Source organism: Barbus barbus (assembly GCF_936440315.1).
Source record: "Barbus barbus genome assembly, chromosome: 37".
NCBI lineage: Eukaryota > Metazoa > Chordata > Actinopteri > Cypriniformes > Cyprinidae > Barbus > Barbus barbus.
The window spans coordinates 7,287,551-7,410,200 of NC_136715.1; the positions used below are offsets into that span (position 1 = coordinate 7,287,551).

The following is a 122,650-nucleotide window of genomic DNA, read 5'->3' on the forward strand; positions in this document are numbered from 1 at the left end:
TACCACTCTCTATTCTAATTCTATTCTTAAAAAAAAACAAAAATACTAACACTAGCTTTTCTAATTTTTTTGTATTCTATCTATTTGTTTTCTTTTTATTTATTATACAATTAACAAAAGCAAAAAAGGCCTCTGTACATCAGCACTTATGCTAACGGTGAAGGAAATCCATCAGCATCAGGTGAGAACGACAAAGTGGGACATACTGCTTGGTCTGTTTATGAGATGTAAGAATGTAGCCTAGATTTAGTTGTAAAACTGTACATTTATAAGCTCATTGACGTATAATGTATCATTTCACAAAGCAGTCACTAGATGGCGGTGTCAGTCTGTCCAAAGACAGCATATAAAAGAACATATCTAACACTCTCCAAACCCTAATTTACTTCAGAACTAAAAGAATACTTTCCTTTAATTTCTTTTAATTGTTCGGGTTAGATTACAGTGTCCCTGAGACGTTTCCAAATGAATGAAATATGCATATGTTCTGAAGTGATGATTAATTGACCAGAGATGATTTTCTGATGTCTTGCAGCAGGACAGAGTTTCTTGTTTAATCCAGCATCAGGGGAGCACCGTTGGTTGGAACCTCGCCTTCCTTCGATTTGATCTCAGAAAAGAAATTAATCTTGATGTTCTTAAATAATTAAGTTAGTTAATGTTCTTACAGACCTCTCCAGGTAATGGATAGCCAAAATCAGCCAGAGTACAATACGCTAAATTTAGAAAATGTTCCAGTTGATGCCCTACAGCAAGCCCTTAAATATGTATTTAATTACTGCGATTGGATATTAAATTAATTATTCAGCCACTGATGTAAACTTATTAACCTCCAAAAAAACACTTGAAATAAAAACCACAGCTGGCAGAGCTTCATCTAGTGAATGAACTTTTATTTAAATTAAATCATTATATAGGACTTTCAAAAGACGTTTAATCTTTACCAAGAAAAAAGGAAGAAAAAAAAGGAAAACGAAACAAAAACACTACCCTTTTATATCAATTAGAATTCCATTATTAATTACTATTTATTCTTACATGTGAAAATTCTGGAAAAGAAATGTTTACGTACAGTAGGACAACTTGGGGGGGAAAATAAAGTCCATTGTAAACGGAAGTCAAGGCACAAACAGAATGCTAGAAAGAGCAACGGGAAGATAGAAGAGAAGAAAAAAGATTGTTAGATACTGTTACGTACATACTTTAAATATCAGTTACATTTTAGCAGTTCTTTGCCCATTTGTGAAGCTTTTTTTGTGCTTTTAGTTTTTTTGTTCTTTTTAAAATTTTATCTTAAAAAGGAATGTTACGCTGATGTGAACTGATTACTTGTATTGATATATTTGCTATCTTCTATCATGCAGGACAACTTTCCGTTTTGCTATCAACAAGGACATCATGTAAACATCGTAAAAAAAAAGCGCTTTCCTTTTTCAATCATACTCTATATCCAATGCCTGCTGGTTGTTTAAAAAATAAGTATTATGCAATTAAGTTTAATCAAATTTGCACAACAGATTCCCTAGAGTAAAATAAAAGCATCATATAAAAAAAAAATTACTATCTGCTATTTCTCAAAAAAAAAAAAAAATTAACAAAAGGACAGAAACAACAAAAATGGACAAAGGATAATATAACAGTTGGTGATTTATGGTCATAGCCCAAGGAGTTAATAATACAGATATTAAATGTCAAACACAATGCTGGGACAGGGACGGAAGGGAGAACAGAGGCTAAGGTTGTTGGCAATCGTTGAAATTGTGTCGGGCTCCGTCACGTGGAAGCAGGAGTCGTGGTTGGTCAGTGCAGATGCTCAGGACGTATTCCACACCTACTTCCTCTGGTCATCAAAACTGTTCAAGTAATCTGAAAGAGGAAGAGAAATCAGTCACAAGTGGTGTGCAAGCCAAAGAAGTCCAATTAGTTTCAGTAATCAGTTTGCTCGTACCTCGACTCATCTTCCTGTTTCTGTGCTCTAGAAGAGCCCACAGTCCTTTAGGTTGTTTTTGATGATGACGTCGGTGACAGCATCGAAAACGAACTGCACGTTCTTCGTGTCTGTGGCACAGGTGAAGTGAGGGTAAATCTCCTTGGTTTCTTTCTTCTTGTTCAGGTCCTCAAACTTGGTGCGGATGTACTCGGCGGCTTCGTCGTAGTTGTTGGCACCTTGTTGAGAGGGGATATACAAAGCACAATGTGAAAACAGCAGGAGAGGATGAACACGGAAAGACGGAAAATAAGTGACAGACAAGAAGCTAGAAAAACTCGATCTGTGCATATTTCTCTCCTTATTAAGCTGAGATGACTTTTCACTGGAGAAAGCAATATTATTAATAGAGGACTCGTATTTGAGCTAGAAGCAATTGTTTTAAGTTAAAAAATGCCTTAGTGATGGATTGTGATTGTAGGAGCCATTTATAGGTTTTGTTATATTACAACATGTTTTTCCTTCTTTTTTTATGTTATATGGAGCTTATGTGCGCCCTCTACAGGACGAACCATTCTGGAGTCTGTGTGTGTTTTTATCAGCTGTATGGACTCTCATTCTGACGGCACCCATTTACTGCACTAGTGAGCAAGTGATGTAATGCTACATTTCTCCAAATCTGTCTCGATGAAAAAACTAACTCCTCTACATTTTGGATGGTCTGAGGGTGAGTACATTTTAAGGTTTGGGTGAACTATTCCTTTAAGTCAGAAGTTGTTTTTAAAAAATGTTGTGATGTGTGTCTTCAGAAAACAACTGATCAGTATTATGAAACAGTTTCGACTTGTATACAGAAAAAAGCACATTCTTTATAAATATAAGTTTCTAAATTGCTAAAGTAACTTGTAGCATTAAAAAGGTTTATGGACTATATTAGTTGGTGGAACAATTATTTTGTCTCATAATATTAATATCCATCATTTATTTTTATTGCACAAAACACCAGGTACAATTATTAAAAAGGTCCATATTGATTTTTATTTTTTGCCTTTAAAGGAACACTACACTTTTTTAAACTTTAAATAGGGAAATTATCAAAACTCTTTGGTCATTTTTGACGACCAAATGCTAATGGTCTAATCCAATTCAATGATCTAAGCTAAGCTAAGATAAAAGTGCTACCGCCAGACCCGGAGATCGGCTGAATGGATTAAAAAACGATAAAACTCAACTGTTTAACTCTAGGGGAGTTGTAAAATGAGCCTATTTCCAAAAAAAGTGGAGTGTTCCTTTAATGCATAGGTAAAGCAAAAGCTTGCGATTTATTGAACCAGAGCGCTCAAAAGCACTCCTGGGGCACTTGTGCATTTGATTTAGATGATTTATTGGGTAGTTGGCCAGCCGTTTCATAGTACCTGCATACTCAGGGAAGCAGATGGTCAAGGGACTGCGTGTGATCTTCTGGTCAAACAGATCCTTCTTGTTGAGGAACAGGATGATGGAGGTCTCGGTGAACCACTTGTTGTTGCAAATGCTGTCGAAGAGCTTCATGCTCTCGTGCATTCGATTCTGTGGTAGAATTAAAAGACTGGTCAGTATTCTGGAGCTTGGCCTGTCCTGATAAATGGCAGTGTGAATTACGATTACAACTATTAACAGTAGCAACTTTATATTCCTCAAAGAAACCTTAAAAAGATATAAATCATCACGGTTTAAACAAAAATATTAAGCAGCACAAAAATATTAAGGCACCAAATCAGCAAATTCTAATGATTTCTGAAGGATCATGTGACACTGAAGACTTTTACTATCAGCAATAAAATACATTTTATAATTTAAAAAAAAAAAAAAGGAAAGAGTTCATTAATTAATAGTATTTGACAATTTTCATGTATCTTTCATCAGCTAAATGCATCCTCGGTGAGTATTAGAGGCTCTTTAAAAAATATAAAAAACGGTAGTGTCACATCATACAAGTCTTAAAGGTGCAGTAGCCGGTTTAATTTCAATGATAGAGAGGGTAGAACATGGTAACTTAAATCTAAAAAGTGCAGCTTCTTTAATTCTTAGTGTCATGTACTGTGAATTACTGACTGATATGGTGTAAAATCTAAGAGGGTCTCACCATTTCTTCATCCTCAGCCAGCACTAGGTCATATGCACTCATGGCCACACAGAAGATAATGGCCGTCACTCCTTCGAAACAGTGGATCCACTTCTTTCTCTCTGAACGCTGACCGCCAACGTCAAACATCCTATTTAGAGAGAGCAGACCTATGTAAATGGTCAACAGTATAACCAGACAAACCAAAGAATCAATGACACATCAAGGAGAAAAATGCCCTGAACAACTAAGAACATATGATCAGCCAAACAAGCTTATTTAATTTGATGCAAATGCAATAAAGATGTTAAAAGGCAGAAGAATAGTCAGTTTAATATATCGTACTGCCGCAAAGGAATAGATTTGTCATTGTTTTCATTTGTCATGTCAACAAAAAATACTTCTAGATTTCATCCATAAATTGAGAAAAAAAGAAAAAAAAAAATCCCATAAAAGTCCTCCCAACATGTCTTGATCAACAGCAGTAAACCAAGTTGGATTTGAGAGTTATGGTTATAAGGAAGATTATAGCAAACAATAACTTATGCTAATTTTAGTAAGGAACTGACTGATATATATGACACAAAATCATTTAGAAATGTAAAATACATGGGGTATTGAGTGTTTCTATGATGCTCTATGATTGATATATCTATATCTCTATATCTATCCACACACACACACACACACACATATACACATACACACACATATACACACATACACATATATAAAATGTAATGCATGAATATACTTTAAAAAGCAGCTTGGACAATCTTAAAACATTTTTCCTAATCTATTTCTAAAGATTTAGAAAATCTTACTCCTCATTTACATTTGACTAGTTTTCCACAAACCATATTTTCCCCAGAGCTTGTTTTTGTCCACTGGAAATTTGTGGTAAATTTTTGCGTAATAGTGAGGTTGCTGACTCAGTATTAGTGAGAGGTTTACCCAAGATGTCCCCACTTCTTTAGGTCTGGACATTTATGTGTGTCAGTGGCATTTGTTGACATTTGAGTCTGGGCTTTGTTTCTATGGTAATGGAGGGGTTGAAAGTAGGATGGATGAGACGGGTGGGAGGATGGACTTCCTGTCTCTTGCAGGAATCATTCATTTCTGCCTGTCAGACACTTGTCTACAACTTTTTTTCTGATCTGGAGAAGACGTCATTGGCATTTCTAGGAAATTCCGTAATTATCTTCCCTCTTGTGCGGCATTTGGTTTTTTACACACAATACATAATATGATTTACAAAACATTAAATAAAGTAATAGCATCTTGGACAGCTGGCTTGTGTTTGATCTTTCTAAAAGGTTGGGCTGACATTTCTTCTGTAGATTAAAGCAGACGCATTCAAAGAGAATCATTCCAGCCCTGTTAAATCCCATAAACTCTCTAAATCAAATGCCCTCAACAGGTTTAAGGGAAATTAATCCCAAAACCTCAGACCTGAACACATGGATGGCACGGAATTAATTCCTTGATTCCAGTGAGGGTTAAAGTGGGTGTTGCTAGCTAACAGAAAGAGTGGTGGCTGTTAGACTGGGCAGATGAGTTGTTTGAAGTGTGAATGTGTGTGAACACGTTAGCGTGCCTACTAGACAGTGTGAATGAAAAAAAATCTCAGTTAAAATCAAAGCGAAATAAAGACATCTAGAGGTTTCTCACTTGAAATGCAGGTCTTTGAAGGTGAAATGTGTCTCTACGATGCCAGTGGTCTTCACTCTGGTCCTCAGCACGTCCTGCTGGGTTGGGATATAGTCTACTTTGCCTATCCTCTCCATGTCATTCAGATAACTGCAAAAGGATGGTAGAAAAAATTAGCTTTGTAAAATACATGTCTTGACAACACTTTAGTACAGGGATCAATTCTCACTATTAACTAGTCGCTTATTAGCATGCCTATTATTAACATATTGGCTGTTTATTTATACTTATGAAGCGCACATTCTGCATGACCATATTCTACATCCCTAATTCTACCCAACACCTAAACTTAACAAATTATTAGTTTACTGAGGCAAAAGTTCTAGTTAATTGTTATAGCGAGAATTGGACCTTCAAATAAAGTGACCCATTTCTCTCTTCCTTATAAACATTGCACTATGCTGCATTAATACTATTTGCCTGTGTTCACTATTGCATATAACCACGTGTTATATTATAATTAGGTGTGTTCACTATTGCATATAACCACGTTTTTAGTGTCAAGCAGCACTAAATATGATGACATCCTTCCTAAAATATAAAGGAAGAAATGTAGTGTGAAGAAAATATCATGCATAAAATAGACAACATTAAATAATTGGCTTTTATAATGCCATTATGCTAAAGCCAAAGAAAACAATTAAAATATCTATTTACTTTTATATTAAGCATAAATGTTAGATTGCACCTTTAAAATTAAAATAAGCGATTAAACAATAATATCATCAAATATATATAGTATTTTATACTCTATGTAATGCTTATACATATAAAAAAAAAATCAGATGGCTTATTTCTAGAATGAACAAGTTAACAGACTGCACAAAAATATATTTTCTAAAATCTTTAATTTTTTCTCTCAGTTGTATCAGCTTTGGTGTGAACAAGCCTTGTAGATGATGTTCTTATGCAAAATACTCTGTGTGCAATCGTCTAATCAGATTTCCAAACAGGAACAGACAAACCTCCTTAGTCTAGGAGGCTGCAACAGTGACGATGCACATTTCTATTCTGCTGCCAATCAACAGCTGATGAAGCCTCACAGAAAGACAGCTTGCATAAGCTGTGTAGGCAAGAACTCCTGCCAGCAACACTGAATGTTATTGCTCCACCTAATACCATACAATCCCACTACGACAATTGTACAGTTCCACGACTAATCAAGAGTTCAGGTTTTCAACACTGAATTACAAGAGAACAATGTGGCATGATATGTTCCTCCTAGTTGAATCTTTTCTTTCTTAATTGTTATACGTTTATCGGTTCTGTGTGCGGTTGCAATATTGTGAGGATCCCTGCAGACACTCACACTCAGCTGGAGTCCATCAGAACAAAACAATCAAGCACAACCCAAATCAAATTGAAAAGTGCTGATAATCCCTCTTCACAGAGCCTGGTTTAGAGCTGCTTTTGTAGTCTTACATACCGCAAATCCAAGACATTTCACCTTTCGGCTGGGGGGAGTTTTGTTTCATCTCTTGAAGACTTAAACTATTTTATTCACACTTCAACACATGTGGTGAGCTCTGATTTATGCAATGAAGGATCTGGCCTGTATGGTGCAGGAATATGGGATTGTGTCGAGAGAGATTAATGACCACCTGCTGTCATTTAAGGAGAATTAAAGTCATGTCTCTGATAAACGAAACTAGAGTTTATGAGAGCCAAGAGTACAGTCGGACACTGTAGCTGACCTGTAATGAGAACACTATGCCAAGGCTAGACACTTAATACAGTGGCTTCAGTTCAAAATAATACACCCATCATACCACATTTAAAGGGAAACTATTTTCTGGCAATAACTTACAACAAGATGTCTGCAAACAGAAAATATGGTATTTTCTTTGATGCACAGAAAGTTTGTCTTGTTTTTCTCTGGATCAAGAGCTGTGCTTGATGTCAAGATGCATCTTGTGAAACATGGCCAAAAATATGTTCCAATGCCAGACTTCGTAGTTCCAGTGAAAACTAATCTTAATGCTACTGGTTTTCTAGAGAAGTGTGTGCATCTAACTTAGCTTTGGGAGGGCCCTTTTGTGAAATGAGCTCCATGAAGCTTTAGAAGAAGTTTTAAGTGTGGAAAAACTTGACTGGGCTTCACAAAGCACCAATGTGAACTCCAGCAGTCACCAGAATCCCAATTTTGAGCCAATGTCATCCAATTCGTGGTCTGGTAGTTTTATATGTCTTGTCACTCTGCAATCTCTTCAACACTAAATGTGTATATTAACTAAAATTATCTGGCCAAGCACATTCAAACTCATCCTGTTATTGTCATTAATGCCTACCACACCAACGGACAAAGCAATGCAAAACATTTAAAGAAGCCACACAGAAGCCGTTTTAATGTTTTTGACTCTCACGATCTGTCATGATCATTTGTTTGAAATCTTTTTTTAACAGTCTTCACTGACCCCAAAATTTTGAATGGTGGTCTATGCATTCTTTGTTTTACTATGATCCAATTATAATTTCTATAGCCTGCAACTCTCTTCATGAACTCTCTTCGTGTTGCTATTCTTTTCAATATAGACATCTGTAGCCTCTGTTTTGAGGGTGGGGAAGGAGTGGCTGCCTCTGTAAAACCACACATCTCACAGACTATAAACCCTCACACATAAACATCTGCTGAACCTAGCAAACAACTAAATATTATGAAAACTAAGATTAGCACTCCCTCTGTCCTTTCACAATCTCTTTTCCCACTGACAAATGATAATCATCATTCATTTCCTAATTCAAGGCCAAATCAACCATGATCCCCCGTGAGGGAACGCTCCTTCTACCCCTGATTGATTCTGAGTGTATCAAGCATGGGAAAATTCATGGAAGTCCTGACCCAGGCCAACCATCCGTTTAATATGAACTGGTTTCTCAACAGAGCATTAACTGTTAGTGCCAGAGTTTCAGCTCGCTTTGACGTATCGATCTGATCCTGCCCACTCTCATCACATATTTTCAGCTTTCTATTTCTTTTAAATTTAAAATGCACTCTTGAGTTAGTTTCCGTTTTTATGCCTCTCATTTATTTTGAACAATAGCAGAGCAGTTTTGATGTCTATAAAAAAAACTTTGAATATTTGAACACGTGTTTTAATTTCCAAGTAAAATACTAATAATGCTGTAGTGTACCACCCTGTTCTGTCTGATTTATCATCTGACTGAGGGTGTGCATTATGAGTTATGATATTTGCCTTCCATGAATATTAATGGATGCCCATTGGTCGATATCTTTCTGACTAATAACAGAGAGAGAACTCACTATGCAGCGGAGTCATTGAGCTGGTATTCTCTGGCGCGGGTGAAGCAGCTCTGTACCCCTCCATCAGCCCACAGTCTGGTGATGACATTGGCCAGGTCGTCTGGCAGTATGCCCTGTTCCTCTGCCGTCCCGGCCAGGGAAAACAACAGACGGGCATCATCCTATAAAACAAACAAATAAACAGATCCAATCAAAAATAGTGCACATTAACACACAGAATACAAAAACTAACATATTTGTATACACATCATATGCAAAAGAATTAGGAGTCTGAGGCAGGTTCACAAAGTCTAACCAAATTCATAAACTGTGGATAATCTGCAATGTGAACACATTACCTCACAGAAGCGGGAATTTGACTCTCACTGCACATTAACCACAACAACGTTTTTACTTTGTTTTTTTTTACGCATGTGTCCACTAGCCCATGTGAAGAACTGTTCACATTAATTTTATATCATATAAGTATTTGAAGATGCAAGTGCATTTAACCTCACCCACAGTTACGCACACAAAATGCACATGTGTGTCTGTCAAGAATTTTGTGAATCCAATATGTACTGCATTCCAAAAGGCATAAATGTTGCCATTGTTGAGCTACGGCTGGGCGGCATATCAAGTTTGTATGACACATCCATATATTTTTTATAAACAATATGCAATGAAGCGATACTGTTTTATAGCGACACCACACCAATGCACCACACAGAGCCCAATAAAATAGGATCACAATAATGCTGACTAAAATAGACATTTTTAAAGTTTTAAACATTTTTAGAGTTTTAAACCTACAAGTGCGTGCATTTTTTGTAAAGTTAATCAAGATATAATGCATTTAGTCTGTGCTTTTTTCATTTGCAGTTTAGTGCAATTAACTTCTGCTTTACAAAGCATTATTTTTGTTTTTAGAAGTGTAATGTTACAATGTTAGGATGTCATATGATTTTAACCCTTTTTTGCACATAATATATAAAATAGCCTACATAGTTACATATGCACTATATTTGTTTCCATAGCCTTTAATATAAACATTGTTTCATTGGACAATACTGGGTAGTATAGTACTGGGTAGTATTCGAAAAAAAAGCGAGATGCATATCATATAAAACCCTGAAATGTCAGCTCCTGATAAACATACTGTTTAACCCCCAACACTTGTTAGTAGACCTGATATTGTTTATTGATTAAATATCGGTATAAAGAAATATCGGTCATCCATTTGCACCCAATATCTTGAAGACAGACTGGTTGCATGGCGGCATTCTGGGAGAAGGGACAATTTTACAGTTGTTGCTGTGTGTGCATGTGCGTATGTGTACTTTGTGGGGGTTACTCCAGAGATTTATTTGCCAGGCAGGTCAAAAGTGCAGTATACAAATGTGAGCTATGCATCTCCTGAGAGAAGAACAGAGAGGGAGAGAAGGAGCCCATGACTAGCTCTCACCTCCAGATTCTATCACATCTCAGATTCGAGTCTCGAACCATTTGACGAGCCACACACTTCTCTCAGAGCTACAAAAATAGCCGTCTACCTACATATCTGTCTCTCTCCTCCCAGAGTACATGTTGCAGGAATGGAGTCTCACACCAAAAACCCTCCCACTATGGAGCTGAACTAGGTCACAGGAAGTCAACCCTGGGGTGGAACATGGGAGCCATGAGCAGAAGTGATGGGATGAGAGATGTGTGACACGACCGACACCGTGCTTCTAGGGGACGTGATGGATTCTTAAACTGTGTGCTACTGTATACTGCAGACACAGTAAATGTGAAACGACACAGTGCTTCGCAATTCAGAAGTTAAATAGCTTGTAGATTCAAGGAATGCTTGAAACAGGAATACTAAATGTCCTTTTACTATGCGGTGGAAGAAAGGCAACAGATATGAAGAGAGAGAGGACAGGATGGTTACAGGCCTTTTAAAAGATTTATGGCCTCAAGAAGCACACTGCTCAAACTGTGACATATGGTTAACATATGCACTTGCTCATACTATTTAAAAGGTACACTGGCTTACATTTTCTTACATTTGTCTGTGACAAATAAAAGAATCTTGAATCTTGGCTAACGTTATATATATTATTTTTTATTTTCACATAGTTAAAGTTAAAATGTTTTTGCTATGGTATCAAAATTAGTACAAAGAAAAGTTACATTTTATTGGTAATGGAACAGACTACTGAAGTTTTGGTATTGTGACAACACAAACACCAATACTGACTTCCATGTTTTCCAATTTATTTATTCAAGCAGCATAAAGTCAGGGCTCCAGACAAAAAAAAATAAAAAATAAAATAAAAATCAAGTAAGGAGCCATTGACTCCTATAAGAAAAAAACTTAGACGCCAAATTATTTTTTTAGGTGCCACAGAATAAATGTGTTTTTTTTTTTTTTTTAACATTTCAATCATACTGTCATGCATTCATGTCTCATCTTTTGTTGACTTTATCAGCATTTTAATCCATCTTGTAGATGTCCTGGGAAATAAGGTTTATTTAAAGTGGGAACTAAACGTCTTTTCCAACTTGAAATATGCAGTCATAAAGAATTGTTCATTACACAAAATCTGTTCCAATATCATGAACCATAAGCATCACTGGACACTGAGCGTAGTTTAGGACCCTCCTCAATGCATCCTATTATTGTTGTCACATGTCTTTCACATATTTAGTCTGTCTTTCTATATTAGTAAAATGCAGTTTTATAGGAGGAGTTGAATCATGTTAAGTAACAGGTTAAGTAAAAATATTAATTATTACAGGTTAAGTAAAAATATCACAGGTTAAAGGGGGGGTACAATGCGGTTTCTTGCATTCGGAGTTGTTTACACTGTTAAAGAGTTGGATTCCCATGCTAAGCATGGCCAAAGTTTCAAAAAATGATTTGGAAGTATGACAATATTTATGTGCCAAAAATCTTACTTCCAGCTTTCCAAAAGAACCCAGCGTTACGTGAACAGCGGATGCAGTTTGTTTTTCCAGGGCAGTAATGGAGTTTCTCAAGTGTGTTTGTTGACGAACGTTTAATAAGCAATGCCCAGTTCGAAGATGGATTTGCACATCGTTTGATACTTAAAGATGGAGCAGTCCCAGCTATAATAGATCCCGGTCATGATTCAGAACTGGAGATGGTAAGTGAAACGGCATCAAATGTCTCTCTCTGTTTTGTTGGCAATCGGCGCAAGTGCTCGTCACACTTTAGCTCCGCCCACGACACGCCTCCAGGAGCTCGGCTTTTTTCAGAGAATCGTAAAGCTGGATCTTTCTCTTATAAATATGATAAAATAAAAACTTTTAGGAGATATGAAGGATGCAGTACTACTCTATAGGTACTCAAAATTAACATGAGATTGGGTGAAACTGTGTGTGTTATGTCCCCTTTAAGGCGAGACACTACAGGTGAATAGGGTAAAATTTTTAACTAGCAGATATCACCATGAAACTTTCCCAGTTGATTACCTACATTAAGATGAGAAAAAAATGTATTACAAAGTTTCTGTAATTTTATGTTTAAATATGCAAATTAGGCATTATCTAATTAAATATGCACTAATTTGCATATATTTTAAAAAACGAAATCTCAGAATTGGATAAAGCCAGGTTCAAAATTCTTTTTTCATTGTGTTCACATATTAGATGGGAATTACAGAGGGATTTATGGATATCTACTTTTGTTATCCTGTAAATCAGAATATACTGTCAATAGCCTTAAAAAATTTATTTTCGCCATGTTTTTTGGAATAAAATGTTATATAAATCAGGCTAGGAATAATATATTTACAAATCCCTCTGTAATTGTCTTCATAATATAACTAGGTACAAGACTGGAAAGTTTGGTGTATATAGGTGCTACTGAAGTGGAGATTTCAGACTTGGAGTATGAGAGAAAAGTCATTTTGAGAAAACGGGCTTTAAAGATTTATATTGTAAAAATCCACACATTTTTATATGAAAACATTGCTAACAAGCAAAACAACTGGCCAAGTAAATGTTTATAACAATGTAGACCATGAACAATGACAACTGAATAAAACAACATTGCCAAATAAGACCTTCAACTAACCACAGAGAACCACAAATACAGACACAAACTTATCATCAGAACTGCAGCTCTAGTCATCTATGTCCATCGGAACACAAAGTTCACGCATGAGGGTTGAAAGCCTAGCTCTCCATGCCTGCACCATATGTAGGCCCCTCACCCCTCTCTTGCTGATGCCTTTTCAGCTTTTTAGCTGTGCTCAGAGTCTTAAAAGTTGAAATGGCCATACTTGCAGCTGCCTCAACTCTACTCTTACCTACAAACACTGTTTTTGGACAGCGGGCCCAAATGACGGAGTTGAGGCACGCATTTTGAGTGCCACCACGCTGCATGCGCTGCAGCAGGCTGTCACTTGACATGCGGTGGTATACAGGTATCAGTTTCTGGCCCACCTCCCGAGACAAAAAGTTTCCTGCATGGAGCCTGTGGCTCTCTGGAGTTTCTCCATTTTCCTCCGCTCTCCTATACCAACACCAGGACAGGTTGCACCTGGTGTGCAAGGGGACTTCGTCACAGGACATGCTATGGAGGAGACCAGCCCAGATCTCATTTTTCATTTTCTCTATGGAACCCTGGTTATTTAAAATTGCCCCCCTGCAATAATTTTGTAATGTTTTACATTTTTTGGCCGTTAATTTTCCCAGACCCTTCCCCCCAATTTGCGTTCAACACTTAATTTTCGTAGTGCTGTGCCCATACGCTTATGGGCATGGTTGATGCATTCTAATTTTACTACCTCATGCCCAGGGTATGGGTTGAGGGATACCACCTCCCTGAATGCAGCACTGTCCCCATCTGACAGCATCTGAATGTATCTCAGCTGGTGGCGACTCACAGACCTGGCCCACATCCTCTTCGCTGCCTCCTGCTCCATAGCCTTGCTTGAGCCCCTAAAATGTTGTGCACAGTCATGCGTTTCACTCCAGCTGTCAATTTCCTCATCTGTAATCTTTCCCTCATGCCTGGCAGCTTCTTAAAGGGCACAAGCATGGCAATAGGAGGATAGAACCTCAAAGTCGATCACCAGTCCCGTAAAAATATCGATGCACACCCCGATCCCATAGTGTGACGTGAACCCTCTTTTCTGCCAAGTGCCATCAAAAGACACACTGATATTTATCACCGCATCTGCATCCTCTCTCAGCAACTCTGCCACATCTGCATCAATATCTGCATAGGCCTGCCTGACCTGCTCCCTGGTCCTGTGAAGTGACTCAAGACCTCTCTCAATTTCTGCCGCTAAAATGAAATGTGTATTGTATCAATAACTGTTCATTTGTTTTGTTTTTATAGATACAGCACACAGAAATCTGTACTGTAAAAGTAAAACTGACCACCGCAACACAACATAATGAATGAGATGGCACTTTATTCTATTCTTATAAATCTTATAAATAAATAATTTCATCCATAAAAAACAAATATTGTTACAGTAATGTTATGTTACAAGGTGGTAACAGCCACACGTATTGGGCTATTTCTGACATTAGAAATTCTAAACCTCCCATCGACAGCTTACGTTCAGATGCGCTTCCCGAGGGCATTTCACTGGGTAATCCATCACTAATTTTCCTTTTCCCCCTTGCAAGTGACAACTGCTGTACTCTTTTCGATGATTGACGTGAAGTCATTTTCATTAATTCACTCAAAAGATCCCGCGGAAAGCTTGACCAAACAAGGAAGCGTCAAAGCATACCATGTCATGTGACGATTCTGAACGAATCACGTTGTCAGAAATTGTCTTCAGCCAATGAGATTGCGCATTTAGAGTTAAATCCCCTCTTTTACTTTCACGATTGGTTGCTGATAAAAAGGAAATGACCATATTTGGATCCGACAGCATTGTAGAGAAGAGAGAGAGCTTTCCAGCAGTATACGTGATGACTGGGTACAGGCAGAGATCGCGGAGCAGCATGTTGATTTAGAACGCCAACTTTTGTTGAATTTATGAGAAATCTACAGACGCAAACAGACAAAGTGCAGTAAAATAAAGACCTAAATGTGTATTTCGGACTTTTTTTCACCACAAGTCTGAAAGAAGACATGTTATTGAAGACAAATATCCAAAAATCTCAAAATTGACCAATAAAAAAAAAAAACATGTTTTTGCCTGCCGTGTCTCGCCTTAAGTAAAAATAGTAATATGCAATAGCGCATAAATATAGCAATATGGCTCCTCTTTATAATTCAGTTGACTGATGAGCTTATGGACACCAAATGGTTATTCTGAGGTAAATGTATTATTACGTTGCAATGTCTACAAGCTTTACACATTTTCCAAAGTTTGAAACACAATGTACTGTAGGCTCTCTTATGAAATATCCTACCTTCTGAAGTTAATTAATGTTCATTATGTACTATAGTAGTAAAGAGAAAGATATAATGGGTTCACCTGCTGTTTGAACTTAAGCGCTCATGCCATTGTGCCTGCGGCATTAAAGAGCGCCAAAACCGTATTTATTGTTTGAATTTCGTTATCAATTTGGCATAATTTTAATACTGATACTTTGTTTATTAAAAAGTAACAAAACGCAAAGATTTGTGCAATTATTGGACGACAAGTGCGCTTCAAATAATGTGAAGTTCACGCATTAACAGAACACAGCATATAGACTAATGTAGCAGAGGCTTACTTGCAGCGGGACGAGTAGGACCAAATATTCACACAAATATTCACACAGCTGACAGCTTTACCTGTTGTAGTTAATTCAAGTTGTAAACGAAAATGAAATGGACGCTGCTTTTGTGCACTTTTACTTGCAGGTCTCTGTCATTTCGATCTCTCTTGCACTGCACAACTAAGCAGCGTTTAGCAGGTGTGCATCAGCACTGCTGTGCAGCAGAGATGAGGACTATTTGAAACTCTTTATTCCACTAAAACTTTGATGCGCATAGTCTCAGTTTAATACGAGAACATAAAAGATGTGATCGCAAAACGATCAGGAAAAAAAAGGCATTACATGCAAATTTTTAAGTCATAACATGTAAATATGTGACTATGGACCACAAAACCGGTCTTAAGTGTCAATTTTTCTGAATAAATAAGCTTTCCATTGATGTATGGTTTGTTATGATCTATTACACACACATATAGTCTCAGCAAAAACTTCGCTCGCAAATGAATATTTTTGGTTGCAAATGCATCCGTTTTAGTTGCAGTCTGGAGCCCTGTAAAATTGATACTTGACATCATTAGTTTGATAAAAGCATGTGTTGCTCTGAATTTGTATACATTAAAAGATATTTGTTTTTCCCAATCCAGCCCTTGAAATAAAACGAGCCTGACACCCTTAATAAATAACTCAGAAATGCTTTTGTTTGGTGTCTTGTGAACATTACCGTGAACTAGCTCACAGTAATTACACAGGGTTTTCTTAACACAGACTAGTTATTGAGATGACCCACTGACTTATCAGTTCTGTACATCCTTCATCAAAAACACCTCAAACAAGAAAGAGAGAGAGAGAAACACTTGAGGAATGTCTCCAACAGATCTCGCTCTCACTAATAAAACGTGATGGAGAGATGTTGTTAGCCTCTCTAACAGCTCTATTCCCAGAGCAGGGACAATCATCTCTCTCTCCCTTCACCCATCTAATTAAACTATACACTACTGCTGCACAGTGAAAATAAAGGGCCTGTGTTGATTTAAAGGAGCTATATTCTTCACTTCATTCTCTTCACTATGAGTGCTGCTTTTTTAAGACACTGTGACAAGTTAAAAAGTTCGACTTTTAATAACACATCTCAAGACTCCGGTGTCCTACTTCCTTCCATTCAGTCAGTGTTAACCCTGTACATTCACTGTAAATCTGGTCAAATATTATGGATTCGACTATATAGGGAGGATAAATCTGTGCTGATAGAGATCAGTGTTTCTCCAGAGCCTCAGGTGGATCAGATGCGCTGAACCTACTGCTGTCTTCAGGCTGTTCTCTTGAGATCCTAGCTAGAAAGCTAACACTCTGACTTTCTCATTTTCTTTTAATCCCTTCTTTTACACTTCATCTTTCCATCTCTTGCAGGTTTTGAGGATTTGTGCATAGACCGCAGAATAAAAGATAGTTACTGTGCTATGTGTGATCTGAAGTCTCTTGCAGGACTCGAGTAGAAATATAAATTAAATTGATCAAAAGTGAAGACAAAATGTTATAAATAATTATATTTCCACAAAAGACAAAATAAGAAATGTTTCTTGAGCAGCAAGACCAGAGTTTAAGCTGATAATCAGACGTCTGGCTTTGTGACTAGGGAGGGATCATCTGAGCTGGTGGGTGTTTGAGATGATCTGAGTGTGTGTGTAATGCTGTACAGAGGATGTGTGTGATTTATTTGCAGAGGGAATGCTGCGTGTACTCACCTCTCTGCAACTGTCCTCATATTTGATCTTGAGGTTGCTCATGGCTTTAATGATGGCCATGATGGACTGGATGGTGTTACTGTACACCACAGCTCGATACTGCTTGCACTCTTCCTCCGAGTAGCCGTCCTCATGAATAATCCTGCATAACAGACATAAAGACGATCAATCAATCATCAGTGTTGTATAGGATATTTAGCCCTCATTAAAATTTCATTTGCATTGTTTAAATGTGATTTACATATATAATACAAGATAAAGTGTGTGAGTGAGTGTTTGTGTGGGTGTGTGTGTATGCATATGCATACACACACACACACGTATATTATGATGCGGCAAACAGGAAGTAGTTATATAAAATCAGAATATATGAATGTAAATAGTGAATATATAGAAGTATATCTGATTATATCTATAAATAAGAATATTATGTATTAAATTAAATATCAAAAGTGGCCATAAAAACTTACATTACAAATTCTTTCAAATAAATACTGTTTTTAAACTTTCTATTCACCAAAAATTTTAAGAGACATTAAAATAGACAACGGTTATTTAAAATTGTAATGTCACAGTTTTGATTTTACTGTTTTTATTTTATTTATTTTTTTCGATCAAATAAATGCAAACTTGGTGTGCACAAGAGACTTCTTTCAGAATCATTAAAAATATTACCAACCCTAAACTCAATATTAAATGTAAATATAAAGCTAAATAAATATGTGTTACATTCACCAGAAAAAGCTCATTTAAATAAATAAAACAAAGAACAAATTCAGAATGGCACAAAAGAAGGTAAGAACATTAGGTTTTAATCTAGGTTGTAGATGTAATATAAAATGTATTAATGTGAGCAGGCTTTTGCAGTGGATGGAACTTAGCCACTGAATTGATTTTAAGTGCTGGTGGGAATTGTCCTGTGGATCTTGTCAGACTGCAACTCTACTGAGATTTTTTTAATATAGTCAGCTCAGTAGTTCAGAGGAAAATCTCTGAGGATAGAACCAGAAAGCCAGTTCACCGTGTATCACTCAGATGGCATTTAAAACAGCTTTAAAAGGAAAATAGAAACAACCTTCTCCGATATAGCTAAGCACAACTAGAGTCATTTTATAATAATGTAATTCAATTATTAAAGAATGAATGTTGCGATTACACCCCAGGTCAGAGTGTGTCAGGACACATTCAGTGATGAGATGGAGGGCAAAACATTTTCCATCAGAGTGATTAGATTATAAAACAGCTTTGGGAAACGGAGGCATAAAAAGTGCAACAGAGGTCAAGAGCAGATAAACCGTATTAACTTCTGCCAGGGGCCCCACTACATACACACGCACGCACATCAACAGCTGTTTATGTGAACAAGGGAGACACATAGCCTACATACCTAGACAAGACTTTTAGCCATCAGCGTTATGTTTGTAACATTTGAGAGACGACTACTATGCCCCAAAAAACACTCATATGTGCTTACAACGCATACACAATTTCACATTTTATTAAGTTGTGAAGCATGTCAGAATACAACTGATAATGCGATGCAAATATATGTTGCATTCTCAGAGCTGCCACAGTGGGTGCTATTGCACGAATTAACGTGAATTACATTTATGGTCATGTTATGGCGAGCCTGATCTCATGATGAAAATGTACCAGCGGGAACTTTTTTGCAAGATGCAAAATATATGGTTTCGTGACATATTCTATGTGAAATGTCCACTGAGTGGCGCTAAAAGAGTGCTTGGTTTTTTCCCCGGAAAAGATGGACACACATATGGTACACATATGGTTTTATGTGTTGGTTTTGTATGCGTCACTGCAGTTCTGGCTTGAAATGTTCGTTGAGTGGCGCTATAACTCTAATGCTCCGTAACGTTTTAAAATAATGTACCATCTGCACTACACATAAACCTACCCTATAGTATGAACAAAAGCGAATGTGGCGTAAAAACGCAAATTGCAAGCATGCCGTTTTAGCTTGTTTTTCGATCTCTCATCTTTGAGCTTCATCGTGAGTCATGTTTTTCACAGTATTCGTACCAAGGATTCCACATCCTAAGTGTAATTCTGTGCCGACTGAGCTACCGAGCAAGCTCGTTACATCCGGAAAGCGAAAAATATTGAGCTGTAGTCATAACTGTGTAGGAAAATGATTACAAGTGCTGGTTGTTTTACCGCCTCTAGTGTTCATTTCTGTTGGAAACTGCAGTGATATGTACTTATTGGTACCTATTTCACTTCTTCAATCATTTTGGCTACATAAACCTAGTTCCTTTCTTACGAACTGATCTCAAGCTTGAATTCAGATCTGCTTCCATTTAACCAACGACTGAAGGATTGAACTAAGACTCTGTACTACCTTTTTTATTTCCAATAACCTATCTCATTCGGATATGTCACAATGTGGAAGAAAAGATTTAAATCTTCTACTGTTATTTTGCAACATTTAAACATGTCTAGTTACCTGAATAGCTGTTCAAATTGACGATCTAGCCTTTGAAATGACTCACTGAATCTGACTCACTGACATGAATGAGTCTAAACACTTATTTAGACTTGGAACTCTGGGGTTTGTGTAGGAGTATGTGCACTTTGAGTTTATTAACTAGTACAGGGGCAAAAAACTCCTAATGTTCCATATGAACGAATATGTATACGTTTGTGAGAAAGAAATTTTTCTTAACATTTTTTCACTTTAGAGTTGCAGCTGTGCCATCTCATATCATCCACACCAGCGTCAACAGCTGGCATTCAGAGATGTGTCTGAAAGAGAGTAAGAGATTTTGAGAAGAGAAAACATTGTTTACTCACTTCATCTGTTTTACGATGGTGCTCTTCCCCGATTCTCCAGCACCTGTGACAGAAAAGAAAAAGAAAACAAGGTTATTAAAACAACACTTATGCACACACTTCATCACACAGTCACTGTTTTTTTCTCCATCAGTCTTAGTGCTAATGCCCACCCTGTATTGCGAATGTGTGTGTGTGTGTGTGTGTGTGTGTGCGTGTAACCTATACTTCCAGTAACTCGAGTCTTGCTGACTTAGCTGCTGATCTTCAGCGTTCCATTCTCTCCTAGACCTGGTGTTTATCAAGTTTGGCCTTTAATGGAGATGTCTGAGTGCTTCACAAACAGGAAACGGGGCCTTATCAGGGTAATTTCCACAGGCCTGCGGGGGCACGCTACTCATTTGACATCTAACTCCCTCATTTGAACATTACATAAACACACAAAACATAACGGCCATACACTAGAATCAACAAGCTCCCACAAGCACCTTCTAACATCTCAAAAACAAACATCTACGCGTCACAATGGCGTATCTGATACAGACTGGCACATGTTTATTCTCTGGGGAGTGTGTTCGTGTCACATGACGTGCAGCTCTGAGATGTAGCGCTGCCCCCTGGCCGTCAGTCTGCAACCCTCTTACACAACTCTAAACACACATGGATTACGCTGCAAACCGAGCGGAAAACTGCCCTCAAACTCCAATGAAATAGTATCTGAAGATGCACAAAAAGAGGAAAGCCTAAAAAATTAAAATAAAGAAAGCCTGTGTGTGTGTCAAAAGATGGCCTACTGATTTCAAAATCAACAGTTTTAGCACACCTGTCAACGTGCCACACGCTAACACCCACTTATTCTACGTGAAGGGATGAATTCACACTTGAGCAGCAGCTGCCAACACCTCAAACATGCAAAATCAGTTCTCCCACATCTTACGGAGACGGCAGCCGTTCAGACTTCAGTCACGCATCAGTTTGCGGCTTTCATTTGGGAGATTTTTTGCTGCTACTGCATGTTTAGTAAGTTGGTGTAAAGGGCTTTTCACACCAAGGATTGTAACTATAATAGGGCCCTATGAAACTAGTTTATTTTTCAAATTGTCTTATTTTTCAGTTGTAATTTTCCTGGATTCAGATTAGTGACGTCAAACGATTAATCGCATGCAAAATAAAGTTTCTGTTTACATAATATAAGTGTGTATATTTATTTTATATTATTTATATATATATATATATATATATATATATATATATATATATATATATATATATATATATATATATATATATATATATATATATATATATATATATATATATATATATATATATATATATATATATATATATATATATATATATATAAAAACACATGCATGTATATATTTAAGAAAATTCTTGTTTATAAATTAAATATATTTCTGTATAATATAAAATATAAGAATATGAATATATAAGCGTATAAACATGTATGTGTGTATTTATATATACATAAATATACACAGTACACACACACACACACACACACACACACACACACACACACATAATGTAAACAAAAACTTTTATTTTGGATGCGATTAATCGTTTGACAGCACTAATTCAGATTAAATTATTAAATTATTTTTAATAATGCAAAACAATGTCTAATCACCTGAATTCATAAAATTTTAACAATGTGATTTATGATAATGATTATTGTAAATGTAATGATTTAATACAAATTTATTATCAAAAACATTTATCAAATGCAGTAAAGCAATAAAACTTTAAGCTTTTAAATTCAAATCACATGAAAACTTTAAAATGTTTTTATTTTTTGGCAAACAGTAAAATTGCTGCACAACAGGTTTTTTGTTAAAATTAAAACTTGGAAGAAAAATTTTATGATATTCCTTAGGTTATATAAGGTTGTAACAATTTTATAATTATTATTATTATTATTATTATCACTGCTATTGCTACATGATCTGACTTTAAAGGGATGGTTCACCCAAAAATGAAAATTCTGTCATTCATTTTTGTGGAGTGTAGGGAATATAAATCATGTTTCTAATGTTTGTAAACGTTTCGTTTATTTTACATTATTTCTGAATGAAATGATAAAATGTGTCTTATACATAGACTTGTACACCAATGCAACTTATCTGTGTCATAAAGTGCTCATAAAAATAGGTAGAGATGGTACAAGAAAAGAACTGCCATGTATGTACAAGTATACATAGTACAGAAGTGAGTGTCAATAAAAAAAAAAAAAAATCAAAGCTTCATTTGTCATAAACATATTATGCGGCCCCTCACTTAATGTGGAAAATTTGTTGTGGCCCTTGAGTCAAAAAGTTTGCCCACCCCTGCCTTAGAGGATAGACAGGAGACAGGATAGACCTCATGGGAAAATAAAAGCTTGTATGACTCAACGTGTCTATTGTGTATTAGTGTTCATACATCTAGCGATGTGCACCTGCAGGATGTGGCCATGTATATTTTAGTTATTGTCTGCGAATAAAACTGGCGGCACTTCCATGGAATGCGTTTTAAACCATAACAAAAGACATACAGTGCCCGCCATAAGTATTGGAACAGTAAAGACAAAATTGCTCTGTTGGCTGTGGAGTCACGACATTTGCAAATATGAATAAAAGATGAATATGAGACAAAACTACAGAATGTCACATTTTATTATTAGTCGTTTCAACACATACATGTTTTACCAAATAAAAAAAACAGCACTTTTAGTGACCATCCCACTCATTGATGTGACCATAAGTTGAACATAAGGCAGATATAAAAGATTAAAAGCTATTATTTAGTTGCAGATCCCTTGTACACAATCACAGCAGTGAGTCTGTGACCCATAGACATCACCAGACTCTTGGTCTCATCCTTTGAAATACTTTTCCCAGCCTTTAATGCAGTCAGTTCCAATTGTTGCTTGTTTTGGGGAGTTTCTGCCTTTACTCTCCTCTTCAGCTGGTGAAATTCATGTTCAATCGGATTTAAATCTGGAGACTGACTTGGGCAATCTAAAACTTTCCATTTCTTTGCCCTTATAAATTCCTTGACTGAACTGGCAGGGTGTTTTGGGTCATTGTTCTGATGCAATATAAAGCACTTCCCAATTAATCTGGTGGCATTTTCTTGAATATTGGTAGGCCAGATGGTTTTGTACCCTTCCAAATTCATTCTGCTACTGTCATCATACATTAAGTCAACAGTAAAGTTGAGAGGGCCTGTTCCAGAGACAGCCATGCATGCCCATGCCATGACACCACCTCCACCATGCTTTACAGATGAGGCTGTATGCTTGGGATCATTGCAGTTCCCTTTTTTTCTCCACATTTTTGCTTTCCCATCACTTAGATAAAGGTTCATCTTTGTCTCATCGGTCAATAAACACAGTTCCAAAACTCTTCTGGCTCACCTTTGTGCTTTTTTTCAAACTCTAATCTTACCTTTCTAGTTTTGGTGCTGGTCAGAGGTTTGCATCTTGCTGTGTAGCATCTGTAATTCTGTGTCAAAGTCTCCTGAGGACAGTAGATTGTCAGAGCATCACCCCAGCTTTCTGGAAGTTGTTGGTGAATTTACAGACACGTCTTTATGGTTCATTTTCACAGCTTTTATGATTTGTCTGTCATCAACTACTGTTGTTTTCTCAGCCGATCAGATCATTGTTGGTTGCTGGTGTCACTGGTGGTTTCCAAACTCTTGATTTCTCCATGCCCTTTGTTTTTTCTATAGCTCTAATGACTTCCTCTTTTCTTTTAGCATTCAAATTGCTTGCTTTTCTCTCAAAGTCAGCTCCCTCATCTTCATCCTGGTTTGTGTGTGTCATCATCGAATGCAAGATTCAGAATACAGAAGTAATGGATATAACTGATACGACATTCCCTGCTTTTAATATCTGAACAATTAATGCAACAGGACACAGCTGATCACTTAGAAAGACCTGTGAGGCAACTGTTCCAATACTTATGCTCACATCAGATCGAGGGATGAAACACTAAAAGTGCTGAACTTAGCTGGTAAAACATCTGTGTTGAATCACCCAATAATAAAATGTGGCTTTCTGTATTTTTGTCTCATATTCATCTTTTAATCATATTCGTAAATGTCTTGATTCCACAGCCAACAAAACAATTGTGTCTTTACCATTCCAATACTTTTGGAGGGCACTGTAAGGTCATCACATGAGCAGCACTCAACAGTAGTCGTGGATTACCAGAAAAACTCTCTCTTAAACAATCATAAATGAGCTACACATAGAAGCACGCTACATCTTTTCAATTTATCCAATTATGGTTATGGATTCTTCGCAGTGTCTCTGAACTGAAAATCATGTGCTATATCCTACAAAACTAATTTTAAACATTACCAGAGTTTCCACTGGGATGGCAGCCGGGTTCTTCCTGTATCCAAGAACGTTTATTACACAATGGCCTGTATTTTCAGCACACTACCAATTAAATCTGACCTGTTTTCATTTTATGAACTCAATTCCAAAGCAATAAGCACATGAATATTTACTTGCAGTTTTTTCTGTACTAGATATAAAAATAATTACAGAAATTTAAATTGAACTAATTTAATTTAACTTTAAACCCAGACAGACTCAAGACCTCCACATGTGTGCAAAAGGTCTGGTATCAGGTGTTTTTGCATTGCATTAGTCTCATCACACGGTTGCTGTACCTCAGATCTGAGGGCAGGTGTGGGTGTGTAAATGACAACATGGGCTACGCTAATGAGAGCTCACCAATACAGTACAGCGATGTGCCAGTGAGCTCAGGTGTGGACTCCTGATCCGGGGCCAGGTTGTCTGGCTGAGGTTGACTGAGTTTTTGTGGACATTATGGTCTGAGGCGTGCAGGTTCACAGTGGAGACGAGAATAATTCAGTTTGGTTGCAGCAGCTGCGACTCAGGTTACCACAGTACACATCTGTCTCTGTCCACCCTGCCTGTCTTATTTTCTAGCTTGGCCATGACTTAACCAGTTTAGTTTTACGGTCTCTCAACTGCATTATGAAATCAAAAGCAAGTAACTTACCTAATTAAAAGGCTGAGATCATGCATGTGATCCATCTAATCACATTTAAACAGACTTAAGCTCTCGCTCTCTCACTTCACTCTTCCTCTGGGTTTTTGTATTCATTGCTCCAGCAGACAGACTCGACCACAGCTCTCCACCCTTTGTGGTGCGGTTGCTAGGCATTATAGCTCCTTTCTGTTCAAATTCTAGGAATCTCCAGGCCTTCACAAGTGGAGCGTGATCTCTCTGACTGTTCACTTAATAAATGCATCTCCCTCTTCTCCTTTTACTTCTGCTCGCAGTGTTCGCAGGCTAGTCTAATAACAATGCTGGAGTAATAATCTGATCTGAAGAAAGCCTTTAAAAACAACACAATCAAAAAATAAAAAATTATTTATTAAAATTATATAATAACCTAACAAATTAAACTAAATAAAATTCAGGGAGTCATTATCAAATTTTAAAAAATTAATAAATAAATAAAACAACAACAATAGTTTTAGAGGTTTAAAATATGGTTATATAACCCTATTTTGTATAGGGTTAAAATGAATATGAGCTGTGTCGGAGCTGAAAAATCAATAAAATAAAATAAAGTATTAGATTAAAAAACAAAGAATAAGCAAAATATTTAAAATATTTTTAGGGGTACAATATAGGACAGGGTTAAAATGAATATCAATACATCAGAGTTTTGCCATAGTGAATTGTGTACATGCTCAGAAAAAAGGTGAAGTAAAATAATATAAAGTAAAAGTAAAAAACAAAAATTAAATTCAGAAAGTCATCAGCCAATTCAAAAACAAAGAATAGGCTAAATGTTGTTTAAACTAGTTTTAAGGTAAGATATAGCAGTTTTCTCTAAATAAATAAACATCAAATATCCATGTTATTTTATCATCTCGCAATCCTAATCTTGCAGTTTCCTTTGTAATATATTTTAAGCATGCTTAAAACATATGCAAATGTCTGTGTCCATATGGGCACAGCTACAAGTCAAAGAGCTGAAATAAAGGATGAGAAACTTCCATTAGGATTCTCTGTACAGAGTACAATATTGCACAATATTGTGGTGAACCTCTTCAAGGCAACGTAATTGTAAAAAAAATAATAATAATAAAGAACACGAACAAGCAATTTATTAATCATGCACTCTTTGACATAATACATACAACCGCACACTTACAAATTGAATACTTTGGATTAATGAAGTGATGGTTTAATAAGCACTGAACATCCTTGTGCTTCTAGGCTCATTTATAATGTTATTTGCTTGCTCAAGCCACTGCTGGATAATGAACAGGCAAAGACAGAGCTGTTGTGAAAACAAACACTTTTGATGCGGCTCACCCTGATCAATGCTCTGGAGGAGACCGCAGACTGATGATGCCCCGCAGATGGGTGAGTGTGATTGTTTTTATGCCCCTGTTTATATCTAGTAAATGGATAAAACTGTCAGCTGTTTATTGGGCTGTCTGAAAAATTTATTTGTCTGCTTATTTATGACTTTAATTTTTTCCCCAGGTTGGTTCATCGCCCTCTAGTCAGATCAATAGCATTTACAAATGATGTTCTGAACACGAGTGAGACGAAAGTTCAAATGTCTTGCACATTTGTTTAGTGGTTTTACAAGGTACAAGTTTGTAATACCTGAAACACAAACACACACCATCCCTCGGTGACGTAGTGAGAAGTTTGTGTGTTCAGTAAATAATCTTTTATTGGTCTGTGGGCGAGACACCTTCAAAACCTTGACTATAAACAGAGACTGTGCACGTCTACAGCTTGGTTGCACCTGCTGGTCAACTGTAACACACACAAGCTCTGTTCAAAATCCTAAAGAGCTACTTAGAAGACAGCAAAGGCAGGACATTAAAATAATTAAGCACTACACAGGCAGCATCTTGAAAACACAGCAACTGATTTTAATAGGTAATGTTGCTAAGCTAATCTAACAACGTGATATTCTAAGGATAAAAATGTATAGCACCCAAATTTTGGGGTAAAAATTATTACCATGCTACTATGTTCTTTTGAACTTTGTATTCATAAAAGAATCCTAAAAATGTGTCATTGTTTCTACAACAACATTAAGCAGCACAGCTGTTTAAAACATTGATAAGAATAAGCTTCTTGAGCAATCAAATCAGCATATTAGAATGATTTCTGCCATTTTAAGCTACCTTGCACCTTGTGGAAAAGCCACCACTTTGAGGATGCGATTACGATGCCTCAAAATGCTGTCTAGAACAGCATGTGCAGTGCCGACTGTTGAGGACAACACAAAGTTAGCAGCAAAAAAAAAAAAAAAAAAGACAAGACAGATGCATTTAGATACATCCTGAAAAGTTTAAACTATTTTTAACTTGATTTAGCATCTTAAAAAAAGCAACCCTCAAAAACAGCATGAATTGCAAGCAACTTGCAAAGACATCTGTATTCATCCAAGAGGGTTTTACAGTGCAAACAGGCTAAAAACACAAAACTAAACAGCTAAAAAAAAACAAAACAAAAAAAACAACTTAAAATGAAAAAAAAAAAAAAAATAGAAATTACAATAATTAAAAATAATACAAATTAACATTACATTAAAATAAACTAGTGGATTGCTGAACAACTATTCAACCATGTCTATAGTTTATAAACACATGAATGTGAAAAAGAAAGAAAAAAGAAGAAATATCTCAAAACTCTCAATGTGATGTGGTCAACCCAGAAGGAATAATAAGTAAGGCTTTCTGGAAAGCACATTAGCATGCATCTAAATCACAGTTTCCATAACATCTCACACGTGTGTATTAGTGGATGTGTGATGTAACACGTTGGGAAATGCAGAATAGAAACAAAAGACCCTTTCCTCATCCGGCTCCTAAGATGCCAAAGAGCGTCACGTGGCCATTGTCCCAGAGTTCCCCAGTTTCCACCGAAGGAGGGAAATCCATGCCAGTCCCATCCGCCTGGGGCCATCCTGCTCCCTATAGGCCCTTATGGGGCTACAAATGCTCCGTATGTTTGTGTGTGTGTGTCAGAGGGGGTGGGAAGAGAAGGACAAAGAGGCCAGTGTGAGTGTGGCTCTAGTTGTGTGGACAGCAATGCCACTGTTTACCATCATTTAGGTCACAACAATTACAGCTGAACCAGCCAGCCACACACACACACACATTTAGAGCCTCTAATGCCCCGGGCCTCCATCAGCACCGCAAAACTCTTCATTCAAAGAGAAGGGAGGCAGCAAACACAAACAGAATATAATAATGCTTGCATGGGTCCACTGCACTATTAGGCTGAATATGATTGGCATCAAATACAGGCGTTAACAGCCTAGTCCACTTCAAGCTTCAATCATTTTGGCTCCTCTTAAAATTACAGCTCTGAAAGTTGGACAAAGTGCTGTGTCAGATTTTAGAAGCTCAGCAGAAGCAGCAGTAATGAACTCCTAATCAGGCTGTTGAGTTCGTCTATAATTTAGGGTGGTTCATTCTTTGTTCTTAGCCTGCGGTCTGTCTTGGCTAGCTTGGGCTGCACCCGCCAGTCTGGTCCGGTCTGGTAACAGGCTGTTCAGATGGTGTGATGTTTAAATATTCTAACTGATTTTCCTACAGGCTTTTAAGCTGGCTGGCTTTCTCCATTTCTGTTTGTCAGTATTTCCTTACATGACCACTCTGGAGGAAGTGATTACTACAGGACTACAAGAAAGAAGAAGTTTTCAATAATGCCATGACCACATATGTGACTCTGGACCACAAAACCAGTCTTAAGTCGCTTGGGTATATTTGTAGCAATAGTCAAAAATACATTAAGTCAAAATTATCGATTTTTCATTTATGCCAAAAATCATTAGGCTATCAAGTAAAGATGTTCCATGAAGATATTTTGTAAATTTCCTACCGTAAATGTATCAAAACTTGGATACTAACTTTGATTAGTAATATGCATTGCTAAGAACTTCATTTGGACAACTTTAAAGGCGATTTTCTCAATATTTCGATTTTTTTGCACCCTCAGATTTTCAAATAGTTGTATCTCGGCCAAATATAGTCCTGTCCTAACAAGCTTATTCCTTCGGCTTTTAGATGATGTATAGATCTCAGTTTCAAAAAAATTGACCCTTATGACTGGTTTTGTGGTCCAGGGTCACATATTAAATATAATAGCCACACTGGTTAGTGGGTGAATATCATGAGGAAATTACCACGTCACAATTGACTCCAAAACATATAATTGAATTTTAATAATTACCAAAATTATTAAATTATATTTAATCTATTAACTCAAAGTAGCAAATAAATAGAAGTAAATCAATATATTAATATATTTTCAATGTATGTATTTATATTCATTTTCTAATTAATTTACTTTTTACAAAATGCATTTATTTTTTAATACCACTTTTTTGGCGACCCAGATATGCACTGAAAAAAAAAACCTGCTAGTGAATTTCCCAAATAATTACCAGAAAGAAAGAACAAATGAACGAACGAATGAAAGAATGAAGCAAAACACTGAATTAAGACCAAAAGATGACAGACATTAACCCTTTATGATACAACTTTGGTGATTTATCCTGTAACAGTTAAGGTACGGAGTGGGTGGGGAGAAAGCAGGTCTGAGATCAGAGAATAAGGGAACAAATGGTCTGAGCAGAAAGCATTTCCTTCAAATCCCATAAGGACAGAGAGTGAGAGAGATATTGCCAAGAGTTCCTCCTGCCTCAAACAGACCCAGGATGCAGGAGGTCAAAACAATGAAAGCATTTCCCAAGGAAGATTACAATTGCACACATATATGTGGTATAATAACAAGTATTAACCATTAATGTTAAATCAATGTTAACATTTAAAGAAAAAAAGTTTAATAGAATGAATTTTCCGTTTTCCAAGCACTCAGAGGACCCACAAGAGAGAGACAGAGATGAAAACACATGGCATCTTCTCTAGACTTGTTTACTAAGAATACAGCTGGCACCGCTGGACAGAGACGTCATAGAGAAATAAAGAAGAGACGACTCTAACATGTAAACACTGACAAAAGAAGACGCTGACAAATGCAAGTGTGTTCATTAAATAAACATTTACATAGATTCTGGTCTCTCGTTGGCTCATGTTCCTTCTTACATGAAAATCATGTTTAATGAAATGCCCATTTTATCCTCTACAAGATAAAAAAATTAGGTTTGATTGCTAAGAAAAAGAAACCACGTGATTTCAGGTTTCACGTCCATAAAACCTGTCAACACATGTTTGTTAATAAAGCTGAAGACAATAAATAAAAGAGAGAAATCAATAAGACCTCTGGTCTCAACAGACTTCAAGAGACAGAGGAAAAAGTCTGAGCTAGCAGGTGTGAAAGTTAAATAATGACCTATTCGTATAGAAGCATGACGGTCATTCTCATGACCTGTGACCATGTGTCCACACACACCTCACCACACGCACACTTCAGAAACCCACATCACATGTGCCCTTGACAATCAATCAAAACAATGAGGGATAAACACTACAAAGAAGAAGTGAAAATTCAGATTATCTCCAGCTGCAACATCTGCCAGCTCATGAGATGTTTAATTAGGGAAGCACAGTGCTGTCTAATGACTCTAACAGGTCTATTGAGAGGCATGATGATGTAAATAAAGTGCTTGTTTAGAGGTTATGCACGGAGTAATATCTATTAAACCACCTGCCTTCAGGGCCCTTGTGAATAAGAGAGTGAGTTTGTGTGTTTGGCTGCATGGGCAAAGTATGACTCTGGTCTCATTAATCTAGGCAGACAGCAGAAGGACGGAGCATTGTGTGTGCGTGTGTGTGTGAGTGTGAGAGTCTCAAAGCAAGCAAACAGCAGCCCAGAGGCCTTGAAGTCTCCTGGCAGACGGCAGATCCCCCCTGAGCTCTCCAGGCTAACTCATCTAAAAAAAAACCTCTCAACACATACAAAAACACATCAGATGCATCAAAAAGCTTTATATCCCTCAGCGCAGAGAAAAACTCACAGACAACGAGTTTTATCACATATGAACTGTTCTCATCCCAGTTTTGGTACTTTTAGGCTTATGCGCACATCCAAATCATTCACAAGCCATTTCAAGCTTACTGCACTAAAAAAAAGCAAGTGCTTCCTCAAAACTATTGCATGTGGCATGTACTAGCCTAACCAACCCCAACCTTTCAAATGTTATTGTTTTGTTTTCTCAAGTCTATGCATACAAGCAGTATAGAACATGTAGAATTTCAGCCATGACGCATTCTATTTAAGAATTATATTAAAAATAATGATATTAATCCACATTCATCCAGTCAAAATACCATATACAGTTAATATTACGATATTTTAAGACTTATATTGTGTTAGGTGGGGCTCCATGATTTCCACAATGCAGTACATGGAATTGCGGATTCCAGTAATAAAAATGGAATTTCCTGTATATAGTAGAGATGCGCAGATGAGCTCAAACGTCACCTGAATCCACTGGTTCAAATAAATTATCTGCCCGCCACCCACCCGCAATTAATTAGAATGTATTTTTTATTAGCCGACCCGCGGATTATCTACAGTGTCCGCAGATATAACCGCCATCCGTGCATCACTAGTACATAAGATGGAATGTCACGGAATTTGCCAAATTTTGAATGAATGTGTCAAAGTAGGTCAGAACACTTAAATTAAAATGCCATAATAATAATTAATGATAGTACTACTACTAATGATACAATTATTATTAAAACATGATATTTAAGGAATATATATCAGAAAAACTATTTACCAGAAAAATGTAAATACTATGGAGTCAAAACAATGCCACATATATTTGCAAGAGAATTTAAGTATTGCAAAAAAAAAAAAAAAAAAGTACTGAGAAAAAATAATGTGCTTTTTGTAAACAAAAATAAAGATTTTGTTTACAAATAAATAAACTAAACCAAAAAGACCCCAGCTTCGTTTTTTAAATCTTCCAGTGACAGTCATTTCTTAATTTATGCCAGGAGTTATGTAAATGAAAAACGAGATCGAAAAGTCGAGATCGATATGAAGCGCGAGTCTTAGACCTTTTTAATGCTGTATAGTTTATGACGTTAACTACATTCTTTTACATTAAAACTAGCAGTAACTCTGAACTAATGTAAACAAAGAACGCTGTGCGCTGGCATCCTCCCACAGGTTAAGAGATTTTAAACAAGCACTGTTAATACACATTTAGTTAACCAAATGAAACAATACACATTTTAATGTTATGAAAGTGTGCAAATTGAGAGAAATAAACAGCAAATGTTTATATTAACAACTTCTTTAACTTGAGCAAACGCTGCTAATACACATATACATTTGTTAATAAAATGAAAACATGCGTGTTTTAAAGCTAGTGAATAAAAGGAAATGATCCACCCGCATGCCTCTGCTCAATGACAATGCCTGGATCAGTTGTGATATGCGTCTCGGGCCGATGACGTCACTTCCAGGGAGGCATGCCCAGGCCTGTTGTACACGCCCTCGTCCCTTGACTCCACCCCCATGTCAAAACAGTGCCACAAAGTGAGACGCGCAAAAACGTGAAACGCAAACTCTTAAAAAAAAATCAGCGTTGCAAATAAATTTGTAGATATAGCTATGGAAAATATGTATTGCAAAATCATTGCTTTTGCTCTGTTTTATTTATATCTTGCAGTTCTTCATTTTCCTTTGCAATTCTTTATTTTTGTAAAACAAAATTCTCAATATGTTCATTTTTGTTTGCAAAACTTTTTCTTTTGCAATACTTCAATTCTCTTGCAAATATATGCGGCATTGTTTTGACTCCATAAAATACACAACACAGTCTTTCTGAAAAAAATAAATACAAATAAAATAATAATAAATTAGTTTTTTTTTATAAGATCAATTAATTAGACACGCTTTTGATTATTACAATGTAATGAAACCATTAAAATGGAATCCAGAAAATTAATTGAATATGTATTTCATGGGGCCTTAATGCAATTTTTGTAATTTTTTATTAACTTAATACATTGCTGTTAAATTGTGTAAGTTTCATGATTTAGACATGATTTTTAATTTTTTTTTAAATTATTAACCATTAAAACAGTCTAGAAATAGTAAATCAGAAAAAAAATGGAATCCAGAAAAATTGAAACTTAAAAAAAACCCCCAAAAAAAACAAAACGGAATTTGGGAAAAAATAAAACTGATTTCATAGGGCCCTAGTTAGGATTAGGGGTATAATCCTATTACAGATAAATCCATCCGTGAATGACATAAAAAGAAAATAAACTATGTAAAGTCACTTTATATGTTAGTTGATCAGACAGTCTGCTCTTCATAAAAGTCTGGCTATGCGACACGAGCCTCAGTTTCAGCTCTCATCCATCTGGCAACCGTGCTGCTTTTGCTGATCGATACGTAAATGACAGTAAAAGGTTGGAGACTGCATCCCTGCACTGGCTGAGGGGTCAGACAGAGTTGCCATTAATAGGTAAAGTGTCAGACCTGGGCAGAAAGAACAAATTCAGATCTGTCTGCGGAGTATGCAGATCTCAGTTAGTAATTTCAAAAAGTAATTCTTATAGTCATGTGACTTTTCAAAACCAACCCATTCTATTTTCATCAAGACTCTCTCCTCTCAGTTTTATAGTCCAGGGATGAATGAGCGTAGATAAATGCGGATGCGTGGGGAGAGTCTAAGCTTTCAGCACAATCTTGCTGCAGATCTGACTAAATAGAACCGGGCGATTGGCCAGTGAGACCGTGTGGGCATTTATTCAAGAGAGAGAGACAGAGAGAGAAAACAGTGTGAGAACACCTGATGTTTTAAGCATCTAAAAATCAATTAGCCATGTGAACCCTTATCCGAGGTGACGGTTTCTTCTAGCTGACGCACAGATCAAAAAGGCTGCTTTGATTAACTCCACAAACAGGAAATCATCTTTAATTACACAGCTGCAAAAGAGGACAAACGAACAAAAGCATGTGACAGTCCGGAGACTATACAATGAACTATACACACACATATCAAATAGAATAAACCACATACAGACATAAACATACACATCCAGACACTTGTATGAGTCAAGAAAGGCATGAATGTGAAAAGACACTTAAGATGCTTCCGGGTACTTAAGCTGCCATTGTTTTAGAGAAGGAAACCCAACATCCACTTCAGAACAGAATGATGCTGAAACAAAGCTTAATCTGAAAACCTGTACAGCTAGACTTCCTTCTTTAGACACGAGTATTCCTCTAAATAGTGGAAGTACACTGATTACTAGGGTGTTGAGTGTAATTGATACATTACAGCAAATCTTACATAATATTAAGGCAGCATGCAGATGGCATGGACATAGTTTTATTTATAAATATAGTGCCAAGTAATAAAATAAAATAAAATGAATAATTAATAAAAAAGGATCCATTAAACTGATAAAGTGACAATAAAAAAATGTTCTTTTGATAAAAGTATTCTGATCAAATGAATCAAGATTTCCACAAAAAATATTAAGCAGCACAATTGTTTTTAAAATCAAGACATTCTCTAAGCACCAAATCAACATTTGTTTCAATAATCCTTCAGAAACAATTATTTCTGAAGGATTCTGAAAATCATGTGACACTGAAAACTATAGTGCTACAGTTATTAATGTGTCTTATTGTGGAATCCATGGTGATTCCCAGATTTTAGTATGTCATGGAACAGACGCTGTACTCGCCTCAATCTCGGATTGGGCCACCAGAGGCTCCAATAAAAGCACGACGAATGCATTATGCATACCTCCATTAGCGATCTGGCTGCCTGAACACACAAATAAATTATGGATAATGTCGACAAAGCATAAGTAAGAAAAAAGAAATGTGAAAGAGAGGAAGGAGGGGAGAATAAGAATGAGAGAAAGAGTGACTGCTTTTCCATCCTGCTTAATTCTTCTGGTACTCGGGGACATCCTTCTGATTTCCCATTTGAACTGTACATGTCTAAGGTTAGGCAAGAGGAATATAGATAATTTTTTCCTGGATTCCTAAGATCAGGAAATTGATTTGATCAGACAGCCATTATATCTACTTGTTTTATTTTTATTTATTATATTATTGAGCATAGGCCTACTTGTATTAATTCCAGGTACACACATTTGTGAAGTATCCAGCACTTCAAACTCTGACAACCCTGTGTTTGATTCCTGCTGTAGGCACAGAGAAGAGCTTAATAAATGCAAGCCACTACCCCATGCCAGGCAATGCATTACTAAAATATCATTATTGCTTCGTGGGGGTGGGGGTTAGGGCACAGATACGCCCTTCAACAATGAACAGCAGACACTTCTATCATTATATTCCCTAAAAATGTTTCAGCTCAAATATAGGCAACAAATGCTGGATTTTTAAATAAAGGCACCACAGAAGGAGAGACTTAAACCAAGAGGAGACACAAGGACAATTCTACATTAAAAGTGTAGCACGCCATACTCTGCTGTTGTGCTGTTTTGGCAGAGGTGCGGAAGAAAGCAATCGAGGCAGTGTGTTGACAGATGCCTGTTCATACACACACTTACGCAGTGGATGGCACACACAAGCATCATGCTTGATAATTAATTTCGGCAGAAAGGGCTTCTATCAAAGGACGAAGTCTGTTTGGCGCGCCAGGTTGCCTTGAAGCCCAAAGAGAAGAAAGAAGAGAAAGACTCCAGACAGCCACACACAAACCAAACTGCCCTTAATGATCCGGATCCGAGCCAATTTCATTCTAAAGTGACATTCAACTGAACCTGTCCCAAAGCCAACCTGGGAGCTTTCATCATATCAAACTACACCCGACAAACGACCCCTGATCATCTTCCATCCACGATGGAGGAAAAATTAGTCACTGTAGCCTCCAAACTCTGGATTGCTTATTAAAGGAGTCATATGACGCTTTTTTAAAGATCATTATTTTGTGTATTTGGTGTAACAGAATATGTTGACATGTTTTATTGTTAAAAAAAAGCATTATTTTTCAAATACTGTAAATTATTGTAGTTCCTCTATGCCCCGCTTCTCTCAAACACTTCGATTTCTACAAGGTCCCTACTTCCGACAAGTGCAGTCTGCTCTGACTGGCCAACTGGCACAGTGCATTGTGATTGGCCGAACACCGCAAGCTGCGTCGGAAATGTAACGCCCCTTTCCATAATCGCCAGCTTCAGCTTTCAAAATTATAGTAAAGAAAGACAGTAAATAATGTCCTTAGTTTTACCATCAGTTCAAGCCCGAGAGGGGAGAGAGAGAGTCACGTGACAGACAGTGATGAAGCTCGTGTGTGTGCGCACACAAGCCGCGATTCTGTGACCGTTTCTCCCTCTCTCACACACACACGACGCTACGCTGTGACTCTCTCTCGCTCTCACACACACACACAACGCGCAAAATTCCGCATTTAAACAGTCAATAGCAAATACTTAAACAAATAACAAAACATACAGTCGTTGATTCAGAAGCGCCAGATAGTCATAGCAAAGTCAGAATTACCTCCTCTCCTAGGTTCACGAAACGGTCGTCCATAAAATGCGTTGCTGTTCTGTTGTAAGTAATCTTAATGATTCCTAAACGCATCTACTTTCGGAAGGCCAAATAAAGTGCTTTTGCTTTCACCTAGAAACACACAGCGTCTCCCTGACATGGCTTCATCAACACTACTGCGGTTACTGAAACCACACCTTCTTTCTTTGCGTGAACATTTGGGCAGCATTATGCAAATATTTCCACATCTTGACGTCAAGATGTGGGGGCGTGTTTGAACGAGCCGTTCAATGGCAGAGTCTTAACTTTGATAAAGAATCTCTCTTTGGTTTTGAGAAATTAGTCTTTGCAACTTCAGGGATCTTATCTATGCACAGTCAGCTTGTAACACTCCAAAGAGAAAGGAAAACTTGAAATCGCATCATATGACCCCTTTAACAAACACCAACTCAAAGTGCTACTTGTTGGCATAGAGTGAATATAAGGAAGATGGTTGATTTAGTGACCTATATTTCCTACTTGCCTCCAGAAACCAGCAGGATGAATAAAATATAAATTCTATTCAATTTCAGATGCAGCGATATTCCAATTATGTCCAATATTGATAAGCCAATCATACATTTATGTTATGGCCAATAACTGTGCAATGGCAATATCAAAATTATATAGTATTTTCTTTAAATATATTAAGCTAAAATGAATCATTTTAATCATTTACCATTAAATTTAGGCATTATAATGAACACTATGAAAAACTGACCTTCATTTTGAGATTTGCTGCAAATAGGCTACATTTTAATACATTTTTAACTGCAATCACATTATTAATATTTTAAAGATTAATTTTAAATTAGCGTTAGATCACGGCAAAGATAATCTAAATGTAAGAACAGTGGAAATCAATCCAGTATCAACCAATGTATATCCAAAATTAACCATACCAGTAAATTAAACGATCTGTAATACTGGCCAATTACCATTATGATACAAAAAGAGAGTTTTTCTCATATCAAAGACACTAAATATTCTTATCTATACTTAAAGAGATATATTAAAATATTAAAGAGATCCTTAATGAATTCAGCTCCACTCAAAACTTCCTATAGGGAACTGAAACCAAATGGATACAAATATGCTCAGAATCCGTAGAAATTTGTAGAAAAGCACCAACGCTGCTCATTTACATCTGAAACAGGGTGCAAGCAGAGGTGAAAATATCTGCTTTTCATCTCTTCAAATGAAATCGGAGTTCGAAAGGAATCTGTGGCTCAGGGCTGACAATCTCCAGACCCTGAGCTCAGGCCGAGACTTGTCAGAGGTTGGGATACAGATGGATGGTGGCCAGTCGTTTACAAGGCCTGGGCACCTTAGGGAAACGCATTAAATTCCCTGAAGGCAAACTGTCATACAATTCGAATAATATCCCGAAGGCCAAATCCTGACAAACTTTTTATGGTTTCATTTCATCTTCTGAATATTCGGGTAAAAAGAATGCATGAAACGGAGTTAACACTGTTTCTCTTACACAGTAGCAACATTTCTACACGTCAATTCAAAAGGGTGCTAATAACACCTTTATCCACAGTCATCTGTGATTATTAACAGCCCTTCCATTCTTCCATTCAGGTTAACAGCTTTAGAAACAGGTGTATTTTAAACCATGACACTGATGTGTGGACGCAGGAAGATGGATTAAAGCCTAATAAAAGATAATGAGATCAAGGTTAAGGTGTGTTTCTGAGGAAACTGGTATATTTTTCTCATTTAAAGTTGAGATTAGCTCTGAAGTCTTGTCTGGCCGACCTTTATCAGCAGCAATGAGCGACACCAAGCAACTATGCAAGTATCAAATTTACACTGCTTGAAAGAAAATGTTAATATGTTGTATTAATATAAAAATAAAGCAGTTAAGGCTGTCAGTCCAAAACAAAAAATAAGATCAATGTTTCGTTTTTACAAATGTAGGTCAAATGTAAAGTGATTAATATCAGCAATCTGTGTTCTGAACATGAATCCCCTTGCAAACTAGAAGATCTTGTGACTGATTTTAATGCAATATTTTAGAGTGAATCATGTGTGATGCAAAATCTAGCAGCACACTGCATTTTACTTCATCAATGAAAAGACTGACTTTCTTATGAAATCACTTGAAAGTAACGAAGTAACCTTTTAAACCTATGCAACGTTGCAAAGTCCAACATTGATTCAAAGTCAATCTACATATGAATTAATTGCCTGTTTGTGCCAAACTAATGCATATAATTAAAACATGATTAAAAAAATACATAAATCTTTAAACATAAAATAATTACTAAAATAAAATATTTATACTTGGTGAAATATCACAACACAACTGCATCAATTTTCTCTTCACATCTAATATTGTGTAATTGTGACTGAGTTAGGACTATAAAACTTATTAATTGATGCAATATCCTGTAGCCAATGTCAACAACTTATTAATTCCTTCAGAGGGTTTTGTACTTATAAATATTAACCGTCTTACTTCAAGTAGGCTACACTTCTCCCACACTACTCTTCTACTGTGACACAATGAGAGTCACAATGATAAATATATAAATCGTTCATAGTGTCACGTGTGGAGCTTAATTTGTATGCTACCGATGTTCCAAATCAGTCACTGCTTACGTAGACCATCAGCCAACCCACTTACTAATTATCAGCATCAGCCACTGAAACATCCATATCAGTCAACCACAAGTCATTCGCTACAATTTGTCTCACCCCTCTTTTCAATGCAACTAGAAGTAATTTAAAAACTCCAGCACCTGTTATCTGCCTCATATGATTAATTATTTATGCCTCAGGTTTAAACAGCCAGCTCGAGCTAAGCATTACGTCCAGTTCTCATCTCAGTGATGCTTTTTGAAAACATTCTGCCTGGCAAGCCATGCTAATGTCTCCTGCGTCACACTGCAGATTGAAAAGCAATGATTTGGGAACAGGCCAGCCCTCTCTCAGGGGTCTAAACTCGATGGGTACTGGGAACTGCGAGCTTTGAGTAGAAATAGCAAATATCAAATAGCATCAAGCGAACTTCTCAAAACATGTCCCCTGTCCCCTGCCATGTCCCCTGATGCACACGCAAGTTTTCGGCCTACAGGAGTAATATGATGTGACAAACAAGCAAAGCCCAATCAGTCGATATTTCTTGATTGTTCCTGTCATTCAACTGTTAATTTCCTTGGTGAGGTTGGTAAATAAGTATTGATGCTTTGCAGGGCTTACAGTTTTAGATCAGAGCGAATTCTTGGAAAGAAAACATGTCCGACCACGGGAAGTTCAATACCATTTGCACTGCCATAGTAACCTCACCCAGCCAAAATCAGAAGAAAAAAAAAAACACACAGGAAATGTAAAGAGAACAGTGGGAAAGAGGTGTGGTCAGAGTAAAAATATTTATACAAGGGCTAAAGGTCTTGCACCAGACCTACAGTGTTCATTCATTACCTGCGGCACTGTTAAAGCATCATTTCATTTATTAACTTTGAAATAAAGACTAAGCTTTGGCTCAGATGCACATGGTATCTAATACAGCATCTCCCTTTCCAAAAGAATAAAAGTATAGCTAAAAGGCCCATGATATTTCATCTGGTTTATAAATTATGACCAAGCATAACCTGTGGGCAACCCTGCAGTGACAAGCCAACAGAAAGACCTTATCTCATGCCAGCCCGTTTAAAAGCCAAGAGCACTGACAGATCAGGATCATTATCCATCAGAAGACCCCTCAGGCCATCAAGGGAGTGAGATAAGATGCCCCTGTAGAACAGGTATATTAGTTCCATCTCGGATTAGGGCTGCTCTTGAGAAACCTGATGTAGGCCAGAGTGAGACATCTAACAAGCTGTGTCTACGGGGGAAAAAAAAAAGAGATTTGAAAAGCCACAGATAGGAACTAAATTTTCTCAGTTGTCCTGAGAGCCAAAGCTGGGCTGCAGCATCATGTAGTCACTGTGGGGAGGAATGAGAGGATTTATTTATTTATTTTTGCTTTTTCAAAAGGCAGTCACTAATGCCAAAGGAGGCACTATGCGACTGATATTTGAACAGGATTCCGATTTGATTCGATATCGATTCTTTTTTCTAGTTTCATTTTTCTAATTTATGGTCACCAATTTTTTTTTATTAGATTTTTTCAGAGGTAAATGTTACGTAAATGTTACACGCTGACATCTTTCCTCAGGTGAATCTTTCCACTGATACAGAAGATACAGGATACAGATACAGGGACACGACAAGAGACAGGATACAGATTTTGGTAAGTTTTACTGTTCTTTTAACATACCTTCGGACATTCATTCATGTTTATTTCGTGCTGTGATTGGTATTAAAGCAAAGATCAGTTCCCGTACGCCAAATGGCATTTATTGTTTGAATATTGCTATAAAATGGACAGAATTTGAAATCTGAGACTTTATTTCATATCAAAAATAATGATGCACAAAGCTTATTGCGATTTAATTGATTGCGCGATACAACAACGTTCAGTTCATTATGTGAAAAAAAAAAAAAAAGTTCAACTAATCAATTCTTGGGATTTAAGAATAAAATGTTTAGTAAAAACGAAAATCGATACCCAGCCCTACAAATATAGTTATTTCAAAACTGATGGTTTTACCCATCCAAATCTGTGCCTGGGCATGTCATGTACTATTTAGTACTGCATTTATAAATTTAATTATCCAGTTATCCAGGTGTTCTCTTCCCTCAACGAGGGCCTCAGCTGATAACTTAAATAGCATAAATGTACTTCTATTTTGATGCAATTTATTTAAATAAAATGACAGTGTAAGCTAGCCCCAGAGAAGCTAGGTGCATTTTGCTGTTTGTGATTGTTGACACCTCTAACAATACAGACAAGGACCCCCTGCACAGTAAATCATGTTATTAAACATTTCAGTTTCAAAAAAAAAAAAAAGAAAGTCTACAACAGACTTTCAAGCCAAAATATTTGGCAGCACATGCACCTTGATTGTGGAAAAGCTTCACTCGCCAATACCCTGCTTCTCACTGCTTTGAAACAAAACAACATAACTGACCTCAGATCAGCAAGGGGAACGTGTAGCAGCACCTGCCGAATGGTTTAGTGGAGAGGCCTGACAGTACGCACAAGGAATACGGAGCGATTGCCCCCCACTGCGCTAACAGAGATGGCACTGTTAGAGACAACCTTCCCCTGAACCTCACACGGCCCTGAACCCCGCTACTGCTCTCTTTTCTTCACTCTTCTTTTGTTTATTCCATTTCCTTTCGAGGATTCTCCCTCTCTCTCAGTAAAGGATACATTTCCAAAAAACACAAAGATGAATGATTGGCTGTACATTTGTTTGTGAAAACGTAATCTTATATGTTAACCTATCTCTCTTGCCATCTATCCATTATCCTTCACAAGTTCTGTCATGTTTCAAAAACGTAAAACGGCCTTAGGTTGCAACCAAATTATGTTAAAAAGAAGCACAGCTGTAAATTATGTCACACATGGCCTATTAATAATACAAAGAATGTGTCTGGGAAGGATTGTTTGGTCTTGTTTCTTGAGCAGTAAAATAACAGCTTGCAAGAAAAAGCTTACATAGGTTCAAAAACTCCAAACACAACACTGCTTTCAAGTCTGAAAGTGTTTCACCTCGCTGAATGTGCAAACAGCTGGCTGCAGTCAACACTTTCATGAATGGCTGTATTATCGTGAACTCCCTTATTCCCAGCACTCCATGCTTTGCACTTCAATTTCCTCCTTTCTCCCTCTCTCTTTTATCCACCTAAACAGGCCTGTTTGCTTTTAAAACAAACGTCACAGCAGCCTCATGGAAACAAACACTGCAGCTAGGCCTAGCTAGCACTGCCCAAGTTTATATGCATACGAAAACAAATACAGTGCATTTTAGCATCTATGTCAACAGTCAAACTTAAGTTTGATGCAATTTTCCCAAAGCATAAACTTCCTTCTATGATGACTTTAGTGAAATGCTTGTTTTGACTGTGGCCAAGTGGCATGATAAAAGTGGCATAAAAACTTGATGTAGCATAGATTGTGTTTAAAACACAGTAAGCAATGGAGTCCTAGCTGTAACGTCCCATTTTCTTGAGAAAGATGCCCTGTACCGCACGTGAAATATAATATGCAGAATGAGTCGAGATTACAGATAAGTTCTCAGAGTCTCTCAGTCTTTGGCGGTTACTGCAGCGAATGATTGCTATCGCCGTCCTCTTTAGTTGTGAAAACACAACTACGTGCTTTAGTCTGAGGGCACAACAAACAGAGGGACGGATACGGTCATTTACCGCTATAAGGTAAATCTCTGACATGATAGAAGTGGGATGGAGGACACTGAGCTTGTTGAACAACAAACAAACTTAAGTGGCTTTGCATTAAATTGGTGAATGTTCACATAGGAAGAGGATGGGGTGTGTTTCAACGTGGCACTCTGCTAAACGGAGCTGAAGGGAAGTTGAGCAAAGAGTCTTTTTAGTGTTTTGTAAGGTTTTCTTAAGGGATAGTTCACTCTAAAATTTAAATTCTGTCGCTCTTACTGTTCCAACTCAGCATTGTCTTCTGTGGAACTCAAAAGATGATATGTTGAAGTATGATCTGTTTTTGTCCATACAATTAAAGTCAACATGGGACCAAAACAACATTGGAGCGGTGTAGTTAATGGAATGTAAAACTATTAAAAATAGTTTCTGTTAACTGAAATAAAGCTGATATGAAAAACTGAAATTCTGCCTTGGCAACTAACTGAAATGAGTTTGAAATAAGCTCAAGTACTAAAATTACAGAAAGTAAAATATTTAAATATTTATTTTTAGCTTTTATTTTTATTTTAAAAAATATGAACGTAAAAAAAGCATACCACTAAATTACTAAAACTTGAAATAAAAATGAAAACTGAAAATATAAAAATAAAAAGGCAGTTCAAAATATGATAAATACAATAGTAGTAGTATAAAACTAAAATAACACTGCACTGACTTTCATTGCGTGGACAAATTTGTTTTTACAATATATCTTTTTTTTCTGTGAGTAAATGACAGAATTTTCATTTTTGTGTGAATTGTCCCTTTCAAGAGACAAGACGACAAACCTTGTGCTGCTGCAATCGAAAAATATTTAAAGAGGAAGTAGTATTTCAAATTTAAGGAAGAGAAGAAAGAGAAGGGTGCAATATGCAAATTCTCATCCTTACTTCAAAAACCTCTCTGGCTGAGTCAACAGGAATTGGCATCAATGACAAAAGACTCCTTTGCCTTGTCTTCTCTCCTCATGAGGGTCAGCTACAGACATCGATAACCTTTAGAGAGTCACACACTGTGACCAGCAAAGCGCTTTTAAATGCCACCAACTCTATCTCTACACAACCCTTCTCAACACATTTATTTGGACGAAACAAGCTAGCAAACTCAATGAAGGGAAGGCAATTTCCAGAATTCCCTGTAGTAAATAAATCACATGGAGTGCAAGAGAAGATGCCCAAAACAAAAACAACAGCGCCTTTTACATCTTTAATTACATCTGTGAGACCTCAATTTGGCCCGAGCCTAATGAGGTGTAAAATTGTGTCACAGCACGTCAGCCATAAATGTTTCAGCAGAAGTGGTTAGATGAGCATAAAGAATTAAAAACAAGCTAAACAAAACCACGGTTAATGGTCAATTTTTTTAACAACTTTCTATTTAAATGACCAGTTCAATCCCATGCTCTTTTGGTGACCATCTTTCTCCATTCTGTCCAAATATGATTTCCTGAAACATTGCCAAACTGAAGCACTTCCTGTCAGCAAGTGCAACACTGATTTATACAGAGCCAAAACTCCAGTCTTACACATTTCATTATCGCTTTTCAGGACAAAGGATGGTGTCATGATTTTGTAATATAGTTCCTGGTAGATTCTGGTTTTCCCATCAGGCACAGAGTTGGTTTGGTGTTTGCTACAGAGTCTTATTATACAATAAATTACAACGTGTTTGAAAGGCATAAGACAAATCTCCTTGGTGTATAAACTAAAAGAAGGAACTGTCTTCCAAACAGAGAGAGGAAAATACTGCGCATGTGGTTTGGTGTATGTTATTCATTCATCATAGCTGATGCTTGTGGAGATCTATTTGCTTTGGATCACTGCTAGGGTGATACAGTGTCACTATCCAAACATACTTCCTGCTTAACAGGAAGTTTGCGTGAGGGTTCCGCCCCAACCTTCCTGTTCTGGATGCCAGCTAGCGTAGCACAAAATATCCGCCCTACATTAGTGTTTCCACAGCACTATAACACAGATAAAGCTAAAGACGGTTACCTCTGCACTGTATTGTATCTCACTGCAACAAGTTTTAAGTACCCCTGACTCAACAGTAATCTTGAGCATTGGTCATCATGGCTGATTTCTCTTATTATACACAATAAAATTGGACCTCATCTGTCAGTCAATTTTGGCAAACTCGCTTCAGAGAAACAACTGCCTCAGCCACCTTTATTCAACCTGAAGCAAAAAAAATAAATAAATAAATAAATAAATAAATAAATAAATAAATAAATAAATAATCGAGCAACCTAAGAATGCCTGACTGAAGGACGAAGAGTGCAGGCAGACATTTGACTTTCCATTGTTTCAAGGAGTTTAAGGCAAGGAGCCCGGTTTTCTGTAACTCGTATAAACAAGGCAATGCTGAAAATTAAACATTCTCCTCAGCTCTTCGCTCCAAGAATGCTCAAAACGCTACAGGCAAATACACATTTATTGCTTTGTCAGAGACTTTCTTGCAACAAGACTTTTAAGAAAGTGAATATGTTGCATACAAACAAGTTTTACGATTGTTTGGCATTTCAAAAATAATCAATTGATAATTAATTCCTTCACTTCGAAACTGAGGATGTATGTGTGTAACATCACAAAAACTACATCAAAATCAGCAAAAATTGGCAGGAAATGTTGTCATGCCACTATCTCTGTGACCCAAGGGACAGAGAAAACGACCAAAGCAGAATTGTACTGCTATACAGCTCCCATTACCATCCTCAAGAATTCACGGTATAAATTACAGAAGATAATGACTTTGCCGGCTGATGTTAAAAAAAACCTCTAAGCCTTGCTTTCTGAATCAGAGGCACGTTTTATTAGCATAAGCAATCTCGTTTACGTTTTCAGCTGCTAATTAATTTCATTTAATGGAAGTTCTGCACCGACAGGCCCTTCAAGGCGACTTTCCTGTAGCCGTATCCATGGTTACAAAAGCTAGGGCAAAGAAAACTGATTTTAGGAGGGAGTTCTGTGGGGTTCTCATTTTAGGTGCGAGTCTGTGTGTGTGGGGCAAACTGAAATTCCAGGCTTCAAAGGGAAAGACTAAAAGGAGCTTAAAGGGAAAAAGAACATCACTAACCTCTGAGTCATTCAAGCTGTACAAGGGTATCAACCAAATACAGGAACAACTGTGATAAATATGTTTACAAGGAATAAGAGTAGTAAGCAACCATCTAAAACTCCATTCAAAACATCCTATAGACTGCAACATTGCCCATCCATTTTTACAGCAACCTTAGATGGGTTTTCCCATTGGGATTTTAAAATGTCTTGGAAATAAGACACGAGCCAAACCAATCATCTACGAAGTGAATAACAATATTCGAAAAATTGGACAAAAAGACACTGTACCTTTCTAAATGGCTTTAAGCGCCCAAGAAGCATTGCAAATAACAAATGAACGAAAAATAACAGATAAATATAAAACTACTGATTTAAAGATGTTAATTATATATTGTATACAGAAACAGAATATAATTTACATTTTTTGCTAAAAATCTTAATTAAAAAGTAATTTAAGAGCACTAAAGAGATATGGGATTTGCTTGTCATAATTCTGTGATTAGTAAAGATTTCGCTGAAGAATCATGGGTAATGTAGTTTTTCTACCAAGAATTCTGCTATTAAATGTTGAAATAAATTGAAATAATGCAAAATAATGGCTTAAAAAAAGCATGTACCACTGAGTAACAAAAACAAAGTTATTGTTAAAAATCAATTACTCTTCGGAGAAAAACAATGGGATGTTTACTTCCAGAAGCCAACTCTATTACAGTGGCAGCGAGCTTTAATCTGAGTAGTTCATTGTCGTTTATGAAATATTTGCAACTGACAAGCACGAGTACGTGTGAGAAAACTAATGGGGCACTGGGTCATGTTAATGGCACTCAGAGTGTCTCATGTGCCTGCAGTTGGAATCACAGCACGTTAACCTCGAATAGCTCAGGTTTCCAGCGCTCGTGCAGACTATAAAATATGTCTTTTATTCTAGACAGCTTCGACAAGCTTTCCCTCTGGAACTTACACAGCTCAACTCTTACGTGCTTTGTGTAATCACATGGTTTTCTTGCCCTTGCTCCCTGTTTCCTGCATTTCTTTCTTGTTTAAAGAACCTTTGCACTGGAGGCTTGGATTTCAATGGATGCAAGATTGTGAAGAAATAAGCAGTTTTTTTCGTGGTGGATTTCATTAAAGGGATAGTTCACCCAAAAACGGAAAGCTCTCCTCATTTATTCACCTTCATGTCAATTCTAACCTGTATGACTTCATTGCTAAAGCAGAACACAACAGAACTGTCTTTTTCAGTGACGAGTTTCACTTACTGTAAAGCATGCAACTGTATAATTGTGGTTTACTGACATCAGAGAACGTGACATGTTATTTGTCACCAGTTGCAAAACACTGAATCGCAACATTTAGAAAACCCACATAAGTATGTGGTTTTCTATCCTATCTTTTTCCCTTCTCACCACTTTCTTCTCTCTCTCATGCACTTCTCACTGCCCTAGAGCTCTCACAATCAGGTAGCTGTGTATCCTGCCATTATTGATCTCTGTGTCCCATCTCCTGCTACTGGAGTGGTGTGAAACACAGCTGCCCCAAGCTAATGATTAGCCCAGCAGTGCAGGAACAGCTCTGACACAGACTGTTCAAAGGTACAGCAGCGCTGTGCCGCACTATTCTTAAGAAAACCTTTACGAACAATGTCACAATAATAATAATAAATGTCATGTGTGGCAGACCATCAGATCACATTCACTAGAACTGAAGAGCATAAACATCAAAATGTCAAGGTTGAGGAGTCACAGTGGAGTTTAGATGATTGTACAGACTCAGACAACTTGACCGATAGGCTCTCTGCTGAATTACCTTTCACTCACTTTCTCTCTCATTACGTGGGTGGATCTTTGAGGGCTGCAGCCATACTTCTCGCTCTCTGAGGGTTTTCACAGTCTGCTCACGTTATGCTGCCCCACAAAGAATCTTTCTGTGGCAGGGCACAAAACTACAGGCCTGCGGAGCACAACATAATTACAAATCACAAAGCCCTCACCACTGCGGGCCAGCCCCAGCTGCATTCTGCACCCTTTCCAACCCCAAACACACTCTCCCGAATGGCTGAAATACCTCCTATTTTCCCTTTTACGACACACTTTCTCCTCCCAATATCTTTTTAAATCATACATAAAGGACGTTAAGGTTCAGTTAGGCCAAACACACACCACACAGTTTTAACACTTTCTTCTTTTGCTTAGCCTGGACCAGAGCACCATATAGCGCTCTTTTTAAAATTGTATTATTCGCCTCGAAACTAATGTACTTGGAAAGCACTGATATTAAAATTATATACTAGTTTGTCTAAAATTTTAAATAAAATATTGTATGAAAATCTGATAGCAGGTTTGAGATTTGCTAAAGAGCCAATAGAAAATTAAAATTCTAAATAAAGCTGTTAAAAATGTTACAAGAACATTTGGGCATCACAACATTCTAATGTACAGCATGAAAAATGAATATTAATTTTAAGATTTGCTAAAGAAAGTTTAACTATATATTTAAAAGCGCAGTCACACTTTATTTTAAGGTCCAATTCTCGCTATTAACAAACCATTAACCACAGCTTTTGCCTCAATATACTCCTAATTTGCTGCTTATTAATAGTATAAAGATAGTAAATAAATAGGTGATAAATGTGCGCTATATAAGCACTAATAAACAGCCAATATATTAGTAATAGTCATGCTAATAAACAACTAATAGTGAGAATTGGTCCCTACCTATACTAAAGTGTTACCAAAGTTGCTATTGAATGATTACATATAAAAACATACAATATAATAAACTGACTAGGAACTATTAAATTAGGCTGCATTTGTTTTCAAAGATTAAGTGAAGGTTAGATGACAGCAATGCTAATCCGAGGCAAAAACAGGAAATGAGCATGCACAACTAAGGATCAATTGATGTATTGACACAAATAAATAAAACCAATTGTCTTGAACCACTCTCAAATGTCTGCACAAAATGCTCTAATCCAAATAAACCCCTTTGAGCCAAGACCGTCCAGGTATAAGCAGCAGTTTAAAAAATAAATAAATAAACTGAAATCCCTCCATGTCATCTCAAACATTCTCATTTGTGCAATTCATTCCCCTGCCTGAGTCATAAAGTACTTAGGAAGTGCAGTCTTTATCATCTTTCCTCACGCGTTCCTGTCTAATCAAACATCGAGGGATTTTCTCTTCATTGAGATGAAGGTCTTACTTAATCCATCTTCTAATCGTCCTTTCAGCGGCAGGCTGATGACAGCCGCAGTTGTCCGAGATGAGAGGGCACAGATTCAGGCAGCTGTGGCACCATATACGCACATCATCCGCCACCTACACACATACTGAAAAAACAATCAAACCGATGAGTTATCTTGAGAATGGACTGTCAGAGCTTGTCACAGTGTGAGTCAGAGTGCTATTTCTCCTACCGTACCTCTTTGATTAAAGCAGGAAGTTGAAAGCAGGAAGCGGTGTAACTCCGAAACAAATAAGGTCTCTGTTGCAACTTCTGTGTCCAAAAAATTTGGATTGCTCGTATTGGAAAAAACCGAGGATAAAGTGGCTCTCAACAGTCTAAGAGTGCTGGTGAAGCGTAGGGTTGGGTACCAAAACCCGGTACCAATATGGCACTGGTACCTATGTAACCGGTATGTACTAGAACCGAATCAGTAAGCAGATTTCGGTGCCATGCCTGAGAGATCGATTGAAATATTTGTCCTTTGTTTCTCCGAAACTAACGTAAGAAGCATCATCACCGGCACCGCACGTGAAAAATAATTTCCCGATTGAGAAAATGCACGTGAACTCAAGTCGGAATGCTCTAATAATACAAGTCCAACAAATCTTTGTGGTAACGCAAGTGTGCTGTTTTCACATTCCGACTTAAAAGCACAACTCGGGAAATGAGAGCATCTGAGGAGCGCGTGAATTAAGGATGTTAATTTTTTTAACGGTTAACCGACCGATAAGAATTTTGACCGATTAATACAATCAGTTAAACGGTTTAAAGTCACTTATTTATTTTTTCAGTAATTTATCAAAATATTTGAAAAAGTTTGCTGCATGGTTAAAATAAGCTACGTGTATATATATATATATATATATATATATATATATATATATATATATATATATATATATATATATATATATATATATATATATATATATATATACACGTAGCTTATATATATACACGTAACACAAGCTACGTGTGTATATATATATATACAAATAGTAAAAAAAACTTTTTTAGAGAGAACTTTTTTAGAGACTGAGAAAAACATAAGTCGCCTATAACTCGCATTTTATTATTTCATTCTGAAATAGGCTGACACGAATTACAAACATTATAATAAACACTGTAAACATAGCTAGGCTATTTTAGTTCCCCTCACTCCACACAAAAAATCCTTTCAAATAACAGTAGGCTATTTAGAAAAGAACAAGAATTAAAAATGTAAGAAGCTATAGCTATATAAACGACAAACGACAAACCAAAACAAATTAATTTAGGCTAAAACTGAAACCAATGTTGGTCTCTCGTTCGACACAAAATCAAATGTTTCCGTATTCGCGATGTATTTGAATGTCAAAATATTATTTACCTTTTATGTATGTGAATTCCTGGATTCTTTCCCCCCATTCTGTCTCTCATAGTTGAAGTGTACCTATGATATAAATTACAGGCCTCTCTCATCTTTTTAAGTGGGAGAACTTGCACAATTTGTGGCTGACTAAATACTTTTTTGCCCAACTGTACATACATATACTCATGTACACATATACATTATATATATATATATATACACACATATATACATACACATATATATACACATATATATATACATATATATATATATACACATATATATATATATATATATATATATATATATATATATATATATATATATATACATATATATATATATATATATGTGTGTGTTCACTGCTGTGTGTGTGCACTTTGGATGGGATAAATGCAGAGCACGAATTCCGAGTATGGGTCACCATACTTGGCCGTATGTCACGTCACTTTCACTAATTTAAAATAATTTTGTCGGTAAACGGTTAATAATCAGTTAACAAGCGTTGGTTGTCGGTTAGGAAAAATACATTATACATGTCCTATACTATACTATACATTGTCGTAGTCGATTGTTTATTGTGTTTGTTTTATCATTCGAAAATGTTTCTTCTGTTTACTCCGTTACAGTGATAGCAATGGCTTTGTCCATATTGGGGATTTCCTGGAGCTTCATGAGTTCTGCTACTTCTGTGACTGGATGTGTGGATTTTGTGTGTGAGGGTGCCCTCTGACGTACAGTATGAATGAAAGACATCATGTGTTTAATGGCCAATCCAATTATTAATTGGTAATTAAAAAAATAAAAAATAAAATACTTTTTTTTTTTTATAAGTATCGGTTCAGACCCAACCCTAGTGAAGAGACCTGAGGCACGACTGCAAGTCAGCACTTTTCAAACAGTGCTTCCCCTAGAAAAATTATTGCCAGTTTCCTTCTGAAAGTATGCAATGTGAGGTAAGAACGGAGTGACACAGGTTAATTCTGGAGAAAGCTAACTTTAATCCAGCATTCTGAAATACATACACACAAGCTCTCCCACCCGAACAAAGCGGCTCGGTGGTGTACACTTCATTACACACTAAATGCTTAATTAAACCTGCTTGGGCACCACAGTGGTTGTTACAGCAGCATTCAAACTCATTTGAAGTCTTTCAATCATCCCTGTTAAAGGGAGGGGGAAAGGGGAAGTGGTGTGTGGGCAAGTATGGTGACCCATACTCGGAATTTGTGCTCTGCATTCATTTAACCCATCCAAGTGGACACACAGTAGTGAACATACACCTGGAGCAGTGGGCAGCCAATGCTGCGGCGCCCGGGAAGCAGTTGGGGGTTCGGTCACACCTCAGTCGTGGTATTGAGGGTGGAGAGAGTGTTGGTTATTCACTCCCCCACCTACAATCCCTGCCGGACCTGAGACTCGAACCCACGACCTTCAGGTTACAAGTCCAACTCTTGTGGTGTTCGGTCAATCACAATGCACTGGGTCAGTTGGCCAATCAGAGCAGACTGTGCTTGTCAGAAGGAGGGGCTTTGTAGAAAATGATGCGTTTGAGAGAGGCGGGGCATAGAGGAACTACAATAATGTGCAGTATTTGGAAAAATAAGCGTTTTTTGAACATTAAAGCATGTCAACATATTCGGTTACACCAAATGCACAAAATAATGATCTTTAAAACAGCATCATATGACCCCTTTAAAATATGAGTGATGTTTGCCTTTACAAAACTTTTTATATAAAAAAATAAAAAATGTTACCTGACAACGGAATACAACAAAAATAATAACCTCAAACTTTTTTTTTCTTCAGCTAGCTGCCAAGAAAACCATTCTCAATTTAATTTAGTTCAAAACTTGATGTACTAAAATGTTTAAAACAAAACTGAAAAAAAAGCATAGGTATATTAAAAGTAGGGCTGCAGGATGTGCGATGTTTAGTACTGATCGTTATTATACTGATCGTTTTCTTTGCTCACACACTGCATCTATAGAATGTAAAAAAAAAAAATCAGTGTTTAGTAAATATTTTTAAATTATTGTTTTTGAATTTTTTTTTTTATTGGAAAAGCAGGGCAAAACAGTAAAAAGCACATTTTGGCTATTCAATTTATGTAATGGTGAAAAAAAAAGACAAATGGGGAAAAAAAATGTGAAAAACCGTGATCGGTATTAGGCCCAGTGTTTCATTTTGTTCAGCTTCGGCCAAGAATTTTCATTCCTATGCATCCCCACTGAATTCTGTTCACTTCCACGTCTATTTGCGCCTGTAATGACACATACGCACTAAATTATGTAAAAATGCATGTCTCTGCAATTATCCTTGTAATTTGTTTAATTTCTATGCTGATTTACTCACCTACAAAATCCCCCCAATCATTGATTATTTTTTTTCCCCCCAAATAGAGCTATTCAAGTCATCTAGATTTTTATTCCATATCGCAATATATAAATCGCAGAAAAACTAAATATCGCAATGTGAGTTTTCAAATATCTTGCAGCCCTAATTAAAAGACCACAAAACTTAATAAAAATGAAACCGATTACTAAACAAAATAAAAAAATCTTAAAAATTAAAGTAAAATTTAAATGGAAATTATAATAATAAAATATTTATATTCAAACCATAAATTGTAACATTACTTATTTGCAAAACTGTAATAGAATTTCTATGATACAAAAATGAAACCGCTACAGTGTTAGGGTGGTTGCTTACTAGTCCGTGTCAAAAAGCCCACACCCAGGTTTCTATGACATTTTATTCCCTAGATATGACTCGCTCCTCCAACGTACATCTATATGTTGTTTTCATTGGTTCGATCACTTTTTATAAAAGTAATTGTAAGCCATATGATTTGAGGTATCATTCAAGTTTGTAGCACAAGGAGTTTGGGTTATGCAATGCTTCAATTTGGACAAATTACAACCTCCAAGTATGTATAAAAATAGCCACAGTAAGCAAACACCACTAATTAATGACCATAAGGGTCAGAGTGTTTATAGCAATGTTATTTGCCAATGACCAGCTCAGATCAGTATCTGATAATCACGTTTGGGAAAGTCCAGAAAAGCTCAAGACATACAGACACACACACACACACAAAACATCCTCCAGCTTCTGTTGAGACTCTCACAGAAGAACAGATGGAAGGTTTCCACATTTGTAGCACATCACAAAGACCTATGAATGGGATGTAACAGCTCTATAGGACATTTCTGGGCTCCATGCCCTGCCCTCTCTTCCTTATCAGCTGTACAGACACAGGACTGCAAGCTTTTATGAACTGTTTCCTGAAGCTCAACTAATCCTGCAGAACGGATCTACGCGAGCACTACGTCAGCAAAGCTCCGTCACAAAGCCAAGTTATAATTACATACGTGTCAGAAAGGACCCTGATCTTGGCATACTGTCATTAACATGCTCACACGCTTTGATTTAGTGAGTGTGTGTGTTGAGATAGTAAAAGCATGATGGAAGTGAAAAGTTTTGCACATGCAAAAAAGACTGCGCATGACAGTCTGGCAATAAACACAAGCACTTCCTCTTCTTGTCTGTTTGCAAACCTATACCATAGCATACATATCAATCATATTTGACCAAGCAACACTGCCTCTAATGTAACAACAGCACATCATCTAAATTAGGGATGCGCGGTATACCGATACTGGAAAAATACCGGTATATATTATATTTCAAACGGTACGATATCATAATTTTGCTCAATTCGGTATTTTCATACACTGCTGTTGCAAAATGCACCTGTAGGTGGCAGTGCTTCCCAAATTGCTGCGCAACAGGTAAATGTGACAACAGAACAACGCGATGGATCAAACAGATGAAACTCAGCGCACCCAAAATTAATAAATAAAGAGAACAGTAGAAGTGAAATATGGCATTACTTTGGATAAAAAACAGATGACAAAGGTAAAGGAACTGGCCTTACTGCACCTGTATGCAAGCGTTGCTATAGGCCTAAATCATGTTGCCACAGGAACACATCAAATCTTTTTAAGCATTTGTCGCTTGCTCATGCTGATCTTTTCAAAGAATTAAGAGATCGACAGGTGAGTGCATCATTCATAAATTCAGATTTGATTTGACCTTTTATTTACATCTGATCAACGCACATTCAGATGTAATACAGTAAGCGCAAATGTGCATGTGAGACACGCTATAATCAATGACGTTTTGGTCACATAATACATGCACTTGCATTTCATACAATCAAATTTTAATTGGATATGAATTGAGCAAGAGTTTTGCTATATTAATTTTAGTATCAATGATAAGAAGGGCATGTTTCTGACGCACTGCCGACCACTAATATGAAGCAAGTGAGAGAGTGAGATTTATATTTAATGCTTTTTCTTTGGTTGAGTCTGAAATCTGAAAACAATCTGAGAGAGAGAAATAATAACATGATTTTGAACATTACTTTGACTGTTAGAATAACACTTTACAATAAAGCCACATTTGTTGCATCAATTGCGCAACTTCAGTGCTATTTTTTTTCTTCAAAATGAAACCTATGTTTCCGGTAGGTTTTTTTTTTAGGAGACATTTAGTTTGCACTGTGTTTGCACTGAAAAGATAAGATTTGAATATATTTATAATGCAGTTAGCCTATTTTTGTTTTTTCTCCAACATCAAAATGTAACCTATGTTTCCTTTAGGTTTTTTGTTACAGTTTGATACAAAGGTATTAACATATGAATCTGTTTTTATTATTATTATTATTAATAATATATATTTTTTAATTCACTTATCTTTTGAGGCTGGTTATTTGTCACCTATGGTATCGATTTAGTATCGATACGAGGTACTACATTCTGGTATCGTACGGAAGCCAAAATTATGGTATCGAGCCATCCCTAATCTAAATAAACTCAAAAAAGGTTTTTTTTTGTTTTTTGTTTTTTAAACAGTTCCATGAGATGGAGTACTGGACCAAAACTGAAGCAAGCCACACGAGAGAGATTGAAACTGATACTGCAGTTTCAATCTCATTTGCGTCTCTCCGGCATTCGGACAATTTTCAAGGACAACTGCATTGTAAGCCATAACATTTGCATTCAAAGTTTTATTCGATTGTGAAGTAGCTGCCAATATCTAGCTCTATTACATAAGCATTACTTCACTGTAAAACAGAGCCCAACTGATATGGGTTTTTGGGGCCGATGCCGATACCGATATTAGGGAGTAAAAAAAAGGCCGATATCGATATACAAATTCTGTGTTGTGTATTTTCTGGTAATCAAATGAACACGCAGAACATGAGGATTCGTATTTAAATAGCTTAGTATTTTGCGGTTTAATATTCACAGACACTATCAAGATTTGATTTAAGTGTATTGACCTGTTCTTTATTTATTCATCACAAATGACAGATTACATGAAATTTCGCATTATACAGTAAATTCCGCTTTTATGACTGGATCCACGCTTCCGTCCATGTTTTCTGCATCGAGGTCGAGGAAATCATAGACCCTACTAATGAGCAAACGAGTATGATAAGCTCATTGTGAGAGTAAAAGACGGGGGGACAATGTTTATTTACTTTATAGCATTGCATCTCACCAACTAGGTGACAACGTAGCGTTAAATCACCATTCAACAGACACAAGCCACCACCACACTGCCGTCTATTGGACTGCAGAAAGATACTAACTTTTCAATCTGCTACATTACTGGCAAAATATGCTGTGTAAGCATGAGTGATATCACGATGTGATAAGCATGAGTTCTGGAGTGGGACACGGCACGGCTGATATAAACAAAAGCACTGACTGCCGTTACCAGCTCCGGTGGCCACAAATGCATGCAGTCATGCGCAGATCAGCTCTAATGAATCATCCGTTCATCATATAATCATGCTAAACTAAGAATTAGAATCATTGTAATGTGAGGATCAAATATATGTGCGGGTGGGTGACGGACGGATAACTTGAAGCAGCAGACTCGCGTTAAGTTTGAGCTCATCCACGACACTGACCTGGGTCGCCAGTAGCAAACAATGGAGCGCGCTCTGCTGGACAAACTACCAGTAAGTAATTACACCATTTAGAAGAATTTCATCTGCACAATGGTGGTGCTCATCGTTTACGAAGGAAAAAGGTCTAGATGTTCTGTAAAAAAAAAAAAAAAAAGTTATTATCCGTGCCATATTCGGCGATACAGATATATCTGCAATAGTCTCATATTGGCTGATAAAAACGGCAAAACGATATATCGGTCGGGCTCTAATCTGAACAATGTGACAAAGTCTAAATATGATTTAGGCTTCCGGTCTGTTACACAGCTTACCACTTCCTGTGCAATGCTGAAATGAAATTGGGTAAAGGCTGATTTTAAGATGGAGAGTGACTGGGCGTTCACACCGGACGCGACTTGCGCGAATAAATCGCGCTATTCGTGCGTAGTTGGACGCTTGAACATTTTGAGCTTACTCGCTTCATTCGCACGTAAAATTTGCTTCACAAGAGACGCGAATTCGCATCATGGGCGGGGCTTCTGCCAGGCGGCACAGGTATGACTGCCACAGAGAGCATGTATACAATTTGGCAAATAAAATCAGCATTTAATGTGCTATGGAAACACTGGACGTGTGTATTTCAGCCGAGAATGTAGTTGTTTAAAACTCAAATCTGCGGTTTATTTATTAAAACAGCGCCTATTTGAAAATGTGCTTCGCCGATTTCGGAGCCGTGAGCTCCACGCGATCACCAGGCGCTCGTGCTCATGTATCCCGAAGAGAGGAGCATAACCTTGGCTAGTCCCTCTGACATTTGTCGCTGGCTCTGATGTCTCTGTAGTGGATAAACATAAGATGTAACTCGTTTTGGGTAAATCTAACAGGTAATCTTTGGTCTATGGTACAGCTCCGGGTATCCACATACAGCGACAATGATTTTGTACTCTATTGTTGTTTCGGATTTCTGCCTCCGCTTGTAATCACGTCACTACTAGAGCAAGCTCCTGATTGGTTAACGTGGCGCGAATATCCGCCAAAGTTCAGATTTTTCAACTTGCGCGATTCACGCAAATCACGCGTCAAACGCCCGAAACGCTCAATTCACGCCGCGTCAAAGTCATTTGCGCGAATCGCGTCTTTCGCACCGCCTCAGGATGTCGCAGGATGTCTTTTTGCGTCTTTGCATTGACTTAACATGTAAATCACTCGCGCTTAACGTTTCATTCGCGTCTGGTGTGAACGCACCATGAGCCTTTAGTCCTGACATCTGAGCGGATGTGCTCCCTGCACTAATGGACATGTGATGTGCTTGAAAACTGACAGAAGGGAGAAGTGATCTCAACTTTGAGCTGTTCAGAACATAAACAAGAAAACCAACTTCCTGATAACATTTATGCTTTCATTTAAATCTAAGAAACACACATAAGGACTGAAATGCTAATAAACCTATGCTTTGGATGCGTTTACACTTGGCAGGTTTGGTTAAATTAAAACAAACCATTTTAACAAGTGTGAACACTGCCATCCAAACTTTGACTTGAAAAGGTGAATCTTGATCTACATTCAAATGAACAGGAGGTGATGTCACAAGGTGAGACTCTAAAAATGACAAAATGTTCAAGCATACCTTTTTCTTCTCGTCATAGGAGCTGCTGCATATTACAGTTTGATGCAGGTGTCAGAACCACATCAAAACTGTTCAATCAGGTTGTGACTTAATCCTTATGCCTTTAGTTTAGTATCTTTAGACTCGGTTTTAAAAAAGAACCAGAACTAAATGCATAATTTTCTTCTTTGGTCCTGATCAATAGAACCAATACAACCAAACTACAAGTGTAAACGCACCCAGAAACAGAATGATTAATCGTATACACCAGTAGTGCACTCTTCAACTGACTGCACTGTAATCAGGATCTAAATAAATGTCAATGTACAAAGCTATAGTCTGTAGTGATACTTTGAGGTGGATTCTCTTTAAACCGTGCTTTTTTTTTTTCCTCAATAGTGGGCTACTTAAAAGGAAGCACTTGACAATTTGCCCCTGAATGAGTGCGAAACGTTCAACAGGATGGGTGTGTTAGCTTCCTGTACCGAATGAACAAAGGAATAGCACCAACCTCAGTCTCAGCACTAGCTGAGATGAGCCAAAAGAGGAAGTGGTTTGGGGGAACAGGAAACGACATCATTCTTCCAGCACCAGAACACCAGCTTTTTAAAACAGGGGTTGAGATACAGCAAATGGCTTTGTGGTTGCGAATGCTATAAAGATTCTATATACAGCTGCTGGCTTTGTTCCACCTCCAGGGATCTGGATAAATAAAGCAAATGTTTGCCATGTCACCAAAAATACAAAATTTGGAAGTCAGGGCTACTGTTTGTGGCCATTATGTGGCTGTGCACAAGCTCCAGACTCTCTGTGATAACTAAAATCAATGTGACTTGAACAGCTTAATTGACCAAATGAGAGGAAAAGGGCCAAGCGAGAGGCACAAGCACAAGTTGCGCCTGTTGAGCAGCCATTAAATCAAAAGTGAAAGGAAGACATTATACCAATTAGGGCTGAACATCAGCTATGGGGACAGGACTGAATGTGTAAAAGAAATCAGGCACAGCATGGCCACTTGAACTGGAAATTGGATCTCGTCTCAGTGCTAATCCAGAACACCAGAGGCCACAAAATAAATCCAAAGAAGGGATGTGCAGAACTACATGTATTCATAATCAACTAGCTGTTAGGTTGTTGTCAGTCAAAAGAAGCACAGGGTTATTATGCTGGACCTATTCATAAACACAGATTCATTGAGATTGACAGAATAGGACAAAAAAAAAAAAAAAGAGGCAGATGAACCTAGTCAACCCCACTAATCCCAACCAGTCGACCATTAAATCTAGAGAGTACGCTAATGCTGGAATAAGCGAGATCTTTCATTTAAGTGTTTTCCCCAATGAACGACTTGCTTTTGTGCTACTACTCTGTAAGCACAGACGCAAACTTTAGCTGGCGAGCAATAGGCTGAAAAGGAAAAGGGAGTTTCAGTGTTTTTCATTTACACTCCCTCCACCCAGCACCTCTGAGACTGAGCTGGCTGATCTTTCTTCTCCCAAGCGACTGGCACCATCTCTTCATGCCCCGCAGTCCCGAGAACAAAGACCTGCCAGTGTGGCATCACCTCGCTGTCTCACTCTCGTTAACGTTCAAGGAGAGAGTCTAGTTTAACGAACTCGTTGATTACAGAAAAGGGAGAAATCTGTGGCTAATTAGAAACTGTAATAAACAGAGCATTCCTAACAAGCTACTGAGGCAATGTTGATGGCAGCATATCATGAAAATTGGCACAAAAGGCAAACATCAAACGATCTCATACTAATCCAGTATTAGTGATGAGAGATCTGTCTATTTGATAAAATCTCTGGTATTAGACTAACTCATTTCGAGTTAAATTAAATTAAAATTTGTTCCTTCAATAAATTGAAGTATGTGGCCGTAAATCAGTCTTGTGATTTTACAGTCTGATTTTCAGAAAAGGCAGACAATATACGTTAGACCACAAATTGCTCAAACTCAACATTATGACATTTGTGACCTAATTTACATCTGTAATGCCATTTCTGGATAAAAGGCTATATTATGAAAAAAATTAATTAATTAAAAAGTCTGTAGTAACTTTTTTTTTTTTTTTTTAAGTCATTTGTATTTTTATGCAGCATGCATTAAATTTATCAAAAGTGACCGTAACAACATGTACAATGTTACAAAAAAAATATATTATTTCTGTAGACTGGAGCAATGGCTGCCGGAAAAAAAAAAAACTTATTACACTGTTGGCAACAACACTGGAACAAATTAAAATAATAATAAAAAATTAAAACATTAAAATAGAAAATTATAACAAATATGATTTATTTTTGATTAAATAAATGCAACCCTATATAGTATATAGAATGCATACAATATTTATACTCAAGATCCACAAGAATCAGCCGTGCTTCCATGAAGATCATGTTTGTTTTAGCCCAAGGAGATTTCTTGTCAGCATCACAATCCACAAATGGAGAGGCTTCTACCCACAAGGCACACATGTGGCCCATTTTAGTTATACCCATCCTAACCCCAACCTTCAATGAATAAAGGAAGCTGAATACATAAAATGAAATGTAATCTGACGTCCATTTCCTGAGTTAAAACAGTCTCAGTCATTGCAGTTTACATAGCTGAATGTCGCAGGTTCTTATGGGTCAGATTCAAGTAAACAAAGAGTGCTTTTGCTCTCACTCTCTCCTCACAGCAGAAGCGAGACGGTTCAGTGAAGCGAACAGACACTAAGTGATGCACTCACGCAGACGTTCGGTTACAGAATGGCAGGCTCATATTGGGTGGTTTAAAAACATATACAATATGTTCTATCTCATACAGCTCCAACTTCCTGCATTCAAAGGAAAGTATAATATGCTGTACAATCATCTGCCATTTTTCATGTCAGCAAATTGGCAATAAGCAAGCCTGAACAATGTCAACGCCACGTCGCCTTACACAAACAGATGGCCAGGCCAGTGTCCGTGATCTCCCCCCTAATTTCCAGCCACCTCGCACATCTACGCCAACGTTCTCATTGCTCTTACAGCAATGCGGCAGAGCGCTGTTTTCCCACTTAGAGATGAGCAGACCAAAGCGAGAGACAGCAAGCAAGCTCTGGTCCTGATGTAAAATGGAGCTAGATGGACATTACTATCCAGCAAGGGGCAGTTTCCACTTCTCAAACCCTATAAGGCAAGCAGCTAAAGAGCAACAGTGCTTCCCACACACATACTTTAGCTGGGCAGGCCATGGTTCCCAGACCTTCTACCATCAGTCTGAAGGTCTGGCTACGTGAGACTAGGTAAAGTAACTCTTTCTTGTGTAATTGTTCTGACTTTGGAAGCAGCTTTGTAAAGAGCCCAAAGACATATACCGTGACCGTGTTTTACTAAATGAGGCTGACTCCGTTTATTCGGCAGCAGCTTTATTTTTACTAATTCGTTCCCTCATTTCCGTAAAAAACAAAGTGAGGAGACTAACAATAATTAAAACAAGGGAATGCATTAATAAAACAAGGAACTGAATTATTAATTGGGCACAATCTATATTTTTCCTCCAGTCATGTCTGGGGCTCGTAGCTTTGAATCAAATGAAAGTGGCAACTATACTATTCTGGGTCTATGGCAGTTAGAAAGACAAAGACTACTAACTTTGGCTAAGGTTAGCGAACTAATTTAACTTTGGCTAAGGTTAGCGTACTAATTTAACTTTGGCTAAGGTTAGCGTACTAATTTTTCATGCATTTACTCAGCAGATATTAGTATTAAAAGATTTTTTTTTTAATACGGTGTGAGAATGAGGAAGGGAGAACAGCACCACAGGTAACTTGGCATGGAATGGCAATAAAAAAAAATGCAAAACTTAACTTGATGCAAAATTACAGTTCCAGTTGGTCATTGACGCCTTGGGCATAATGTAATTAGTGAGAGTGAGGGAGAAGCTAAAAGAAGTCGCAGTGGCACAGGAAGGTGCAGGAGATCAAGCAGCATAGTTGCAAGTGTCCCAAAGACAGAGAGTGACACTGTAATATCAATGCATAATTTTCAGATTCCAAGCATCGCTTATTTGTTGTTTGTCACATATAGTAGACCATTTCTGTGCCGGGGGAATAGGAGGCTACCACCCGGCTACCAACATGAGTATATTTCAGACCTGTGGGAAGCACTGGAGCAAATAGCAAATACAAAGACTTTAATCAAATCGGTTATGAGGAGAGCAGAAAAGGTCAGAAAGGAAATCCCAGAAGGCTTTTCAAACGTCTGCTTGTCTGTAGAACTCAACACTATTGTTATCCATCATGGATGTTGAAAGAATGTGCCTGGTTTTAGGGTTGTTAGGGAATAAAATCTGAACACATAGGCCTACATTATACAAGCACACAATGGGTTTGACCAACATCGATTTTTTTAGCGTGTTGCTTCGAAACCCCATAAATGCTGGAAATGAAAATGCTGTCATTGTTTAAACACACTCATGTCATTTGTATTCACATCTATTCAAATAAAATAAGTCAAGATTGTACACCAGGTTTGACATCAATGATTCTGCAATCTTATTTGTGTTTGAGTTAATTCCCATTTAGCACCAAGTTTGACATCAATGTTATATTGCCATTAAACTAAAGCTTACAAAATAAGCAAACATATAAATTTACAAGTACAAACTATTTTAAAGTCACTGATGTCAAGCTGCCACGATATTTAAATGCAATCAAATGCAAGTGAGATTTGAGAGCAGTGGCAGAATGTAAGACTTTCAGTGAATACATTTCATTTCAGCCCGATATTCATACAACACTATTATGACTTCAAAAGATTTGTAATATAGTGCACATATAAGGTACATAAACTACCTGGTGCTTGGTGCTAAACATCTTCTTTCAAGGAAAAAAAGCAAGTCATACAGGTTTATAATGTCATGAGGCTGAGTAAATTTTGCTTTTGGGAGACCTATTCATTTAAAACATCTGGCTTTTTAAAAAATACTTGATAAATGCTTGATAAAATCCCATGAAGCACTCAGGAGATTTGCCAACAGAGAAAATAGTGGTTATTTTGCACTTGCAATTTTTACTAACCACTAGCTATAGTTTTCGTAATTTAGTGGCTGAGATTAATCAAATTTAAAGAAAGTAATAACGATTTAAAGCAGGCTGAGGCAATTTGGCTTACTCATTAATTCATTCATGCACAGGTGGCAAGTAAAAACATGGAGGAAAGCCCCTTTAATTAACATATCATTGAATCTTATTGACACCAAAAACCAGTCAGTGTTTTTCACAAGTTGCCAAAATATATTTAGGTACCAAACGGATCACTTAAAAAGTTTAGCCACGCATGAAGTCACTGTACATAGAATACATTAAACAAAACCCGTGACCTCCAGTGAGCAACTTCTAGGAATCCAGTAAACTTTCTAAGTAAGTCTCACACTTCACTGCGCTAGTCCTCTTTGACCACAATGGATGACCTCTCGACAAGTTACAGAAAGATTTATTTTGAAAGCAATACCAGATGTATGTGACAGAACAAAACCCTTCCAGTGCAACAGGGGCTCGTTGAATGTTCTGACCTTGCATTAAGGAAATAGTTGAGAACAACGTGATGGATCATTGAGCTCGACCCACATAAAAAAACCTTTCGAGGACAGATGCAGTTTGATTTCATCAATCTGAAATGCACTGTTCATCAGAGCATGCAAACTGGCAAGAAGGGCATTATAAGGCCATTTTTCACATTACCTTAAATGATCAATCTTAAATTACCAAGAGCAGTTAGGAAAAGTTTTGCCATATTCTGTAAAATATTTGTCTTGAATCTCATTTTTATCTTGTTTCAATCAAACTGTTTTCCTTTCAAGCCTTTGGTGGATAGGGTGACCAGAGATCATGATAAAAAAATATACAAAAACTATATTGCTTGGCATGCATGTGCATACTTGCACAAATAAGAGATTTTTTAATGCAGAATGATATTTTATTACCTGCTGGTTAATTACCTGCCTTGCCTGAAAGCTCCAACGTAAATAAGAAAATAAAAACCAAAACCCTCACAATGTCTTATGCAGACAAGCAGGGCTGGGGCATTCCTACTACTAAAAACATAAAAGAAGCTGACAGAGCCTTGTCAGTAAAGTAGTAGTAGAGATCACATACACACACACACATCCACAAATAGCAATTTACCTCAGACTATAATCACACAGTGGAGCCCTTCAAACATAACCTACATTATTACTATACACCACCTAACTCAATAAATCAGCAAAAAAAAGAATGACAGACAGACACATCTTTAGAGCTATGACAGGTTTACAGCAGAGTCCTAAACGGATCGGCCGGCTTTTTCCACTAAGCGATTAACAGAGAAAGCAAATAAGGTGTGTAAATGCAAAGCGTGATTTCCATGTGGTGAAGGACCATTACAGCCTCGCTGACAGGAGAGTGTAACAGGGCCAGTTTCAGTTATCTCTCCAGTCCAAAAGGCCTTAATGGGTTTATGTGTCGGTTTGTTTGTTCTAGAGGCCTTTTGCCAAATGCCTGTCTGCATTTATCTGTCAGTACAGTAAGAGTGTGAAAAAAAAAAAAGCACACAGGATTGTGCGATTGTGTTCTGGGAGTTATTCTCGCTCTGTTTATCACCAGCAACGCTATTAAGCCCAATGGCTACAGGAAAGAGGCAAAAGCACGAATCAGTTCAACAGGTTCTGTCAAACCTGTTAAATGGGTTCAGGGAGGCATCACAGATGCATACACACGCTTGACTATATTCTGCCTGGATCTTTTGCCATTTGATAAGAGTTAAATTATTGGCTACAATACAGAAACTCTGAAAACACTTTACCAAATGAAATAAAGCATGAATTATTATTGCTTTAAGATGATGTTTCGTGAATTTAACCAAGTATGAATGAAAGGATTTCAAGTACACTCATGCTGAAAGCAATGGTCTGGAGATGTTCAGACTTGTACGTGCATCAAGGGTGATGAGTACAAAGACACAAATTAATATTTCCCTCTACCAGCAAAGATGAAAAAAAAAAGGCAGTTAGAACAATTCAGGACTAGAATAAATAAACAGAGCAATGCGCTGGAATTCACTGTGGAAGATTAAATTTGAACAAAGTTCAGAAAACCTAAAGGGTAAGCCCAGCTAAAGATTCATTCCTGGAATTAAGAGGAAGAAATAAGCAGAAAAAGTCTGCACCAGCTTATCGTTAAAGGAGTTTCAGAAAGACGTGTAGAGGAGGTAAAGTTAAAGGCCTTAACTCAGTTCTGGGAGCCTGGAAATACAACTTTTCCCTACAAATGCCTCAAGCTAAAAATAGTCCATCATCCATCTATTCAACACACCCCTCTGAACCAAAAGTTTGAGTTTGGAAAGACCAGAGGAGTGGAATAGAGATTGAGACAGACCATGCCTTTTTCAAACGCAACCAACTTTTTCAAAACAGAGGTCTTTTCCTAGCATTAGAAAAAGTTTTGGGGTTAAAGATGTAATCGTTTTTGAGAAACTGGTGGTGATTTGGGGGAATTAGACCATATGGATGTAAAATTCTGTTGACATTTCCCATTTAAAAGTAATTAGTTACTTGTCTCGATGTGCGTCATTTAAACCTCCTCAGACAGTGACTCAAACACCTAACTTAGGGTTTACTCTCCACATCTGCTATTAGAGCACAGCCCACTGAGACCTAGAATTAAATGTATTTACTGACAGGAGAAACATTATTACGATTGCTCACTGTTAAGCCCGGCTCACACTGTGCGATTTTGGCCACGATTTGGTCGTCTGAGACAAATTTAGAAAATCCTAAAATCCTAAAAGATTCCTATAATCCTAGGCTAAAATCGGTTGTCTAGATCGCTGGTTTGACATGTTCACCGACAGCCGATTAATGGCCGTTGCGATAAATTTTTGCCTCCGATTAAATTCTGGCAGTGTCAGAAGATTTCAGACACTTTCCTGCAGTGTGACATCTCCTACGACGACCGTCAAACCAAGAACCAATAGGAGCACTGAACTTGATGACGCAATTAGCACGACAACTTCAAACTTCAACTTCGTTATTTGTAAAAACAATATATGTACAAAGTAAAGTTTACTTAAAGTTTATTTATTAAGGGGCAGGATGTTTAAACTCGAATAACAAAATTACCTCAAGTTCGCTCTGTAGAACTGGAAGTCCATAAAGTCCTCTTTTGCCCAACCATGACTTGCTCCACACACGTCGTCTTTTTCGTTTTTTTTTTTTTTTTTAACATCAAGGCATGTAATTAATAAAACTAACGCTACACGTTGCTGTTGTTTGCTAGCTACCATTATAGCGAGAGAACGCGGGACACGTATTGATGACGTAAAACTCCGGACAAGTCTTCTTGAGTACGTCCGTTTTTGTCGCGTCTTGACTGTCGTACAGTCTGACATTAAGACAACTGAGATCCTACAGCCTGACATGGGGATCATGTTCGTACAGTCTGACAAGCAACAATCGCAAAAGACTATTAAAAATCGCACAGTGTGAGCCCGGCTTTACTTAGTCAAGTAGGTGTCCTGCAGATTGACTCATTAGAAAGCTTAAAACAAAATCATGATGAATCTTAGGTCTTTGTGACCGGCATGGAAAATGGATCAGCTTCTATAAGATGCTGCAGGTGTTTATCATACATATGGAAGGAAAACCAAAGTAATCTCATTGTCAGTGGGACAAAAATAGCTGATTTATATAAATGGCAAAACATCCGTGGCTGTTAAACTCTTAAAATTCACCTGCCACAAACACCATTATGGAAGATAACTAACAGATTGTGTTTGACATAGTAAATGTGAGGGAGGGGAAAACGAACAAAATGACTGTGCAAATCCAAAAACTGCTGGGCACGACATCGTCTCCCTCACATATGTTTTTAAAAGTCAACTCAGTGGTACGCCAAAGCAATTTTCTGACTTCATAAAGTAAAACTCAAAAGGCTTTAGAACTCCTCATAAAAAGCTCCACATCAAGCATTTCATTTCTCAGCAAGAGTCCTTAATAAAAATGCAAAGAGGTACAATACACTGCCAAAAATCTACTTCCAACACTTTCTTTGGCTCAGGGTGGATGTTCCAGGCTTCTGTTTGGGCTCTAAGCCTTCCGAAAACATCCCCCCCACAGGATTCCTGCATTTCTGTTAAAACACAGTTCAGGCCAGGCCAAAGTGCACGCTGAGCGTGAGTGTGTGTGTGTGTGCCACAAGAGATGTTGAGAGTGATCACAGGCACTGTCAAAACATTCCCTCAACCCCTTAAAGTCACACTGAAATAACCAGTTTCCACATCTACGTACCGCTGTTTCTCTGCAATTGGGAAGGTTTTGCACATGTACTACCCGGCAAAAGTTTGGGCACACTACAGTTAATTTGTTTCTCAGGATTATATAGCTTTTGATCTAAATCGAATCCTTAAAATGGATACCTAAACCAAATATTGAAGAAACAAACAACATGTGCCCAACATTCATTATGCACCGCATGAAGGAACTGTGGCTCAAACACTAGCAAAACCAAGGTCACAGGTTCGATTCCCAGGAAGAGGAAGAACTGATAAAAATGTAAATATGTACCTTAAATGCAATGTAAGTCACTTCTGATAAAAGCATTTGTGAAACCCGTGTATGTAATATATGGCCCAATAATGGTGGCTACTTTGAAGATTAGTATTTTATCATTGTTTTTAACATTTTTGGCTCATTCTTCCATTTGAGGCATTAGTAGTCAATAGTCATAATTACAGAAAGTGTGTACAGATTTTAACAGGTAGAGTAATCTTCTGAAGCAATAACACTAACTTGTTGAGTGCAAAAAAAAAAGTGTCATATCTAGCTTCTTGGATAACTAAGCTTCTGAAACATGTTTATCTCAACAAAATTTTGCACATGCCTCAGGTCATAATCTGAGAAAACAAAAAAACAACAATAACTGAAAAACAAGAACTAGTAAAGCATCTGCCACTTAAACTGCTAAACTTGCTTTCTCGTAGTTGACATTTTCCTTCAAATCCGTTAACAGTTTCTCGCAGGCCACACCTGAGGAGGAAACCGGACACATGCATTACCTAGAGGCTTGCCCTCAAACTTATCAAAATAATGTCTCCCTTTCTGTCTCAAAGACGTTTAAAACGAGCTCTTCAGTCAAACAGGGACTTCTCGACGTGACAGAGTGCTTATAAATGTGATATTTTACAGTCGCTGACCGTTATCTAAGATCCGTCACTCACCCAACAGCAGCAGTTTCACTTCTTTAGCGGCTTTCTCTCCGTCCTCGCGCAGATTCCTGTCAATCATTTTGGACCGCTCCGCCGCGGCTTTATCTTCCTGGCTCACGGTACAGCCCATGGTCCCGAGTGCGCGCTTCAGGGCGACGGATTTATGAGTGTAGATTTAGGGGGGAAATGAAAAGGTATTACCCTTTTAAAGCGACTGGAGGTTTTTAAAATAGTCTTCCGTGACTAACTTCCTCTTTTGGCTTTGAAAAAAAATGCCTGTCGTAAGTCCAAGGAGGGGAAATGTCTTTAAAAGACTAGTAGATCCAAAATTGACGTTTTATACGTCTGGAAAATCTTTCAAAAGACGTTTTGGGCTTGGAAAAAAAATGGATATGTTTAAGATAACGAGATTAAAACAACACCTGGAATCTTTTGACGTTTAGGCTCCAGAGAGAAACCAGACGCTGGAGTTTCACATCACGCGGACAGGGAGGGAGAAAAAATCATATCCACAAAATCAAAAAGTTTGTTTAAAATAGTTGAGATCAACCCCGTGTGCTCAGGTATTTAAAAGCAAACCGAACGATGAGACACTCGGCGGCGAGAAACTGAACCGTTGTTTTCTTCCTCGGTTAAGTCCGTTCTCTGATCGCCGAGGGGTTTGAGTAATATGCGCCGTTAGGTAGCTAACGTTAAGCGGTTTCTGATTTCTTTCAGTGTTTTAAAAGCCGCCACACCCCAGTCTGCTGAGAAGTTGCTCTCTGCCACACACACACACAACAGAAGACAGTTCAGAACTGATGGGCTCCTCACGCGTTGCCAGCCAACCCCTCTCTGATGCGCCCACCGCGGGTGCTCATGGGAAATGTAGTTTTTCCGCAGTATTCCGGTTTCACAGACAGGGTTTAGCCTAAACCAGCATTAGGCCATAGTTCAAATAGGACATTTACGTACTTTTTTATAAAAACATTACTGGTGTGCATCTTGAGACAAAACAAAGGCACTGATTTATTTTAAGATCAGTCAATAAACCTCGTGTTTACATCCGAATTAACACAAATAGCTAAATAAATAACAACTAATTAATCACATAAAAATGTAAAAATGATATTTAAAGCGGTTTAGTAAGAATATAAATTAATTTAAACTTTTTTTTTTTTTTCATTTGTATATTTATTATAAGAAGAACTATTTTTAGAGGTTTCCTTACACAAAATGGCCTGTGTGTGTGATGTGTGTAGTACAGCTGACTTTCTCTTGTTTGTCCTTCAGTGGTCCTTCAATAGAGCCTCTTTTAGAAATGTCTTTTGTTGAGACTTATGTCAATATTGATGCACTGATTTCAGCACGTGTTCTGTATGATTTGCGCTTAGGCAGGAGATTAAACCTTGTTTAAAGTAAATACTCGCAATGATTTTTCCAGTGTATTTCCATCGTCTGGCTACGACAGAGAGCTAGACCTGTCAGTGTTTCATACCGCCCCCGTGTGTCTGAAATTATATTAAATTATAGCTACTTTACTTTAGACACCCGTTTAAGTTCCAGCGTGTTTAACAGTTATTCAAAAAGTCAACAGTTGAGTTTAATAGCTGAAACTGTTCGTTCCTCCCCCGAGATTGTTTTTGCATCTTAAGCCTTTATTTCTAAACTCAGATAGAAAGACATTACTCTCAATTTCATTTTTTTTCTGTCAGAACTGAAAGAAGTAGTATAACTGCATAATTTCCTTGTGAAACTAAATTTTCCTGGGTTATCAGATTATAGTTGGATAACACATGCCGGTAAACAGAGTCAGGGAAACAAATTTAGATAAATCGGAGCAATTTCTGCAATGCCATAGAAGAAACGTTTTGACTCTGAAAGAAACTTTCAGTGAATCTTTGTTTATAGAACCATTTTTTTTTTAAACAATTAAATAATCTAAAAATAGAACTTATAAATATATTTTTGTCCAATAGAAATAATCCATGGGTTCTACGGGTTTTTCATTGTGCCAATAAAGTAAATGTGTATTGAGGTCATATACATTACACTTTAGTATCTTTTTGGAATTCAGCATGTCTGTCAGATCGAATGCATTCAAATAGATTATTCTGCACATTTTCTTACAAAGAGGAAACACAAACCATGTGAACATTTTCAGGAAACTGCTGCTTCAAGGCAAGATTCTGTTTTGACATAAACAGCTTTACACTTAAGTGGACAATCAGCAGGAAGGAAAAGAGACAGTTGCCGATGGTGGAAGAGAAGCTCTGCAGGTTTGCTCCCAGGAACTGCTTTCAGACCACTGTGCCCTTCATCTCAACCTGCGAGGTTGCTCTGCTAAATGACACGTAAACAGAACATTTAACTCCCCTTTGCATTGGTCACCTGTTCAGTGAGCCACAGAGGCACAAATGAACACATGAAAGTGAGAAATACAGCTGTAGACTGAATCAAGAATGAATGAATATTATTTATTTTTTTATTTGAACATTGTTTACATTAACTGCCAGCAATGTACTCGATACTGAGAATAAAGAAAATAAAGACATAAACTGGCTTTTTAAAAAGCATTTTTAAAAATGATTACGTTTTAATCATCAGACTATTTACAATATACAAACTATAGATATGCTTATAATATAAAGGGTTTACATTTATGTACATTATTTATAAATGCTGCCATGTAAGTAATGAACTCACATAAACTGTTACAAACAGATGACACTTTCATAACATCACAAGGGAAACATCACGTTGACTGGACACAAGTACACAGCTGCTAAAAAAGACAATTCAATTCTTCCCCCTTCTGCTACTTTGTGATACCTTGCAGATTTGGAGATCATGTAACGGTGTGATCTGCAGGTGCTTGAAAAGTGTTGCTGTCAGCCCAGACATCAGCTCAAAAGTTACAAAGCTGTGCGTGTGAAAGCCTGGGGATGGAAGCACAGCATCATGGGGGATCTTGTCATCCAGGGCAGTGTCAGGCGCACCACTGCTAATGCTCTAGTTGCAGCAATCAGACTGTGCTTTTATAAAGGGAACAATATTTATCCGTGATTCATCATTGATACTAAATATCCCTACTGATAGGAAGTTAATAAGATCTTACTGGTTAATGTGAACTTCCGTCATCATAAAATTATTATATTATGCAGTGGATACATCAGACAGGAGTAATTCTCCTTAAAAATCTCAGAAACAATATGCTCTGTTTAAACACTATCAAATCAAAATCTCACGAAATGTCACCCCAAAATCAAATGGAAGAAATTATGTTTTAGTCTGTTATATATATGTCACATAATTGATTAGATATGTACATCGAGGGCCGATAAGATTTTTTAAAAATATTTTTGAGATAAGTCTTTTATTCTCACCAAGATTTCTTTGATCACAAATACAGTAAAGTGTTTAAAATAACTGTTTTCTATTTGAATATATTTTAAAATGCAATTTATGCCCGTGCTGGCAAAGCTACATTTTCCTCAGTCATATGCTGATTTTCTATTTATTTGAAATAGAAATGATAAAACATATCTTTATTGTCACTTCTGGACAATTTAATGTATCCTAGCTGAATACAATTATATAAATAATTATATATATATAATATAATTATTGTTGTCTGATTTGGGGGTGAAATGCAACTTGGGCATATTTGCATGAGAATCACGATTCTACTTTCAAAGTTAGACTTTGAGCATTTAGAGCCACTGGTATATTTCAGGACAGATACTGGCCATTCTTTAACAACTGGCACATTTAGTTCTCAGGCATGTGAACAGACGTTAATTAACACACACTGCTAAAACGATGGGACACTTTTGTGCTTAAGAAACCACATTTGTGTGTGAGGCATTACACCACTACAAATAACATCTCACCATCACCAGAACACAACTAAACGCTTCTTTACCAAAAAATCAACAATGGGTTATTTCAATAATGCACTTCAACAATCATACAGACATATTTAATCATTCATTTCTCATTTCTCTACGTATACTGTATATATTCAAAAGACCACAAAGAGGGAAATGAAGCCTCCAGCCATGATAAACAAGGCATTTAAAAAAAAAAAAGGAAGTACAGATTGTAATTTGGAATATATTACAGTGCCTTTTTACTGTCTGGCAGGCCCTCGATGTAGCACCAGGGACATGTAAAACACTGAAAAAAGATATCGAGATATGTAATTATGCTAATACTGGTTCACAGATATGATGATTTAGTTATATGTGTGGCTTGTCTATCCATTAAACATTAATTAAACAGACAAAAATGAATAAAAAAGTACCACAATTTAAATACACATCTCATTTAGACATCTTATAGTCCATTACAGTACATTCACTGACTGAAGTATTCTTTCTCCATAAGCGAGAAGAGGAGAGAACACACACACACACACACACACACATACACACACTAAAACACCACAGTGTCACCACTAAGATCATTATGGGCCAGTAAGTGCTTGATTTATAGTTTTTTTTAGGATGACAAGTTTCAATTACAAAGTTTAAAATATTCATGTACCATGTTAAACATCCACACATTACTTTTTTTCTTCAAACAATTTACAGTTAGTAGTACATAGGCTTTTATTAATATATCTGTCTACAAAATATATTAATCTATGATTATGTCGTAAGTCGTAAATGGGTCAAGAGTTGTGCTTCAACTGAAAGTGCTACAGTTTCAATATTCGCCGAACGACCAATATCATCCGTCTACTTGGGTTAATAGCCTCTTTTTGAAACCTATCTAGAAGCAAAATCGATCAGCTTCCACCAGGCAATGTTATCCCATGTACGCCATTTTGCCCTGTAGCTAAAACATTTATGTGCATCAATGCACCACATTTGTTTCTCCAGTTAAGGAGAAGACCCTGTGAATCTGTGTTTTTGGTTTTCTCTGCATATAAATCCAGAGAGTGTTTCAAAATCAGTCTGTCAGCAGAACTCATGGGATCATTACAAACTGACCCTATGATTAACTGTGCTTTCCAATCTGTACTTTCCCATTGCAACCAGTAGTATTCCTAAAAAAGAAGAAGAATGTGCCTAGGATAATTCTGTCTTTTTAAATCTAAATCTTCTAAAGATGGTATTTTAGCTGAATAATCACACATATTGTAAAGGGGTGTAATAGATAACCTTGAGAACACTGGATGAATCGGAATACTCATATATATTATACATTTTTATGCTCATATATCTACTCATTTATTTATCTCTAAATATCGTATAAAGGATAAACATTATAAATCCATATAAAAATGTGACAGGTACATCTATACGTACAGTTTGCATAAATTTGAAATCGTGTAATAGACTGCAGCCAAATCAAGCCTGGATTCTGGACGAGGTCGTGTGTCGCCTCTCGACAGCCTTCAGTGTCAGATATCTCACAGCTATTGCACAGAGTATTGCTATATCTAATATGAGATATGATTAAATAAACGCTTTAATAACCACCAATCCTCCCATAAGAACTGAGTACTTACTGTGATTCTAATCTCTTGTGAATGTGGTCGAAGGGCAGAGGTCAAAGGTCATAATATGAAGGGATGGATGGGAGGTTGGGCCAGCGGATGAGTCTGTTTGGTTAGAATGCAAAATCCCTTTTGTTTGCAAACCCTGCATACTGCATGTGCTGATGCTATGGCACAATATAACTATCATGGGCTTTGATTTTCTTGTTCTGGTTATCTTCTCCCTATTTCCATGTCCCAACCACTCCTTTTTGGGAGAGGATGGCCTTTAAATGGATTTAATGCCGGCCTGAGATGGGGCAAGACCCCATTTACAGCATATGCAGGTCACATGGCTAAATAATGCATTGATTGAAAGCAACTAAAGCTAGGAATCTGGTACTACTACTCTTGTGACTGATCACTGAGAGATTATGCATCCTCCCCAACTACTGACCCGCAAGTAATATTAAAAAGCATAAACCATTAGAGGGGTGAGGCCTAATGGCCACTGCTTCCTTTGCTGGTCCCTGATGTCCAATCAATGATGATGAAGCTCAGGCTCATTACCATAAATAGGACTCCTAATAAGGCGAAGCAAGCAGCCTATAAAAGAAGGAGAGAGGCAAGATTCTTAACAATGTTGATTAATGAAAAATGTCATTTAAATAATGTGATTGGTGCATATTAAGAAGAAATGTCTGGGTCAAAATGAAATAAAATGAAATTTGCAAACAAAATGAGGCCAATTTTCAGAACATTTAAGTTTTTGATTTTTTTAAGTTTAAGTTTGTTTGTTTTTTTGCATTGTGCCATTGTCATGTGCATGATTTTAAAATGAAGCACATTTAAACAAAATGTGCTTCATTTTAAAATCATGGGTAAAAAATTAAATAAAATGTGCAAACAAAATTAAGCCAATTTTCAAAGCATTAAGATGTATTTTTTTTTATTGCATTGTAACATTTTCATGTGAATGACAATATATTTTTTTATTAAATATTTTATATTTGCATACTTTACAAATGTATATTTAATGCTATTGTAATTAAAAAATATATATATATATACATTACAAAAATGATAAGGGAGGAAGGAAATATGCTTTATTGCCATGTCATGACAACAATCCCAAAATAAAAAAAAATCTCTAAAAAATACAAATAATATACAAAATACTTTCTTTTCTTTTCTTTTTTTTTTTGATTTAAGGGTTAATTATATCCTGGACATGTTTTGTCATGAGATTCACATACATTACAATTATATGTTCAGGTTTCACCCAAGATTCCTGCAGTTTGCTGTAACTTAAGGGGAATCGGTTTACTAGTTTACAATAGTTTTGGGTCACACCAAAGATTTACCCAAGGGATTTCCGAAGCTCTTAGCATGATTAGTTTTCAGAGGATCTCAATCTAACAGTGTGAAAGTTTTCAAAGCATCTACATTCCTACAAGAGGTAAGAAACTAAATCCCATTGTGGATGAATGGGAAGGAATCGAATACAGCATGTCCAAGTACTTACGACGATTTTCGGCGCTGAGCGCAAGGGTTCCTCTTCCTTGGGAACAATGCGGATGTAAAACACAGCTGGAAATATAAAGATGAGGCATGGCGCGGACGTGGCACCTACGGAGCAATAAACACATGTACACATGTACTGTAAACCTAAACCTTCATACTTCACTAACATCATGCCTCAGGCCTAAGTCTTAACTGTGTCAGAAAATCTTGAGCTAAAGCTATTTAAGTTATATAAGCCATTGAGAGATTTCTCATGGCGGTCAGGCACTTGCAGAACAATAGTGTTCATTCTTCTCTGAGGTAGGTAAAACTCACAATTAGTGTTATCGAGTTAAGTGTGAGACCAGGAGAAACTATAATGTAATAAATGGACTTTGCTGATAATTATATACACATTCCAAAGGGGATTAATAATGTTGTTGGCAATGGATTTATGCACGGCTGGAGCTGTTCGTACAGTATTATATTCTGAGACATTAATGTATGTGGAAATAACAGCTGTGAGGTCCTTGAGGTTGCCATGGTGAAACTTAAGCACACTCACACTATTTTCACACCAATGAAACTTCAAAAGAAAGAAGAGGAGAATAAGTGCTACAAAGAAGAGAGCTGAGAGCACCCACCGATGACCCCGAAGATGCCCAGGATGTTCGGGGCAAAGATGACCAGTAAGTTGATGAGGGTGAGGAGGGTGACAGCTATAGCAATGTGACGTGGCCACCAGAAGGTTTTATTTGGGAAGAACAACTGCTGAATGGCTCTCCTTACCTGAGAAAAGACATCGAAAGGCAAAGCTTTGAAATCAGATACTGAAATACTGCCTGCCATCTGATCCTGACTTGTAACCTGGTAAGATGTAGTTTATTTTAAATTGTAAAGGTTTAAAATGTGAGTGTGTAAAACTCACGGGAAACAGCACGATGGGTACAGTGAGTGTGACGGCAGTCAGCACAGCCACACGAACACACAGGATGAGTGTGTCGTACGGGTCGATTCGACTGTAGGTGTGCAACAGCTCAGCTTCCACCTTATCTACACACAGATAGAATCATTTAAATGTAATATTAAGTTCAATTTCATTTTAAATGTAAAATTAAAAAAAGGTTTATTCAATAATATTTTTAAATAATAAAAATGATTCAGTTGTTCTCAAACTTTTTTAAAGTGGTGGACCATTTAAAAAAAAAAAAACTTTTTGAAAATTGTGGAGCACCTAACAACCCAAATCTGGGGGAAACCAGAAAATACTCTCACTTTTAATAAATCTTTTAATTTACTGAAATTAAATAGACTAGCTAAGAAGCTGGACCGAATTGAATCAATTTCTAAACTGACACAACAGAAAGATTGGATCACAAATGTTAATACAATGAGTTAATTCAGTATAATTTGTTGAGCAAGCAGCTGAATTATTCAGTGTAGGGACATTTGTATGTATATATATATATATATATATATATATATATATATATATATAGCAAAATATTGGGGTTAGCAAGATTTTTAAAATCATGAATTTAAATATTAAACACATTAATTAAATATTAAAATGTTTTTAACATTGATAAAAAAAATTCGAATCAGCATATTAGAATGATTTCTGAAGGATCATGTGACACTGAAGACTGGAGTAATGATGCTGAAAATTCAGCTTTGCTATCACAGGGGAAAAAAATATATAAAAAAATAATGATGAAAATAAAAAAAGATATATATATATATATATATATATATATAATATACTGATTTTCATTGACCACAGTTTGATATCTACTGCATCAGATTACTGGTATTCCACACACAGTGATGTTTTTTATTCATGCACAAAGGCCACTAGATGGAGTGCTAGTGCTACTTCAACGTGACCTTCCAACACTGATTTGTTGAAACAGATGATTAGATCTGTGACATCAGCAAACACATGCTGACAGCTGAGCAGGTCTCAATCTGTTCCTATGCTTCAAAAGCTCTGAAACATGAGCGTGAATATTAAAATCTTGTATCTAAAACAAGAAAAAAAACACTTTTCTGCCCCTTTACCGCTGCAGTCACACTGATCTCAGCTGGCCTCTGACATCTCAACTTGAGTGATCTCTCAGCACATTCATCCTGACAGCTCTCACCTCCTCTTTCTCCTCAATAAAACCTCCTCCACTCTCTCCATCTCAGCTGAGTCACACTGCTGTATCCTCCTGACATGTAAAAAGGCAGGGAGTTGTCCTGGACGACCAAATGACCTTCAGCAATTGTGGCAACTACCATTCCCTGCTGCTTCTTGCTCTGTAGCATGCAGCATTTCTGTCTTGCCCAAGATTTTGGTTCATTCTGCATTAGCCATCCAAGCTAGTCCAAAATCAGACTCTGAATACATGAAGAAAGAATGCAAATATATTGAAGGGAGTGCTGGTCCTCACCAATGAAGGTCAGATACCCAAACAGAGCAGCCAAGAGGTACATGATGTACATGACTCCAATGGAGATGTTGGAGATGTGTTGCATCTTTGTCTTTGTAGGGCTGAAATCAGAGAATATAAGGATGAGAAAAAAAATTGTGATAGACAAGCGCACACTCAAATCAAAAAATGCCGTTTATACAGTCAAAACACGCTTCAGTCTCATCTAACAGTCTCTGATTTAGTTCAGAAATATTTATACTAATTCCCCTTTTTGGCATTTTAAAGTCTGTTGAACAATTTCTTAAAGGAATATTCCATGTTTTGTGGTGTAATACTGATTACCACAAAAATAATTTCAACTTGTTGCTTGTTTCTTCAAAGTTTGGAGTCTATACAGCTTTTAATGTTGTTGAAAGACGCCTCTTATGCTCACCAAGGCTGGATTTATTTGATCAAAATACGGTAAAAACAATTATATTGTAAAATATTATTACAATTTAAAATAACAGTTATTCCTCTGATGCAAAGCTGAATTTTCAGCATCATCACTACAAAATTGAGTGTCACATGATCCATCAGAAATCATTGTAATATGCTGATTAGCTGCACAAGAAACATGTTTTATTATCATTAATGTTGAAAACAGTTGTGATTCTTACAGTTATAAGTCCCTAAAAGTCTTTACTGTCACTTTTGAAAAATTTAATTCATCCTTGCTGAAAGTATTCATTTATTTAAAAAAATCTTACAGACCCCAAACTTTTGAACAACAGTTTAACTTTAACAGAAACTTTTAACACTTTAACAGAAAAGGTTAGAAAGTTATTGGGGGGGGGGGGGGGGGGGGGGGGGGTTTACGCTAAAACCAATCTCTATGGTTGTTATGGTTGTATGTTTACAGATCGGCCCCCATTTACTTCCATTGTAAGCGCCTCACTGTAATCCACATTTGCTATTTTAAAAGAAAATTATTTAAAAAGCATGCCATAGGGTACTGTTGGTTGGGCTTGACTTGTATTGAAGCCGCAATGTTCCTTGAATGCCAGTGAGTAAATATGCTACTTCCAGAATGGTTAAACCATAGCTCTCTGGACAGTGAAGCAGATGGGAAGCCACACACTGTGTAATAGCATCCATATGCACATTGTGACTCATGTGTGATTCTAGACCTGCGAAAGAACTTGGCACCTACTTGCGCAGCTCCGTGTAAATTGGCAGCACCTCGGGGTGGCACACGAATGCGAACGCCAGGATGGGAACCGTGTAGGCCGTCTAAAAACACACAGACCAGACCATGTCACATCACCATGGATACAACAGCAGCAACCATAAACCCCAAACTTTAAAGCCCATTAAACACTGTAGCACATTACAGAGAGCTAATTGTAGCTGTGATTAAGTCAGACTTGGACAGAGCTCAGGCCTGGGCTCATTTAAAACGCCAGTCCTGTGCACATAGAGACGGACTGAGCTGACTACAGACTTTCACACTTATCTCTCTGACAGTAAAGGACATATGTGGGGGAAAATGCACATGGCGATGTGTGAGTTGACACTTATGTATGTGCAGAGGATGTGATTATGCTAAAGATATGAATAATAATGGAATATATGCTATAGACTGCAATAAATATGAATGTGTTTGGGTAAGATCCATTGTTCTAGAGAGACAGATGAATGGATGGATGTATTTTATGGCTCAGAGCCTGATCTTTTATAGCTCAAGAGACTAAATTAAATTCTCAATTACAATATCGTTCACGTTTGGGGTCTGTAAGATTTTTTTTCCCTGATTTTGAGTCTTTTATGCTCACCAGGGATGCATTTATTTGATCAAAATACAGTATAAAGAATAACAATGTGAAATGTTATTACAATTTAAAATAACTGTTTTTGGTTTTATTATATTTTAAAATACAATTTATTCCTGTGATTCGAAGCTGAATTTTCAGCATCATTACTCCAGTCTTCGGTGTCACATGATCCTTCAGAAATCATTCTAATATGATGATTTGTTGCTCGAGATACATCTCTTGTTGTTATAAATGTTAAAAACAGTCACGCTGCTTAATATTTTTGTGGAAACTGTGATTTTTTTTTTTATTCTTTGTTGATTAAAAAGTTCAAAAGAACAGCATTTACTTGAAATTGAAATTTCCGTAACATTATAAATGTCTTTAGTGTAAATTTCGATCTATTTAATGCATCCTTGCTGAATAAGTAATAATTTAAACTTCTGAACTGTATATGTTTCATTTACTGTAAGTATCAATGTCTCAGATGTTTCTCTTAAAATTCTCATGAGGCATGAAAGTTTAAAATTAGACATTCCAAACAAAAGAAAGCCATATGGGTTTGGAACATAGACTGTAAAAAAAGATGGACGATGCGTCTCCGCTTCCTTCCACTATAGAAAAGTGAAGCCAAAACATCTCAGTATGGCCGCTGCTATCGTGAGTAAATGACATCATTTGGATCCCGAGTCTGCACAGTAGAGATTCGTTTGGAGCCTGAGTCTGCGCAGTAGAGATTCGTTTGGAGCCTGAGTCTGCGCAGTAGAGATTCGTTTGGAGCCTGAGTCTGCGCAGTAGAGATTCGTTTGGAGCCTGAGTCTGCGCAGTAGAGATTCGTTTGGAGCCTGAGTCTGCGCAGTAGAGATTCGTTTGGAGCCCGAGTCTGCGCAGTAGAGATTCGTTTGGAGCCTGAGTCTGCGCAGTAGAGATTCGTTTGGAGCCTGAGTCTGCGCAGTAGAGATTCGTTTGGAGCCCGAGTCTGCGCAGTAGAGATTCGTTTGGAGCCCGAGTCTGCGCAGTAGAGATTCGTTTGGAGCCTGAGTCTGCGCAGTAGAGATTCGTTTGGAGCCTGAGTCTGCGCAGTAGAGTCGTGAGGTGGAGCCGCAGAATCAAACTCCCACAGACCCAATCAACCATAATGACACGCCCCGTATTTATACCATCAAATTAATATCTAAAATCAAACTTACCACAAAAACGAACAATTGAACACATATCAGCGTGATAACAACTACCTTAAATGACCAAAATCCTATTTTGGAAAATTGTATTGGAAGTGTAATTATTTTTTTTGTTATGACTCTATCCCACTCGTTTACATGGAGAGGGCGGGGTTTATGACCTGTACTGCAGCCAGCCACCAGGGGGTGATCAAAGAGCCCGCAGCTTCACTTTCCAGTAGGAGTGAGACACACCCGGTTTGGAATGACATGAGGGTGGGCAAATGATGACAAATGATTTATTTTTGGGTGAACTGTCACTTCAAGGAGATGTTTATGATTTTTGTTTCCTACAATAAGAGCGCAAAAGAGAGGTAGTGAGAAATGGTCATCCTTTCTCATTTTTAGCAAACCACTATTATTTAAAACCACAACCCATCAAAGGTTCCCAAATACCTGTTCATTAGAAATGTGAATATATTACATGAGCTGAAAATCCAGATTTTCATGCAGTATGAGAACTGATATGTAAACGCCTGTTTGGATTAAGCCCAAATATATGCGAGTCATGCAAAGGCTTAGTAGGAACTACAGTGTTTGTCATTTGATTTGGCTTAAAGTCTTACATCACATGACTCATATGAATGTCGCAGCATGATTTCAGTTACACAGTGATATACCTGTGAGTTGAGGTTAAAGAGGCGGGGGGTGCAGGCAGGGTCACCCTCAGGGGTCATCTCCACTCCTCCGGGATTAGCTGCCACACTTGTGTTAAAGCCCAACACTGTCCTGTTATGGGAAAAGTCTTCAAAAGGACATTTCACCTGGAACTTCTTATAGATCACCTGGAGGGAGACGAGAGATTGAATAATTAACAAGTCCTGCATAGGTTGTGCTGATCTTGCAATGAGTTTTTATGGGTTCATGTCATCGTTTAATCATTTTTCCACCAATAGTTAGTCACATTGTTGTTGTTGGTTTTTTTTTTGGGGGGGGGGGGGGGGGGGGGGTGCATATTATCCATGCATCATTTTTTAAAAATCATGTTAAAATGAGACTATCAAATATGATACATCAGGCTTTTGAGGAACGTTTATCTGTTCATTTCTTAATAATCATTGTATTACATTGCATTTTATGTTCTCCATATTCTCCAGTATCATACTTTATGAGCCATAAATGCCTGATGTATCAAATATGATCTTGAAAAAAAACACATTATACTTAAAAAAAATATATATTTTGTCTGAAGTTTTAATAAACTGTTCCATTTTTTAAAAAGTAGATTTTTCTGACTATTATTTTATATTTTAGAGGTTTAAGACTTAAAATATGCATTTCTATAAATGTAGGTAGTAACTTGTTGATTTATTTAGTCTTCTGGTGTCAGAAATCCAAAGATGAGTCATGTTTACTGCTTAGTTTCAAATGATGGTCTTTTTGAGATGGTTTAGTATGATTTCTCATGATAGGACCCCTTTAATCCTGAAAGGTACACATCACTGCTTTACAATGTCATTCATCAGTGTCACATGACCAGCCGGATGAGAGAGAGTGAGGTCTGCCGCCATTGTGTCTTTTTATTTGGTGCTCGTTCCAATCGAGAGAAGAAGAGAGAGGCAATGTTATCGCATTCAGACTGAACTACGGTGTACGGTTTCATAAATCCAGCACAAAGATGTGGCACAGCCAACGCCACACTCACACACCAGCATGAGGACAGAGCGAGTGAGAGCCGTGTGCAAAGATTAAAGCTCCCCTTCAAAACTAGGTCAGTGAGGTGCACCAAACACAACCCCACTCTAAAAATACAAGGCACACTCACACAACATCACACACTGATCCTGCTGGTGGAAAACATGAGCACATCCTAAAATCCCCCAGCTTACTATAAAATGTATAAACTGCTAATTGGAACAGTATCAAGATTAAATATTAATTTTCACACTCTCAGCATTTTATTCAGAGAGAAATTTCAAAATAGCAGAGTACTGCTTCGTGATTAGAATACTAAGCAGCACATGGCAACTGAATGAAACATATTTAAAGGGATAGTTCACCCCAAAAATGAAAATTCTGTCATCATTTACTTGCTTATTTTGTTTCAAATCTGTATGGCGTCTTTGGTGGAACACAAAACAATACGCATCAACACGGCACAATCATGAGTGATTTTGTTCAGATTAGTTAAATAAACAAGGATTAATATGGAGTAATTTACATTTTAGACACAATATTGAAAGTTACTTTGTCAATTTTTGATCCACCAATGAAAATATTTCCTAACAAAGCCACGAATCAGTGTACTGAACGGATTGCTCTGAACAAATGGAATGAACGGTTACATGACTAGGTAAGGCAGTGTTGATAAAACTATTGACTCCACAGCCAACAGAGCAATTTTGTCTTTACTGTTCCAATACTTTTGGAGGGCACTGACTGTATATAAGGCATGAATGTCAAAGAGGGAGGACATTAGGTTATACAAATTATAAAAATTTTCATTTTTAGGGTGAACTATTCCTTTAACATGAGCAAAAAACATACCGCAATAAGGAAGAAGACCATACAACTGAGAGAGAAACCGCTGGTGTAGCCCAGGTACCCTGAAACACACAGTGAGATGAATATGTGACAATTACCCACAACACCTGTGAGAAGTCTGATCATTGCAACACTCTTACAATTCAATAAAATATGAATACTAATATTTTACATTATGTGGATGTGCAGACAAGAAGAACGGGGGAGGTGTGCAATTTCACATAAAAATCAGTTTGAGGCGACTTACCGAGCTGCTTCATTAAAGCCAGCGGCAGGATGACACAGCACGATACAATGACGACCAGGTAATTGCCGTTTAAATACCATTCCCTGCCAAACAAATCACAGAAGAAAGACAAACACAAAAACAGAATTATAAATGATTCAATCCACACTTCTTTTTATCCACACTTTATAACTGTAAATGAAAATTTCCCTAAAATAGTAAGGAAGACAACAGGGATTGTAATTTTTGTTTCTAGGACAATGGAATGTTAAAACAATGCATTTTTTATTTATTTATATTTTTTTCACTTTTAGTAGGTATGTGAGTCATAGAGCCCTTCCTTTCTATTTGTAAGTTTACATCAGATAAATTATTCTTACCAGTGCTATTGTAAACTAAAACTATTAAAAACAATTTTTAAATTAAATAAAAAATTAATATTAGATGAAAAAATTAGCTTAAAAAAATTAATGAAAAATGTTTCCTTTGCAACTAACTAAAATAAGTTAAAGAATACAATTACTATAACTAAAACTAAAATAGAAATATGAAAATTAAAAAATTAAAACTAAAGAAAATTAGTTAAAATTAAAAAAATAAAAGCTAACACTAAAACAGGGAGTGATCAGTGCCCTTTAAATGTTTTGTGATGTGTAACTGAGCAGCTATTTAGACCCAAACCCTTGTGCTCAATCACAGGCCAATTTAGAGGAAATCCTCTCCCTTTCTAACTTGTCCTAAAGCTGCTAATCTTGTTATTCTGCCCCCCATTAAGAACAGCAACATGGCATCTCTCAAAGAAGCTCTGAACGGCAAAGACAGAGAGAGAGACTTATTAGGGATGGCCTGTACCCTGCCTGGAAATTCAGCTTGATATGAGACAATAGAGCGGCTCCATCAAGCTAAAGATGTTCAGTGGAGTGTGGATTTTATGAAGTGGAGATGTTGTGATCTCAGTGAGGTGAACAGTGCCGGGTACAAGATCAGCAGCACTGGTGCTTGACTCTGGTACTGGTTGGCTCAGGATCCGTATGTGTGTGATGTTCATTATCTGCCACAGGAGTTTCACATGGACAAGAGTGTGAGTAAGCCATTGAAAGGCATGCCAACACTTGCCTCTCAACAGTCTAGTCCCTCCATGTCTAGTCTGGATGAGGACATGTCTGGGTAAAAGAATGAATGGGCACATTTACACGCTTTAACCAACTTTCTTACCAAAGTGACTGAAAATACAGTGCACAAATAGCTAAATATCAGCAAATCAGCTGCAAATCAGCATATCAGAATGATTTCTGAAGGATCATGTGACACTGAGGACTGGAGTAATGATGCAGAAAATTCAGCTTTACCATCACAGGAATAAATATTAAAATATAGAAAACAGTTATTTTTAATTGCACTAAAATTTCAGAATATTACAGCTTTTAGTGTATTTTTTATCAAATAAATAAAAAAAAATCTATAATAGATTTTAAAAAATCTTACCAACCCCAGACTTTTGAATTGTTGTGCATCATATTTTTGGACATATTTTGTCTTGCTGGCAAAATTTACTGAACGGATTGTTTATCCTTCCTTGTTTTCATTTGTCACGGTCTACAATGACTAAGGTCTTTTTTTAAAACTTTCCTACTGGTGTTAATTTACACAGACTGTCACACATGTAGATTCATGGGCATTGCCTGTTAAAACTGAAACGAATAGTCACTGTTTACTGCTTCGTGATCCTCCTCGCTCGCCTAGAGAGGTGAGGAATTCAAATGAGGCAGCCAAAGGTCGTTTCCATGGAGTTTTTGAGGTGTCCTCCAGAGTGTGTGCACAGGCCTTGTGTCAGGCCGAGCTCCAGTCATCGCATCTGCAGTCGGCTTGCGTCATGGACCATCTCACACACACACATACACACACAAATCCTTGGCTGGGCAACTAAGTCAGGGGAGATCTGACATTCACAGGCATACGAACCTGTTCTCATCAAATCCAGTCCATCTATCAAAGTTCTTCTCTAACACGCACACACTTTCACACAATAGTGCCGGAGGATTTTACTGTGTGACTCCTCAGAAATCCTCAGGGACCTATTGATCTGAAAGAAACTGCACTGCTCACACACATACACAAATTGGCAGTAATCATTACCAGGGCGCAAACTGATGTGGTGGCTAGTGTTAACACCCTCATGCCCACAATGAAAGTCTGGCATTTGACAAAAAGAAAAACAAATACCATTGAAAGAGATGCTTTTACAGACTCGACTAATCAAACAACCTTTTTCCCCTTTGGCCTTTTGGTGTAGACATGCCCACACACTGCTTTCTTACCATTTTTCTCTCCAAAGGAAATTTTAATTGCTTTTAGTCGTGCATCATTTAAATAAAAGTTCATAAAATTCTATCACTGAAGACAATTAATCACATAAACACAGTCTGAGACATTAGATGGGACATTACTGTCTTTTTCTCAAGAGAAACATTTTATGCAGGAGGCTTCATCTGTTTTTCATTTAACGCCACTGTTATCTAGTAGAACCAATTCAAGAAATTACACAGACCTCATGTTTTATTTGTCTTTCTAGTAAGTCTTTGTGTATGCTGATACCCTAACATGCTTGAAACGGGTCAGATGGAAATAAAGAGTCTTGATGTGGCAAAAAAAACAAGATGATGTATTTGTGTTGCTTTCTGAGAACTAAAGCACAACTTTAAACATGCACATACTCACCCTGATGGATTGTCCACCTTGAGAAAAGCCTGGATAACCAGTGGAAACTCATACTTTACTATGTACAAGTAGCTGGACATGGCTATGAGAGGAGAAAGAGAGAGAGGATGGCTGTGAGATTCATACACTCGCACTCACATATACAGTAAACAACATAATCCAGGACGCAATCGTCCACTCCAGGGGATTGTGGCTATTATCCTGGAAGCAAATGTGACAGTAAAGAAGAGAATCAGTTCTATTTTTAGTTTTTTATAAATATACACCAAACGCCAACCAGCTCAGGGTCTTTTTCCATCACTGTAGATTAAGTCACAGTTCAGGTTTTAGAAAATAATCATAAATAAATAATAAAATCATCTTAAAAATCTTAAAATAAAGTTACACAACAGGCCTGAGACTGAGATTCATTTAATGACTTCATATTTATTAATAGTAATTAACTAATGATCAAAAATCTTGGAATAACCTATAAAAATAGCCAACATTTTTTAAAGAAAATAATTTATATTTCCAATAATAATCAGCAGAAAGACTGTCCTATAATTATTTGTAATGAAATAGAGTACAGCCTGTCTACTAACTACATTGAGGAAACAGGGAGGACAGGTTACCATGATAATGAAGAAATAAAAAATAGCAGTGATGACCTAGAGCAGTGGTCTCAAACTCAGTTCCTGGAGGGCCACAGCTCTGCAGAGTTTAGCTCCAACCAGCTCCAAATCCCACCTGCTTGGAAGTCTCTAGTGATCCTGAAGACCTTGATTAGCTGGATCAGGTGTGTTTGATTAGTGTTGGAGCTAAACTCTGCAGAGCTGTGGCCCTCCAGGAGCTGAGTTTGAGACCTCTGACCTAGAGTGTAAATGAGAAACAAATGACACTGCTATCTATCCAAGTCCAGTCACTCTCTCTGCAGAGGTGTATACGTGTGCTGTGCCCTTGACAGGTCACAAAGCAATACATTGTGTCTCCTGAGATTTAATGTTTGACAATCTCACCTCCAATATTTTGCAGGGTGATCGCAATCCCAGCAGCCATCTTGCCTGGTGTGCCAAATGCTCGGTAGCCCAGTTGTTCATAAGCTCTAATGCCTGACAACAAAGGAAAAAGATGTGAATAATAATAAGGTTATGTGAATCCTTTTTCACGCAAAAGCAAAGAGCAAAGCTCTTACTCCCGTTTACATTTTATTCTTATTATTCACTAAGAATTGTGGTAACATAAAGTAAAAATGTTACCACAATTCTTAGTGAATAATAAGAATAATGGAAATTGCATGTAAACGGGAGTAAGAGCTTTTCTCATGACATGTAAACATCATAACGCGATTAAGTACTTACTCTGATTATTAGAAATAATTGCATTATTCGTGTGCATGTAAACGTAGTCAATGCAGCCACAATTGATCAAGCACAGCAGACGCTTGGCTATTTTTAGCCTAATGCACACCATAAATATTCTGGCCAATTAAAATCTCTCACAGAGGAGCGAGGCAGATGGTCACTGAGCCAACAGAGAGAGCAATGTTACATCAGTTAGCACCTCCATCTAAACCAGCTCTTCAATTTAGCACAGGGCAAAGGTTCAGGAACAGTTTTCACATCCAAATTATATTCTTAACTATACAGAGGAGAGCTTTAAACTGGTACCGGGTCAGTGTAATAAGTGTAACTCACCCACAACGCCTGAAGATTTTAGCAGCAGGTGAATGGAATACGCAGACAGACCAGCGATAACAGTGAGGAGAATTCTGAGAGACAGAGAAGACAAATTAATTGCAACTGGAACCAATGTCACTGACAAGTATGAATATGGAAATGTGTTATATTTATAGAGTACTTTAAAACAGACTTTGGTTCAAAAGCACAGTATAGAAAGTAATATTTTAGGTTAAAAACAAGAAATTTAATTTATGACAATTACAGAAAAAGTGATCGTGAAAAAAGGAATTTCTATTAATCATACAATATAATTATAATGCTGTATGCATCATATTTGCTGAATGAGATCCAACACTTTCCCAACATATGATGTGTGCTTCGTAACATTGTTGCTTTTAAAAACCATTTGTACGGTAAAAAAGTCTTGTATTAACATAATTTGTAAAAGCTTCATTCTTATTTTTATGGGGGGAAACAAACTGTTAGGTAATAATTGGGTAATTTTAGGCCATTTTTTGCAAATCAGCCTAATTTTTTCATGCAGAAACGCAGGACTGTAGTATATATATATATATATATCTCGTCGCTGTCGGGCAGAAACCTCCTATGTCCAAATTGTGTCAATTTCATATTTTTTCACAAATCGATGCTAGTGGTCAGTCCCCACGTGGGTCTGTTATTTTTTACAAATTATTAACCAATCTAAAGTGTTGAAAATAGCTTGAGCGCAAATCTCTTAACTCCATTGGACACTTCAACTATCTGAGAAATCTCGTAACTCCAGCTCTTCTTCACTCCGCGGGAGCCTCGCGGCATTATGTCTCCTCAAGATTGAAAGTCGCAAAGAATCCTCGTCGAGCAACACGTCCTCTGAGGTAAATGTCCTCAAAACACTGGTTATTCATGATTCAGTTATATGAATTATATAATAACAGTTTATATAGTATATTTGCTCTCGATCCATTTTTATTTATGGGAGAAAAAAGGGCTGTCTACTGGCGCCCTTCGATATAGAAATATCGATAATTGTAATGCTTCGGTGCAGATGGAAGCCCATGAGCCACAAAGGTAAATTTGCGAGCAGATTAAGATAGTCACTTATAGCTCTTAAACCTTTAAAATAGAGTTTAGGAAGATGCATGTAACCACAGTCGTTAGCTTTGGTTAGCTATTGAAGCCTTTTCTCTTGTCAAAAAGCTCAACGTGACCACCGACTTTGTTTGCATGCAGATTAATTTCCGCCTATTAGACAGCCTAGTCAGCTTACTGTTTTATTTTGGTATTGCATCACTCATAGCTCTAACGTTTCAAATAGAGTTTAGGAAGATGTATGTAACCACAATCATTAGAACAATAATTTAGAATAAAAAAAATTAAACAATTTCACTGTATATCTAAACAATTTCTAAACATGCTATGGTGATATTAATTAATACATAAAATGTAAAACCAAAAAATATAACAGGCCTAATTCTAAGAGTTGAAAAGAGGTTATAGTCTCAGGAAGGTGGAAAAATACTAGACTTTGTAATCACAGGCACATCACAAATAATACATAAATGCAACGGCACCCTCCAGCTGCCAACATCTGGATAAACATCTCAAGCTGAGATCCCAAAATATGATCTATTGACTCTTTTTTTCTCCATTCAAATGTCCTGTTTAGTCCATTTTCCTAGTTCCAGAATGTCTTGGCATCTATACTGACCAGGCCTAACCACCCTCTGCCAAGCACTCAGTTTCAACTTCGCATTTTCTCACATCTTCCATTTGCCTACTTTTTTCCAAATGACGTGGCTGAACTGCAGGAGGAGAAGTCAACGAGTGCAGTTCTGCTGGATACGGCAGTGCGCTGACTCACAGCATTAAAAAAACCCTCCCAGCCTTGACTAACATTCCACTCATATTTAAATAAGTGGAGCACAACTAGTAAAGCTAATTGCTCACATTTAATAACATATTACGCTGGAGGAGGCAACATTGTGAAATTAAAAAGCTTTGAAAAATCGGAGACAGAACATGCAATTTTTTCACCAGCTGCAGTGTGTTAATGGAGGCAGCTGGCTTGAATGAAGGCACTATATGATCAGTTCAGCATCTAATCATCTTCTTTAGCAGCTGATTGTGATGAGATATTTAATATCATCTAAGCTCCAAAAGATTCAGAAAAAAGTTCTTAATTTAGCATTTATACCTGCACCGAAATCTAGTTGCTGCCTTCGAAAGCTTCAAAACTGAAATTAAATCTCACAAGTGATTTGGATTTGAAACATTCAACTTACTTGATGCTTACTTGGTTTTTTTTGCAAATTGATTTGCAAATGATTTGCGACCATTTTTAGGTTTTCCTTCTTATAGCACCAATAAGTGGCCAAACTCCACAATTTTTCTTGTGACCTCAGATTGAGCTCTTACATAATTGGTACATAGTTGTACCTTGGTACAAAATACATAGTTTGGTGACAATATCTCATTCCGTTCAAAAGTTATAGCCATTTTAGTAAAAGTGGCCCTGCCCCTTTCAAATGTTTTGGCATCCCTTTGCGACGGTGAGTCAGAACGTTTTTTTTTTTTTTAATCATTATTGATATTCACTGTCCAGAGAATCTTTCTGCACTGGATTGGTTCTGATCGGGTGAAAAACCTAGGACTAGTTCACAAAAGTAAGTTTTTCAAAAAATCCAAAATACCCAAAAAATTTGAAAGGTGATGATCGAATCTGAATTATGAGCCATTTCGTACTTTTGATTGCTGCAGTGTCCCCATCAGGTCGTTTGGGGCGAGCATTGGTGACATTGTAGACGGTGTAAGTCAGGGGTCACCAGACTCAGTCCTGGGGGCTGTTTCATAAAAGACTCTAAGAAAAGCAGGGATTAAAGTCCAAAACCTGACTTGAAATAACCTAACAAATCAATCGGGACTAAAGCGGTTTCATAAACGACAATTCAAGTTCACGCAATCTGACTAATTCGATCCAGGTTCAATGAGTCAGGGTAATTTGATGTGAACGCTTATTCGTAAGCAGCCCTTAATGTCGATCATGGATCAAATCGATCCACCATGACAAACAGCGAATATTTTTGCTGTTTAATACATTTGAGATTGTGTTTTCCTCAGTGTATTACTGACACGTCACAGGTATATTTTTCATCTGTAAATGTTAGAAAGTCATGCAAATATATCCATTTTGCTGTCAGTAGTGGGCGAGGATTACATGAGTGCATGCGCGCTACACAGACGGAGCAGGATAGAATAATAGCGCAAGAATTCTGAATAAAAGATAGATTCAAAAATATTTGTTGTTGGACATTAAATGTGACACGTAGAATTTTAATCCTACATATCAGTGTATTTTTTATGATAGCAGTAACTGTAAATCAAATGTAATCTGGCTAATACAGCCATACTACCTCAAATGAGATAAATGTGTGTTCCTCTTATCAGTTAAAATGTAGTCTGGTTTCTATTTTTTTATTTTCATTTTTAATTCAGTGATTTTAACTTTTGATTTTGTGTTTTTAATGCTTTAATACTTTAAGGAGAAATTTTAGATTGTAATGTTTTACTGTTCTAATAACCATAAAAGGTACAGCTGTCATAAAATCAGAGAGAAAGGCTGCATGGCTAGAAACTTCTGATCAACTGAATGCACAAGTAGCAACTATGTTAAAATGTTTTCATATATCTTAAAAAAAGGTCATTAGCCTGCATTTTGGGCACAATACATGTTTTTATTTATTTGATTATTTAATATGTATTTTCTGTATACTTTTATTTTTGAACTGATAATAAAGTCAACTGATTTTATGTGAGAGAGTCAGTGGTAATATCAATGCGTTCCTATTGGTCAGAGTTAGAGGAGCTCAGCTTAGCCTGACAGTTAGCCTGCTCCTGACCAGGCTAGTTTCTCAGCATATGTTGCCACAGTGACTGAGCTTGAGTTATGGTAATTTTGCTTTCAGAAACCAAATAAAGTGAAAATAAATCAGAATTACTGAAATAAGCCTGGCTTATTTGGTAAACTTGTTTTTATCAAACAGCCCCCTGGAGGGTCGGTGTCCTGCAGAGTTTAGCTCCAACCCTAATTAAACACACCTGTGCCAGCTAATCAAGGTCTTACTAGGTATACTTGAAACTTCCAGACAGGTGTGTTGAGGAAAGTTGTAGCTAAACTCTGCAGGACACCGGCCCGCCAGGACCAAGTTTGGTGACCCCTGAAGTACTTCCATACCTCCAAGTTTCAAGTCTCTACGACTTACAGTTTGGTCTGCCCGCTCAGTTTTACATGGAGATTGGACCTGATCCTTGATCAATTACAACAGGGTTTGAGCGCTACGTGCTTGAACCCCTAATGAAATCTCTTGTATCATTATTAAAGTCTTTAGTGTCACTTTTGATCAATTACTTGTTTAAAATAATTTAAAATATATTTTTACTGAAATACTTCATACTTTATTGTCTTACTTCTTCATACTTCTGAAATGTAGCGATATATGATGATAATATACCATTTTTTTCTGTTGATTAATTTCAGCACAGAATGAAATTAATAATCAACATTTCTCTCAAATCTTTTTTTTTTTCAAGAGTGTTAAGTCTGTGATCAAGACCAGTCTTGCATTCTACAGTGCTAGAAAGCCTTGTTAGAACCTGAAGACAAATACTGTTAATTTAGTATCTCTCACAATTTATTCCGGAGTGTCTGGACGTGTTTCTCCATTTATTGAAGACCATTTATGCAAGTGGCTTCATCAGTTCGTAAATTAATGGAAAAACACATCTTCAGCAAATGGAGGAAGAAGTGGACTAGAAGCACACTGTTAAATTTAATTGAGCATGGTGCTACAGCAAATCATTATATCAGATATTCAGTTGATTTTTTGGCATATCTACTTTGTATGACACAATACTTGCTCCCACTGTTTTGAGAATTGACTCATAAACAGGTCTTTTTAATTCCAGGAACATGAAATAAACGCATATCCTTGAGCAAAAACATTTCCCAGTAAGCCACAGGAAGCTGAATTTCAAAGCAAAGATTTTTTCGTTTGTACAAAGAGCTAGTCTTTCAAAGCCAATCAATGGAGTCCCCAGGTATGTTTAGGCTAATTTAGGTAATAAGATTGTCCCAGATGTTTCTCCTACAATTTCTTAAAAACAGAAGCAAATAAATACATATGATGATAACTATCTGATGGGAGTTTATTGATATCTATTCCTAAACTCCAGAATAGACAAATGCGAAATCTATGAGCAGTTTGCTCTCCATTTAATGTCACTCCTGTAAGAAAAGAGGAATAGGAACTCCACACATTTTATGATGCTGGATATTCAGCAGAGACGTTGCTATGCAAAATTTATGATAGTATATACAGTTCAAAATGCTCATCATATAAGCCATAAAGCACAAAGAAAATGTTTTATACTAGCATACAGACTCCACAATGATATCCTCATAGCAAGGTCTAAGAAACTCCCATAAACCTTATGAATTCATTCCCAAGAGCTGCACCATTATTGAAAGGAATATTAGCTGCATTATTAAATTGTGTCTGGGATTGATTTATGAGTAGCCCGAAGCCACAATCAGCACTGGAGAAGCACTGCTCTCAGATCAGACAGGTACCACATGTAGAGAATCGGGAGTACGGAAAGTTCAAGTGTGCCAGATATCGCAGAACCGCAGTCACGCCAAACAGCTCAAACCCAAAGCCCTCTCAGAAAGGAAAAATAAAAATCCTCTGTACATTGCTCAACCCAGATTAAAAGGCCTGATTGGTTTTCATAAAGCATGTACAACCTAATCTTCATGATCACAGCAGAGAGCCCACGTTAAGTAGCACAGACCATTAGATCATAACTACTGTAGACGACAGACCCTTTGTTAACAAAGTAATACAGTGTGCCTGGCGTGAACATAGAGCTCCCGTGGAAAGTGAGAGTCCTGGTACAGCCCACTCAGCTCTACTGAAGGTCAGTCAGGAAACAAATCTCTCTGGCAATCTGACTTTTCCAATAAAGGCTGCTTTACAAGAGGATTAATACGGCAGGATGACCAGTTCACAGAACGGGAATTAACACAGATCATAACAAACTGTAGGGAAGCTGTGACATTGTAATACATTTTGCTGAATAATAGTATTAATTTCTTTCTTTCTTTCAAGAAAAACTAAAAATCAAAGCGTCAAAAAGTATTGCATTGCGCATTGCGTAATCACGCACATGTGACGTAGGTGGACATACCGAGCCAGTACTTTCAAAGAAGAAAGTCAAACACCCTTTACAAAAAAAAGCAAAAACAACGATATCGGACAATTTTGAAGTTGGAGGAGAAAATGAGCTGAAGTGTTTCGCCCTACTCTACCTTTTTGAACCAAAGTACACAGACAAACAACTTTTCCAATGTGATTACGTAATGCATGAAGTCGTGGACGCGCATCATAAAGCTAGTGCAAGACAAGCATTTGTGTTTAAAAACTATTTCAATTTTTTATTTTAGAAAATGATCAATCGTTTCACTAGACAAGACCCTTATTCCTCGGCTTGGATCGTGTTGAAGCTGTATTGAAACTGTAATTTGGAACTTCAACCTGTTGGCTGCCATTGAAGTCCACTATATGGAGAAAAATCCTGAAACAACTTTTTCCTCAAAAACCTTAACTTCTTTTCGACTGAAGAAAGAAGGACATGAGCATCTTGGATGACATGGGGGAGAGTGAAGTATCAGGAATTTTTTATTCTGGAAGTGAACTAATCCTTTAAAAGTTGTGAAAGTTAAAGCAAGTACTTCACAAGCATTCATTATTATCATCAATTACACTGGTTTAACAGCATGATGACAGTTGCATATTAATACACACCACAATAAACTCATTAGGAAACATATTCAGCAAGAATGACAATGGCTTTCATTCTCAATAAAATATCAAAATTGTATGTTTGATCAGCAGTAAAAATAATATCAATTCTGGCTCTAATGTTTCCCCACAGAGTGGTTTATGATATGCTATCAAATGCATAATGATTTTATTAATTGTAGCTCAAAGTGGACTATATATTCTCCATTAAGCCATTTCCTACAATCTGAATGGATAGAGTTTGACCTAAAACTGTAACTTACACAAAGAGGACAATGCCCGTGTTAGCCATTGCATATGCTAATCCCAGAATTCCACTTCCCATGATGGCATTTCCCAAGTTGAAGACAGACATCCCAAAAGAAGTCTTTCCCTCAAACTAAAAAGACAAACAGAGTCCATACATTCACATCTGAAAAATGTTATGATCCTGACACAGTCACAAATTGATATACATGAAATCTTACCAAAAACTCAACTTACATCCGTGAAGCGAGGGGTTTTCTTGTCATCTGCATTGGACAGGAACTCTGAGCTTTCTGCCCGGTTTGCCTCTGCATTACCTGGAGTTCTGTCAGTACTAAAGACACACATAACACCCATGAGGGATTGACTGGCAGTGCATCTCGGATAACTTACTTAAGGGTTAACGAAACCAAAACACTGATTTACGGTGGGTGCTTTGCTTTATTTACAGGTGCAGAGAAGTACTGTTTTGTTTGCTAATGATTCTGCTCTCTGCAAGACATACCTGGCATTTTCAATGCTATTTGGTACAAGTTCCCTACAGATCAGTGTTGGAGCCGCATCCACGAAAGCACAAGAGACAGGGAAATCATGATGAACACACCCGTAGATAAACACACTACTGGAGGCATGTGGCCACAAGAGAAAGTGATGTCTTGTTGAGAGACGTTTCATTTGCTTTTGTGAAGACGAGCGGTTCTTCTACATGCAGGGTGATTTTGTTTTGCATATAAAAGAACATACAGGTGTTTCTTCAACTATGGGCACTTTTAAGTCTTGAAAAGAAAAAATTTATTACCTTAAAACACACTTTTTGCTTTCTCAATAATTTTTTTTCCCCTACTAGCAACATGCATCACAGGAGCATTCAAATTACACAGCCAGCATTCTAAATATTTTAAATACACACAATTGAATGATACTGTCACACATTTTGCACAATCTGACACAATTACAGCTGAATTAGAAATGAAACTTTCTTTTCCCAGTGTTGAGAACCAAAAGAACAAAGTTAGTTGTAATCAAAAATCTATTGTCACATAAAAAGTTCCTGTAGTTGAAGAAACCCATACCCATATACAATCATTTGCACAAAAACATCTACACAATCACAGACACATTGGAGCTTTGAACATGAGAGCATAACATCAGTGCTACTGAATGTGCTCAGTGATGTCTGAACTGTGCTGTTCAGTGACATTTAGGACTATGATGACAAACAGGCTTCACCTCATTAAGATGACATGACTGGATGCTTTAATGCTAGCTGGAAGATACTGCAAAAACACACACTAATGTTCACACATACTGTATATATGCACTAAATGTATATAAAGCTTAAGGCACCCCTAAGATGGACTGAATGATAGATTGAATGATAAAGCTTATACCAACTGAAACTGTATTACTAAATCTATACACATTGGATGACTGACAATAAACCATCCTTAACCAGACAGACATTATATTGCACCCTTGAGCGAATACTTACTGAGCTGCATCTTCTGATTGGCTTTTTATTGCAGTGGCAGTAGTCTCCTCGCCAGCTTCGTGCCCCTTCCCATTGGGGATAGTGTTCATCTCGGCAGGCTGCATGCTTTCAGAGCGATTATTCTCGGTCTTCAAGTGTGCGTGTGTGAAAGAAGAAGATCTATAGAGAAACTTTGTGTCGGTCCCTTGTTTCCCTATACAAAAAGGATGCAAAAACAGTACATATTAATCCCAGCTTGTTTATTAAGGACACATGAAATGTTCATCTGTGTAAAATAGAGCAGTGAAGTATTATGCAAGACCTTGAAATAGGATATGATATGAACTTCAATGCCTGAAACACACTCTGCGTAGGTACATGAACATCTAAAAAAGTTCAATTTCAGGTTGTTGCTGTCTGAAATTTGAAGAGTTTGAAGACAAGTTTTCTAGTTAGTACAAGTTAGTTAAACTGCTGATATATTTCTGAAAAGCTACATTAACAGTACCCCATTTGGTTTAAAGCCACAGGCATTTAAAGGTAACTTCATCAATCCAATTCAATTCCAGAATCTGAAATGAACTTAAAGCAGAACTGCAATTCAAATTTGAATAAAAAGGAAAGGGGCTTATTTCTACACTGGATGCTAGCAGTGTGACACAACCAAATACAACAGAACTGATTATAAAGACAAATTTCCAACAGTAAACTGATTCCCTGGTCTATTTTTGTCATATTCGAAACACCTTTAATAATCCTGGCACAAAGGACAAATGGATTTGCAACAAACACTTTTTCACGTCTGGCATCTGGTGTGACGTGGTGTTAAAATAAATAAACGTAAAAACTCTAATACATTTATACAGCTGTAATAAGTGTTATTTTTAAAAACAGAAATTATGGCTATATATATATATATATACTGTATATAGGCCTTTATAGGCCTTACAGACAGACAGACAGACAGGCTTCTCTGTATTTCTCTCATGTGTTTCTTACTCCTTGCATGACAAAACAGCTCCATCAAACCTCTGCCACTGCCAAATGAACTTTGCAAAACAACCAGTAACCTTTTGCACCGATACCATACAACTGAATAAGTCATCACTTTCCTGACTCTACTTTGAGGCGTTGTTCTCGCTTTCCTCGTTTCACTATATGGCTCCTGATGTCTCTATAGCTGTTTTTGTGGTCTCTTCCTGCCTTCATTGGTGCCTGACTCCCTGTGGCTGCTTATGATGGACCTGTTGGAGTGCTGAGTCCTGAAAGCACAAGCTGACATGGGTCTACAGGCTCCCATTTGGCCCCCTGGTATTCCCAATCCTGGTCTGAAAGGACGGAGCCCTAGTATCACATTAGTTACAAAGCATAAACAGAAGTAGGGGGGGAGCAGAGGGGAGGGAACCTACACTCCAAACCAGCGGGCCCATTGAAGAAGGCCATGAAAGCCAGCAGAACCAGCTATGACCAGCTCTGAACCAGTTCTGGCCCTCTTTGTCCATTCATCTCACTTTTTTTTACAGCTTTCTTCCCATTCCTTTGCTTTTAATTAGGAGAAGCTTAACATAACAGTCATGCTCTCTTCATGCTTGAAACTCTGGGCTGGCATAACCTCAAGTTCCCCCTTTTTTTTCCATCTGCCCCCTCGCTTTTCTCCGCTACGCCCCGCAATCGTGAATTAATAATCGAGCAGAAAACGAATTGGTGTGAACTCTGGGAAGATAAACTCTGGTTCATCCAGCAAGATGCCACGTTACTCAGCTTGCTGCACAGCCACGCCGAGAGCAATGTGGTTGGGCAGCAAAGCGCGGTACGCAATTGTGCATGCTGTGTGGTTTCCTGGGAACAGGGTTGGAGGAACAGAAGGGTGATTGTGCCAAGCGTCATTATACCAGTGGGGCCTCCTCGGCTCAAACTCGCCAGGGCACTCGAAGGGCTGAAAAGGTAATTCATCGGGCTCCCTAATTCTAAAAAACGCCGAACCTTACATTTGGGAATGTCTCATGAAATGGGAAGCGGAGCTATGATGGGGCAGAGGTCTGTGCCAAGATGCTGAATGGAAAAACCAGTGTCTGTCTGCACTGCGCTAATCAGACAGACACTGGTCTGACCGTACCAAATAGATGGTTACACGTGATTGGCCGGAGGAGTTCAAGGCTTTGGGCGGAGTCAATTGAGTTAACCGCAACAGGTCCCATTGTCGCATATTCAAACACATAATAGGCGCTGCGTTTGCTCTGCACCAGAACATGTGACGACTTTCAACCAGGCCTGAAAAACACAAACAGAATTTGTTTTCTCCGATATCTGGCAGCTCCTAAACACACTGGGGAAGAAACAGCTTTGCCAACTGGGTCATAGCTTAAGTTTCTTGAATAATAAGAAGTTTATTCATGGATTAAATACTCCATGCAGCCTGCTTTCAATTGTGCATCGAGACTAAACTCGCTAGTACAGACGCACACTTCCAAAGAGTAATAACATCGCCACCTTGCTGACGTAACAATGTCCCACGTTCTCAAAAAGAGGCTGGGACATGCTCATCTGTACTTATTATGTCTGCGTGACTTCAAACAGTCACATGCAAAAAAGCACGAGCGCTGCATTTGTCGTGACGTGATGTGGTGTTGTCAGGAGCTGATTTAGCTCTGTGTCTGTGAAAAGTACTTATTAGAAGTGCTGCGGCAACACATCAATGTTCATTAAAAACACCCTAAGTGTCCAAAAATTACTGTTATTAAGACTGGTTCATCCCTCTCTGTCACGGGATTCAACGGCAGCTAAAATTTGAGTGCAACTAGGAATAGATTAGAGCAAGAGGTGGAAAGAAAGAGATTTAGAGCAAGAGGGATTCAAATTTTATATGATTTAATTTCATATAATATCATTATCAGAATGTGGTTGCCAGGATGTTGCTATGCAGTCGCTCTGTTCTGGACAATTGATATAGGTGGTTGCTTATAGCCCATGTCCAAAAAAGTCTCTATGATATTCTGGTCTCTAGATATGGTTCTGATAGAGTATCCAATCTTAGACTCTCATGCTGACCTGACTATTTATTTCTTTAAAAATACAGAAAAACAGTGAAGTAATTATTTCAATATAAAATAACTGTTTCCTATTTTAATATGTTTTCAAATGCAATTTATTCCTTATTCCACTTACTCTTTTGTAAAGGAGAGTACACGACGTGTGGCGAAGTATGTTATCCCATACTTGGAATTTGTGCTCCGCATTTAACCCATCCAAGTACACACACACAGCAGTGAGTAGTGAACAAACACGCACACACACACTGTGAACACACACCCGGAGCAGTGGGCAGCCAATGCTGTGGTGCCCGGGGAGCAGTTGGGGGTTGCTCAAGGGTCTCACCTCAGTCGTTGTATTGAGGGTGGAGAGAGCGCTGGTCATTCATTTCCCCCACCTACAATCCCTGCCGGACCTGAGACTCGAACCTGCGACCTTTGGGTTACAAGTCCAAGTTACTGTTGTGCTGTTTAATATTTTTGTGTTTTTTTTTTTGTTTTTTTATCACAAATTTTTTATTATAAAAGTAAAAAAGTAAGTTGTGCACCTACTGTAAGTTTAATACTAATAACACAGGCAGTACATCTCTCCTGGGGACGTGAGGACAGTGTTTAATGAGAGCACAGCATGATTTTCTAGGGTGAAACAGTCTTGAGATAACCCAAACATCGTGAGAGTAATCATCTCTTTGTCTCTAAAAACCACAGAATCATATTTACAAAAGTGAACTGAAAGACAAAATGAGACGAGGTGAGACTAAAAGAAAGATGAGAACAAAGAAATGTAGACAGAAAAATCTAGCACCCCCTTAACACAGCGAGACCAGTAAGACAGCTGATGCAACTCCATCAGTGACGTGGGGAGAGCTGCATTAGGACGTCACTCGGCCCAGTGGTTTACACAACTCTGGAATATTTGCCCTCAGCGTTCAGATGTGCGTGAGCTGTGTATGTGGTTTGGTGTCCCGCTCTTTTCAATGATCCCTGCTGTGTGATTACTTACAGACATACCAGCTGTGTGTATCTGGCATATACTCACACACCTCTGCTGTTCACTTCGTTAAACCTGCACTGTAATTTCCAGGCTAATTGCTCAGTCAAAAGCCCCAGGCCTTTAATTAACTGATGAAGGATTTGGAACTGCTGTGAACAGCCCTCTGTCCACCCTACCATCTGTATTATAATCTCAGATTAACTGTATTCTGACATATTCACCCTATTCCAAGAAAAATGAATCAGGTTATTACTAAAACATTATTGGAGACTTGATTTAGTTTAATATACTGGGGAAATTGAAGGGGCTCTTCCCTTGCAGAAAGCCAGTAAGATGTTCTATAACCAAAGCAAAAAAGCACTCAAATTTTCAAAACAAGTTTTCTATTTCAGATAAATGCTGTTCCTCTGAACTTTCTATTCATCAAAGAAACCTGAAAAAAATTCTACTCAGCTGTTTTCAACATAATCATAATAATAAAATGTTTTTGAGCAGCAAATTAGAATATTAGAATGATTTCTGAAGAATCGTGTGACTGGAGAAATGATGCTAAAAAATCAGCTTTGAAATCACAGGAATAAATTACATTTTAAAATATATTCAAATAGAAAACAGTTATTTTAAATACTAAAAAAAAACATTTAAAAATGTTACTGTTTTTGCTGTTCTTTGGATCAAATAAATGCAGGCTTGGTGAGCAGAAGATAATTATTTAAAAACAAAAATTCTTACTGTTCAAAAACTTTTGACTGGTAGTATATATTATATATTATTTAATAACAAGAAATATAATATAAAAATAAATAAGAAATAAAAATATATAATTATAAATATACATATATAATTATAAAATAATTATTAAAATATAAGCATAAAACATGTGCCTAGCCTAGGGTTTAACCTAAAAATGAAAATTCTGTCATCATTTACTCACTCTCATTTTAAACCTGAATAACTTTCTTCCACAGGAAAATACAAAAGTAGTTATTTTGAAGAATGTCCAAGCTGAAGTTTTCCATATAATAAATAGGAACTAATATTGTCGAGGCCCAAAAATGACAAAAAGTATCATAAAAAGTAACCTCATTAATAAATCCCTATATGGAAGAGTTAATGAGAGGTGCAGTCAAAGTGCATAAAGCACACATTTTTTATTTTTGGAGCTTGATGGCCTCAATTCACTTCACATTCTGTGGAAAAGAGTAGCAAAAAAACTGCCCGATTCCACAGAAGACGTACTGTCATATGGGTTCAGACATGAGATTGAGTAAATTATGACAGAATTTAAATTCCTTCTCTTTTAAATTCCTTCTCCTTCTCTTCACTCTCTGAGGCAGAAGTCTCCAAACTCATCCTTTCTAATCATCCTACTACTTGTCCGCTTGATCCTATTCCATCGCATCTCCTTCAAGCCATTTCTCCTACAGTTGTACCTGCGCTCACTCACATCAACACATCCCTTCACACTGGTGTTTTTCCCTCAGCATTTAGACAGGTTCATATAACCCCACTACTTAAGAAACCCACCCTTAACCCATCTCTTTTAGTGAACTACAGACCAGTTTCCTTTCTTCCTTTCATTGCTAAAACACTTGAACGAGCTGTGTTCAACCAAGTCTCTGCCTTTCTCACACAGAACAACCTCCTCGACAGCAACAAGTCTGGTTTCAGAAGTGAACATTCAACCTTGCTCTCAGTTGTTGATGCCCTAAGACTTGTAAGAGCGGATTCCAAATCTTCAATACTTTTTTTGCTGGATCTGGCTGCTGCTTTTGACATGGTTAACCATCAGATCCTCCTGTCAACCCTACTGGCAAAGTGCATCTCAGGAACTGCACTCCAGTGGTTTGAGTCTTACCTCTCAGATAGGTCCTTCAAGGTATCTTGGAGAGGTGTCCAAGTCGCAACATCTAACTACTGGGGTGCCTCAGGGCTCAGTCCTTGGACCTCTTCTCTTCTCTGTCTACATGCTTCATTAGGTTCTGTCATTCAGAAATATGGCAATTCATACCACTTCTATGCTGATGACACTCAAATCCACCTCTCATTCCATTCTGATGATCCAAAGATAGCTGCTCACATCTCAGCTTGTTTAACAGACATTTGCTGGATGAAGGACCATCACCTTCAACTCAAACTTGCCAAGACAGAACTTCTTGTGGTTGCATCAAACCCATCGTTTCATCACAATATCACCATCCAGTTAGACTCATCAACCATAATTCCTTCAAAAACAGTCAGAAACCTTGGAATTATGATTGATGATCAGCTGACTTTCTCAGACCACATTGCTAAAACTACCCGGTCCTGAAGATTTGCTATATTCAACATCAAGAAGATCAGGCCCTTTCTTTCGGAACATGCTTCACAACTCCTTGTTCAAGCTCTTTTTCTGTCCAGGCTGGACTATTGCAATGCTCTCTTGGCAGGACAATTAATCCAGAACGCGGCAGCAAGATTAATTTTTAATGAGACAAAAAGAATGTATGTCATACCTCTGTTTATCAATTTGCACTGGCTACCAATAGCTTCCCGCATAAAATTCAAGGAATTAATGTTTGCCAACAAAAACACAAGTCTTCCAACTTTATTTGACACTCGAACTCTAGAATTCTCTAACTCTAGAACTCTCTATTCTAATTCTATTCTTAAAAAAATACAAACACTAGCTTTTCTAATCTTTTTGGATTCAGTCTGTTTTCTTATTATTTATTATATAATAAAAAAAACCTTGCTACATGTACTGTGTTAAGCTAACTGAGACTAGCACTTGCATATCATTACTCCTTTGTTGATTTTGATTGCTTACATTGTCCTCATTTGTAAGTCGCTTTGGATAAAAGTGTCTGCTAAATAACTAAATGTAAATGTAAATGTAAATTCAGAGTGAATTATTCCTTTAATATCTGTAGGTTGGTATAATCATATACAACTTCCTTCCACAGGAGAAATGGAGGAGATTAAACAGACTAAGACATTGACAATGACATTTCTCTCCTATTTTAGAAGAGCAGCTAATACAGCAATGTTTTAATGAGTCATACTCCAAAAACACAATCCAACACACACATTCACACAAGTGCAGAATCTGTTGGATTTTTCAAAGCCATCACACAGGGGCTAAACTGGATTAAAACTGGATCACATACCCGCCTGACTGCAGGATAAACATCCAGAGCCTCCATTTGCTATCAAAAATAGCATAAAACATTCACACTCAGTCATGTGACAAGGAGAGGTGTATAGCGCTAGCATCACACCATTTATTCTGTGATGTGAAGAGCAGACATTCTGTCAAGGCTGAAGTGTGTGGATAACAGTCTGTGCAGGGGATGGATACATAAACAACACATAAACAAAAGCGTCAAGGATGAAAATATATTTTCTGACTGCCATGATAAAAACCTTGTATTCCATGGCAAAATTCAGTTGACAGTTTAAGTAACTAAGTGCCTATATTAGGTGTTCAGTATTGCTGATGGAGACATTGTTGATATGATTATACAGTGTATTATAAAATAAAATAATTTTATTAAATACTACTTTCTAGCAGTACTATTGCATAATACATTTACTGCAATAAATCTAATTTAATAATCACAATAAATAAAAAAACTGTATTATTTTACAGCCATTTTGAATGGTGAAAAACCATTAATTTTTTTAAAGACCTGTTCACAATATCGTTAATACCTATAACGATAATGATAACTATTAAGTTGTAATAATCACTCAGATTCTATGAGAATAGTGGAGTTCACACCAAAACAATAACTAATACAGAAGAACAATATCGGGTTCACTTTCAGAACTATTTTTTTCAGCTGATGAACAATAAAAACACTTATTTGAAAGCAGAATCCACCCTGCTTTAAAGAGAATTAAAGTGGCATCAAAACTGCAGCGAGCAATTATAATAAACTGAATGTTGTCATACATTGGTGTGGATGATCATTCTTGGTGTAGAAACAAAATATTGCAATGTCCATTTTTCAAATATAGCAGCCCTAGTTCATAGCGACTTCCACAAAGACTCGAGTTGGCCCTCAAGAAGTCATCTACACGAGATGATGCTGGCTGTCAAATGGAATGCAAAACTGCATCATGCATCATCAGTGCTTGGCTTCATATGTACTGCACCTCACTCCTCTTTTTCCCTTTATCCGGAGAGGATTTGAGGACTCTGTGATTAATGAGATCTGTCTGATGGAGATTAATTCCAAACACCAATTTAGACATCAACTATCAACCCTTCGTCCCTCTCCTAATCTGACAAATTACATGAAAATCTTCACTGCCGTTCAAATATTTGGACTCTGTAAGACTTTTTTAACAAAACAATCTCTATGCTCACCAAGACTGCATTTATTTGATGAAAAGCACAATAATATTGTGAAAATTACTGCTCTATTTGAATAAAAAAAATTCCCACTTTTTTCAAGTTCAAAAGAACAACATAAAAAAGTGATCGACCCCTAACTTTCAAAAGGTAGTGTATTTAAAACAAACAAACAAAAAACAATACATGCCTTTCTTTTGTTTTCTTTTTGCACAAATGTAGAAATCATGCATGCAGATGCATCTCAAGAAGGGACGATTGTCACATGGAAGTACGTCACATGCTTCCAGTGCAGCAGGGAGATTTAGCAGATCTCTTTCATCCCAAGCAAACTCTCTCGCTCTCATCTCGAAAAGAAGCTTCAGGCTCAGAATGAATCGGTCAGATCCTGGTGAAGAGTTTTTTCATGTCGGCTGCCTCAGTGGAGGGGTTGGAGACGTCGCAGGCATCAGGCATTAGCTATCATATATGATGAGCTTCGCCTGGCCTCTTTTTCCTCCCTAACTCTCCTTCACTCCCTCTTTCCACCCCCAACGTTTTCTGTGTCTCTTTCCCCGGAGGCAGCGTGGAGAGTGACTCATTGCAAATGTGATTTATTTATAGGCCTGTGCTCCACATCCTGTCGTGGCTGCTCAGGTTCCCACACTGAGATCGCCACAGGTAGTGGAGTTAACATCACACATGCACAAACCAAGCACATGAGAAAAACCACACCACTTACAAATAGTAGGCCTAAAATGGCTTTACTCACACAGCGGACACATGTGACAACTAGTTTCTCCATAACCTTAGAAACGGTGGGTAAGATACTGATTGGCCTATACTTGTCAATGGAAAAGAGATCTCCATCTTTAAATATTGGAACAACAACAGCCGACTTCCAAACACTTGGAAATTTACCCTGAGAAACTGAAAGGTTAATAATTCCAGTAATAGGTTTGATTAGTTTAGAGCTAGACTCTTTGAGCATAATAACATCCATACCATATTTGTCTTTTTCTCTAGATGGTTTAAGAGATCTAATTGTTCTCATAACATCCAAATCACTAACAGGTCTTATACTAAAAACGGGCTCCACTGTTGTAACTGGACAAACATTAGTATACGCAGGCAAAAAATAAGAGTCAATAAAATAATGATTAAAAATTTCTGCTACTTCAGCTGGATTGTTTAATGACTTTCCCTTTACTTTAAGTTCTAGAATTTTCCTGTCTTCATTATGTTGTCCTGTTAGTTTTTTTTAACTGGTTCCAAATAATTCTAGGATTGCCTCTTGCTTTATCTATTATGGTAAGGAAGAAGTCTGCTTTACTTTTTCTTAATTTCTTTACCACACAATTCCTTAACATAGTAAATCGAGGTCTATCATAACTTAGTTTACTTTTTAGTGAGATTCTTAAAGCATGAAATAGATGTCAAAAATCATCTAATAGATGTATTATCTTAGGAATAGATGCAATTGGATCGGTAACGTAGAGTAATAAGTCGTCAGCGTATAAGGCTAATTTATGTTCGATTCCCTTGCGCATTCATTATACCTTGAAATATAGGAAGTGTTCTAAGCATTATTGAAAGGGACTCAATGGCTATGGCAAAAAGTAATGGAGATAGGGGGCATCCCTGGCGTGTACCCCGTGATAAGGTAAAGTACTCAGAATTAACACTATTAGTAGAAACTGAAGCTTGTGGGTCAGCATATAGTAAACGTATCCATGATATCAATCCCTCACCAAAACCGAACTCCTCTAGAACTCTAAACAGATAAATCCACTTTATCCTCTCAAATGCCTTTTCAGATTCTAACGAAATGATCACCTCAGAGGAAACACTATTTTGTCTTGAGTATAAAATATTAAAAAGAGTACGAATGTTAGAGAATGAATACCGTCCTTTAATGAATGCAGTTTGTTCCTCTGAGATAATACTAGGAAGTACTGCCTCTAAACGAGAGGCCAAAATCGTGGCTAAAATCTTAACATCAACATTGAGGAGGCTAATAGGTCTGTATGAGTCACATAATGTTAGGTCCTTCCCATCTTTAGGCAATAGAGTTATAGATGCTTGTCTCAGTGTTAGGGGTTAAGTAGTTTGAAAAATAAACCACCAAGTGTGTTTAACGTTTCAGGTAGCCTGAAAGGTATAATAGATCGACAAAGTGCTTGGGAGCTAACTTCAAGCGCATCTTCTCACTCACATGCTCTGCCGGAAGTCTCAACAGATGATATTCTAAAATAGAATTAAGTAAAATACTGTGAAATTTGGCTCTTTGTCTTCAGTAGCCAGTCTTGTCTTATTCACACTAGTGTTGTTTTTGGCGGCCTGTTTTAATTTTAGTTTTAGTCTAGTCTTTGTGTGAAGCTGTCATTTTAGTTTTTATTAGTTTTAGTCAGGTTCATACTCTTTTTAGTCTAGTCTAGTTTTAGTCGACGAAAACTGATGACATTTTAGTCTAGTTTTAGACAGAATTATCCATGACTATTTTCGTCTAGTTTTAGTCGACGAAAACTGATGACATTTAGTCTAGTTTTAGTCAATGAAAATTGTATTTTAGTCTCTTTTTAGTAATACAATTCTATTTAACCCAGTCAATATAGTATAAGTACCTAGTAGTATAGACGAAACCAAAATTTTCTTTTAGCCAAACCCATTTCAAACAAGGTTATCTTATTATATTATTGTTACCTTATAGACTCAAGAATACATCCATTCCAGACACGGAAGACGCTCTGATTTGAATTTACAACATTTTTTTTACCAACCAAACATGTTAGAAGTACACACACATCTCTCAAAGACGAACCACATTTCGTCTTGTTTTTATTCGTCAACAATATTGCATTTTACATTTAATTATCATCACATGACCAGTTTTTACGTTGCGTCTTGTCTCTTTTTCGTCACGTGATAAAGGTTCGTTGACGACGATATTTAGTCATAATTTTTGTTGACGAAAGCAACACTAATTCACACTCTTCTTATCCATTAAAGGTTCCTGCAGGTTTAAATGCTCTAAATGGTGAGATACTAGGCTTTTTAAAGTTACAAGGTTTTGGATGAAAGCCTTGTGTGAAGAATAAAGCCTTATCCAGTGAGAAAGGACAGATTAAAAAGTGTGACTAACATGAGGGATCTCATTACTTTACTAAGCTGTAAATAAATAAATGTCAGAAAAAAGAGGGAAGAAAGAAGTGATGTGCTGGCAAGCTGTCGCATTAATCCAGATTGTATAAGATGATGGCATGAAGAACGAGAGCATGTGAGGCCATAAGAAACCTAGAGATTAGATGCTACTGCCTGACTGCACCGAAGTTGATAAATCAGTCAAAACAACAAAAAACATTTAGAAAAGAAACTTAAAATCATTCACACATTGCATTTTGGGTAACATGATAAGATCTATGATCCATAATCTTATCGCCATTATTTTTCATGTTGGTTTACGGAGCAGTACAGCCAAACTAATTGTCCTTATTAAAAAAAATTTGCCATACTGTAATGAGGAGTCAGAAGCGGTCGGATCCATTTGCAGTGTTTATTAACTGTAAACACTGCACTCTCTCCTCTCGAACCACCGGCGGGCTTGAGCAGAGAAACATGAAAAGTGGGTGAGATACGGTAATTTGCAGGTAGTGCTAAACGATATGAAACTGGGGTGATTTGTCTAATGATTTTGAATGACCCCACGTACCTAGGGTTGAGTTTCTTGCAGGGACGGCGGAGCTGAAGGTCTCTGGATGAAAGCCATACCCACTGACCAGGGGTAAAACTTGGTCCTGCTCTGCGGCGACGATCAGCCTGTTCCTGTACTCTCCGAACTTCCCGTTGTAGATGTACGTGGGCTGCGTTCCATGTCTCCTCACTCCGTCTTAGCCAGTCATTGACAGCTGGAAGCTCTGAGGGTTCACCTGACCAGGGGAACATTGGAGGTTGGAATCCTAGAACGCATTGGAAGGGGGTAAGTCCGGTTGCTGTCTTCCTGAGAGAGTTCTGGGCATACTCTGCCCAGATCAGATACCGGCTCCAGTCATTCTGGTTATTGTGACAGTGGAAGCGGGTGAGTACTTAGTTGAGTCTCTCAACCTGGCCATTGGATTCGGGATGGTATCCTGAACTGAGACTGACATTGACGTTTAGCTGTTGACAGAAAGCCTTCCAGACTCGTGATGTAAACTGTAGTCTCCGATCGGAGACGATGTCCTCTGGGAGACCATAAAACCTGAATACCTGTTGTATTAGTGCTTCAGCCGTCTCGAATGCTGTGGGTAGTTTAGTGAAGGGAATAAGGCGGCAGGCCTTGGAGAAGCGGTCGATAACTGTGAGTATGGTGGTGAAGTGATTGGAGTCGGGTAGGTTGGTTACGAAGTCGATGGCGATATGGGACAAAGGTCGTTGGGGAATGGGAAGAGGCTGGAGGAGACCTGCTGAGGGGATGACTTGGAGATGTTGCAAGTGTCACAATTCTGCACGAACCGGGTTACGTCTGATTGGAGGGTTGCCCACCAGAATCGATTAGTGATGAGTTGAATGGTGGCATTGATACCTGGATGACCGGCGCTGGGGAGATTGTGTACCCACTGCATGCCCCTTAGACGTAGAGTGGCAGGATCGTAAGTTCGGTCAGGCGGGCATTCGGCTGGAGTTGGATCATTGATAGGGCCTCGGAAATCTCAGTCATAATATCCCATTGTACAGGTGCTAGAACAAGTGTGTAAGGCAGAATGGGTTTGGCCGTATTTGAAGTGGGGAGATGGTCGAACTGTCTGGATAGGGCGTCCGCCTTGCCATTCTTGCAACCAGGTCGATAAGTTACTTTGAAATCAAAGCGTGAAAAGAACAAGGACCATCTGGTTTGTCTTCTGGGGTTGAGTCGTTTGGCGGACCTGATGTACTCGAGGTTGCGATGATCTGTTAGCACGAGGAATGGTAATTTTGCCCCTCCAACCAATGCCGCCACTCCTCAAAGGCGGCCTTCATGGCCAATAACTCTCGATCACCCACATCGTAATTCCTCTCTGCGGGGTTGAGTTTGCGGGAGTAGAAAGCACATGGGAAAAGTTTAGGTGGATTACCATGACGCTGAGAAAGAACTGCCCCGATTCCAGTGTTTGAAGCATCCACCTTGACTGTGAATTCCAGGTCCGGATTGGGATGATGTAGAATGGGAGCTGAAGTAAACTGCTCCTTTAACTGTTGGAAGGATTGTTCACTGGCATGTGTCCAGTTGAGACGTGATTTACCTCCTTGAAGTAGAGATGTGAGGGGGGCAGTGACCACACTGAAGTTTCCTGATGAAGCGTTGATAGAAGTTTGCAAATCCAAGGAAGCACTGAAGTTCCTTTACTGTCGTGGGTTTAGGCCAATTGACCACCGCCTGAACCTTACTGTCGTCCATGGTAACTCCCTCAGGGCTGATGACATAGCCCAGGAACGAGATCGGAGTCTGGTGGAACTCACAATTCTGTATCTTGGCATACAGTTGATGCTTGATGAGCCCTGAAGTGTTGAACATGGGTTTCAAGGGAGTCGGAATATCAGTATATCATCAATATAGACGATGACGAATCGGTTCAGCATGTCCCGGAGGACGTCATTGATGAATGCCTGGAATACAGAAGGACTGTTGGCAAGCCCGAAGGGCATAACCCGATATTCATAGTGCCCAGATGTAGTCGAGAAGGCTGTCTTCCATTCATCTCCCTCTCTAATTCGAATCAGGTTGTATGCACTGCGCAGGTCAAGTTTAGTGAAGTATGTGGCGGTGCGGAGCTGTTCCAGGGCGGCGGGTACCAAGGGCAAAGGATAGCAAAACATGACAGTGATATCATTAAGTGCTCGATAATCAATGCAGGGTCGGAGGCCTCCGTCCTTCTTGATGAAGAAAAACCCTGCTGACGCTGGAGACTTGGATGGTACAATGAAGTCCTTAAGCAACTCATCCTCGATGTATTGTTTCATAGTCTCTGACTCGGGTTGTGAGAGAGGGAATTCTGATTCATGACACATGCAAGGAAACAAAGAAAAAAAAAGAACAATAAAAGAAAAAACATAAATCATTAGTTTAAAAAAAATCTAAATCTAATTAAAAAAAATTAAAAATGAAATTACTAACATTTTACAATCAGAAAGTGTGTAGAGTGACTTTTTTTGTCATCATTGTATCTATTTGTTTTATCATTTTAAATCTTTATGTGAAAATGTTTTGTTTCAAAAAAAATTCCTTAGCATTAAATAATAAACTATCAACTATGACATTCACTTTTGTGTCTGTTGGCTAGAAGCATTGAGAGAGTGATAGCAAGTAAAAAGTACTCACTCTGTAAGTCCCATAATTAATATCTAGAACAATCAAGTTAGTGTAATTATATCCTGCTTACTCAAAAAAAGGCTCCATCTTCAATAAGAATCTGTCTTATTTTACTCGAGTTCACTAGGTTCAAAGGCTGTGACCGTAAACACTTTCTTCACACAACTGCTATTTCCGGTGAGTAGGGGCATGTTTCGCTGTTAGGAAGTTATTGTTTGACTCTGAGCGTCGAGGAGAACACTAAGGCAGTGTTGGGTCAGTCAGGCGCTCGGCAGATGAAGGAAGCCTCCACATGTTGGCATTTCTGCAACAATGGAAGAGTAACAGTGGTCCAAACAGGGCGTATCATTTCAGGTCGGCCCATCAAACACCATTCTGTGCCAGTGTCCACACACCAGCCCCAAACAAAGGGACACCCTCTCCTGTGAGATGTGACATGATCAGAGCAGAATATCGTGAGGGGATGTCACCGTGACCAGATGGCAAATCTATATACTGTTGACACCTCTGATGAACCCGAGCGACCAATCGGTGCCAAAGCTCAGCTGACGACATGAAGAGACCCAAGGTCTCAGGACAAAGGATACTAGGCATTCATTTCCTCTTAAACAACAACACTATTGGTTAAGTAGAGAGAGACAGTGTTTTATTGACTTGCAGCATACTTGGCGAGAATTAACGGTGTTGTAATTGGAGTCACATTCCATCAAATCCTTTATCCAATCATTTAAAGTGAATTAAAGCATTTTAATTGTGAGAAATAATGACTTGTTAACCCTGTAAAGCCTGATATATAAAATATATATATTTTTTTTTTAAATGGAACCTTTAGACAAAATATGAGGTAACACTTTATTTCGATAGTCCACTTTAGACATTCTACTAATAGTAAGTAACTTTGCAACTACATGTCAACTAGCAGTCATTAGAGTATTAGTAGACTGTCTGCTTAATATCTTCTAACTCTTTATTTTGATGGGTCCACAACAGACAACATACTGACTATAAGAAACGTTGCAAGTATGTCAACTTATTCTACTAAAGCCCTAAACCTACCCTACTGAGAGTTAGTAGACATGTAGTTGCAAATGAATGAGAATTAGTTGACATGTAGTTACAAAGTTACTTATAGTTAGTAGAATGTCTAAAGTGGACTATCAAAATAAAGTGTTACCAAATATGATTATCATATCTGATACATCTGGCTTTTACAGCTCATACAATATTACATAGGGAAAATATCGAGCTCATAATTGAAGAGTAAAAAACAATGCAATACAATGCAACTATGACTGACAGATAAACAAATAAACATTCCTCAAATTATCTGTCATTTTTGATTCTCATATTTTCCCATGATTTTTCTAAAAAAGTCATGGATATTCAAGTAAACCAATGCTGATTAAGAGTTCATCTTAAAATAGTATTAACAATATAATTCATTCTTATATTTACTTTATACAAATCAGTAAAGCTTTCACAGCAAAAAGACAAATGTATCATAACCTAAAGGGAGAAGTTTTTAGAATTATATTAAAGGCCTATATACTATAATTTTATATATACTATAAACATTATACTATACTCTATTTATAAACTGTATTGATAATTTAGAGGCATTAGTAAATTGCTTGTCAGATATGATACAGATTTACAGTGTTAAAGAGATGAGTAAATGTGTAAAATATTCTGTTATCAGTTACTGTTTTTTATTTTCCTTTTTTATTTTCCACAGGTTTGGAATAGGAGTGAGTAAATGATGACAGAAATTTAATTTTGGGGTAATGAAATTACCACAGCCATAAATGCAAAAAATGCTGAAACATAAATGCCAAAGATGGAAACTGGACACATGAGCTTTGCCAACACAAACACCTCAATCACGATACAATATAAAACAATATTGCAGCCCTGCTGAAATTAACCAAATACATGCAAACTGAACCATAACACGAAATACACCAGTGAGACATCTCAAGCGGTTAGTTCACCCTAAAAAGAAACTATGCACCAAGTATCACAACACATGCATGTGGATCTGTTGAAGTAGGAGAAGTCAGAACGCTGGCTCCTGCTTCAACAGATCCACATGCATGCATTGTGGTACTTTCGCTAATGCGTAACGACTTAAGTGTGAAAGGGAAGAGAAGAAATTGTTGAATAAAGTCATTATTTTTGTTTTCTTTGCATATAAAAAGTATTCTCAAAGCTTCATAAAATAAATGTTGAACCACTGATGTCACATGGACTATTTTAACAATGTCCTTACTACCTTTCTGGGCCTTGAACGTGGTAGTTGTATTGCTGTCTATGGAGGGTCAGAGAGCTCTCGGATTTCATTAAAATATCTCAATTTGTGTTCTGAAGGTGAATGAAGGTCTTATAGGTTTGGAACGGGTGAGTAATTTATAACACAATTTTCACATGAACTAACCCTTGGAAGTACAAAGACCAGGAAGAGCATTTTGTTAAATTATTTTTTTTACATTTTGTTTAAATGTGTATCTATGTGTGCTGATATGTATAAAACTTTAATATAATATTCCTATACTTGTCTGTTTTTGTCTGGAATCTAGTACTTATTCATAAACTATAAATTAGTGTCAAATTGCGTTGTTAAAACCTAGCACACTCACATTTAAAATTTTGTGCATGAATTTATTGTGGTAATCAAGAATTGACTTGCTCAAAATAATTATTCCACCCCACCAAGCATTTTAATTCAAAATGATAAACATACAATATAGAAAATATTTATGTCAGCACAGACAAAAAAATGGGGAGGGGGGGTTGTCCTGTACATTCTTTATAGCTCTACATAGATTCTGCATTAGAATATGCCTACCTCCATACTATACAACAGGCGAAAACAGAATGTAAAAAAAAATACATAGGTGAATTCATAGGTGAAAAGTACCCCAATGACCTACTACTAACACTGAGATTCTGAGGTGCACATTCGTGGTCACTTTGCTATCCCATGAAGCCACAGAAGAGGAGTTATGAATGACAGTGAAGCGACACTGGTAGGTCACATGACAACATGACAAATGCAGTATGTGAATAGTATCTATCTATCTATAGTAGTATATAGTTGTAGAATTTTACAACTTATAGGCCTACTATTATTTTGGGAGGGCGCTAGTCACATATGATAGCGAAGGCACCATGTAGCACATTTCTGAATGGTTAAACAGATTGTGTTACAACTCACTGCATGTTACAACACTCCCCTGTCGTCCCTACTTAATAATTAACAAGAACCAATTTAAAACCTCAGTGATGCACAATCATGAATTGCTTATTATGAATGTTTAAATTGCGAAACAAAACATAAGTATCTGCAAGTGGGGCTTCATACAATAGATGTCTTACATTGTGCAGTAACGGAGGTCCTGCCTGTGTTTTCAGCCCACTCCAAGCACACAATTGACCCTACTGAGAGCTGTCACATCAACACTCACAATCTGCTTGGGATGTGAAGTGCTTTCAACAGAACCAGTGATAACAGACCAGCTGTCCTGTATCTGTGTTTAATAACATCCTCTCTTTCGTTTTGGCTCTATTGTGTTATTTTATTCAGCAATTATAGGAGCAGCACACATGCATTCATTCGACATGCATGAAGAGTGCTAATCAATATTGTTATGCAACTTATGAATCTAAAGTTGGAAATGAACGATAGGCCCAAAATTCATCCATTAATAAATAATCTGCTATTTTAAACTAATAATAATAATAAAATCAAATAAGAATACTTTAAAGGAATAGTTCACCCAAAAATGAAAATTTGCTCAAAATGTACACACTCATTTCACAAGCTGTTAATTGATAGACTCCACCCATTCACTGCAGAAGATGAGCAAGTGATGCAACTAAAGTTCTCCAAATCTGTTCAGATGAAGAAATAAACAGGCCTTACAGTGCATTATTTAGCAAATTTAAATTTTTGGTTGAATTATTCCTTTAAGAAGAACAATGTCATGTAGCCTAACCTTGCTCAGATTCAAGCTCTCTAAATGCACACTATTATTCCATTTTCACACATATTAAGCAAATAAATGATGTTTGCTTTACATTTTCATTTAGTTAAAAACAAGCTGCACTCAACATAAACATGGTTCAGATCTGACCACCTGTTCCAGTGCATGACCTCTGATGTGTGACTTCACATCACACCGAAATTGAATTCTATATCAAATACAAAACAGCCACCCCAGAATGCATTAGGATAAAAATAAATAACCTTTGTTGAGTCATTTCTAACTGAACCACCTTTTAAACAACTCTAAAATTGACTAGTTTGTCAAGTGATGTTCCAGATACATTTCTGTAGGGCATACAATAAGAAAAACAGTAACCATATAGGTCAATATGCACATACGAATCATATTTCAAGTATTCACCTGTTATCTTGAAATGTCACTTTAGATAACTGGGACACAGGAAGAGCAGGCCTAAGACATCTAAGATAAGGTGCATTCAAAATGACAGGATTAGAGAGAAATCAATTATTTTGAAGTCAAGATGTGATTATTACGCTCTGTCTAACGCCCCCTGTGGGTGCACAGACCTAAACATAAAGGAAGAGAAGGAGAGAGAGACAGGGAGATCATGCTTTCACTCTTCCTCAGCTAATCACTGGTTAGACCACAGCACATTCTGTGCCTTAATCTACCACCTCAACCACCTGAAGCCATACTGAATATCTCAGCTTCACCTAGGTCACTTCTGCTGGGTCGCATCTGCTACCCAGACGCTCTGGGATGACACTACACAAAGGCACAGGTGCACACAGGAACACATGTAGCTCCTGTCCATTCACACACTGAAACTGTACTGTAGTCTTAACAAGAAGTCTGGAGGGGAAAAAACTTGATGCCAGAAAGAGGTGAGGTATAAACTTACTAGTTATAAGCTTACAGCAGGCAGCTAGTTCATAGAAAATAATATTTTTTTTATGTCAAAAGAAAAAATCTAAAAATTGTGATTTAATGACTAAAAATTCTGCAATAAAGTGGTGTAACCATCAAAGAAAGATCAGTAACACTGTATTTTAAGGTGTCCTTGTTACACATTACATGCATTTACTATTACTAAACACTAAGTTTTGTCTGTTATATAACTTTTTACTGACCTTGACACACAGTCATGAAGATCTTTTTTTTTATCAAGCAAACAGTTACACCACACTGGCATTTCATCATGTCATTGACTATGTCTCTCAATCCCTACTGTCTACTTGGACAGCATTTTTGGGTATCATGGGCGCATGCGGACTTTTGGGGAATCGCAGACGCTTTCCTCTTCACGCACTCAGGTTCATCTGATTATGATTTAGCTTTTAAATCTGCACACAAACCTAGGATGCCAAAAATGCCGTCTAGACAAAGCACCCAGATTTGAGACAGTAACGTTTCTGCTGTAACAAATCGACAAAGTGTTAACACACTGATATCCAAATCAATCACACAATGAATTAAAGCACGTGTAACAGTTTAGTATATTTAGAAATAAATGTTTAAGATGTTCTTCAAGAGTCACAGGGGCAGTAGTTTTGCAGTATGTCCTTTGAGGAATAATATAAGACATTGTTATAAGACTACGTCTAAAATGTGTGTCACAACGGACTAAAAATATGGGAAACTACGACATATATCGTATCTATGACAGATGAAATTAATTATATGAACAATATCACAATATTAAAAATATTCAGTCTTACCGGACGGATTTTCTTTGATGGTGAATTTCTGAAAAACGTCCTTCAGATGAAGCTCTCCCCGTGGTTTACCTCGGATAAAACATGTAACGTAAGTTAACACCACACAACTTGAGGATGGGGATGTGAGGAGCGTCCTCTTTCAATTACTGCCGTTATTCTCATTGACTTGGAGCCCGTGAGTCGGTTTCGACGGGTTTTTAAAGTGGGCTGTAACGACTCTTCAGTTTCCCCGCCTCCGATTGTCTAGACCGAGCAGTGACCAATCCACTCACTCCGGGGATCTTCGTCACGCGCTGGACTCAACGCTCCCGTGTAGCTTGCGCTGATTATAACGGGCGCGTTCAGCTAGTGGCGCGGCGCGTCGCGCAGCTAGCATTTAATTGGTCGAGGACGTATATGGGGGCGACGTCAGAATTCAGTCATACTCGACCCGCGAGCGCTCGCTTGCTGTGCTGCTGATGGAGTGATGATGAACGCGAGAAAACAGACTCGAGCCGTTAATACTGTATCAAATCTGACTGTGTGCATCAAATATTAACACTGTTATAACAACATTATCTATCTATCTATCTATCTATCTATCTATCTATCTATCTATCTATCTATCTATCTATCTATCTATCTATCTATCTATCTATCTATCTATCTATCTATCTATCTGTCTGTCTGTCTGTCTGTCTGTCTGTCTGTCTGTCTGTCAATCAATCAATCAATCAGTCAGTCTGTCTGTCTGTCTGTCTTTCTGTCTATCTATCTATCTGTCTGTCTGTCTATTTATCTATTTATCTATATATCTCTCTGTCAGTCTATCTATCTATCTATCTATCTATCTATCTATCTATCTATCTATCTATCTATCTATCTATCTATCTATCTATCTATCTATCTATCTATCTGTCTGTCTGTCTGTCTGTCTGTCTGTCTGTCTGTCTATCTATCTGTCTGTCTGTCTGTCTGTCTGTCTGTCTGTCTATTTATCTATATATCTATATATCTCTCTGTCAGTCTATCTATCTATCTATCTATCTATCTATCTATCTATCTATCTATCTATCTATCTATCTATCTATCTATCTATCTATCTATCTGTCTGTCTGTCTGTCTGTCTGTCTGTCTGTCTGTCTGTCTGTCTGTCTGTCTATCTATCTATCTATCTATCTATCTGTCTGTCTGTCTGTCTGTCTATTTATCTATATATCTATATATCTCTCTGTCAGTCTATCTATCTATCTATCTATCTATCTATCTATCTATCTATCTATCTATCTATCTATCTATCTATCTATCTATCTATCTGTCTGTCTGTCTATTTATCTATATATCTATATATCTCTCTGTCAGTCTATCTATCTATCTATCTATCTATCTATCTATCTATCTATCTATCTATCTATCTATCTATCTATCTATCTATCTATCTATCTATCTATCTATCTATCTATCTATCTATCTATCTATCTATCTATCTATCTGTCTGTCTGTCTGTCTGTCTATTTATCTATATATCTATATATCTCTCTGTCAGTCTATCTATCTATCTATCTATCCATCCATCCATCCATCCATCCATCCATCCATCCATCCATCCATCCATCCATCCATCCATCCATCCATCCATCCATCCATCCATCCATCCATCCATCCATCTATCTATCTATCTATCTATCTATCTATCTATCTATCTGTCTGTCTGTCTGTCTGTCTGTCTGTCTGTCTGTCTGTCTGTCTGTCTGTCTGTCTGTCTGTCTGTCTGTCTGTCTGTCTGTCTGTCTGTCTATATATCTATATATCTCTCTGTCAGTCTATCTATCTATCTATCTATCTATCTATCTATCTATCTATCTATCTATCTATCTATCTATCTATCTGTCTGTCTGTCTGTCTGTCTGTCTGTCTGTCTGTCTGTCTGTCTGTCTATCTGTCTGTCTATCTATCTACTGTACTTTTACTTACAGTAAATAGTATTTTTTTAGGATCAACTCATTCTAAAAAATTATGCAATATTTAGCTACTTAAAATGCTTGAGATTTACATTTTGATATTTTGTTATTCAGGCCAGGGTAACTTTCACTATCCCTAGGCAACTGAATATATCATCTGAAAAATCTCTGTGAATGTGTTTGCCACAAAATTCTCCACATTTCATCCTGTAATTATTTGGATGTGATGTAGAACATTTAATAGCTTTTTTCCCCTATCTGGCTCGAATTTTCTTCAGCATGTGCATTCTGTTTATTAGGAAAATTTGTGGTTTTGGATTCAGATACAGGTCATTATGGCTATTGAAGAGGTAAGCAGCATCTAACTCTGTATGTGTGCATGTTTTAGAGAAACTATAGAAGGGGTGACAGCATGTGTGCAACGTATGGGTCTGTACATAAAGAAAATGATAGACACAATTCATATATCCGGCATGTGGCCACATAGCAAGGATATACAATAACGGCAAATCCCCTACAATTCAATGACTTCAAAGACTGGTTTAATATTGCGCATGGATGTCACACAGTGCTGTGGCTATGGGGAGCTAGATCTTAAAGGCAGAGGCATATCCCCAACCACTGTGCCCTGCTGTACTGGTCCCAGGTGTGTCAGTACAGCTGCGTCCATAGCACACATGTAGCACAGCAGTGAGGATCTCCGGACAGCCTTTGGGGGAAAGTTTAAGGGGCCACTGTGTACCTCCACACAGCCAGAGACCAAAGTACTCATATCCTTAACAACCTCACCACCAAGAATTATGGGAATTCATTTTCATATTTAAAACGATATGGTAGTTTTCTTTCCAAAAATCTTTAGTAAATTTGTATATATACATTTAACACGTTTTGAGGATTTTAATTTGCTATTTTGAATACAGTAAAGAATCTATAAATTAGGGCTGATGCATAATCTATGACACAAGTTAATGTCTCAAATCTGGGTGCTTTGTCTAGACGGCATTTTTGGCATCCTAGGTTTGTGTGCAGATTTAAAAGCTAAATCATAATCAGATGAACCTGAGTGCGTGAAGAGGAAAGCGTCTGCGATTCCCCAAAAGTCCGCATGCGCCCATGATACCCAAAATTACAGTTTTTCTCAGTCGCTTTGGTGCATTTCTCACATCACTATTTACATTTGCACAACAGTTAATGCATTTCTCAAAACAATTAGTACAAACTGCAAAACCTAGTTGATAACCTGCAAAAGCGTGTCACTTGCTCAAATGGATAGCTCATTCCTCAAAAGCAAGTATTCATGTCAATGAAAGTGTCAGTGTCATCAAGATGAGAAGTCCTGACACCATTGTTTATGAACAAGTTAGTCAAATGGCTTTGTCATGTTTTCATTATGACAGTTTACTCTGTAAATGTTTTCCAATGCAAAAAAGTCGGATTTGCACAGCCATTTAAAAACTACAGTAAAGTTAGACATTACTGTATTTAGTGAGGTATCTGAGTACAAGACACTGAATATGTATGTTTCACATTTTTACTGCATTTTACTGCATTCTAATTTGTTCACAGCATTGTGCAAAAGAATAAAGACACCCTTATTTACAACAAACATAAACTCCCTTTGGGTAGAGCTGTGCACAACTGTAAACAATATTGCAGTACATATTGGAACTGAACATACAACATACATAGTACTGTAAATCATTCATGCACATCCAAACGTTCCTCTCTGTCTGGCCACATAGTTTCATCTACATCACTGCGAATATCATCTCTTGCAATGCAGCGAGGAAAGTATCTCCTCGAGTGGTAAATCCACCATCTGCAGGACTCTGGTGTGATGTCATCACATGCTGCATCCATGGCCACTAGCAGGGCCATTTGGGTATGTGGATGCCGGTCATATACCTTCCACCTCCAGGAAGAGAAAAATTCCTTTATTGGATTTAGGAATGGTGAGTAGGGAGGGAGATATTCCACCAGCATCCTATCATGTGCTGCAAACCAACACGAGTGGTGAAAACGCACATTATCCCAAACAACAACATGCTTATTCAGATGGTCTCCAATTACAGTAGTGCAGTGCAGATTGTTTGGTGCTGAATTACTGTCCATTTATACACACCTGTTCTCCCGACTAAATGTTTGAATAATTGAATTTACAGTGGTTCTCCCAACATTTGGCTGCACCCTTCGACCAGCCTCAGCCATTGTGAGGCCATGATTGACAACATGATCCACAATTGTAGCCCTGATTTCATCAGGAATCCGCCTATGTACTTGGCCTCTTCTTCCTCTTCCCCTATTTTGTCCCCTTCCCCTTCCTCCCCGCACCCTCACCCCTCTTCCACGAGGCTGACCTTCCATTTATGTGTCACAGTATTGTAGAAATGGTACACAGTATGTCCTGCTTGGTTCATATATGCTTGTGAAGTGGGGGTTTATGGGATTCAGCTCTGAGTGATTGTAGAGAAGTGGCTTATCATTGGTTGCAACTAATGCTTCACACACCCCTTCTCATCAGTGAAAGCTGAGGTTCACCTGAGAGAAATTGTTCAATTTAGGAGACATTTTCAGGAAAAAAACATTTAACATTTTTTATAACATTTGCTTGACAGATTTTGACAACTAGTTCAACATTTTTGTATGTAATGACTCAAGCAATGAAATGAGGACTATTAGTTTTATATGGAATGACTATTCAGCATTCACAAGTATAGTTAATTTTGACTGACATGACATAAGCAAATGATAATGTTATAAAACAGCAGAGAGGTATATGAAAGCAATTGATGCATGTCCAAAAGCATTTGCAATTTGTTGGAAGGAATGAGAAACTGCAACTATGATGTCCACAAATGACTAAATGTTGTGGAGGTTGAACTAACTGTTGTGCAAATGTAAATAGTGATGTGAGAAATGCACCAAAGCGACTGAGAAAAACTGTAAATTCAGTACAATTCAGTATCCCATTAAATACAAATCCTTTGTGTAATAAAAGCCTGCTTCTTAACGAAGTTATTCTGTTGTTGTAAAAGACGATCTAGTTTTAATGTTTGATTTAGATGTTTTGACAAAAGGTGAAAAAAGGAAAGAAACAATTTAAACATAAAAAGCACTATATCTTTAGTTTTCATGTTTTTCAGTTCTTGAAAAGTGACAGCACTACTGCTAAATCTGTCTGACTGTAGGCTATTCCTGCTTTGATTCATGTTTCCAACAGGCGCAGGCCACTGACAGGGTGAGATAATTCTTTAGACTCAAGTAGGCTGCATATCCCACCCACAACATGTACTCCTCGTGTAAATTCAGATCCGTTACACATTTCCGTTAACCAGCAGCATGACTCTTTTTGTATGATGCAACTGTCAACAAGGTAAAAATGTGGACGTACAGTAACGTCATTGCACCCCTAATTAGGAGAACGGGGAAGGAAAAAAATCCAGCACAGATAATAAACTCCATTGAACATGTTGTGCTACTCCTGTTGTTGGACGTTAACAATCAAACTCAATCAAGGTCCGTTTTTACAGCCCACTCCAAGTTCTGATGGGGGAGGGCACTTTTTACTCTGTTGTGGAGAGAGAAACATTTCTCAGAAACCCATTCTAATCACATCTCGTTAAAATGATTGCATAATCCCTCACTCGGTTTTTTAAACAATGAAAAGAAAGCAAAATTTTTATTTTGTTACTTTAAACAGAATCCTTCAGGATTATGCGACCGGGTTACTGTGTTAGGTGTAAGTTATAATGTTGCAGAGATTTTCATCTAGACCATTCTTTCATAATGTAGTCATGGAAATACACTTGCCACGTGGCTTGTTG

The 122,650-nt window shown here is 37.4% G+C and overlaps 2 protein-coding genes across 3 annotated transcripts; both read right to left on the reverse strand.

Moving 5' to 3' along the window:
* Nucleotides 1-864: 864 nt before the first annotated feature.
* On the reverse strand, nucleotides 865-69,293 carry LOC306857290 (guanine nucleotide-binding protein G(i) subunit alpha-2-like). Of its 2 annotated transcripts, none has more exons than XM_079397167.1 (9): nucleotides 68,448-69,293; nucleotides 20,217-20,259; nucleotides 17,406-17,547; nucleotides 9,004-9,164; nucleotides 5,703-5,831; nucleotides 4,053-4,182; nucleotides 3,343-3,496; nucleotides 1,949-2,166; nucleotides 865-1,866 (listed from the first exon to the last, which is right to left on the reverse strand). In XM_079397167.1, the coding sequence occupies exons 1-8, from the start codon at nucleotides 68,563-68,565 to the stop codon at nucleotides 1,976-1,978; spliced, it is 1,068 nt and encodes a 355-aa protein (XP_079253293.1). In that variant the 5' UTR covers nucleotides 68,566-69,293; the 3' UTR covers nucleotides 865-1,866; nucleotides 1,949-1,975. The 2 variants fall into 2 exon arrangements, with proteins under 2 accessions (XP_079253293.1, XP_079253294.1); XM_079397168.1 differs by lacking the exon at nucleotides 68,448-69,293 and adding an exon at nucleotides 49,273-49,457 and having other exon boundaries at nucleotides 869-1,866.
* A 3,087-nt stretch (nucleotides 69,294-72,380) lies between these two features.
* LOC306856558 (sodium-coupled neutral amino acid transporter 3-like) lies at nucleotides 72,381-117,106 on the reverse strand. Its single transcript, XM_079395912.1, has 16 exons — nucleotides 116,887-117,106; nucleotides 96,517-96,709; nucleotides 95,262-95,358; nucleotides 95,042-95,157; nucleotides 87,937-88,010; nucleotides 87,259-87,351; nucleotides 86,261-86,342; nucleotides 83,564-83,646; nucleotides 83,320-83,378; nucleotides 81,453-81,617; nucleotides 79,012-79,091; nucleotides 77,838-77,938; nucleotides 76,331-76,455; nucleotides 76,047-76,191; nucleotides 75,425-75,528; nucleotides 72,381-74,505 (listed from the first exon to the last, which is right to left on the reverse strand). The coding sequence occupies exons 2-16, from the start codon at nucleotides 96,618-96,620 to the stop codon at nucleotides 74,401-74,403; spliced, it is 1,533 nt and encodes a 510-aa protein (XP_079252038.1). The 5' UTR covers nucleotides 96,621-96,709; nucleotides 116,887-117,106; the 3' UTR covers nucleotides 72,381-74,400.
* Between the last annotated feature and the right edge of the window lie 5,544 nt (nucleotides 117,107-122,650).

Bases quoted from the DNA above. Each gene is read 5' to 3' on its own strand.
- LOC306856558 (XM_079395912.1), bottom strand. From the start codon at position 96,620: ATGCAGCCTGCCGAGATGAACACTATCCCCAATGGGAAGGGGCACGAA. The intron at 83,647-86,260 runs GTGAGTATGTGC...TTTGTTTGGCAG, and splicing joins AAGGTGGACAATCCATCAGG to GGAATGGTATTTAAACGGCA. The intron at 76,192-76,330 runs GTGAGTTTTACA...GTCTTTTCTCAG, and splicing joins TACCCATCGTGCTGTTTCCC to GTAAGGAGAGCCATTCAGCA.
- LOC306857290 (XM_079397167.1), bottom strand. From the start codon at position 68,565: ATGGGCTGTACCGTGAGCCAGGAAGATAAAGCCGCGGCGGAGCGGTCC. The intron at 5,832-9,003 runs GTGAGTTCTCTC...ATCCTTTTGCAG, and splicing joins CTCAATGACTCCGCTGCATA to TTATCTGAATGACATGGAGA. The intron at 4,183-5,702 runs GTGAGAAACCTC...CTCTCTAAATAG, and splicing joins TTCAAAGACCTGCATTTCAA to GATGTTTGACGTTGGCGGTC.